The sequence below is a fragment of the Eublepharis macularius genome, chromosome 5 (assembly GCF_028583425.1).
Source record: "Eublepharis macularius isolate TG4126 chromosome 5, MPM_Emac_v1.0, whole genome shotgun sequence".
Taxonomy (NCBI): domain Eukaryota; kingdom Metazoa; phylum Chordata; class Lepidosauria; order Squamata; family Eublepharidae; genus Eublepharis; species Eublepharis macularius.
The window spans coordinates 155,149,888-155,294,066 of NC_072794.1; the positions used below are offsets into that span (position 1 = coordinate 155,149,888).

The window sequence follows — 144,179 nt, forward strand, 5'->3', positions numbered from 1 at the left end:
GTGACCTTGTGATTTAACAACCACACACACGTTTCTTGATAGCTGTGATTCTTTTTCTTGCCATCCAAATGTATATTTCAGAGTTTGGGGAGATGACACCCCTCAAGTTAGGGGGGGAAATGCAGAGAAACAGGAAGGAATTTACAGATTTGAGTGCACATAGCAAGAGTTTAACAGGAGTTAGCCTTCAGGCATGGGAAAAACTGTCTGCCTGGGTATCTGACGCAGAATGCACAGTTTTACTGTTTGTGAATGAATGAAATCCTGCCCTCAAGTCATAGTTATGGTGACCCCTGGTGAGGTTTTCATGGTGAGAGACTAACAGAGGGGGTTTGCCATTGCCTGCCTCTGCAAACCTGGCCTTCGTTGGACGTCTCCCGTCCAATTATTAACCAAGGCTGGCCCTGCTTCGCTTCTGAGATCTGATGAGACCAGGCTCTCCTGGGCTCTCCAGGCCAGGTTACTGTCTGTTGCAGGTGCCTATAGGCTTGTATTTTTGTAAATAAAATAAATATTACAAAGATTCCCCAGGGGTATGGTACTCTGTCGTCAAAAGAAAGCTAGAATAATTAAAATGCTGCCTCAAAGTTCTCACTACTCCGGGAAATAAGGAATGTGGTCTCAAATTACTGGTGTTACTGACCCAACTTTAATTGCACAGTCATGTACATTTAGAAACCCCCAAGAGTCCGTTCAAGAAGGAACGTTGTGAAGAGTTGAGGTTTTCAATTGTTTTAATGTGATCATTGCTACTTGACCACAACTTCAAAAAATGGGGAGAAATCTCAAGCGATCTCTTCTGAACGCTCAAACATTTCATGGCTGACAGTCAAGCTAAGAATTCCTCTCCATGAAAGACTTATTCACAATGTATCAAATACGTTTGGTGCAACATCACAAGTCAGGAACACCTCTTCTTTTCTTCCTAAAGGAAAACAATACATCATTTACACACAGAGAGAGATCTAGTGCACAAATTTACTAGGTGTGAATGATAGCTTTCTTTGGGGGGGTGGGGGGAAGACTGTCATAAATGATTTTAGCCAACTAAATATGTAGCTGATTTTTTTTTAAAAAGTATCAAAATGCAAAGAGCAAAAGCAGAGCATTTCAAAATGAGGGTTTTACCTTTCCAAGACCGCTTAATTTTAGGTCCAGCATAGCAAAAAAGGGAAGGCAGGCAGTCCAAAGTATTGTAAAATTTATTGTTTTAAGTATTGCAGCTTTTTAAGAATAGAATGACATATTCATTGCCACTATCAGTTACCGTTACACAAGAAGCATTTTACAACAGAGTTGTGGAAATTGGCATCAGAGTACATATTCATACTAAAACAGCAAAATATAGATAAGTACTGCATTGCATGTGCTGTCTATTGTTTACATAAGTTTTCTTTTTCTTTTTTTAATTTGAACAAAATAAAAAATAAAAATTCAGGATACAGGACTGCTTATAACAAACTCCAAAGCCAAAAGCAACGCAACTGGAAATTGAAGAAAATATTAAGATACAATGAAATGTGACTATAAGGCAGGCAAATTAGGACTTTTAATGTGGTCCTTCATGAGCTTTTATATTACAGCAAAAATTTGAAAGCGCAGGTTTATGGAACACTTTTCCCCCCCTTTCCCTACCTTCTTAAGTATGGTGTATTACATTGGGAGGGGAGAGAATCTGAGTGCTGCACCGATCATATAAGAGAATGCAAATTCGTTCTGTTCTGGGCCAGTATATTTCTGCTACACATCTGGCTTGTTTTAGTTCAGCTCTTCAAAGGGAAAATGTTGGGCTTTTCTTTCAATTCACTATAGCATTTAGTGCAATTCTTTAAAGTAAGATTCAGATGTACTTTTAAAAAGGTCATTCGCAAGAACAATGCTGATTTTTTATTCTTAACAGGATCCCCGCTTACGATCAACCCTTATTCTTAGATGAATAATGGATAAGATCTCCACATTTTATGCCTACGGATGTTGAAAGCTAAAATGAAGAATGAAGAAAAAGGAACTTGAGATAGTGAGAACCAGTTCAAATCTATCTTTCTTACTGTTACTCTTTTCAAGTCCACATTCATACTCCAGTATATAACATTTTGGTGGAACTGGTTTTAAGAGTGCGTTTCGCCCTTCTGTAAGCTACAGCACAGAGAAATCCCAAAGGTACTGCCTCATTTTTTAAAGCTAACCTGACTCTTGGATTATTTTTTTTTTTAGCAAATAGGAAAATGGGAACAGGAGGTTGCTAAATATAAGCTACACCTTGTTTCTTCTGCTTAATTAATTTTATTTTAAGTTGCTGTTTCTCTTTCTCCTCAAATCAGATCAGGGCAAAACATTTACACCAGCTTTTCTTAAATGGAGGTTTGCTGTTAAAAACTTAACCTGTCAACGGAGACCTTGGCCTGGAACACAGCCGTTGGAAAAAACCCCCAAAGAACTCTCATTGATGAAGGTATGCCTTCTCTTGTGTACAAAGAAGTACAGATCTATATCATATATGTAAGTGAGAAGCCCAATTTTTTTTTAAAGAACTGATTTTTTGATTCTTAGAGTTAGGTCTGCACTCTCCAAGTGGAATGAAACTTCAAAACTGCTATGAACAAAAACACCTAAGCACAGCAAATTTGGGTTGCTTTACACCTGGGCTCACTGAGCTTCTGAAATATTAAGCTTCCAGATTTAACCCCAAATTTACAGGTCAATTTCTTACTGCAAACACTGAAGCAAGAGTGGAAAAGTCTCTCGATATATTGCAAATGATCTGAGTAGGATATGTATATAACAATGTATTCAAGCACAACCTATGGGGGGCAGGGAGATCATCTTTTTTGGTTTTCCCCAGCAAAGTTCTTATGCCAGTTACAAGTTACCTGATGGCAGGTGGAAATTCAGCAGTGTTTTCTGAGATGGAACTGTGATGACAGGTTTGCTGGTGGGATTTTAGATTCAGACAGGTTTAAAAGCACAGAAGCCCTGCTAGAAGGTCACGGTAACTTGGATCCTATGAACGATGTGATGCATGCTAGAAAACCTCTGCTGCAGAGCATGTTTCTTCTTGGGCCAGCGCTGCCATTTGTGTAGGATTCATGATTTTCAATGAGCCCTTGTGCAAACTAGTTCCAGCGTAAGCGAAAACATGCTCCATGGCAGAAGCTATCTACTGCATACAATACCTGTTCATAGGATCCAAGTCCATACCGTTCGATCTAATAAGATGCTGCATTATCACCACCAATGTTGTGTGCAGGCTTGGACATCTGCAGACTCTGGACTGCAGCTTGAATGACAGCTTGTATTTCGGAGCGTGTATCTGACCGACCGCATCCTACTGAAAGCGAAGAGTAAATGAGAGAACACACTCTGCCGGCTTTGGGAATGGAACAATCGCTCTCCATCGGTTTCACCACATTGTGGAAAGAATTTCATTCCACCCAGCCAAAAGTGGTGCCTCTGTATACCAGTTCTGCACTGGATTATTACAATGGGTAACTCAACAAAAATGGATCAAAGAGAAGTTTGGAAGGACTAATGGCATTAGAGCTGGTCTAATCAAGCAGATGCTCTCATGGGAAGTGTGTGGTAGGGTACAATTTAGAAGAATAGTCTTTGCTTTGTTCTAACAAATCTGTCAATTTTGCCTTCCAGGCGGGACAGCAACTCCTTTCTCCTTATCCTTTAATAGAAGCCTGACATGCAGTCATTAATGCTGGGGGAAAGTCCATCACTGCTGCATGTCAGTCCACTGTTAAAGACAGAAGGACGGTGGCCGATAAAGCTGGCACCCACCCTAGGTTCGCCTGTCTCATACAAGGCACTCTAGTGACTTTAACAACCTCCGGTCCGGGTGATTATTCTGAAGTTATGGCAGAGTTTTTAGAGACAAGACGCACACTCTGCCTGAAAACCTATTGAGGTAAGCATTTTTTTTTGTAGCAAACACACAAATAAGACCACAAAACGAAAAAAAAAGAAGAAGAAATCATCATCATAAATCAATAATAACACCAACACTACTATTCACTCGTTTTGGCTCAAGAGGGCAGCAGATATTATATTTCAGCTTGTCTTTTGGTTGGTATTCTCGATTACAATATCCACCACAGTTGAGGACCCACTGGAGTAGGGTATGTGCATAAAAATGTATTCAAGTTACCTTACAAACAGTCCAAGAAAGAACAGATGGCAAAAGACAGAGTGGGAGCACCTTATACAGCTAGGCACATCAAATGGGTCAGAGGGTTTGAAGGTAAACTTGTAAGAAGCATTATCAGTTGCCCCTTCCCTTAAACAACTAACTAGAGAAAACTGAAACCCAGGGGCCTACAAGGGAAAGTGACCACACCCTGCAGTGATTGGATTGCTCCCTCTTTTAGATTTTTATTTTTTTTTAAAGGGAGGTTTACTGTTTCTTTCAATAAGGCACTAAATAGACATGTTACATAAAGGAAAGATACATTTAAAAAACCACTTCTATAAATTCATTGACTTTGTACCTTTCATAGGAAGCTAGAGTCATTCCTTTTAATTCTCTTTTTTTAAATAAAAAAATCTGCAAATTGTAGTTATTGTAAAGCTATTATCGAGAAACTATTGGAAGGGGGAAGAAGACAGGTTGCAATACTGTAAAAAGGGGGAGACAGGTTTCAGGAGTCTATCACTAGGCAAAAATGTTTTTTTTCCTTCCAAACGGTGGAAATTTCAAGTTCATCTATTCAGCGTCCTGATCGTCCTCTTTAAAATATATATAAATAGCATTCAAAAGGGTCAGAACTTTAAAACTGTTGGCAGGTTGTTTTCAGGGATTTTTCTCCCCACCCCTTTTTCCTTTTTTTCCCCTTCAAGTAATAGAAAAGTCGCATAAAAGCCAAGAGTTATTGCCTTTATATCTTTCATTTATGTTACCTTACTAGTTAGCATCTGGTAAAAAGTGGAATTACACCTCCTTGTAAAAAACAAAAATGGTCACTCGTTAAGATTTCTCCTCTGCAAACCCTTCCATGAGCCATCATGGGCTTTTGTGTCCCTCAGAAGGGTGGAACTGTGTAGCTGTTGGGGACAGCCAGCTTCCCAAGTGGCCACTGTACCAGTCCCTTGATCCTCAAGCCATTAGCAGGGGATGATCACATCCATTGTTGATTCCACACACGTTGGATAATGCACTTCCAATCCTCTTTAGAGATCATTTGGAACTGAATTTTTCGTGTGTGAAACAAAAAATCCACTTCAAAACGATTGCTAAAGTGCATTGAAAGTGCATTATCCAATGTGTGCGAAATCAACCATGGCTTGTATTGTGCTATTCTACTCAGCTAATAGTATCCCCTGTCACCAATGCAAGAGGCTCTTCCACCAAAGAACACAGACCCCTGTTATCTCAGCTGAGTGGTAGGACACAATTTTGAATCTCCATGTTGTACCAAACTTCTGATTCCTGCATATTACGCAGAACAGGCCAGACAGGTTTTTCTGGTCAGTTTGCAACCCTTCTAGCTATTAAATACCTATGGACAAGGTAGAGAATACAGGGGGCTTCATTCCCTTACATGCTTAATATCCCCCCCTTCTCTCCATAAATTTGTCTCTCACTCTCTTGCATTCGGATCACGTACAAAATTCACCACGAGGGTTTATAACACCACCAATCAGATCGCGACACAATATCAAAATGTAAACAATAGCGTTGTAAGACAAAATGTTTCATGAAACGAGAGAGAGAATGCACTGGGGGGGGGGGGGAAATCACATGACATGAGCTGATTTGTTTGAAGGGGTCAGAGGTCAGAACCTTGACAGGAAGATGCACAATGATCATGGGTGTGAGCAGGGCTTTTTTTCAGCTGGAACACGGTGGAACGGAGTTCCGGAACCTCTTGAAAATGATCACATGGCTGGTGGCCCCGCCCCCTAATCTCCAGACAGAGCGGTGTTTAGATTGCCCTCCGCGCTGCTTGGCAGCGCAGAGGGCAATCTAAACACCCCTCTGTCTGGAGATCAGGGGTCAGGGCCACCAGCCATGTGACCATTTTCTCCGAGGGCAACCCACTGAGTTCCACCACCTCTTTTCCCAGGAAAAAAGCCCTGGGTGTGAGTGAAGGGCAGCCTTCCAAAGAGGTAAAGGGTTTCCTTCAAAAGCATTCAGCATGACTCTTTAGCCTTTAATACATCACAGGAGCTGACATGTTTCCACCCATGTCTTGCCCACTGCCTCTTTAGCAAGAACAAATAAAACCAGAGGCAGACTGTAGCAAGAGGGCATCACACCACGTGCTGCTGCGTGCCCTTCATTTCTTTCAATGTGAAGGCAGAGCACATGGATGGCTGGAACCCAGAGACTGCCAGAAATGGGCTTTAGTACAGAGACTGCATATGCTTTCCTTTCCCAATTCACAGATTTTTAAATAGGCCTATGCATTTTTGTGCCCAGCTGTGCCAAACGAAGCCAGCTACAGTGGCCCACCAGGGACCTGATAAGCCCCTTTTACTAGGGCATCCAAGCTTGGCTGGCTGCAAGTTGTGCAGACCCCAAATGCGATGACACGATGCAAACTCAAGTAAAAGACAGAATTTCCGAGCTGTTAATTTACTCGGCTCTACAGGACACCCACAAAAACTCCTTTTCCAAATAAGGATTCGAGACCTAGAAGCCCTTATCCTTCACACCTGGCCAACCTTAGGTTATGAAGACTATTTAAAACCATATAGGAAATTGAGCTTCCCCAGACCAGGTTTTCAGGTCATTATTGTCTTTTTTTAAAAAAAAAATCATTTATAAGACAGGTTTATGAGATCGTGAAGCTTTTTTTAAAAAAAAACTTAATTGCTGAAGAGAACCAGATTAGCTTGATATTAAACAGACAATTAGAAGCAATCACTCAGTCATTAAAAGAAGGTGTCTTAATGGCTACTTATATTTTTATGGTCCCCAAGAAATTAGAAGGAGGGTAGCGGTAGAAAGGGGTCCTTCAGTTGCCCTCTAATGGGCTGGGTTCTGCAAAGCTTCTGCCAAAAGAACATGATGCCTACGTTTACGGTGCTCAGCTGCACACAAAAATCCCCTGTGCAAGCAGGGATCCCCACATCCGTTTCCACGCTGGGCGGTATCTCCATGCATTAGTAGGGTCTGTACACAGAGCCATCCCCAACACTGAAGGGACAGAAGAATGCCTTGCCTAGGTATAGCTCCATTCGAGCTACTTAGACCACAAGACTAAGCAACTGTGTACACCTTCCATGTTAAATCTTTGCAGAATCCAGTTGTAAGCGTTAAGTTTTTTTTTTAAAAAAAACCTAAACTTTAAACCATGCTTCCAGTAATTGTAAGACACAAATGCATGCTAAAAAAAAAAAAAAGCCTTAAAAATTTAAAATTCAGATTTTGTAGGCAAGGTAGACAAGCAGGTTATTACAATCTGTTCTTGGGAACGAATATAGAAGTACAAAAAAAATGAATATGCACCCATACCAGGTCAATTGGGAAGGGTGCGCTCGTGGATAAATAGACACTTTCACCTTTTAAGAATACACAGACAGAGAGGTGTTAGCCAAGAAGGGGGAAAAAATGGCAATTTACATACGCACAGGCTCTTGGCTACTGAAGCAATGAGTGTCTATTTCATACCTGGGTATCTTGCACCCAAGTGCAACATGCAGCGTTTGGCCACAGAACCGGCTCAGATTTGAGACTTGATCATGTGACTCTGGAAAGTAAAACATTTACATAAGATGCAGTCCTTCCGTGATGTTCCTTACTGGTCTTGGTTAAGTCTTCCGGGTTTTCCCTTCCCCCTACGATTCCTTTAATCTTCACTTAGACGTAGTTCCCTTAACAGTTTTGTTTAGACGTGATAGAGGCATTTGACCAACACAAGCACTGACACATTTATATTAAAAAATAGTGCAAAATTTCAACATTTATATAAATAATTCTAAACCCCTGCTTTTGTTTTTTTAATGTTTTTGTTTTGTTTTTTTTCTTCTTTTTTTTACAATGTAATACATGCTTTTTTTGAGCTGGCTCAAAATTCTAGTTCAGGAAAAAACAAAAACAAAATCCCCCCTTTTTTTCGCAATAGGCCTCTTGTCATATAAAAATACTCCAGCTTCCCCAAACACAGATACAGTTTCTCTTATCTTTTTAATATATATTTATATATATATATATATATTGCAGATCTTTTAAACAAATGTTTTTGTGCAAATATTTTTGTCTTTAAAGTTAAGTGAAATAAACCAAAAAAAAAAAAAGTAGCATTCACACACACAGCTCAACTAGAAACAAAACAAGGGGAAAGGAAGAAAAAAAAAATAAGAGGACTGCTGCAGATTTCATTTAAAAAAATAAAAAAAAATCTAGACACAGCTCAACAAAGAAATGGTTTTCTTTTTTTTTTTGCAAGCTTTGTTGGCGTTTGTGCATTCAGACCAAACATAACATGTAAATATTTATACTACACAAGAGTGGAGAAGGGCATTTTGTTCTGTGCACCGATTCCCCGTCTCTCAATAACGTTCCCCCCTCCAGTTAGTAAGAAGTGCAGAGTGTTTTTGTTTCTTTTTTCTTTTTAAAAGGGGTGACCTTTTTGTTTCTCTTTATCTTTGTTCCATGCCGTTGTGCTCTCGAGGCTACTGATTTGTGACGAAGGGTGGAGTCTGCCGCCCTCCAGTATAGAGGGCATTCCGCTGTTATTCTGCTGGTGCTGGTAAAATGTCGAGCCAGGGAAATGACCAATGACCTCACTGTACGTGGGGGGCGGTCCTTCCATCCTGCCGTTGCTTCCATAACAGGTTGCGCTGATGCCCGAGTTGCTGCTGGGAGGGCAAGGCCCCCCGTACATTGAGTTATCTATCAGGTCACTGTCGAAGATGGTTCTGTTGGGAGGCGCTCGGACAGACTCCCTGTTGAGTTCCATCTGCTGCTCTGGATCTCGGAGCTGTAGTGTGCAGGGACCCTGGTAAGGAGGGGGTTCTTCCCCATCCGATAGAGAGATGGTAGGCGGCAGGTCGATCTCATGCTGCATATAAGGGTAGGTTGGCTGGAATCTATTGAAACGGTCCCTCTGTAAGAAGGATGGAACAGCTAGCCTGTCTGTCGGTCTTGGCGTGTAGACTTGCTGCTGGAAAAAAGAGGAAGGAGAAGCATAACAATCTGTTTAAGTTTGCCACTGCTCCTTTGGGCAGTAGGTAAAAAATTTCAAATTGCCATTGTTGCATGCAATGTGACTTTGCTTCTGTGATATCACATTTTTCTAGGAATTTCCGGAAAATCTATGGTTTAACCATAGAGCTTCTGGTGAGTCCTACAGCAGTGAGACAACACTTCCCCAGAAGTGATGTCACACCGTGTATGATGATGCCCCATGTCACATGAACACACAAAGCTGCCTTGTACTGAATCAGACTACTGGTTCATCATGATCCGTGTTGTCTATTCAGACTGGCAGCAGCTCTCCAGGGTCTCAAGCAGAGGTCTTTCATATCACCTACTGCCTGGTCCTTTTAACTGGGGATTGAACCTGGGACCTTCTGCATAGCAAGAAGATGCTCTAGCACTGAGCCACAGCCCTCTGTCTCACTTCCCCATCGGCCGGCATTTCATTTGCAAGCCAACAAGTGGTGCAATGTTATATTTTAAATGCACTTCTTACCTCTGTTACGCCATTTCCTGAAACTGTGCTTTCTGAAGGCCACAAGCTTCCTTCCTAAAGTTAGAAAGAACAAGAAAAAGTTTAAGATTTCCTTCAGTTTGTCTATGATATGCGCCGTCAAGTTGCTTCCGACTTATGGTGATCCTATTCTGCAGATACTATGGACAGCCAAAAAGACAAGTAAGTGGGTACTAGATCAAATCAAGCCTGAATCCTCCCTAGAAGCTAAAATGACCAAACTGAGGCTATCGTACTTCGGTCACATCACGAGTAGATGAGATTCTCTGGAAAAGTAAATAATGCTAAGAAAAATGAAAGACCTAAAATGAGATGGCTTGACTCAATATAAGAAGCCATGTCCTCCAGTTTGCAGGATCTGAGCAAATCAGTTAGTGATAGGACTTTTGGAGGTCTTTCATTCATAGGGTCGCCATGGGTCGGAGATGACTTGACGGCACATAAAACACACATGAGTGGATGACCAACAAAATGTCCTATCTTTAGCAGCCTTGCTCAGATTTTGCAAACTGGAGGATGTGGCTTCCTTTATTGAGGCCAGCCATCTCATTTTCAATCTTCCTCTTTTCCTACCGCCTTTCACTTCTCCTAGCATTACTGTCTTTTCCAGTGAGTCTTTGTCCTCTCAATTCTTTTAGTATACAGCACTTTTATCATCAAATGGTATTGAATACATTGCATGTAGCATTTACATAGCACATTTCAAGTATTCAACGTGCTTAATGTACTTATGTTTAGATAATTCTTATAACAGCCCTGTGAGGTTGGCCAATATTCTTCTCATCCTCAAGACTCAGAGAATGGGCCTGTGGAAAGATGCCTAGTGAAGCTTGTGAACTCAGTTCTTCTCAGGGCTTTTTTTCTGGGAAAAGAGGTGGTGGAACTCAGTGGGTTGCCCTTGGAGAAAATGGTCACATGGTTGGTGGCCGCGTCCCCTGATCTCCAGACAGAGGGGAGTTTAGATTGCCCTCCGCGCCGCTGGAGCGGCACGGAGGGCAATCTAAACTCCCCTCTGTCTGGAGATCAGGGGACGCGGCCACCAGCCATGTGACCATTTTCAAGAGGTTCTGGAACTCCGTTCCCCCACGTTCCCCCTGAAAAAAAAAGCCCTGGTTCTTCTGTGTTCAGAGATCACATTCTTAGCATAGCGTGGTGGCTATCTGAACAGGCACGATAAAAGGCAGCAAAAATAAAATTCCACCTGTACATCTACAGTTCAATATACAAGGGAGCTTAGGGCATGTGACTGACCCAAGGACATCCTGTGGGTTTCATGCCACAGTGAGTATCTGAACCCTGGTTATGCTGAGCCTAGTCTGATATTCTAACCACTATACCACACTGGAATTCACGCATACAGTTCCTTTCTGATATGATTTGGAACTCTGCTTGTTCAGCATTCCAGTCCGCATGGAGAGAGCTATTTACATGTACACTTCTGATGAATATGTGTAGGCTGGGGCCAAGGCTTGCGACCACAATTTCATAACCTCCCATACACACATGTTCATTCCAGCCGTGCGGAACATTTGAAAAGGACCATCAAGGAGCCAACGCAGAGGCTAAAATCATGGTATAAACATGTAATAATTGTAGTGGCTTTGTATGCAGCACTGAATGCCTCGCAACTCCGTTCTGTCCTGATTTTTGAAACTCCTGACTCTGCATACCAGCCTCAAGGTAGTCCAGCCACTGGCAGAGGGGGTTGGGGGAGGGAGAAGAAGTGATTTAAATGGAAATGAGATGGCCCAGACGTTTTCCTCCTTCCTTCTCTTTTATAGCAAACCTTGTCTCAGAAATACTACATATAAGATAAGGAGTTCTTTTAGAGTGAGCGATAATGGATTGCCAAAGTTGATTTCATATGGCATGTTAATTCAGTTGCGACACTTGAGTGACGCACGCAATACAATGGCTTGGTTCAGATGTCGCGTGAAGCCATGATTTCATTTTAACTGTGGGCCGGATCCTGTGGGTCTGAGCCACTACTGGTGGTGCTTTCCTCCGGTGCAAGAAGCCTGACGGAAGAGTCTCCTGGCCTGGGAAGAAAGTGCCTCCTATAGTGAAATGTATCCACAAGTTACAGTTCTAGGGTTAGGGCCAAGATCCAGCCAAGGATCCGTCCATTGTCAATGGTTAATCTAAATTTTAGGAATCTAAAATGATAGTTTGACATTGGTTGATTAGCCATGGGTAGTCATGGCTTAAACAGGCTTCCCAACATCCTGGTGGTGCCTGGAGATCTCCTGGAATCACAATTGTTCTCCAGACTAAAGAGTTTCCCAGAGAGGGTGGACTCTATGGCAGTTGTACCTCACTGAGATCCCTTGCCTACCAAACTCTGCCCCCCTCCCCCCAGGCTCTACCCCTGAGTCTCCAGGAGTTTATTATTTACTTACAGGATTTTAACCCCAACTATCTGCCCTCACAGGGCCACCAAATCCGAGTTGGCAACCTCATTTGGCTACAATTGCATCCAGCATATGTAATAGGTACCCCAGTTGATTCCCTGCTGCTACCCTCGCTGCAGTGCCGGCTCAGATGCCAGCTGGTCGTTGCTGTACAGGTGGGAAAAAGATAGAACCAGCATTTCTTGGAACAAACTGGGATTTGAATGATCACCTGGCAAGTTGGATCGTGGCTTCACAAACTAACAAGTGTTAAAATAAACCATGGTTCTGCCTGAGCTCTGAACCGACCCCCTGCGCATCCATACTATGGAAGGCTGTGCTATGCAACTACGGCGTGCTTGGTCACGCAAGGTGCGCCCCAGACCTTTAATTTCAACATTTACCTTAAAATCCACAATGCTAAAATCAAAAGGGCACCGTTAATTTTCTAAGGAAACGTTTTATGTAATTCTGTGCATCACTAGGGGAGATACTTAAGAGAACAAATAACACTAAAGAACGATGATCTGACCTGCTGGTGAGATTTTCCTGTTAAAAAGAGGAATTGGGAAGTTTTCTCTCGGATTCACTTAGGGCACTTTTAAGTGGAGACAGTGGTGCTTGACATTTACAGGTCGTGTTCTGGAATGTTTCCATTACATTATATCAGTAATGCTTACAGCAGTTCCATTAAGTAGGCTCAGCTTTATTTTACAGATAGGGGAGAGGCTGAGAGACTGCCTAAGGCAACAGGGTCTTCAACCCTTTGGGCGGGTAGTAGAGACCCCCACCTCATTTCTATGAAAGTATTGTGTTCTCGTGTGGCAGCAAGAAGGAGAAAACTCTCCCCCTCTACAATGTTATTGCATGGGGGGAAATGTTTGGGAGAAAGGTAAGAGCTCTCCCTCTCCTGGAGGAGAGACCATTTGCACTCCCAGAAGCCAATCCCTGGAGCTTACATGCATTTGCACAAGCACAGGTTGGCACAGGTGGAGTGACCGTCAGACAGTGGCGTAGCGTGGGTTGAGAGTGCCCCGGGAAAGGCAAGTCTCACCGCTATGTTTTTTTGTTCTTCCTTGTGCGTGCACTTTGCACGCACATGCTCCCAGGCCCGTGTGATGACATCACTTCTGGGAAGTGATGTCATCGTGCAGGGCGTGGTTGCCCCCCCTCTACCGCAGCCAACCACGCCACTGCAGTCAGCTCGGCTTGACTGCCAGCTCAGCCGCTGCAGAAAGCTTGGCGCCCAGTGAGCTGGCTGCCCTGTCGGCGCGCAGGGGGCGTGGGCAGCTCCCCACGGGCACAGCGCAGTCTCCGCCCCTCTGCGCTGTAGCCGCCCGTGCCACTGCAGCCAGCTTGGTTTGAGCTGCCAGCTCAGCCGCTGCGGGAAGGCCAGCTTGGCACTCAGTGAGCCAGCTGTGCCCTTGGCATGCAGGCAACCTTCCCACGTGCACGGCGAAGTCTCTTGTGCCCCTACAAATTTTGTGCCCGGGGAAACTGCCCCTCTTGCCCCCCCCCCCACTATGCCACTGCTGTCAGAGAGGGGCCAAAGATGAGAAACCTCAGAAGCAGCAGCTCTTGATATCTTCCCTAAGCACAGGCATCTGCCTTATCAGATAAGACTGATAAGTCGGACCAAACTGTCTTTCTGCTGAATCAGACCCAGCCTCAGTTAGGCCATTGTTTTCTACTACAACAGGTGGGAGCTCTCCACAGTCTCAGATAAATGTCTTTCACATCACCAATTGCCTGGTTCTGAACACTGCGAGGATTGAACCTGGGACTTCTGTAAGCAAAAGGGCTGCCTTACCCACTGAGCCACGGCTTCTGCTCCAACCGTGGCTGCGCTTTGCATGCAAGCAGCTCAGAAAAAAAAACCCCATTCCTCCCTTCTTTATAGCATTCCACACGGTGCTGTTTTTGTAGCAATAGTTGTGGCTTTTGAGGGTATGCATTTATGAATGTTTAAGGGCTTAGCTGGCCCTGGGGACTTAACCACAACCACCCTGCTCAGATTTTACCGCCTGCGCAACAATGCAGTCGGCTGTCTCTGAAGGGGCTTGGTCCATCTTTTCCTATAACGTGGAGGAGAAGACTTTTGACTGGGAGGGAGCGAGGCGGCCGTGTACGAGATGAAAGGAACCAAATTTGGCTGGCTCCAAGGCCTGCCTGACAAGCATCCAAACCAACAGGCAGAAGAGAGAATCGCTATGAGACATACAAATGTTTATTTTTCAGCATCCCATTGGGCAGGTTTAATAAGTGGTGAGTGTATCCCTGCCTTATGTTTGCTGGTTTATATATAATTTAGCAGTGGGCTAAAGCATCACATGGCCCCATCTGCTGATCCAGTTCTGCACAGCACAGCTGACGTCAGACTGAATACACTGGGATGGGGCAGGGTGGGGGAAGAAGAAGTGGATGGAGGCAGGTGGGGGAGCATGCGGTTGGGGAGGCAGAGCTCGGGAGCCTCTATTTCCCCTTTAAGACTAACCAACTTTATTGTAGCATAAGCTTTTGAGAACCACAGCTCTCTTCGTCAGAGGCATCTGACGAAGAGAGCTGTTGTTCTTGAAAGCTTATGCTACAATAAAGGTGGTTAGTCTTAAAGGTGCTACTGGGCTCTTTACTATTTTGCAACTACAGACGAACACGGATAACTCCTCTGGATCTATTTCCCTTACATGCACAACAATCTGACCTCCTTTGAAACTGGGTTAAAATCGATCAGATTCCACAGACAGCTTTAGACCTTTTGTGTTTGAAGTCAAAGATCAGAATGATGTATCAGGCAGAAATTTATCGGACATTTCAGACTGTCATGTCAAACCAAAGTTCTCAGGGACAGCTCACAAAGACCTTCTAAATTCCTTAATAAGCCCTGCACAGTGGCTTGAAGTCCTGTTTTTTCCTCCCGCTTTCCAGGGTCAACATTTACTTTATTTACTGCATTTATACCTGGACTTTCTCGGCAATGAGGACCCAGTGCGTCGTGCATTGTTCTCTTCTCCTCCAGTTATCCCCACAACAACCCTCGGAGGTAGGTTAGGCTGAGTGTGTGGGACTGGCCCAAGATAACCCCAGCAACCTTCCATGGCAGAGTGGGGATTTGAACCTGGGTCTCCCAGATCCTTCCCTGACCTGGATAGCCCAGGTGAGCCTGATCTCGTCAGATGTCAGAAACTAAGCAGGGTCGGCCTTGGTTAATAATTGGATGGGAGACTTCCAACGAAGACCAAAGTTGCAGAGGCAGGCAATGGCAAACCACCTCTGTTAGTCTCTTGCCATGAAAACCCACCAGCGGTCATCATTAAGTCAGCTATGACTTGAGAACAACATACATACACTCCCAGATCCTAGTCAGACACTCTAACTACTACACAACACCACCTCTCATATACATCTATCTATATATATCTGCTTACCTAGACATATAATTTATATATAATAATATATAAATGAAAATCAAACCATTGTCAGACAGGTGCTCCTTCTACCATTATTTTAGGAGATGCCAGTGTACAACCTCCTACCATATTACCATGTGCTATGTACAACGTGCAAAGACATAACATGATGTACCAGAGAAAAAGCTCGTCTGATGCAAAAGTTTGCAAGCCAGTCTGAAGGCTGTGTTCCTTATCAAGGGGGCTGGCTGCTTGTCAAGTTCCTACGTTTGATTTTTGCACACATCTAGGGGCGGGGGGGGGGGCGGGGAGGCAGGCAGTCCTTAAATTTAATACTAGAAGCATCTCGAAACCTCCTGCTGAAACGTTTGTTCAGAGAGCGCATTATGTTAACTTATTCGAGACATTTATATTCTACCTTTCTGCCACTGCATTCAAGGCAATTTACAATCCAAAGTCACGTCTGCAATAAAATACATACCACACGAAAGTAAAGGGGACAGAAAGGGAAGAGGAAAACAAGCCAATTTCAGCCTAACTCTTCAGCGGCTTTCACATTCGTTGGATAATGCATTTTCTATACACTTTAGGGATCATTTTCTGTCTAGGTTTTTCTGTGTGAAACAAATGATTGTTAAAGCACACTGAAAGTGCATTATCCAACATGTGTGAAAGCCATCTTGAATGACATATATAAATGCATGTCATGGGAAGATGGAATGGCTGCAGCCAGTCACAATTTGGGGAAGGCCTGGAGTTCAAATAGGGATCCCAGACCCCCAGTGCGCCCCGAATAGGGATCCCAGACCTGCCTCAGTGCCCGAAAACAGGCCCGTTCTGCCACGGATTGGGCCTGTTTCGAGGCGCTGCAGAGCACAGGAGCGCTCCTGCGCTCCGCAGCGCCTCAAAACGGGCCTGATCCATGGCAGAACGGGCCCATTTTCAGGCACTTCAGAGCGCAGAAGCGCTCCTGTGCTCCACAGCACCTCAAAAATGGGCCCGTTTCAGCACAGATTGGGCCCGTTTTGAGCCCCTGTGGAGCCTGGCCATGCTCCCAGGGGCTGCGCGATGACGTCACTTCTGAAGTGACACCATTGCGCCTGTGGGGGCGCACGTGCACGCGCTTCACACACGCGACCCCCCCTCTCCCCCAAGGTAAGTGCCAGGCCCCTACCCCCCACCCGGAGGTAGAGGGGGCCTGGTAACCCTGAGTTCAAAGGCAGTTGGTCCTACCAGGCAAATGGAAGGGACCTCTCTAATATTTCTCCTGCTAATGCAGCTGGGTAGAATGGCTGCCGGTGGAGACAAGTGCTGGGTTACCACAGCCAATCTTACATGGTAACACTCCCGCTCTTCTATTGGATGGTGAGGACCACAGATGGTTTCCATTAAAACCTAAGGTGTACCATAGCATCAGCATCACTGCTCACTTGAAAAAAGAAAAACAAAGAAGCTGACCGCACAAAGGAGGAATTTTGTGGAGGGGGGTGGGGTGGGGGAGGAAATGTTCCTCCAGAGCTGGTTTTTTCTCCCTCACTCCCACGTAACAAGCTGGCAACTCCAAAATTCTGTCTTCCAAACATTCCTTGTGTTGGTTGTTGGGGGTTTTCCGGGCTGTCTTGCCGTGGTCTTGGCATTGTAGTTCCTGACGTTTCGCCAGCAGCTGTGGCTGGCATCTTCAGAGGTGTAGCACCAAAAGACAGAGATCTCTCAGTGTCACAGTGTGGAAAAGATGTAGGTCATTTGTATCTACTCAGGAGGGGTGGGGTTGAGCTGAGTCATTCTGTAAGAGTTTCCCAGGGCGTGGAATGCTAATGGCGGGAGGCTTCACTGTATCCTGAGGCGGTTCTTTTGCATATGGATTGGTGCTTGATGTGCTAATCTTCTCTGCAGGGCTATTGTCGGGTGTGGAGTGTTTTGTTGGCCTGGTGTTTTTCAGAACTGGAGCCCATGCTCTGTTCATTCTTAAGGTTTCTTCTTTCCTGTTGAAGTTTTGCTTATGCTTGTGAATTTCAATGGCTTCCCTGTGTAGTCTGACAAAGTAGTTGGAAGTGTTGTCCAGTATTTTGGTGTCCTGGAATAAGATACTGTGCCCTGTTTGAGTTAGGCTATGTTCAGCCACTGCTGATTTTTCAGGCTGTCCAAGTCTGCAGTGTCTTTCATGTTCTTTTATTCTTGTCTGGATGCTACGCTTTGTGGTCCCAATGTAAACTTGTCCACAGCTGCAGGGTATACGGTATACTCCTGCAGAGGTGAGGGGATCTCTGCTGTCTTTTGCTGATCGTAGCATCTGTTGTATTTTTCGGGTGGGTCTGAATACTGCTTGAAGGTTATGCTTTTTCATAAGCTTTCCCATCTGATCAGTAATTCCTTTGATATATGGCAAAAACACTTTTCCTGTGGGAGACTGTTTTTCTTTGGTTGTTTGATTCATCCTGGGTTTGATTGCTCTTCGGATTTCATTTCTGGAGTAGCCATTTGCCTGAAGTGCGTGGTTTAGATGATTAATTTCCTCATTGAGAAAGCGCGGCTCACATATCCGTCTTGCACGATCCACTAATGTTTTCATTATGCCTCTTTTCTGTCGGGGGTGGTGATTGGAGTTTTTGTGTAAGTACCGATCAGTGTGAGTTGGTTTCCTGTAGACCTTGTGACCTAACTGAAAGTTTGCTTTGCGGATGACCAAGGTATCCAGGAATGAGAGTTTTCCCTCACTTTCTTTCTCCATTGTGAATTGTATGTTCAGGTGGATGTTGTTGAGATGATTCAAAAACTCCATCAATTCTTCCTCCCCATGGCTCCAAATGATGAATGTATCATCCACAAACCGGAACCATACACTGGGTTTGTGGGGTGCTGATTCTAGAGCTGTTTTTTCAAAATGTTCCATGTAGAAGTTTGCTATAACTGGGCTGAGTGGGCTCCCCATGGCCACCCCATCCATCTGTTCATAGAATTCGTTGTCCCATTGGAAGTAATGACCTACATCTTTTCCACACTGTGACACTGAGAGATCTCTGTCTTTTGGTGCTACACCTCTGAAGATGCCAGCCACAGCTGCTGGCGAAACGTCAGGAACTACAATGCCAAGACCACGGCAAGACAGCCCGGAAAACCCCCAACAACCATCGTTCTCCGGCCGTGAAAGCCTTCGACAATACATTCCTTGTGTTCTCCAAAAGGAAGACAACTTTTTCCCAGGTGCACCATCAAGAAAATAGGGAGCTGTCTCACATTCACATACAAGTCTATACAGTAATAAAACCCTTTTTGTGAAGAATGTTTCTGAGGGGGGGGGGAAGCCATCTTGCTGGGCGACCTGGGCCAGTCACACTCTCTTAGCCTAACCGACCTCACAGAGAAAAGGAGAATTATGTAAGCCACTTTGGGTCCCGATTGGGGAGAATGGAGGGGTGAAAATGAAGCCTTGCATTGTGTGACCCACCTTCAAAAGGCGGGCTGTAAATAAGGTAACGACGAAATAAACGACGAAATAAATTGAAGTGTCAAATGCGGCTGGATCTGCATTTTTGGTTTTGCCCACTAGGGGGAGCTTTACCACCCTTCACGGGGGAAAAAACACCGAATATATAAGGCAGCTGTCATCACTTGCTGAAAAAAGAGGGAAGGGGTTGGGGGACCTAGAGGAAATCAAGATCTAACGCCTTGAATTCCCCCCCCCTATAAATTGTAAAGTTTTCGATTGATGCAGAGTATTTTGGCACCTGCATCCTATGGAGAAAGCTGCACGTGAAGAAGAATGAATGAGAAAGATGTGTGAAAGAGTACATTCAGATGCTGGGTGAAGGTAAAAATCTCTTTTCTGAACACTCTAAGAGGTAAGAAGAGCAGGCTAGATCATTAGTCCTTGATATGCTACTTTTCTCCTTGCAGAAAGCATTTTACACGTAAGCAGCAGTCAAGAGCTGGTGTGGTATAATGAATGATTAGTGTGCTGGACTACTTCCTGGGAGATCCAGGTTTGAACTCCTGCTCTGCCACGGAAACTTGCTGGCTGACCTGAGGTTCATCTCACACCCTCAGCCTAACTGGCCTCATGGGAGAAAATGGGAGTAGAGGAGAAGGATGTAAGCCTGTTTGGGACCCCATCAGGGAGAGAAAGAGGAAATGGGACCAGTTGGGTTGTGTTCCCAGTGTCCCAAAGAAGTGACGACTTATAATGGAAGAACCACACCACTCAGCCTCAAAGCACCCCCTCAACATATTGTGCCAACTAACCATGTACAATTGAAAGGTATGTTGCATGGTCAAGTATACCTCCAGCCATTCGTACATAGGAAAAAATAGATGCTGTATCTGTTCACTAGAAACAGCTAGAAATACAGTGGCCTTTGGAAAGTCCGCATACTGAGTCTTCCAACGTCCTTCCTTTTCCACTCCTTGTATCTGATGAAGGGAGCTCTGACTCTTGAAATCTCATACCCTGGAAATCTAGTTGGTCTTTAAGGGGCTACTGGACTCAAATCTTGCTCTTCCCTCTTAATGCTGACAAACAATAAGCATGCCCCTCTGCATGTCTGGAGGCCTTTCATGGTTTGGGACCCCACGTAACACCAAGGTCCATTTCTCCTCATGGGACCCACGTGCTGACAGCAAGTCCCGTCAGCCGTTCCATCAATCAAGCCGGTAAGAAGCAGCACAACAATCCCAGAGGGTTTTGCTGGTCTGTTGCAGCAAAAACAAACAGGACCTTCAAGACTGACAACATTTCATTTTAGCATCAGCTTCTGTGGGCCAGAGCCGATTTCTTCCCATGCAAAAAGTGCATAGTGAGGATCTTCTCATTGTACCTGATGAAGTGGGCTCTTGTCCTCAAAAACTCACGCTGAAAGAACATTAATCTTAAAGGTGCCACAAGACTGTTTATTTTAACATGAACAAGGGCATTCTCTCCCACTAAAGTGGAAGACCCCCCCCCCCCTGTCCTGGGCCCTGCTGCTTCGGCTCAGTGGAGCAGCAAGTGCAAACTTAGGGGGAAAACTGACATTGTGCTGATGCCACTCCATCCCTTCTAGCAAGTTGCAAGAAGTGATGTCACTGCATTGGGGGCGACACTCTAGGATTTACCCAAAGCTCTAGCATTACCCCAACACAGTGATGTCACTTCCAGCTATATGCCAGAAGTGATGTCACTGCATTGGGGCGACACTCTAGGATTTACCCAAAGCTCTAACATTACCCCAACACAGTGACGTCACTTGAGGCTTTATGCCAGAAGTGACGGCACAGCATTTGGTGCAACGCTGATTTTATTGTGTCCCCCACACTCCACCCCAAAATCTTCCGATTGACAGCGCTCATCTGACAACCCTACTTCAAACGGTGGTGGGAGGACTATCAAAACCAGATCTTCTCACACCTTTAATGTTGTCAAAGTCGCCGGAGAGCAGCAAGTGAACAGTAAATGATTTGATGAGGATAGAGGGTGCCTTCCTGGACAGAGGCTGGCCTACTTACTGATGATAGGTTTTCCTCTCTCCTCCGCCCTTGGCTGTGCCGATTGATGAAGGACCGTGCAGAGAGTTTGTAGTGGTTCAGCAGACATGTGATGACCACCACCATCACCATCATCACCACCACGATTATGATTATCTGTACAAACTCCAACTCGGCTGCAAGAACAAGAGGAGAAAAGTCACCCATGTGGAAGGATTTGGATACAAAAATAGAATTCTACAGCCAACAGAATTCTGCCCTCAATAACGTTCTACAGCAAAGCAGAAATGCAAAACAAGTGGAGATACTTCAATGGAACACTTCAAATACTGGATCCGGATGTCCTGTCCTGTGGAACTTCCAGGCATCCAGGCTACAGAATATAGATACGAGGTCAATGGGCAACCAGGCCAATAGATTATCAAAGAAAGCTGAGGTAGGGCAGCCATCTTTCCCAGAAAAAGGTGGGCATGGGTGTCATTGCCCACGGCAGCATTCAAAAACGGGGGCTGAACTTTAAAATATGGCCAGGCCAAGGGGAAGCGCCACATCAGGCAATCTTAAAACTAACCAGGTGACAGCCCTATTCTGGTAAGGTTTAGTCAGGTTTTGGAACACCTGCTCCTCAGCTGCAAACAATCCGTTGAACACCTAAAACTAAATATGCCATGCTAAGCAGAATCCATGCCTGACCTTGATGGTCTAGGCTGGTCCAATCTCATCATCTCACAGAAGCTAAGCAGGGTCAGCCCTGGTTAGTATTTGGCTGGGAGACCACCAAGGAACTCTAGGGTTGCCACCCAGAAGCGGGCAATAGCAAACCAACTCTATTCGTCTCTTGCCTTGAAAACCCTATCGGGTAATCATAAGTCAGCTGTGAACTGAAGGCACACACACGCGCGCGCGCGCACACACAAACACACACACACACGCACACACACACACAGCATTCCCATGCAGTTTCCAGGTGAGGGATGATTCATGAAATAGCTTCTCTCTCCAACTCACAATGCCTTTTGCAGTTACCAAGTAATGGCAATCTAATAGAATCTGAAGGACTCAGGTGCAAGATTGGTTCAGTGGCCATCATAGGTCAGAAAACACTACAAATAACTAAGCCACCCTCCACACTAAAAAGTGGCACATAAAGACCCTTCAGATAACCAAGGTTCAGTGGACCAACGGGAATGGTTCAGCCGAACTGGATTTGCACAAAATTCAAAAACCTCATGGCATATTGGTCAAAGAAAATAGGTTATCCACACCACACGCAAAGGAATTAAGAGGTGCCGTTACACTGGGAGAGCCTTAGATATTCTCCCTGGTAGGGCTGCCAGGTCCCCCAGTGAGGGCAGGGGATCCCCTACTCTCATCTTCCACCCCCCGCCACCTGGCCGGTGGAGGGAAAAGGCGGGGGAACAGGCCTCCTAGGCATACTCCTGGGGCCTGTGTGACGACATCACTCCTGGAAGTGACATCATCTTGATGAGTCATGAGCCCACACACAAGGGAGTCAATAAGATGAGTGCCAGGTTCCCTCCTTCCACCGAGAGGGTAAGGGGACCTGGCAACCCTATGTTCCTTTATGTGGATCTGAAATGGTGGTCTTGGCCTTTACTTTGATTTCCCAACCAAGTACTGAACAGGATTGCTTAACGGACCTTCCCACATGGGACGCCTTCTGACCATGACCTGAGCCCTCGACAGAAAGAGAAATGATTTCAAGCATCATTTTCACCCACAGATCAATCACCCCCCCACACACACATATACCAAGTTTTATTCTAGTTTAACTAAAGCTTCAGTTGGTTACCCCACCGACTGAAGCTTATGTCGACACACAGACTTCTAATATTTTTTGTGGAAACAACTACCAACCTCAAAGAAGTCTTCCACAAAAGATGTACCATGAAACCCACCCCACCCCAACCGGAAGCCGTCCCCCTCTGGTAACAAGCCCCCCCCCCATTTTGTGCCCAGCAAATCCATTGAATGACACACCGCTGATTAAAAACAAAGCCTTGCTCTTCTGTTAGAAAAAGAGAGAGAGAAAAAAACACCCAGGCTTTTCTTAACCCACACTGATTCCAAGCCATTCCCTGTGGCATCCACATACCAGACTTCCAGACATAATTTAATTCAGGGCTCAGTTCAGCCAGCTGGCAGAGGTATTTTGAATGGCTGGAGCTGGCACAAAAGTACATTGCAAAAAAAAAAAAAAAAGCAGGGGGAGGGAGAGATACAAACAACTCAAGCCGCCAAATGAACAAGAAAGTAACAACATGCTACTAGTTAACTTCGGTTTAGCTTAAGGAGATGGAGACCTCTAGTAGGAACGCTATTGTGATTAGGAGAATACAGTCCCCCCACACTTTGCTCAGATCTAGAAGGCAAGCTGACCCCAATGCCCCCTATCAGTTGACATATAGTATTATTCCCAAGCAGCTCTTGCCTTGAGAAGTTCTCCAAACAGATGGTACAAACTCCACCCCTGCAGAAGTCTTGCCTTTTTGGGTAGGGTTGCTAACCTCCAAGTGGAGGATGGAGCTCTCCTGGAGTTACAATTGACTGACAGGCAACAGAGGTCAGTTCCCCTGGAGAAAATGGCTGCTTTGGGATGCGGTCTCTATGGCATTATATGCTGCTGAGATCCCTTCCCTTTGCAAACCCTGTCCTCCTCAGGCTCCACCCCCAAAATCTCCAGGAATTTACTGATGGAGAACTGGCAACTCTACTAGGGTTACCATACTATTTACCTGCTTCCACCAGGGGATTGCCCACCTCTGCTGATGTTTGTGGTAGGAGAAAGAGGAGGGAGGAATAGCATCTGATCCAGAAGTGATGTATCTTTCAGGTTATGCTCTAGGAATCCTCCCAGTCTCTATGGTTTCTGCCATAAAGATTTGGTGGAATTCCTAGAGAGTTATCCAGAAATAGTATCACTTCTGAATCAGATGCTATCCTCCCTGGGGACTTGCCCCAGAAATCTTCCAGGGGTTGCAGGCAGTGTCCTGGCAACTCTATTCACATCCTGCATATGTGAATGTAGATTTGTTTGTAAGAAAAGCCAATACTTTACAAATGAAACTGGAAGCCAGTACCTGGATAAATGTGGGGTTTAAATCATTCATTCTACTGTACACGTATTGAATGTAACCTGAGAACTACTCAACATTTCAATAAAGAAAAATCATGCGTATGCTGTATATGGATTGTGCATGTGTTTGCTATAACTTGTGGATAGGGCACAGCTAGAGAACTAGCAAGCTTATTCATGTCAATATGCAACATTCAACCCTATTGCCTCTTTTAACACACTTGCCTCTCTTCCAACAAAGAGTGTGTTATCCCTAGGACTGATACAAGGTTTTTACTTCTAAGACAAATTCCTCCCAGAAATTGAACCGATTCTTTAGCAACTGCAACTCCCCCTTGTAGCATTTCATTTAGCAGACTTGTTAAAATTCCATGACATCACAGCATCTTAGCCAATGGTTGGGGCGGGGGTGCGTGGAAAACCAAAGTATTTGGGTTTCATGGGGACATACAGAAACAAACAACACAACTTCCTAAATTATGTGGAATGATCTTCTCTGCGCTCAAGGACACGGAGCAACCTTCCCAAGCCAAAAGGTTCAGAACAGAAATCCCAGCCAGTCAAGCCCGCTATCTGGTCTGTCTGGCTTTTAAGCAAAGGAACACTATCTAGAATAGATAGAGTACTCACAGAGAAATTGGCAAGGTGGTGGTGGTGGGGAGAACATTTAAGAGAAGGCATCAAACGCCACTCAGCGATGCTAACTATTTTTATCCAAGCTATGAACAGAGGAAAAGCCATGGAAACCATTTTTTGCAAGAATCTGCTCTCAGCTACCCTAGTTTGCACTCAAGATGCCAGAACGCCCCTGAATAGAGGACAACTTAGCACTGACATAGGTAAAAAGTCAGGGGGCAGGGAGAGAAAATATCGGCAGAGAGATTTCTTCCTGGCATCTCAAGGTGGTTAAGTGCCAATGAAAGCAAATAACTGCCAAGCAAGTGGAAGGCCTGCCATTTGAGGCCTCTAAGGAGCACCTACTATGCCAGCCCCGGGATGGGCCTCAATGTTACATTTCTTGAATCTCTTTCCAGGGCGCCCCAAAGAACTCTTTTAATTATGAACCAGGCCCTCGTAAAAAAAACAACAACTTTATTTGCTTGTCTAACTCTGCATTAATTAATGCAGTTTTAGCATATTCCCTGATCTGTCAGCTGAATATGTTTTATAAAAGAAGATTATATAACACTCTCATTTCATCCCATTATTTCTTTAGTTTGCATGATTTAATGCTACTCTGCCTTTCACATCATAAAATACCACGAAGCAGCTTATATTTAAAACAATATCAACAATATGAAGATATCTCCTGTGACATACATCCCAAAAAGCAGATGACCCATAAAGCTTCTCTCTCTCACAATACATATTCATGAATCCCAAAGTAAAATGGAATTTAAGCTGCAAGCATGGTTACAACGCAACCTTAAACTTCTCCCCAAAGGGTCAGGAGCTATAACCCACACGGTTAGAGCTCATAACTTTTCACACAGAAGGTCTCGTGTTTGGTCTTTGGCATCTTGCATTCAATAATTACAGGTAGTATGGTTAGGAAAATAGGAGGCCCCCTCAAACACCTCTCCCCTCCCCTAATCATACTAATCATGCCAATCATACTAGGCAACAATGGCTTAGGTGTTTACTTGTTACAATGAATGCATGTACATCTTGCATTTACTTGTTTGTAAAAAACACTCAATGCTCCTTCATTTTGCAATGGAAACCAGGAACCAGTACCTGGATTAATGTGGAGTTTGTATCCTATTCCGCTGCACATGCATTGAATGCAACATGAAAATTACTCAATGCACATATTTTAAAAAAATCAAACGTACACTGTACATAGAGGATAGAATTAGGTGGATAGCTGTGTTAGTCTGCGGTAGAACAGCAGGATTTGGGTCCAGGGGCACCTTAGAGACCAACAAGATTTCCAGAGTGTAAGCTTTTGAGAGTCAGAGCTCACCGTGTCTGAAGAAGGGAGCTCTGACTCTTGAAAACTTGCACCCTGAAAATCTTGCTGGTCTCTAAGGTGCCCCTGGACCCAAATCCTACTGTACAGATTGTACCAGCATCCACTATAACTTGTGAACAGGGCTAAAGCAATTCCACATATTTTGTTGACAGCAACACGTGGTCTTGATCAACCATTATAATGCCAAGACAGCTGTGACCTAGCTTCACATGTCATCTATGTAAAGATCTAACTTAATAGCTCCTACTGACCTATCCAGCACCTGGCTGCTGAATTCTGTGTTCAAGGACAGAATAGCTCATAGAACAGGTTAACAGTGCAATCCTAAACAGAGTTACACCCTAAACCCATTGAAGTCATACAGGTTGCAAGCTGTTTAGGATTGCAGTGTTTAGCAGTCAATCGGGATGTGTGCATGTGTGTGTCTGTGTTACGATTACGAAATCCTGCTCTCCAGAAAGGCTGTAGCTGAAATATCCAATTAGAATTCAGAAAACAAGTTTTTGCTTTTTAAAAACAGCAACACAGTGCCTGTAGAGTAGTGGTGGTAGAGAGTGCCCTGAAGTCACAGCTGACTTATGGCAACCCCTAGTGGGGTTTTCATGGCAAGAGACTAACAGAAGTGGTTTGTCATTGCCTGCCTCTGCAACCCTGGTCTTTCCTGGAGGTCTCCCATCCAATAACTAACCAAGGCCAACCCTGCTTAGCTTCTGAGATCTGACAAGATCAGGTTCACCTGGGCTATCCAGGTCAGGGAGCCTCTCAAATACTTCTCTGCTCTCATTCTTCACTTGTGTTTGGGTGCCCACGAACTGCAAAGAACCACTGCGCACCACACATCAGTTATGAAAATAGGGGTGTTTATCATTTTGTTTGCTTCCACATCGCCAGCATCTGTTCCAACTAGAGAAGCCCGCAAGGGCAGAGGAGAAATCTACCCAGCAACAGGGTACGTTCCCTGGCTGCTTCCTACTTCCTCTGCCTTTCAACACTTTAAGCAAATGTGCTACTCCCCATTGAGAGCGTATCATATAGTACACATATTGTTTGGAACATCTCCATCCCTGCCACAGCCTCTCATTGGGGATTGTCTGGAAAAGCCTGTAAACAAACAGAGGCCTTTAAATCGCATCCCCCCCACAAAAAAGCGGGGGGGGGGGGAGAACAAGGCAGAGCTTTCCTTTGTACTGTAATGAGATACATGTCCAAAACGTGGCACCACTGGCGTCAAGGTTGGAGGGGGTGGAGTGGGGACGACAAAGCCCAGTCACACACAGGCCTCATTTGAATGTTTAGCCCTTTTGAGGGGGGGGGGGCGGTATTCAAAGGCTCCATTTGTAACAAAACCCTCCCCGCATAACTAAAAAGGGCAAGAGGCTACCGAAAGCATTGCGTGTTGGGCCCTTTTGTTTCATTGCAGCCATGAGGGTTAAAGGTAACAGGAACCCAAGGGGGACACACACACACACACAATACCCTTGTCCTTGTGTTAACTGCTTTGGCCCTGGGTACGGTTGGCTGAGTCCTAGACAGCTTTAAGCACACCGGCAGACAGCAATTTTAGCCTCAAGGGTGGAGTTCAGGCAGGCAGCCGTTGGCAGTCACATCACGCACCAAAGAGGCCACTCACCACCACGGTCTGCCTGATGGGAGAGTTGTGGGGGCTGGGGGGGGGAGAGCAGAAGTTCACACAAGAGCCCCATGGATATCGCTTGACTTCCCTCTCCACCTTCTTTCTACTAGCCTCATTTTATGACTGCCTGTCTGCCAGGGCAGGAAAAGGTTGTCTGTGCGCACCCGTACGCAAACACATATATGTATGCGTAAGGCTGCAGAGTTTATGTTTTGGGGAAGTGTACATTCCTTCTCTTTCAACAAAGAAACTGTTAAGATTGCAGAACGAGAGGCCAAAAGTAAGATGGGGCTCCCCCGCACCTCCCCTCTCATGCAAAGAGACTGCTTTGTTCATTATTTTTATTACGTCTGTAATGCTGCAGAATTTGATTTGACACCACCTTGGGTGTCTTTTTGATCAGAAAAAGCAATAAGTTTTATAAATAGGATAAATAAACCAATGCAGTGCTGAAGGGGGGAAAAAAACAGACACAGACTTTCGGGGAAAGGATATCTCATTTCAGTTGGCTATTTTCAGGTTATGCATTCTTCAGTGTTTGTCGGTATTAGTATTCACAAGGATGATAAAGATAAATGCATCAGATGAAAGGAGATGCTAATCATTTGCACGAGTTAATGAGAGAATAAGCTGTAAGAGTAACTTCTTTCTGTAGGATTCAGATATTCACAATCTGCCTTTCCTTACAATCTAGAGTAAAAGTATGTGATATTGCCTGATCTCATCAGATCTCGGAACCTAAGCAGGGTCAGCCTTGGTTAGTAATTGGATGGGAGACCTCCAACGAAGACCAGCGTTGCAGAGGCAGGCAATGGCAAACCACCTCTGAATGTCTCTAACCATGAAAACCCCACCAGGGGTCGCCAATGTCAACTAGGACTTGAGGGCAGGATTTCATTTCATTCATTGCTACCACATACTTTAAAAAAATTCAATTGTTTACTCTGGAGAATCTTAAACTTGAGTTAACAAGTAACAAATTGTATTCTAAACTTCAGCATGTATGGAAAAACCAAAAGATCGGATGGCTGAAGTTAAATGTTCTATGAGCCAACGCACTGACTAAGAACCAAACTAGACATGATGGTGTCTTTGCGGCTGCCACGAGGATGCCGTCGCCATTTTAATGTAATTTTAAAATGCCACAAGACCTGATTCTGTTTGGGCTCAGGGTACAGAGCTTGTTTCCCCCTCCCCTCACACCTTTCAAGTGCCATCCCCGCTGGCTGTTTTGGCACTTGAAAAAGCATGTGGGGTGGGGAGGGGACAAGAGCTTCAATTTATATCATCGAGTACCTCATCGAATTGGACCCTGAATTCTCTAAATGAAGTAGAAGCTTCTGTTAGAAGGAGGACTTTTGGCTGACAACTGTAGATATCTACAACTACAGGGGACAAGACAATCCTGCTGTGAATGAGTGCCACAAAACAAAAGAGCAACGTTCCACGAGGCCTGGATACATTTATAGAGCACCCTCCAGGCTCTCCCGCCCCCCGTCTGTCATTTGGAAACAGTGGAAAATGTGGAGAAAAGGAAAGCAGGCCTCTTCGTGCCTGCATGACAAATCTGGTCCTCCTGGATCACAGAAGTGCAGAGAGAAGAGGCCAGCCTCCTCCCGTCTTTCTCCTTGCTATGCTTTCCTTTTTGTTTCTTGGCAACCCTATGCATGTGTGTGTGTGTGTGGGGGGGGGAGTAAGACATAGGCACCAGCGCTGATGTCACTACATCACTTCCAGGAACAACCTGGAGGTGACAATGAGAAGCTCTTGGAATCACCAGATACTCTATGGTAAACCCTGTGGCTTGGAGTGGCAGTGGGCAACAGAGGTAATTGGTGGGAAGCCTCCTGTCATGGCGGAAGGCCTGGCAGTCCTTGTTCCAAGGGCAAAATGGGATACAAATGTTTTATTTATTTATTTATTTATTTCCCACCTTTCCTCATAGGTCAGCATTCCATGAGGCCAATGTGCTGGGGTCATTGGAGCGTTGGACTAGGCTCTGGGGCAGCCTTTTTCAAATCCTCACCTTTGCCATGGAGACTCGCTGGATGACCTTGGGCTAGTTACTCTGTCCACCTAACATACCTCACAGAGTTGTTGTTGTAAGTATAAAAATTTAAGTGAGGAAGAATGTTGTTTTAAGCCCCTTTCTGTCCCCACCGGGGAGAGAAGCGAGATATAAATACCTAAATAAACCAACCCCTTATTAATGCTGTACGTAGGATAGGCTGGTACATTGAAGTTTAATGCTTAGGAACAAATTTTCTTGCATTTTATATTTATAACTATCTTTAGGAACTAGAAGAAATATAAAGAGATACATTAGCCAGGTCAGTTCTGCTATTCTGTCAAATACTGGGGCGAGGATTGCTTAAAATCTGTGCCTAATTTCATGCACAAGGAACACAGTGTACAGGGGAAAAGCCTTTGAGGAATAGAACTAAACTGCATCATTTATAATTCTGTTCACGTCTATTTATATTTTCTTTATAAAAAAAAATTACCTCAACTCATTTTGTATCTGGCTTCCCCTAATCATTGTCACTTTTCAATTAGAGGGGACCTCATTCCATTTTTCTCTGTAATTTCCCCCAGGGACGAGTGATGGATACACCAAGCTTTACGAGACGGACAAATGTGGCTTCAAAATCCAAAGGAAGGTCACACTAATTTAATTTAGCATAATTTTTTTTTTTTTACTCTTGAATACATTTCACAGGCAGGTTCAGACACTGCACTGAAGTGACACAACCTGATTCCTTTGTATTTTCTGTCTAGACAAACACTGACACACTGGGAATCTCGACAGCAGGAACAAGGGAGCAATGCATATATTGCTTTGCAAATAAACATTTTTTTTCCTGACACGTTCCCATATAAGCCTGAGTTATCAGTTTCAAGAACTGAGTGAAAACATTCATCTATTACTAAAGGCTGCCAGCGCTCTTACGATGTTCTCCGGAGCCTCACAATAGCCAGTTTTCTTCAATTATGGCTATAAACCTCAAGCCACTTACTGCGGTGGGACTTGGTGAGGTTTTCGCAGCATATATGGTGCCTGCCTTACTGAGCCGTGACAGTGAAGTGGACAACAGGAAAGTAGCTAGCTTGTGCATCACACATGGAGACCACTGCAGATGCACATGTTGGTGTGCACCTCTAACCCTTCAATGTCTTACTGAAATGAAGAAGCTCCCCTCTCCCAATCTTTCTCAAAGTTGATATGGGGGGCAAATATAATCTCTGTGTTTGGCAAGTATCTGTTACTTGACTTTAGCGTTTGACATTCTGTGGCTTGGGGAAAGGCTGTGGCTCAGTGGTAAAGCATTAGAGATTGGTATGAACCAGAAAACAAACAAACATGCTGTTCGTGGTTTGTCATGTTTCACGAAAACCAAACTTTCATGAACCTGCTCCAGTTCACGAACCGGTTCATTTTGGTTCATGAAAATGTCACTTCCGGGCCAGCAAATCACCACTTCCAGGTCAGCAGAAGATCACTTCTGGATCAGCAAAAGGTCACTTCCAGGTCAGCATAAGGTTTACAGAAAGCCCAACCTCCGTTGCCTAGGAAACTGATTGATTGGCACCAGGATGTCTGCAGTGAAAAATCAAAAAATGAACCAAACAGACTGCCCTAAAGTTCATCAGAAATGAGCTCTGATGAACCGCGGGTTCGCAAACCACGAACCAGCCAGGTTTGTGACGAACTTTGGTTCGTTTTTCAGTTTGTGCCTGTCTCTATAGAGCATCTGCTTGGCATACAGAAGGTCCCAGGTTCAATCCCTTGCATCTCCTGTAAAAAAAATCGGATAGTAGGTCATGCGAAAACCTTCTATGTTAGATTCTAGACAGATGCTGCCAGTCAGAGTAGACAATACTGAGCTCGATAGACCAGTGGTTTGTCTCAGCATAAGGCAAATTCCATGTGATTTTTTCTGTGGCAGTCAACATCTAGAGGAGTAGAAAAGAACAAGAGTCCAGTAGCACCTATGAGCCTAACCAAATTTGTGGTAGGGAATGAGCTTTCATGAGTCACAGATATGTGAAGAAGTGAGCTGTGACTCATGAAATCTCATACCCTACCACAAATATGGTTAGTCTTATAGGTGTTACTGGACTCTTGCTTTTTTCTACTGCTATAGACAGACTAACAAGGCTAGTTGATCTACCAACATCTAGAGGAGACATGTTGCAACACCCAGTCTTTAATGAACAGTAGCATCTCCATTCATTCATTCAACTCATCCGGTGGGAAAACACTAAGAAGCGGCATTTTAATAATGCTGCTGTTTGATTTCCAAAATCCAAAACAGCAAACTTTGACATCAAGTTTCAAAATCCAAAATTTCACATTTTACCATTCAAAATTATTGTTTCAGCTCTGTGACCAAGCACACCTGGCCGTAGGTGTCGGCCTATTTGAGAGCCAATGTGGTCTAGCTCATACTGGGTACAAATTAGACAGAGATCAGGGCCAGTCCGCGGCTTTTTGGGAGGCCCTATGCCTACTACGAGGCCCTCCTGCTCACAAACCCACCCATGTTCCACCATCTCCCTGTGCATCTTTTCCCACCTAGTCGCAAGCTTTCCCACCACTTGTGGTCACAGCTGCCCACACTGCGTTTTCCCTGATGGTGCTGGGTGCAGCTGGGAGTGCTACTGCCAGGGGCACCAAGGACGCTGTTGCTTAGTGCACCGCACAAATGTCCTTTTGAGATCATGCATAACAGTGCATGATCTTTGCAAGTAGGCAGGGGGAAAGTGTGAGTGGGGAATGATGCAGCTGTGGGCCCCACCAGATGCTCTGGGTCTGAGCAGCTACTCTTTGTCACAGTATGCTGACTCTGGCCCTGCTGTGAAGTTCCGAGTTCAAATCCCTGTTGAGCCATGAAGATCACCATGTGGCCTTCAAAGTTAATCCACTCTCTTTCATCAGCCGAGCCTACCTCAGAAAAGTGATGTAATGAGAAAATATAGCCTTCACATCATGAGCTCCTTGGAGAAAGGGAGGTATATAAAATAAAATCACAAACAATATTTGTTTGAATGGTTTCCTGCCTGAGTCACCACAGGCATGCATGTACATGGCTATTTGTAAGCACAGCGTATGTGACTCCACAACAGTTCCTGACATATCTAACACCCATTATTTATATACTAAGTACATTTCAGTCCACCTTTCCTTCAAGGAGTTCAGGGTTGTGTGCAATATGCTGCCCTCCTCTATTTTTCTTCAAAAGCCCCCTGTGAGCTAGTTTGTGCTAAGAGATGGAGAATGACTGGCCCAAGATTACCCATCAATTTTTATAGTGAGTGGGGATTTGAACCTGGGTCTCCCTACGCTAGCTATTCATTATACCACACTGGGTCTCCATGGCCTTCAATTTCTACTAATTTTGGTGCTGAGATACAAGTATTAAAAAACTCCTTTTCCTCCTCCCTAAGAAAATGCTTGTGGCTGAAACCCCATTAGAAGCCCTCACAAATAAAATAGTAAAGAGTCCAGTAGCACCTTTAAGACTAACCAATTTTATTGTGGCATAAGCTTTCGAGAACCACAGCTCTCTTTGTCAGAGGCATCTGGACTCTTTACTATTTTGCAACTACAGACTGTGGATCTATGACCACAAATAAAATGGCATTATTCGACACCATCTCCTTTTTAAAAAAAGTGGTGGCCCCATATCTCCTCTGGGAGACCATCCCACAAGGTGAGGCCCGCTAATGAAATGAAGCAGGGTCTAGTAGATGGCAAGTAGGCTAGATGTGGGGACAACTAGAAGTTACAAACCAGAAAACTGCAGTTTGCGCAGCATAGATATTAACGCTCTGGACCAGACAACGGCAAGTGGTAGCTGGTCTTGTACTAAAGACAACCCAAGTTGTTTACAGCCTAGACCAGAATAAAAACTACCAGGAAAAATATAGAGAAAAAATACCAAGTGGACAAATAATAGTGACCACAAAGCCTGTGGCTACTAAGGATCTTGGTCTTGTAAATTTCCCATTCAGTCAAGGGGTTAGTTGTGAGAAGATGGCTGCCAGCTTTGCTCCAGGCTAAGTATTTCTCTCTCTCCTATAGCAGGTACTTAAGACATAGGTGAAGGGCAGGAGACTCAAGATTACTATGTCCACAGGTGGGAGAGATGCTCTGCATTCCTGTTCACTTGCTTCTTCTGTACTGTTACGCTTTATTTTGGGGTTGTGAGATGTTTTGGATCCTCTTTGGGGAGAAACAGGGTGGCTGGTACTCTGAGCAGTGGTGAGAGGAGAAAAAATGGCCATCAGGCCAATGACATGTAATTACTTCTGGGGGAAATCTACTAGAGACAGCAGACTTCTCTAGGAATAACTAAAACTCTATGGTTTTACTACAGAATTTATGGCAATTCCTAAAGAGGTCTTATGCCACTGCCAGGTTTCCCCCAGAAATGATGTCATACCATTGCTGACAGCCATCTCAACCAGTCGCCAGGCCAGGCTTGGTAACCCAAAAGAGAAACGTGGACTAGCCTCCGAGCTGCGATTTTGATTGCGTATGCACTTTTTTTGAATTTGAACTGTATTGGGTAAGTGTTATGATATTTTTGCATATCACAGGTCGTGACCATAGCCGGAAGATGAAGGCTTTTATGATTTGTTGTTTACAGATTACACTGACACGCTCCTGAAGAGGTTTTTGACAAAACGGCGGTGAACACCGGTACTGCGTGTCGAGCGTTACTACGGGACGTTACTGCATTGAAAACTTCTCCACTCCTCTTTCCGTTATTTTGAGCGGACATTTCTAACTCTCTGAAAGAATACTTAGGGGAGAACGCTTTTTTGTTGTTATTGACTACATGTACTAAATGCTCTGTAACTGTTTATTGTATTCCCGAATATATGACGTGATTGTTTCTTTAATTTGTATAAGAGTCCTCCTTCTGGTGCCTGGTCACATTTATGAAATAGTTGTAAACTATTCTTGCCACCCACTCTTGTGGCTCTCACCCGCCTTTGGCTCTCTGACGAGTGGGTCCTCTGTTGTTTTTGTATACCATTGCTGACAGCCATCTCAACCAGTCTCCAGCTGGTTGCCAGGCCAGGCTTGGTAACCCAAAAGAGAAACGTGGAACATAAATGAATGAATACCACGGATGGCTGCAAGGGAATGTCATTGGCTCCTAGTCATAGGAACCCACCTATTAGATGCAAACAACAGCGCACCTCTTTGACAAAGTTTCCATTTATCACAAGACAGTGCACAGAACGCAAAGTTATCGGTATCGTTTAGCTTCAGAAAAGAGGATGGTATGGTAATGTACTGCTCCTTTAAATAACAACTAAACTTGGTCTTCAAAATGTTACACAACAATCTTCCTAGCAATCCTCTAAGGGGGGTCAAGATAATTATGCCCAATGAAGGTGCGGAGAGGCCAGGCAGAGAGAGACCAGCTTATATACATGACAGAATTTGTAGATTTTGACTCTTCAGAAAAGTAAACGTTTGTTTAGAGGAATAGCAAAGCAGAATAAAGAAGCAATAGGAGACGGCTAGTTTTGTTTCAACATCCAGTCCAAAACTTGGAAAGCTGTCACATAAAAATCTCCAAACAGAGAACGAGACTACAACAAAGCGATCCATTGTGTGTGACATAAAACATAACATAAAACAGTACTTCATTCAAAAATTAAATTATTTATTCAATTGGTTATTAAAACTTGAACCGAAACACTACATTTTAACGTTAAATAAGAAACAGGTGGCGAGCTTAGCCAGTATGTTTTAATGCTAGGATTTTAAACTATTCCTCCCTGCCCCTCGAAACCAGGACATGTCTAGAAATCCAGGAAAAAAATATGTAACTTGGAAGAAACTTCTGCAATTCTTCATATGCTGCAATGCCTTTGAATGCAACAGAGAGAAAGGAGAGGCAAGATTGGTTTCCAAGAGCAATCTTTTAAAAAAGCTGACCCACTAAACTCCCCCCTCGCCTGCTTTACTGGCTAAGAAGCAAGCATATGCAAGATCTAGTCATGTCTGGACTCATGGCTGCCCATGGAGGTAGTGGGAGGGGGGAGGGGGGCAGAGTGTCTCAAATTTATGAAAATCTAATCTTGTTAGCCAATGCAATATGTGCGGCAAGGCAGAGAGGGAGCCTCATTGTCATTCTCACCAACAACCCCTGAGTGACTGCTTTGCAGCGGGCATGCAGTTTCATTTATCTCCGCTCCAAGAGCAGGCCCAGCCAAGGTTTCCTCCTGATTTGAATGAAGAGCCGCTCCTTTAGAATTGCAAGCCAAATTGAAGCAGACACTTAAAAGAATAACTTGGTGATGGCGGCCAGGCACCTTCGAATGCTATAGCCACTGAACGTCTGCAGCCACAAGAAAATTGACTATGTTTGTTTCTTTCTCTCTCTTGAGGAAAAATAGTATATACCTACTTTCCAATACGAAGACTTGGCTTGCTGACAAAGAGAAAGGTGAAAATGTGCCACTTCGAAAGCCAATCACCTGGGTCAAATGTCCTTCTCCCTACATTACATTCTGTCCTTGGGGACAAATATTCCCAAGTTAAATATACCTTTCTCATCAGGGTGGCCAGTTGGCGGCAAGCAATCCCTGGGAGAAATTGGGGGCTGCCAACGTGGTGATGTCACTTTCGGTAAAAACTGTGACATCACTAGACATCATTAGACATCTAGCCCATCCAGTATGTCGCTTCTGGTTTGGTTTTTATTGGAAGGGAAGACAAAGTGCCGACGTGTACTCTGTTTTCATCTCCCATTTACTCTGGCAGTGTACTGGGATGCCAAGGGGTCTCTTGCTATAGTGAGAGGGCTAGCATCCTATTTCTTACTTTTATGCTTTCCTGCAAGACTGGGATCCCCCTCAACCATTTTTGGGCCTGCAGGCACCTTTGGAATTTGGATACCAGGTGGTGGATGCAGCTGCAAAATGGCTGCCAGAGGAGGCGGAGCTAGCCACAAAATGTCAGGTGTGAGGTCAATGCATACTAACTCTTCAGCATTTCAGGCAGAAACTCTGTTTAACAAGAAGCCTTTTAAAATGAACATATTGTTTAAAGAATATTTTCTTGAAGCAGCCAATCAGAAGCCCCAGTGGGCAAAAGACCTACCTAGCCCTGCCCACTTTTAAAAAGTGCTTGTCGGGCACCAGGAAAAGTATTGGTTGGTGCCATGGCAATCCAGGCTGAAAATAATCCTTTAAAAAATTGTTTCATTTATATCCTGCCTTTTCCCCCAGTGAGGACCCAAGGCATTTACAACATTCTCCTCTCCTCCATTTATCCTCACAACAACCCTGCAAATTAGATTAGGGCGAGTGTGTGTGGCTGCCCAAAGTCAGCTAATGGGAGCTGAGATTTGAACGTTTGTCTCTCAGGTCCAACATGAACCATTACACCACATTGCCTCTCGAATACAGGTTGTAAGATACGAAGGAACTGGCATACAAAAGGTACCACTTTACCCTTTAATACGTATGCAAGAGAGGGTCCGCGGACTCCCATGACGATGGGGCAGCCATTAACCTGTAGCAGCAAAATAAAACAGAATCCAGTGGCACCTTAATGACTAACCGCACTTATTCCAGCATAAACTTTCACGAGTAAGAGCTCATTTAAGATCCATTCTAATGTATCTGATGAAGTGAGCTCTGACTCACAAAGCTCATGCTGGAATTTGTTAGTCTTTACAGGTGTTATTAGACTCATTTTTGACATCAGGAGGGATGAGTGCTAAAAAAAAAAAGCACAGTATATTTCCGGTCTGGGCATTGAGAAGGCCATAAGTATTCTCAATATCCATGTCCAAAAATACCAATTTAGTATTCAGATTCTTTTGGGAGGGGGTGGGTGGGGCAGGAATCCAAGATTATTTGGTGCCATTATTTCCTATGGGGGAATCTTTCTGTAGGCTGAAGGGAATGTTTTTCAAGCAAATTATACTAACATTGCTGCCCGTCCACTAAATACACCCCCTCTCAATTTCAAGTTGATGGAGTCAAGGGTTCCAATTCTATGGACCCCTGAACAAGGTGCCCGCCCCACTGTTTTTTACAGAGGTGGACCCAATGCTTTTCCAGGGCAAAGATAGAAGCCTAAGAGCCTTAGCCAAACACTCAAGAGCAACCACACTGGCCAAAAGCCTCCCAATGCAAAAAAAAACAAAACAAAAAGAACCAGCAAAGCCCAACAGAACCAACAGCAAATCAGAGAATCCCAGCAGACCTGTACATACAGCCAAAATGTGCAGATCTAGGCAGAACCTATGCCAAACCAGGGAATCCTGGCAAAATCAACTGAAGCCACAGGCAGTGTAGCAAGCCCAACAGAACCACCAATGTCACTCGTAGAAGCCAGTCAGAAACCAGGGCCATTTTTGCCGATATGAAACCAGAGAATCCTGGTACCCAACCAATACCAAAGTAACCAGTCAGACCTGGCACAGCTGCCACTCTCCCTCCTGTTGCCTGGGAAACCTGAAATGGTGGCGGCGGCGCGGGGGGGGGGGGCTGTTGTAACCTTTAAAATGCCTACACAATTCCCAAATAATTTGGAAATAAAAATTCTGGTATATCCAACAATTTCAGATGTACCTGAGATTCTCGAACAGACCTGAAAAAACCCAATTAGGCATTTTTTGATATATTTTCAGACCTGATATACTGAATCATACACCTCTACAATGGATTGCTTCATTAGTAGCAAGTGCTACCTTTCTATTATCTTGTAAAGAGGACAACTTTGCTCCTGGTTTTCTCAAAAAAACAAAAACAAAACAGAACAATAACGGTTTCCTATTTGTGCATGTTTTAAGAAATCTCGGGTCAAGATCTTGTGACTTGTTACTTTTCATCCACTGATTTATAATTTTTTTTTTTTTAATTTGTCAGGTCCAGAAGTTTACCTCCTGAAATTTTTGGCTATTAAAAAGTGGTGAACAGGTAAACAACCATAGGCCCAACCTCTTCCACCAATAAGAAAGATTACTAAGCTTGTCTGCAGCTTCCTCAATCTGCCTTGAGTAATCCTTTCACACCTTGGTCACCTTTTACTCTGACCAGGTCTCTGGCTAGTGTCTTGCTTTTGATGTATTTAAAGACCTTGCACGGTTTTCATAACTTTAGCAATCCTAAATTCTTCTCTCTCTCTCTCTCTCTCTCTCTCTCTCTGTCTTATTATCACCTCTTTTTTCTGTAGGGGTTTACAGAAATGTGCTTCTCATTTGAAAAAAAGTCTTTCATATTGTAAAACCAAGCTTCTCCAACTGCTTTGACTTTTTCATTAGCCACATGGGCGGTCGTATGCTTCCTGAATTCCTCCATGGGTTTCGAGCTACAACTGCAGAACTTTCACGTTGCATTTGTTCAAGGTTCTGCTTTTTCAGGGGCTCTTTTTTGCCTCCTGGAAACCAAACATATCCTATTTTCTTTTTGCAAAGTCTTCCAAATATTTTGGGGGGGAAACCAGGATGTGAGTCACTTTAACAAGGAATAAACTTGCCCATTAAGTATGGAAATTTGTAATAATTTTGCAGTGCTTCCAAGGCCAAATCTAACAACAGGGAGGCAAAACTGGGTCTATGAGATGGAAACAGGGTTACAGCATTCTGTTGCTGGGGCTACGCGTCTAATTCTTATGTAACCTGGAAGTCAGCTGTAAGTCATTTGGGAAGGGGTACTGAAGAACAGTGACATGGTAGGGTTGCCAAGCCCGGCTTAGCATCCAATGGGAGACCAGGAAGGCAGGGGCATGGGGGCAGCTATTGGCATGATGTCACTTCCAGAAAAAAAGTAGAATTTCTGGATTTCTGAAGAGATGTGATGTCACTTCTGGTCCCCCCGGAAGTGAAATCACGCCATCAGCTCAATGGCCATTTTCCCTCTCCTGCTGCCACTCTGAGCAGTGGCAAAAAACAAGAGGAAAGAGCAGAGGGCTTCCTATACTCACTAGGGAAATGGCAACTCTACAATGTGGGCAGGGCACATCCTAGAGGTAGCTGTAAGAAATGGACAAAGTGATGCTGGTCACCAAAAGTTGGCTCTGAACTACTGGGATCTTTGGGCAACATTTTCTTATGCATATACAAACCATTAATAATATTTTTAATGTAAATAATACCATAGAAGATTTCCACAGAGAGAAAAGAGTGGGAGTTTTTGCCAATTTCCACTGGCACAGCAGAACTCTGATTCCTGCACCCTACTCCGTAAGCACAAGGGCAGAATTAAATCGGGGGGCGGGGAGGGATCAAGGGAACTGTAACTGCCAATCACTTGGCTGCTAGCAGTCTTTATACCACTAAATTTAGGATTCAGTGCTCCCTTACCCCTCCCTACAGACCACGCCTCAGTATATTGTTCCTGTGGGGGAGTTTCCCTTTTCCCCAGAAAAAGCATTTTCAGCTGAGCTGGGGAGGCACAAGACTGCCAAGTCTGGGTTGTGTAATTAGGGTTGCCAATTACAAGCTGGAAAATATCTGGAGACTAGTAACAAAGCCCGTTGTGGGGAAAAATACAACGGGCTCTAAAAAGGGGAGGGCGGGCAAGCGGGCATTGCCTCCTCCTCCTCCTTGACTGATCCCAGCTGGGTGAAGCAGGGGGTGGGCATAGTCACCTGCTCCACTCCTGATCCTGGTCAGGTGAATGGGAGGCAGGCATTGCTGCCTGCTCCGCACCTGATTCTGATGGGTTGAAGGGGGAGCGGGTATTGCCACCTTCTCCGCTCCTGATTCAGGCTGGGTGAAGGTGAGAGGGCATTGCCATCTGCTCCACTCCTGATACAGGCTAGTTGAAGGAGGGAGTGGGCATTGCTTCTTGCTCTGCACCTGATCCTGGCCAGAGGAAGGCAGGGGGCATTGCCACCTGCTCCGCTCCTGCTCCCAGCTGGGTGAAGGCAGGAGGGCAGTCATTGCCGCCTGCTCCGCACCTGATCCCAGCCTGGGGCTCTCTCTGCGGCGCACTCTTGAGGGACAGGCTACCTTGTCTAGACTTCCCTCCGCAGCAGCACCCTCTGGAGGTGCACCAGGGTAGGAAGTGAGTTGTCAGGAACACGGTTAGCCTTTTATATAGTTGGATTCAGGGGTAGAGCCTGGGGAGGGACCTCAGCGGGATATAATGCCATAGAGTCCACCCTCCAATGCTGCCTGGAGAAACTAATCTCTGTAGTCAAATGTCCTGGCCCCACCTGGAGGTTGGCAACCCTCCGGAGGTAGGAATTTCTGTTTTAAGGGTGAAAGTCCCTTCTGTCCAAGCTGATTTTCTGCATGGAAACATTCTGCAGAGAGACATTCTGCTGGTTTAGGCAGCAGCGATTGATCATGTCTGTCCATACAGGTGTGCAGGGATTAAGAAGACTGATTTTTTAAACAAATCTTGCCTTTCTGGGAATATACACATGCAAACCACACTTTGCATAGACTTGCACAGCACCCAACAAGAGAATGCAAAGGCTTTTGAAGGAACCTGCATGGATGTCCCATAGTTAAATGGCAGCCTCTCCAAGGATGTTCTTTTTCTAAAAGGTGTTGAAGGAGGGTAATCCTAAATCGGAATCTGTATGATTCCCCCCCCCCCTTATTTGCTGAATTACTGGAAGCTATCAGGAGGTGGGTGGGGGGTGCCCTGGCTTGAACATCACAGCGCCTCAACTAAGCACAACCACCTGTGCTGAATTCCAGAGATTATACTGGATAGGTAGTAGACAGGGGAGAAAAGCAGAAGGATAAAAAGATTAAATTATGAACGGGATTCAAAAGTATAACTAAATTTTGCAGGGGTGGGGAGATAAATAGGAGTTTCTTCTGTGTCAATGAAGATTAAGAACATTTGAGAGCCAATTCTTTCCCTGGATCTGGGCAGCTGCTCGAATCTAGGTGAAGACATCACCCCCTCAATTTTCCTGTAAAATGGGAAAACACAGGCTGGGCCATTCAGATGTTGGACCAATAAATCCAGAATCCATGACCAGAATGTGTTTTGCAAATTAGGCTGGTGTGCACATATCCAGGTTTAATCCACCTACCATATGGAGCTTGGGGGGTCTTCTAGATACAGTATTAAGATGGGTCTACTTGCATGGCTGAGGGTGAAGCAAAGTATGATTTATATAACTATGCAAAACAAAAACTTTCATGTGTTTCCCCCCCAAAAAAACTTTGCACTCTTCCTTTGCACCAAGAAACACCTGTACACCTTTGCAATTTAGAGTACCAGGCTAGTTGATGGGAAAACTCTGCTGGCAATGAACTCTGGTGCTCTAAATTGCAGTGGGTTTTTGGGTAGACATGGAGATCCCCTGGGAATGTGGCATACCTCAAAGTTGCACCAGACTGAGCGGATGATCTATGCCACTCACTTGCAGCTATACCCTTGCAGGGAATTCGTTTGGAATGGCAGGCTAACTGTATGGGGGTGGGGGGAGAGATTGTCCACCAGGACTGATCTTCTCATTGATGAACACTTGATAAAGCAGAGCTCACTGGAACGTAGTCTGAAAACCACTGCTCTCATGCACCTCACGGTCCTCCTAATATTCATATAGCCCCCATGTTAAAAAAAAAAAAAGACAGATGAGTAGCTGTAGAGGGGCTGAAGGAGACTCTAGGCCAGCGGGACTCACTCTGTAGCTTGTAAAGAGCCACATTCACAATTACCATCAACCAAAGGAGAAGCATTTACTTCCATTCCTGGCAGGAGGCCTGCGACTCAGAGAGACTCACAGGTTACCCATTCCATTGGTAGTGGCTGTTGCAAGGTGGAAACTGCTCCCCCCCCCACAAGCCCACTGAACAAAGGCCTTGCTCACTTTCTAGAAGTATGGATTAGGTACCAAATTGGGTGAGCAATGCTCAAAAGAGCCACAAGTAGCACGCCAAAGAGTTACGTGTGGCTTCCCAAGCCTCTGAGGGAGTATCCCTGCTGTAGGCAACACCCCCCCCCCACAAAAGAAGCTAGTCAAAAGCCATCTCTGAGAGCTAGAGTTGCCAGCCTCCAGGTAGAGAGCTGGAGATCTCCCAGAATTACAACTGATCTCCAGGCCACAGAGATCAGTTCCCCTGGAGAAAATGGCTACTTTGAGGGGTGGACTCTATGGAATTACGCCATGTCAAGGTCCTTTCCCTCCCCAAATCCCACTTTCTCCAGGTTTTACCTCCCAGATCTCCAGGAATTTCCCAAGTTGGAGCTGGCAACCCTACTGAGAGCACATTAGTTCTGAAAAAGCAGAGCTTCGTCTAAAGAAGGATGCACCTTAAGTGTCTAGGCCCAGTCCTAGAAGAGAGAAAATAATAAGAAAGAGCTGTAGAGTGCGTGCAGAATACCTCTCTCTCATCTCCCAGGATGGATCTACACATACTGCAGAAAGCAACGGCAAAGTTCTGGGGTGGCAGAAGGGACTGAGCCCATCCAGGCTGTCAGAGTTCTATGTGGCACGCAGGGCGGGAATCATGTTACTTCAATGCGCCTGTATATAAATACCCCTCCCTGCAAACAAGAAGTGAGCAAAACGGGAGAGAGCTCTGCTAGAACCTCTCACCCTGGTTTGCTAATTTCTATTCTTGCAATGAGACGATTTTTTTTTTTTACTCAAGGGAGCATTCAAAGGCGTGATCCCCTCTCCCCCCCCCCACCCCACAAAGGATGAGTAACTATTTCCCAGGTTTTGGAATTAATAGCACAGGTCTAGAAATCCATAATGAGCGCCCCAGATTATTCTGAATGCTTTTTCTGGCATTTCTTGCCATCACTCCCCCTCCCCACAAGTAACACCTCCAATATCCTGTCCTTAGAGCCGTACTCACAACAGTGACTCACAAAAGGAAAAGCAAATACCGGTGGTGAGAGCTGTCCCAAATTCTATTTTCATCCCAACTTTCCACCCCGCCCCCCCCCCCCCCGGCTGTCCTTGCTACCTCTCTGCTGCAAACCCAAGCTTCGTTTGTGCTGAGGGCTTTCTCAGAGGTCCAGTTAGCAGTGCCTCGACCTCAGCGTGCCCACATATTGCAAAGGTTAACGGCACCATGTAAAAATTAAGAAGGTGACAGTATTTTTTTAAAAGCAGCACAGACAGAAGCAAACACAGAATATAAAGGTCTTATACAGACAAAAGGATCCATCGACTTCCAGTGCTATCAACTGCAATAGGCAGCACATCTCAAACTTCTGAAAAGTTTGCTTTAAAGGAGAGCTAAGGAGTAAGGACACCTTCCTCTTCTCCTGTTTTGCACAGCCTGCCGTGTTCTTCTCGGTCCGGATACCTTACCTCTTAAGAACTTCATGTTCTACTGAAATTTAATGGGTTCAAGCTTTTCCCCATCACTACTGCCAGAATTTTTTTTTTACGTGCTAAATTTCTATGTTACCCTGCAGTGAGAGTCAAAGGAACAAGGAAAGCAAGTGGGCAATGCTGCTTATGCCCTTTCCCCAGGATTGGCATGATCATCTTGTCCACACTAAAGGAGAGGGCAAAAGTTCCCAGAATTGGGACTTGGAGAAGTCCTTATTCAAGAGCAACTCCACTTGCATCAACAGGATGGCTTCGAAGTAAGGCTTTGAAGATTGTGAGCATCATAGATATTCCCACGTCTGTTAAGTACTAGGTGGAAACATACATATTCTCAAGAACACTGTAAGGTACACAGGAAATATGGGAGGGCTAGTTCCCAATATAAAGAATTTCTGCCATGGGAAGAGCAAGAGCATAATGAACACTCATGCTACCTTCCCTCCAAAGTGCGGGCGAAGTATAGAACGAACTAAGTATAGAACAGCGTTTTGCCCCAAGAAAATTACAAACATATTCAAAAGCCAAAAATATATTCAGAGCGTTTTTGGCTCTGGCTCCGGCCTGGTGGAACGCTCTCCCACTTGAGACCCAGGCCCTGCAGGGCTTATGACAATTCTGCCGGGCCTGCAAAACCGAGATGTTCCGCCAGGCCTTTGAGAGTGGTTGAGGAGCTGGCCAACTATCCCGCTGGTCCCTTGCCTGTTTTCCTTTGTTCCGCTCCACTTTTTAATGAGATCCGTGGGTTTTATTTTTTAATGATTATAACTATTTATTGTATTTTAAATTGTGGTTTTTATGATTTTTTGATGTTGTGACCTACCCTGAGCCCGCTAGCGGGGAGGGCGGGATATAAATCCAACAAAATAAAATTTTAAAAAGGCTTTTTTACTTGGAAAGGATGGTGTATTGTAGAAAGGGGGGTCTCAGATGCTAATGAGTTAGGGGACCATAGACTTTATCACTGTGTTGCCTTCACCACTATGCTGCTTCAAGTATGTACTCCTATGTGCTACCTGTGCTTCAAGTATGATCCTACTAGGTAGTTATATCTTGTCTAATGTCAGTCCTAGAATTGCTTATGCTCTGTTTCAGCATTTCTTTGACTCTGTTTCGAATTCTTGCTAATGTTATGTCTTTGTAAACTTGTATTTATCTTCCCTATGGCATTGTTTATGGAAATGTCCTTGATACTGATTGTACTAATCCCATACTACGTAATCCGCCTTGAGTCTCAGTGAAAAAGGCGGACTATAAATGACATAAATAAATATAGGCATATTCATTTTATCCTAGGGTTGCCATCCTTCAGGTGGTGGCAGGAGATCTCCCAGAATTATAACAGATCCTCAGGACATAAAGATCAGTTCCCCTGCAGAAACTGGCTGTTTTGGAGGGTGGACTCTATGGTATTATACCCCGCTGAGGTCCCTCCCCAAACCATGCCTTCTCCAGGCTCTACCTCCCCCCCCCCCAAATATCCAGGAATTTCCAAACCTGGAGCTAACAAGCCTATTTTATCCTCCTTAGAGGTAGGTAACTGTTCACAGCTATATATTAAAATTTGATCTTTGATCACATCCTGATTTTTGCTGTGTTGGATTTCTCACAACAGTGATAAATGTTAGCTAGTCAGAAAGTCTGCTTGAAGTACTCACCAATGAAAAGCCCCATTACCACCACACATACTATTTCCAGGAGAATAGTCTTAGCTAAATCTTGTCTGTATGCAAAATCTTCTATGAGAAGAAACATTTATTTCTTGATAAGCAAGAACAAAGTGAAGTTTCCAACAGTAGAAACAAAACCCAAATGCATCAAAGGTTCCGTCATACAATTTGGAACTGGTAGGCCCGGGTTGAATGACACCCCCAGTGGCCTTCATACAGCCCGTATTCTAGGCTCGGCCTAAACAACTTGCTATCCCTTGACCTGAGTACAGACAGCTAGCCAACAGTTTCTACCGATTCAGGGCTCAATTAGCCTCTTCTTCATTGTCCTACATGGGGCTGCAAACACAGATAGGGAAGACAAGACACATGATGAGTCGCATTCATTTCAGTACACTGAAAGTGTACCATAGATACGGCTGTCAGACAAGATTATAGATGACGTCAAAGGCATTGAAATTAACATGCAAAGAAGGTGAAGCAGTCATGAGCACACAGGTCCTGCCCACATGCAACTGCTGGCGCATGAGGCTGGAGCCTATGTACATAGTAAGTGCACACAGCATCTATGTGCACCGGCTCTCTCCCTATGATTGGTAACATTAAAAAAGTGGCATTCCTAATCATAGGAACAGAGCCTATGTGTGTGTACTCTGTATAGGCATAGACTTAATACTCACAATCCAGCTGTTGTGCTGGACTACCTGGTATCTGAGCAACTATAAGTAGCTCCAAGGCGGTGGCTGATCATGGCATGTGAGTTTTTCTGTATTTGACAAGAACAGATTTCCTAGTTGGTCTGCCAACAAGCATACCCAAGTAGAAGCCTTTATAGGAGAGCAGGGAACATCTGTCAACTAGAGGTGGGCATGAACCGGGAAAATACCGAACCATGAGATTCGTGGTTCTTCGCATTTCATGAACCACGAACTTTCATGAACTTTCCCTGGTTTACGAACCAGTTTGTTTGGTTCATGAAAACATCACTTTTGGGGCAGCAGAAGGTCACTTCTGGGGTTGCAGATAGCGCCCCCCTTGTCTAGGAAACTGATTGATCGGCACCAGGTTGTCTGCAGTGATGAACCAAAAATCGAACTAAATGAACCAGCCTAAAGTTTGTGGCGGTTCATCAGAAATGGGTTCTGATGAACCAGTAGTTCACAAACTACAAACCGACCCGGTTTGTGACAAATTTTGGTTTTTATTTCAGTTCGTGCCCACCTCTACTGTTGACCCATACTGGCCTATTTGTACAAGACTTTTCTTGGTCTGGTAAGCTTCATCTACAGTTCATTGCTTTATCCAGAGCTTAGGTGGTGGCCCACATCCTGAATCTCTACCCAGACCTCTGGGTTAAGACCTGTGTGGGTTCAAATCCCAGCACTCGCTCGAGAAATTTTATAAACACATAACTTTAGTGCACATTGGGCCTGGCTCCACAAGGCAAGACAAATTAGAGGAAACACAGATGCAATTTGCCGTCATATTGCAAGTGGAGTAATTGCTTAAATAACTCAGGAATAATTGCGTCAGTCTAACATTCCACATGGTGCCCTGAATCTGTTGAGGAGACATCAGGGTCCGTTCTCTAAAGACAAGGAAATTGTATAAATATTGTTTTGTGGTCTTTCAGAATAATGAAACAAGGCTATGCCTGCACGATTGTCAGAAGACACACACCCCCTTCTCCCATCCCTAAGCCACCCAGAAAAGAAAAAAAACCTCACCACAGAAAGCGTGCTACACTCCTGCATTTAGATATAGATACTTTTGGTAACTGCCACTTAGGAATTTCATTTCCTGCTTGATCAAGTCCTACTGAAAGAGGCAATTACTAAATTTGTTTCTAGTTATGGAAATAGATGTCTGTTGTTGCCCAACCACATCTGTCTCGCCAGCAAACTGTCTGCCCTGGGCTCCCTAAATAATAAAGAAAGAAAGCAAAACCATTCCTTGGAGAACTCGTGGCTGCTGTAGAAATTTAACAGCAATCACATGAATCGTATGGCAGCCTTATTTTTTAAAAACTCTTACTCCATCTTTCTTCCCACAACACTTTACATAACTTCTTCTTCTTCTTTTTTTTTTAGAAAAGTGCTCCTCTGAAACCACAAACCTCCTCACCCAATGTGAGAAAGATGCAATGACATATAAGGGGCTCTAGCAAGAATAAAAAAGAATTAACCATTTGCAAAAGAGCACCACGGTTTTACATCTGGGACCCTTGACCATGAGAAGAGTGGCCGTCTTTCCCCTTATCCCTGGTTACTCCTACACTACTGTCAGGAGCCATGCCATGACCCTAAAATTTGGATTTTGCAGGTTCTTGTGGGGTGGGAAGTGCAGATCAGAGTTGGTAAATCTGAGGCCTGACTTAAACCCGCATCAGAATGAGTTAGGTTTGCTAACTTCCAAGTGGTTATGGTTATAGTTGCCTAACGTATCCGGGTGGTTCCCTCTTGTTCGTTGTCAACCTCCAAGTGGTGGCTAGAGATCTCCCAAAATTACAACTGATCCCCAGTCCACAGAGATCAATTTCCCTGGAGAAAATGACTGCTTTGGAGGGTGCAAGCTATGGCATTATACTCCACTGAGGCCACTCCCCTCCCTAAATCCCACCCTCTTCAGGCTCCACCCCCTCAATCCCCAGGAATTTCCCGACCTGGAGCTGGCAACCCTAGAATGAGGTGGTACAGAGGTAGTAGTGTGTTGAGGTGGTATAACAGCCAGGAGGGCCACTTTCGATGGCAGAGGAGAGGCTACATTTTCCCAAAGTGCTGTACATTAATAACTCCCTGTAATTGGAAGACGAGCTTGGAACGTAAAAGACTTGGTTAGATGGGCTCCATTTTTATTTGCAGGGAGTTTTAACTTGGGGGGGGGATCATTAAGGACATGATTTCCTCACTTAAAGCCTGAAAATAGTGTAGTCTATTCTGCAACCCCCAGAACCCTGTTACACATATAGACCTGAGACTGGGCTGTACCAGTTGGAACTGCAGATGGAGTATTCAGTCACTGTAGCCTCCTTTGTGCAAAAATATCCCACGATCCACAGAGAATACAAGTCATCAGGAAGAAGGATTCTAAGTTTATCCTTCTGTCCAGCTCGCTACCTTTCTCTGTGTAAAAAATTGATTTCCTATAGAGGAGTATTCAGGGACTCCACACACCCAAGGAGTTCTCCGCTGTATTGTGTTTAGACTTCATCCTGGGCAGCTGCCCATTTGGCAGGGCCTGTGTCCTTGGTTTTCTCTGATGGCCTGCCGTATTCCAAGGAACTCTGTCCTTCTGCCAACAACTTACCATCCTGATACCTGTTTGGGGCACACCAACTTCGGCCCACTGGAGGTTTCCTCTGAACAAAAAAGGGGAGGTGCTTTTCATCAATTTCCCCTTCCCACTGCAAATCTCCAACTCCACCTGCATGTTGTCCCATTCCTGGGGTGGGGAGGGGTCCCCTGTTGTCCCCCACCCTGGAACATTTTGTGTTGCAGCAGGCATCACTTTTGGCTAGACGGAAATCCCCGCTATTAGTGGAAATCCTCTGGTGGACCCAAGCCACTCTATGGCAGTGGCCACTATCCCTGTGGTGTGAAAATATTCTGTGCCAGAACCACACGGACTAAAGTTTTATATACTCCCGTGCAGCACAATGTCGGTTCTGAAGGTTCAGAAGGACTAGACCCGGAGAGTAAATTCTACTGAAAACAAATGTGTAAATAGACACTTAAGATTGGGGCGCTCCAAGACTTCTTTCTACACACTATTACCATGGCCTGACATAACCCTGCGCTATTCTTTTTGTACAACAAAATTAGAGTCCGGTAGCCCCTTAAAAAACAACAAAACTTCCCAAAGTATAATCTTCTGTGAGTCAAAGCTCACTTTGTCAATGGAGGAAAAGAGAATGACATAAGCCATTGTGGGTTCCCATTGAGGAGAAAGGCAGGGTATAAATGAAGTAAAGTAAATAAAGAAATTATATACCTGGGGAAAAAAATGTTGGTCTTTAAGATGCTGCTGGAGTCTAATTTTATTTTGCTACTACAGACTAACACAGTATCCACCCGAAACTATTCGTTTTAATAGCTCCTTGCTACATGAATTAAGTGTTATGCCTTAAAGTGAGAAAATTATCAAAAGCAAATGATGGTGTATTTTTTTGCTGTATCTGCCCTCATGCCTTCACTATAACTGTGAGCTGGTAAGAAATGGTAGCTAAAAGTGGGAGCTAGAACATCTCGCGAGGCCATCCTCACCAAAGTTATCTTTCACTGTCCTGGCGGGAGGATGGGGCTTACCTTGTTTGCGGCTGCAGCATGCTTTACTTGCGTGAGCTTTGCACGGTAACATCACTTCCGATGACATCCCTTCCGGGTGACTTCATTGCACAGGTGTAGGAGCACTCATGAACTTTGCAACGGGCCGATTTTGGGACTCAAATGGGCCCGATTCGGCCCATTTGGGGTCAAATCGCCCCACTACAAAGTGTGCACATGCGCGTGCACTCTTGTGGCAGTGCAATGACATAACTCCTGGGAATGATGTCATTATGCTAACCCCAGGAACACACCCAGGAGGCCCATTCCGGTGCCCTTCTCTCCTGCCAGCCAGGTGAGTGGCGGTGGAGGGTAAAAGTGGGGGATCCCCCACCCCCATTGGGGGAATAGGACCCCTAGTCCTAAACAAAGCTGCACCCTTCTGAGTCCATTAGTGGCCTTACAGGGGTATAACTTTGCTTAGAATGGCATGGCTAGTCAGAACTCCTGACTTATGAACTCGGAAGTCAGCCAGCCTTGCTGTGTTGTTTCAGGCAAAATAACAGGACCAGAATGTCTTAGGGAAGTGAGTCCAGCTGCAAGCTGCCTTGAATGTTTCCATATATTTTAACAGAAAAGCCAAGTCTATGCGTAAGACAGGAAATAGGCATATTATCATACTCAGAACAGAGCTCATAAATGAAAAATCTGCATGGACATTATTTAGAACATTTACATGCTGTTGCTCTTTTAAAATGCCTTTTGTTTTGGTTTTGGGTTATCTGTAAAGTGCTTGTGATTTCTGACCCATATAAAACAAGATCACTCTGTCAGGTTGGAGTTCCTCATTACGCTACCAAAAGTTAGCATAAATATCCCCTAAATAAATAGCAAATATTGGCAGGAGAGAATTTGCTGGCAGGAGTGTATGCACTTAATCCTTTCCTGATCAGCACTGATTTTCCCTTGCAGTTGCATCCTCCCTCCAAATATTTTAGCCTTCTTTACTGCCACAGCTGGAACCCAAAGAGGGAGTAAGTCTGATCGAGAGAAAACATGGAGGAGGGAGACTGGTGTTGCTAGGGTTGCCAGTCGCCTGGTCGGGGTGGAGGATCCCCCACTCCCAGCCTCTGCCCGCCCCACCACTTACTTGGCCAGCAGAGGGAGAAGATGGGAGAACAGGCCTTCTGGGCGTGCTCCTGGCACGGCACAATGACGTCACTCCCAGGAAGTGCAGGAGCACTCCTGGGGCCTGCGTGATGACATCACTCCCAGATGATTAAAAAGGTAAGTGTGATGATGTCGCTTCCAGGAAGTGACATCATCACATGGGCCTGGAAGTGCACGTGAGCGCCTGTGACAAACAACAGTGAAAGTAGGTGCTGGGACTCTCAACCCTAGTTGCCAACTCTGGGTTGGAAAAATTCCTGGAGATTTTTGGGTGGAGCCCGGGGAGGGTCCTCAACAGGGTATAAGATCATAGATTCCACCATCTAAAGTAGCCATTTTCTACAGAGGAACTGAACTCTGCAGGCCGCACCTGGAAGCTGGCAACCCTAGGGAAATTGCAGGAAAAAATAAACCGCTCCCTCATCCTATTTACGAATACCCAGCCTACATCTTCATTACCTCAGCAATCACAAATTTAGGAATGCACATTTTTCAGGGTCCCACTGCCCCCAGCCCCAATAATTTCTCTGACAGGATGAGGATGCTAGCATTTAGATGACCATTTCTGCCTCCCAGGCAGGAAGGGGAAAGCCCTGACAACAGCTCGAGTGGTTTTCCAGCGCTTTCTCTAACTATAATACGCCTTTCTCTCACACAGCTTCTCAATGGAAACCCTTTTCACCATTCACATGGGACCCAGAATGTAGATGGACGGGGTGGGGGGAGGTTTGCGGGCAAATATTTACAGCTTTTCAGCAAGGTCAGCGCCAACAATAGCTCCCCTTCCCCCACTTGCCCCCACAAAGGGGAACAAGACAAAGAAAAATAACCTCCTTTTATTGCTTACTAAAAAGAGAGCTGATCAGCCCTCTTCCCTCCATGCGCAACCCCCCCCCCTCCACTCTCAGCTAAGATTCAGATACAATTTTAACTTCATTCATATACAGATCCAAATATTAAGATTTATGGAAAGCATGTGAGAAACTTTCCAGCATTTCTTTTCCCTGTGACCAAGGAGGCAGAAATACGAACATTTTTGACTTGGCAACGTGTGTTGTGATGAGAAGAACTGGAAGGAAACTGAAGGCTTTTGTGGGGGGGGGGGTTGTTGTGGGGGGGGGGGAGAGAAAACAGAAACCAGAGCAGAGGATAGATTATCCATAAGCACAGCTTGTCTCCCCCTCTTTAACCATAAGGAGCAACTATGGCAACAGGGTAATTAATACACTTCATTTGCATAACTAAAACCCTCCCAAGCCCATTCAGAATGCCACCTTGCTTCCATTCTTAAACTGGAGCTAAGGAGTTGTATTCTTCTTGTGGCAAGCAAATCAGGAGGGGGAAATATTACAAAAGAGTGGCTATTTTAGAAGAGAAACGTGGCTTTAGAAATGTGGTCTGCTTAAGTAACTCCAAAAGAGTCTTGTTCCCATCCTTCCTCCCCCCTCCAGAAGGGGACTGGGTGGGAAACGTAGAGAAACCCTATCAGGTAGCACTCCATTACACACAGCAACAGCGAAGACAACTGCAACGTCTCATGAAAAATAATAACATTAGGTCTTAGGAAATATATGGACGAAAACATTTGCTAAAAAAAAAAACAGGTGACAGGTTAAGAGACTGTGGACACAGAGAGTTCAGGCTATCATAACCAGAGGGAGAACTCATCTTCCCAGTACAAAGATGTATCTGAATGATGTCTAGACAGTCATAAAAAGGGCAATTAAAGTGAGGCAATCTGCAGTACGCTAATGTCTCCTTCTCAGAAACAATGCAATTTTAGAAACAGGAGGTTTCTCTGACCCTTAAAATCAGCAAAAAGTTTGCTGGGCAAGGAAGGGGTCAGGAAGAGATCCTGAAATTTATTCCTAGATAAAGCCCATAAAAATTCACCTAACCCTTGTCAAGTTTTTCCCCCTGCACCTTAAATGTATCAAACATTCCGCCCGCGTCCTGTCTAGACTGCAATAACAAAGGGCATTTAAAGCCCCTAAGATGTACTGACAGAGAGAGTAGCCATTTAAAGAGGCAGCACTACACTGCATTTTCTCAGCTGGCTACAATTTGTCAGACAGCGCTCAAAGGAGAATAAGGAATTCTTGGTTTTGAACCACCTTTATTCAACTCCCTGCCCCCTCCCGCCCCAGTCCATGCTTCACATACGAAACAAGCCTTGAAACATCTCTGCATGTAAAGTTTTCCATTTTTCTTTAAACCAGAGGCAGACTCTCCTCCTAACCCCATTTTTTGTTTAAAAAAAATTGTCCCAGGGAAATGGACACCAGGCTGCTTACATTTCATTTGAAAAAAGCACCCTTTAAAAGGGGAACACAAGTACATTTTTAACAAGTGATGTATGCCTTAACCCACAACCTGATGTTGTGCTAGGCAATATTATTGTTTCTTGGTCACAGCAATCTTTGCTCCGTCCTTACACCATCTTGTCATTCCGGCCTTATTTCCTGCCATGCCCCTGGTCATGACTTTCGTCCCCCCAACTGTATCACCCTCGACAGCTAACCATAAAAGTTCCTGGGTCTTTAACCACAGCGCAGCCTGCAGACTTTTAATAACCAGATCGAGCATACAGAGCAGGCAGCAGTGGAAGGCATAGGAGCCGGGCTTTCGGGGAGGAGCAGGGGGGACACCTGGAGATCCTTTCAACTGTGCCAAATATCCATTTGCTACCTGACATGCTCCCTTGCTGCCTTCTTACACCTGCAACTGCATTCCCAGAACTCCTTTGGTCTTGCTCTTCCTTCCAACAGCTCCTCCAAAAGTACTTTTTCTGCAAAGCCTCTGGCATAATCCCTTGTTTGCATTCTCACCCCGAAATGGTATCTCTGCGTCTGCTCATGGCCATCTCCTGCACCCCTTGAATCTCTCCCTCATTCCTAAGTCCGCTGAAGAAGGTGCTTCACAGAACAACTTGGAGCATTAGATGCCGCTTCTTTACTGTGGGGGTAGGGGCAGACAAGAAGTGGCAGTGAGTTTTTAAGTTATACTGAAAAGCACCTTTTTACACTGATGAGCTCGTATTATTATTATTCCCTTCATTTAGACCCCAATGGGGACCCAAACTGGCTTACAACAGTCTCCTCGTCTCCATTTTATCCTCACAACAACCCTGTGAGGTAGTTTAGGCTGAGAAAGTGTGACTGGCCCGAGGTCACCCAGTGAGCAGCCATGGCAGAACGGGCATTTGAATCTGATTCTCCCAGATCCTAATCCAACGCTCTAACCACTACACCAAACTGATTACTAAATTACCACCGTCTGTTACCAGCGTCACAGGATGACTACAGCTCTGTGGCCCTTCTGATCGGATGGGGCAGTTGTTGAAATGAAAACTGTGCAGGTGCGGCCCAGAACATAACACAAGAGCACTACTGGATCAGACTAATGGTCCGTCTAATTCAGCATATTGCCCTCCACAGTAACCAGCCGGAGGCCTAGGTGGCCCGTAGCAGGAGGACAGAAGCCAAAGCCCACCCACCCTACCCCACTCTCGTCTGCCCTGCCAATGATGTCCTCCAAAACACAGACGTCTCATTCAGCCGTCACGGCTAATGGCCACCAATAGGTCCCTCTTCCATGAATTTATCAAATCTGTTTTTAAAGTCATCTAAGCTAACAACCACATCCTGAGGCAGTGAGCTCTACAAGGTAATCAGGCATTGGAAGTAGTGCTTTCCTTTTGTCTGCCCATGCTCTTTAATTTCATTGGTCTACTATTTGTAGAGAAGGGGGAGTTCATTCTATTCACTTTCTCCATGCCATGCATAATTTTATAAATATCTGTTTTCCCAGAGCTGTTGCCTATACATTTTTTGCCCCACACTTTTTAGCTGTTCCTCACAGAGTGGGTGATCTAATACATCTTCACTCTGGTTACCATTTTCTCCACCTTTTCCAGCTCCAACATAACCTTTTTTAATATCAGGCAACTAGAGCTACATACACAGTGCAATACTAAACAGAGTTTACTCCAATCTAAGCCTATTGAAATCAATAGTGTTCCACATGCTGCGATGCCATGGATCTATACAAAGGCATCACAATACAGATGCTTTTATTTTCCAGTCTCTTTCCTAATAATCCCTAGTATAGAATTTGCCTCCCCCCACCCCCGCTGTTGCCCATATAGTACAGGTTTTCATCGGCCCATCTGCCATGACCCCAAAGATCTCTTTCCTGGACAGTTCTGACTTCCACACGGTGAGTATTATAATAAAATTTGGATTTTTCATGCTAATGTGCATTTATTTATGCAGAACATCATTTGCCACATTGTTTGGTACAGGTATGTGCAGAGGTGTAGGCTTGGTATACCAAGCCTACAGGTGTAGGCTACTTAAGGATTTCAATTTGCGTTCTCAATTGCTCGTTCGTTAAAATTCAGAACTCCTAATAACTCAGATAAAATCAGCATTATGCATTACTATGAACAAAGTTTTTTTTCTCATACAGGTGGATGGGACCAGCGGCCACCTGGGATGATCCTTTGCCACAAAATAGGAATTTACTAGGTAGGCCTGCACAAACAAAGGGATGTGGTTAACCCGAGAGCTGGCACATTAGAGAAATGCAACTCCAGGAAGATCATATAATTTATTTGAATGATCCATCGGCTTCTGAGAACGGTAACGCCTTTCTCACCTCCACACCTTAGTCATGTTTACTATCCTAGACTGAGAAAATTATTTTGTTCCGTTCTAATATTAATTATAGAGCCCTAGTCCAGGAGTGAGTGAGTATGCCTACTGCTTGCCTACCCAGTTGGGCAGTGCAGCCTCGTGTGTTGCCTTGTGATGTTCAGTGGTACACATCTTGCAACATACATAGAGCAAACCTCATACCAGATGCTTTCTTTTGATCAATGTTGCTCGCACTTGGTATTTTTAGCAACTAGTTCTGCCCATTTTTCAGGATTCGAGGCGGGTGCTGAGCGAGTTCCCTGATGTCATTGTGCCATGCCAAGTGGGCAGAGCTTTGGAAAGACCAAGGCTCATGCCAAGATGACTCAACGAAAGAAGAGGGAAGGATACCAGCAAACGACATGGTTCGGCACTATCCCATAGGTTTTGGATCTCAACAGTTAAATCACGCACAGAGTTAAGAGATGCATCAGCTCCTAGAAACGCTGCTGTCTTCCAAACTGCCTACTTAAAAAGCAAAGTAGCCAACTCTGGGGTGTATTTTTTTAAAAAATTGTAGGCAGCAATTTGATCTTAACATCTATGCCAGCTTAATAAACAAAAGGGCATGTTTGTGGGTGAAGTAAAAACTCTCGAAAACCTGGCCAACACAGGAAAGCTCTCCCTCCTCCTCAGGCCTGTGCGCTGCTGGAGACGGAAAATGGTTTGAACCGCAAGTAAGATTTGGCTTCACCATCTAAGATTCAGAGCGCCTAAATTATCATTGCAGGAGGGCGGTATATGAAAGAGCCCTCATCGGCGAGGAGGAGGGGAGGTTTGTGGATCTGCTTGGGCTAAAGAGAAGTCTCCATCAACACTTGAGTGTTGACCTCACCTCACTGCTCTGTGTCTCCTCTGCACCTGCCTGGAAAGAGGGGCAGGGGGCATGCTTTCTTTGATCCCCATGCCTGCACACTGGTAGCAGAGGCTTTCCCAAAGCAGCATAAACGAAGAGGCTTCAAAGCAGATTACAACCCAGAAGATGGTGCACCACCCATGACTCACCTGCAAATTTTGACCCATAAATTGAATGCTATTCTAAGAGAAAGGAAGGAAGCAGCTCTCACCTGGGCTTGGCCATTTAACTTACAGGGAAATTTCCTTGTGGGCTACTGCCCAAGATAGCTGCTCTGGGACAAGCCTCAGCAACTCTGCCAGTGCCTCAGAGGCCACGTGGCTCACACCCTCCATTGGTAGGGCTGCCAACCTTCAGGTGGTAGCTGGAGATCTCCCGGAATTACAATTAATCTCCAGTTCACAGAGATCAGTCCCCCTGGAGAAAATGGCTGCTTTGGTAAGTGGACTCTATGGCATTATATCCTACTGAGGTACCTTCCTTCCCTAAACCCCACCATCCTCAGGCTCCACCCCCAAAATCTCCAGGAATTTCCCAACTAGGAGCTGGCAACCCTATCCATTGATAATCGGTGTCAGCTGATCAAACACCTCCTACTGCATGGCTGCCATTTTGGTGGCGTCAGACCGTCCTCCTGAGCAAACCAACGTGGTGGTGTGCTATTGATTGGAGTATTTGTTATAAATGATGCCTATGAAAAAATGAATAGACGAAACAGGATTGGACTATCTATGCTGGCAAAACCCGTAGGCTTGGCTTCATGAAACGCAGACTTCCACAGGTTTTGGATTTCCACCGAGACTGTTCCTTACAATTCTTGTGTAAATTCAGCTTGAATGCTTGTATGCATTCTTTGTATTTTTGTAAAGAAATTGTACTGACTTTACAGATTGTGGTCTTTTCCACCAGTTGGATGTTGTTAGTAAGACATATTTATATTTGTTGATGAAATAGTAGATAATGATTGGATTTATTATTGAGCACTGTTGCACTTTAAATCTATAAAATTATCAAAAATTTGTAACAATTTTGGAATTGTTTACTCCGGGTAGGTTGCATTGGTTGCAGATTTTGTGGGGTGAGGCAAAGGGTGAGCCCATGTTCCTTGTCAGTTCAATGGCCCCTTAAGCGCTGGCTTGTAGGGCCACAGGGGCTGCTCTGTTGGGCTTGTTCCAGGGTGATCTTCACTTCCCAGTCTGCTCCTGCTGGATCGGGTAAGAAAGAACTGCACAACTGCACTTAAGAACTGCACTCCATGCAAGTGACAGGAAACGCAGACGCGTTCATTCCCTTCTTTCCCAGTACTTCATTGCTCCTGGCATTCCCAAAAAGGTGCCAAGGCCAAATTCAAGCTGTTTCCAAAGTCTAGCCAGCTTTCTGGAAAGAAAGCACTTCATCTCTTTATCTAGCAAAAGGAACAAGGAAAAAGGGGGTAAGCTGACTCTTCGCTAGAAAGGTTCACTTGACCCAATAGGTCAGAGGAGCGCTCTCCCACTCTGTCAGTTGGACCCCACATTCAGTGTGGAAGCCTTAACATACTAAGTCTAGACTTGTTAAACTGAAGTAATTATTCATACAAACGTTGCCAGAACAGGCCTCTGCAACTCTTATAACAAGAAACTGGCCCAGTTTTTTCACCAATGTGATGTTCCTGCCAGGTGCTTGGCAACACCTCCGTTTTTGCAGTCTGAGCCAGGCAGCAAGCGAACACAGGAGGGGTTACCATACATGGCTAGTGTTGCTCAGCTGTGTACACCTGTCCCCAAAGATACGAAAGCAACACTGAGCAGTGACCCTGTTCCTTCATGCCGGCATTTCCCCTCGCAGCTCCTACACTCTGGAACAGCCTTCTTGAGTATGTCCCTATTGAGATTTTGTAAGGCTGAATAATTTAGGACGGCCATCCTTGTTGGAAGGCTGAAAACGGGGAGGGATGGGAGATGGTTAAGACCGCAAGATTTTTTTGGTGAACTTTCCCAGGCAGCCTTTTGTGGAGATGGTTCAATTGCCAGTGTGAAGAGTGTTGCAAAAGGATCCCGTGAAACGGGCGGCCTCTGTGGTATGCTGATAGCCAGCCTGGCGTAGCGTTTAAAGTACCGGACTAGGATCTAGAAGAACCAGGTTCGAATTTTCACTGTGCCATGAAGTTGTCTGAGGTGACCTTGGGCCAACCTCAGACTAACCTACCTCACATGGCTGTTGTAAAATGGAGGGCAGAATGATGTATAAAGCGAAAGATAGAAGTGTTCTAAATAAATACACACCGAGGTTGAGGGATAGGAGCTTTTGAACATGCCTCCAGACGGGGAAAAAATGCTTTAAAGTATCATTTGACACTCTTGGCCACTGTTACAGTGTTGGAATAGAAGACCAGAAAATTCCCTAAATGGGATTTGCTACTATTTGTTATCACTCATTGCTGCATCAACATCCACACCGCAGCCTCTTCCTGCTGCTGCTGCAATCCCCTTTCCCTCCCCCCCATCTCTCTTGTTTCTTAATTATTATTTTAATAAGACTGCTCCCAACTTCACTGCTCGTTCCACAATAGCCCAAGGGCTACAACTGTTCATTAGAGAGAACTTCTCTTTTAATTGCACTGACACAGATGTGTAGGTTACCTGAAAGAAAGTACTAAAAGGATCAGTGGAGAATGGAGCGGAATTATTTTCTTTCTTCTGAAATATTTGTGCTCATTCACTCACCACTTCCCTCAACCCTTTTGCTTAGGCAAACAGAAAGTTCTGCTGCACCCCAAATATAGAGATGGGCACGAACAGGAAAAAAACCCGAACAGGATGTTCTTTGTTTGTTGTCATTCACGAACAGGGATTCACGAACATTGACGGACATGACATGTTCATGAATATGTTCATAGTTGGAGGTTCATGGGAGCCAGAATGGCCCCCTTGGGACTTAGCTGAACTTGAGGGGGGAAAGGAGAGTCCATGGGTCTCCCCCTTTCATGTCATGTTCTCTTCACAGTGGCAAAAACTGGACTGTCTGCTGGAAGCTAATTGAGGAGTAACAATCTGACCTTCCCAATGTCCAATACCCACCAATTTTGCAGGGGAAATAGTCAGCACTGTCCTCTGAAGACCCCCCAAGTTTCAGAGAGATTGCACCCTGAGAAAGGCATGATCCATGGGTCTCCCCCTTTCCTGTCATGTTCTCTTCACAGTGGCAAAAACTGGACTGTCTGCTGGAAGCTAATTGAGGAGTAACAAACTGACCTTCCCAATGTCCAATACCCACCAATTTTGCAGGGGAAATAGTCCGCACTGTCCTCTGAAGACCCCCCAAGTTTCAGAGAGATTGCACCCCGAGAAAGGCATGATCCATGGGTCTCCCCCTTTCCTGTCATTTTCTGTTTACAGTGGCAAAAACTGGACTGTCTGCTGGAAACTACTTTGAGGAGTTACAAGCCAGAAGGAAAGCCAGAAGTAGTTCAGACAGAGTAACTATGACTCTCTTAACATCCCTTGCTCTGGTTACTGGGGGTAGCCTTTAGTAGATCACCGCCTCCTCGTGGCCCCGCCGGTAACGCTCATCAGTTGAGAGCTGGTGAGCGGCTAAGTGTGATCTGGCTGCCCTCCACCCCTCCGACGTGACGCAAAACCGTCAAATGGAGTGCTCGCTCCTGGATACGTCTGGGGGATGCTCTGAACCTGAGTGAAGTTCTTGTACAGTTATTATGTCCCAAGCGATGCCCCCAGTAACACCGGAAACGCGTGCGTTGGGGCGAGGGGGCCTCTCCTTGGGCTTACCCTGCTGGCGAGACTGGATCCAGGTGCTGGAGCCCGGACCTGATGTGACCCACCAAGGACATGACACGCTGGTGTGGCCTTCCAGCCCCGGCGCTCTACCGGACGTTACGTGTGATGCTGTGAGGGGAGGTGCCCTCAAATCGGATTTGACTAGAACGGTGGCACAATCTACTATTGTGGTGTGGTTGTGCCTTGTTGGTTGAAGACTGTGTGGAAAGGCTGAAGGTAGCATGCCCACGGTAGTGAGAGAACTGTGGAACAGCTACTGGAGGTGCACCGAAGGCGGCGAGTCAAACGCTGGGTGAGAGCCAGCAATTGATAAGCGCATTAGTGAGAGAGGTGTCAGCCTGAAGTGCGGAATGTGGTGCTTGCACAAGACCTGGGCGGAGAAGTGAAGGAGGATGCAATCTGCTCACCCAGGGAGTTTGTATGTTTTGAAAGGACTGTTGTTTCCTGCTCACGCAGTGGCAACCGGAGGAGGAGAGTGAATGACCTTGGACTGGTCAGCGAGTTCCCACCCTGTTGGGTGTATATCTCTACCGGATATAGAGCATCCATTTTCATGTCGGTTTTTAAACAGTTTTCCTTTTTTTTCTCTCCTTCCCCAACCCAACCTACACATATGTTCCTGGTTGTGGTATTCACCTGTACAATAGTCACTTGGTAGCACTCAACAGATGGGTCTCGTAATGATTACTACCTTGGTTCGTTAGCTAAGTCATCTGGCACGGCCAAGAGTCATGTCGCTGTCACTTTGTAGACGACTCAAGATGGACAGGCCATCGGGGACTAGTCACCCCCAGTAACTCGAAATAAGGGCTTCGGCCCCTACTAAACTAGTCCATGCCTATGTTGCCAGGGGAATTGATTGAAAGGCGCCAGACTGTCTGGTTTTACGAAGGGCTAATGAACACCACGAAGACGGCTTGGAACGGACACATGTTCGCTGGGAAACGGGGCGTCATGACCAGCTTGCTCGTGGACAGCGGATTGGGCTGTTTGTGGCTTTTTTTTGGTTCGTATTGCTGTTCGTGCCAATCTCTACCCAAATACAGAATTTCCCCAAAATTATTCCTATGCCATTCTTACTTAGAAAGCCTTCATTGTAACAAGGAGGAATCGGCTTTGCTGCAATTCTGAAGATACATATGTGGGAGACCTTAGATCCATTCTGCTCTAACAGTGTCTCCAGCAATAGCCAAGGAGATGTGTGAGACTGCATCTACTGTTTACTGGTAACCTAAGGTTTTCTACCTCTGAACATGGAGGATACTTTTAGCTATCAGATCTACCAGACATGACTATAGACATTTGGATGCAGCATTTGCCCCTCCAGCCTCACCAACCATCCACAGTGGATGAGTAGGAAGCCAAGGACATTCACATGAGATAAGGGTGGCAGGCAACCCTTTACCCCACTCTGCATCAGCACAAATACACAGCAGTTCTTAGCTGGATCTAATACAGAGCATTTTTTAGCATAGGGGTAGAAAACAATGACAGAGAACTCTCTTCTGAATTTGTGATGACAGCCAGTTTGGTGTAGTGGTAAAGAATGTGGGACTCTAATCTGGAGAACCAGGTTTGATTCCCCATTCCTCCACTTGAAGCCAGCTGGGTGACCTTGGGTGAGTCGCAGCTTCTAGGAGCTCTCTCAACCCCACCCACCTCTCAGGGTGATACTGTTGTGGGGATAATAATGACATATGTATTGTCGAAGGCTTTCACGGCCGGAGAACGATGGTTGTTGTGGGTTTTCCGGGCTGTATTGGTGTGGTCTTGGCATTGTAGTTCCTGACGTTTCACCAGCAGCTGTGGCTGGCATCTTCAGAGGTGTAGCACCAAAAGACAGAGATCTCTCAGTGTCACAGTGACACTGAGAGATCTCTGTCTTTTGGTGCTACACCTCTGAAGATGCCAGATCTCTGTCTTTTGGTGCTACACCTCTGAAGATGCCAGCCACAGCTGCTGGTGAAACGTCAGGAACTACAATGCCAAGACCACGGCAATAATGACATACTTTGTAAACCACTCTGAGTGGGTGTTAAGTCATCCTGAAGGGCGGTATATAAATTGAATGTTGTTGTTGTTGTTGTTAGGTGTAGAGCTCTTCAGGGCTCTCTCTTGCTTCCTTTTCCTCAGCACAATGGAGATGCCAACCCAGCTAACGTTTCCCTTTATTCATAGTTTTGTTGTCTCCATCCTGTTTCATTGTCTTCTATTCTTAAGCCCTTGACCATGTTGTGCTCTGTGGTGGGACTGAATCTCTCCTTTCCTCAGAACTCCTGGTTCACTGCAGACTTATCTTTTTCTTCTTCATCTTCCATCTGTTAGCCATTACCCATCCCATGCTTTGGGGATGAACTGGCTCCCCTAGGAAGACTCCTATGTGCTTGGGTCAGAGTTTCCTCATACCAGCACCTATTTTTCAAGGCTTTCTTTTGACCTGGAATACTGTAGTACTGAAAGCACACCAAACCAGTGTGAAAGGACCACCAAAAGAGGTGAGAGCCAAACCATGTTAAGGGTCTCCTACTAGCTATGAAGCAGTTTTAATTTTTCTGGGTCCCATGAATTCTAGTCATCCTTGAACCCCAGTGGCCTGCCAACATATATTAAATTTACAAAATGTTAATGCATATTATTTACACTTAAGTCAAATACTGATCTGTGTTAAAGAATCTTGAATAGAGCCGGGCATGAACTGAAATATGAACCAAAGTTCGTCATGAACCGGGCCAGATTGTGGTTTGCAAACCAGTGGTTTGTTGGAGTTCATTTCCCATGAACCGTGATGAATTTCAGCCCAGTTCATTTGGTTCATATTTTAGTTCGTCACTGCAGACAGCCTGGCGCCAAACAATCCATTTCCTAGGCAACCGGAGGATGGGTTCTCTGCAGACCTTCTGCTGACCCAGAAGTGACATTTTCACGAACCAAACAAACCGGTGAAATGCTACGAACCACAAACTGCATGGTTCGGAATTTTCCTGGTTCGTGCCCATCTCTAATCATGAACATGCTTGAGAGTACAAGCACCTCCTTTCTGGCACAAACCTAGGTCTACCTCGGCTGGTGTTCTTGTACGAATCGGGTAGGTCATCAACTGGAAATGGCACAGAATTCCACCTGTGAACCATGTGTTAACCTTTATAGCAATCAATCAATCAATTGATTTATTTGGCCTTTGACCAGTACAAATCAGAAGCAAGCTATATAGTAATAATAAGATCAAGAATTGGTCCAACAGGACTTCCTTCATAACTAAGGCTGCAAGCAACCTCACATTATTTAAACATTGTGGTATCACAGCACCAGAACAACCATTCACAACTGGATTTTCTTGTGAGAATCTGAGGAACTGCTGCTATAGCATAACATACAATATGAGGATGCAACCTACAATTAGTCATGTTAAGTGGGTTTGCCAACCTCTAGTAATTTCAGGAGATCTTCAGGACAAACCTGATCTCCAGACTTTAGATATCAGTTTTAAGGCTTGCCAGTGCCAAGTTGAGAAATTCCTGGATATTTGGGGGTGGCGCCTAGAGAGGACAGGGTTTTGGGAGGGAAGTGACCTCAGCAGGGTATAATTCCATAGAGTCCACCCTCCAAAGCAGCCATTTTCTCCTGGAGAACTCTCTGTGTCCTGGGGATCAGTTGTAATTCCAGGAGATCTCCAGCCACCACCTGGAGGCTGGCAACCCTAGTTCCCCTGAAGAAAATGGCTGCTTTGGAGGGTGAACTCCATGGTATTATACCCTGCTGAGGTCCCTCCCAGGCTCCTTCCCCAAATCCCCCCAAACTTCCCAACTCAGAGCTGGCAACCCTATATGTTAGTAAGCATGCTTTAAAATCAGAACTTTCTGTCTAGTTGAGACTTTTTAGTAAGCTGAAGAGAATACAGAACTCTGGTATTTAACAGCATTCATATTGCTGATCCAAAGCATGTTTGCTTAGAATTTAAATCCATGAAACATACTTCTGATTGTGAGTATGAATGCTTAGGCTGGTTGTATGATCCTAAATGCATCTACTCAGAAGTAATTCTTATAGATTTCACTGAGACTTAATTCCAAGTAAGCAGTTACACACTTGCAACTTTACTCTTAATCAGCCTGGTTGACACAAGAAAAGGAACAGATCCCCACCCCCACCCCTGCATAGGAAGGGGGGGAACCCCAAACTCCCCTCAATTTATAAAGTTGAGGACAGAACATTGTTTGAAAAAAGGGGGAAGAAATTTTGATAAATGCCTTACCATAAAAATGTGTGTGTGTTTGGGGTGGGATTTGAAATCTGCCCAAGCAAAAGCATTGGCTTGGTTTTGTTGCTATGGGAGTGTATTTGCCTAGGATCTAACAAAGATATTTAAAAATTCGGCTAATGTGTTTCAACAACCCCTCCCCCAAGACCGAACATCTTGTGTGTGGAACGCAGCAGACAGAGGGACGTCAGTCGTGCCCTTTCTGCGAGGCATACTTTGCTTAGACCCAATTCCAGTTTTTTTTAGGGTGGGTTTGGTCTCTTGGTCCTAACTGCTATTTGGCAGCTTGCTTGAGACTTACTGGCATAGGCTAAAAGGTTTTTATTTAGACTGTGTGTCAGCTGAGAATCTGTGCATGTAAGAACTGGAGTGGGAGTACTCTTGACTGCATTTCAAAAGCACGTCTCTCTCGGGGAGCTGCCTTGGTAATTATAAAAAAAAATGTGTATACTTAAAAAGCAGGGCTTGGTCTTTGTGGAAGAGGCTGCTTTTTTAAAACAAAGTTTCCCAAGCATAACCCTCCCCCTCCCCACACACACACAGTATGGGAAAGCAGCCACTGATGGAGAGTGGAGAGAAAAAAATTGGCTGGGAACCCTATCCTAACCCTTTGACCTCTCTGAACAAAAGGTAGAGAAAGCGTCTAGACCTTCAGTCTGAATGAGAGAGAAGGCAAGTATTGTATTGTGGAGATACAGGGCTTGGGCTCTCTTCAGAGAACAGACGCTGGCATATTGTTGGGAGGGGACGGGGCGGGGGAGAGATGGAGGAAAGCAAAAAAAACAAATTTGGAAAGTGTTGCATGTATGTGTGTAAAGGAGTGAAGAGAGAAAAAGCTAAAGAATATACTAGATCCAGTTCTGATATAGGGGGGAGGGGGAGACAACCCAAGTTTGCAACACACAACATTGCAAGCATACCAAACAACGGGCCAACTTTTGCATTTCAAACCATGCTGGGATCCCCGAAGTGCAGAGACAATACTGACCCCAGACGCACACCTCAAAATTGTCACACATCATTCACATTTTTTTTGTTTCTTGCCTGAAGAACTGTAACATTCAATTTTCTGTATGGGGAGAGAAGAGGGGGGAAAGACGTGGTGCTGCTATTCTTAGAAGTAAAATATTTTCTCACAATTCCTTCTTTCGCCAAGGGAGGTTATAGTCACAGGGAGAATAAATTTAAAAATTAAATACATTTTAATTACTTCACTTTCTCCTCAGCGGGGATCCCAAAGCAGCCTACACCATTCTCTTCTCCTCCATTTCATCCTTGCCACAATCCTGGACATTAAGTTAGGGTGAGAGTATGTGACTGACCCAAGGTTATTTCTGGCCAGCAAGTTTCCACAGCAGGAAGGGGATTCAAATATGGAGTCCAGCTCTTTAACCACTACACCACACTGTCTGTCTGAGGACAACTTGAATAGCACACTTCCACTAAGAGCATTTTAGGAAGGCCTTCCCCAAACTTTCTCTAAAGGCAAAATAGAGACAGCAATTGGTTTACCAGCCACAGGTACAAGTCAACCAGAATTATCCCTTCTCAACATAGGCCACTAAAACATAGGAGTCGCCCATTTGCTAAAAGGCAAAATCTTAGACTGAAATGTCTGTCTGTTTGAAAGTGGGAGATTTCTGTACAGCCCCTCACATACTTAAAGCTGTCTTGATTGGGGTTCCCAACCTCCAGGTGGGGCCTGGAGATCTCCCAGAATCACAACAGATTTCCAGATGACAGAGATCAGTTCCCCTGGAGAAAATGGCTGCTTTGGAGGGTGGGATCTACGGCATTATACCCTGCTGAGGCCCCTCTCCTCACCAAACCCACTCTCTCCAGGCTCCACCCCTCCAAAATCTCCTGGAATTTCCCAACCTGGAGCTGGAAACCCTCGTCTCAATTGACTGCCCCTCTCTTAACTCATACTGCCTCTCCAGCTGATTGGGGAGGGGGCTATCCAGGGTCCCAAGAAGAGGCCTTTCCCCACTCTCCTGCTTGAGTTCTCTTAAAAGGGGTTACCAGAAAATGAAGTCAACCTTTTCCATGTGCTTCACCACTACACGAGGATTCCCCTTTCCCGAAGTCAGTCATCAGACCGAACCTTGTGCTAGCTCCTGAGAGGAAAAAGTTTGAATTTGAACCCATAGCCCCTAGGGTGCAAGCGGAGGGCAATTGCTACAACTAAGCCATGGCACGACCGCAGCTGGAATCTTTGACAGAACTGGAATTTGTCCGTTCCTAGGGAATCCAACCCCCCAATACAGCAAAGGTACGCTGTTATCTTTTGGAAACAGTAAAATAAGTCTCATGGGAGGGAGTCTGAAACCTCACAATGCTACAGGCAAGACTTGTTTTGAGTTTTTTTAAAAAAACACCTTTTGGATTCAAGTATGGCTTTTTTTCTTCTCGCAATGCAGAAGCACAGACAATAGCTACAAACGAATCCCAGACAACTAAGGCCCCAAGAATAACCATCTGATAGCAGAAGGTCTGCCTTAAACCAGCTTTTCAAAAATCCTCAGAAGTCTCTTCTTGTTTTGCTGTGTTGTGCGCTCTCTCTCACCTTTTTGTCTGACGTTTAAACAAATCGTTTTTTCAACACTATAAAAAGAGGGGAGGGAGAGTGATGAGGCCTGTCAAAGACTTATGAGAAGCCTCAAGGAAAAAAAGGGGGCTTCAAAAGTATAATAGTTAGGAACTGTTCTTCAGAATCTGAAATTGTTTTGTCTGCACCCTTTTTATTTCAGTTGCATCAGTACAGATACTGGGAATCACTACGCCCGAGGCTCTGTGTAGACCAACACACACACACATACATACACAGTATCATGGAATTTGATATTAGGTCTACATTCTCAGAAGCTTAGATTTATCTTTTTTTTCTTTTAAAGACAAGTTTCTAGCCCACATGTCTCCTAATATAGTCTTTAAAGCATCTCGCCTAATAAAACATCTGGAACTAGAGTTTCAGCTGATGAAACATCTGGAATTTGAGAACAGTAAGGAGGATTACCAAGATACAGGACAGCTGAATTCAGTCCCAAATAATTTCATATTTGTTCATGATGAAAAATGGGTCTGGTTTATCCCAAGTTTCAAAACTAAGTTTGGGATGTCTTGAATCTTGCCGCCGTGTCTCATGATGGCCATTTGAGGTGTGCTTTGAAATGCAATAGATAAATGGAGATCTTCAGGAATTACAACTAGAGAGATCAGTTCCCCTGGAGAAAATGGTTGCTGTGGAGGTTGGACTCTATAGCATTATACCCCACTGAGGTCCTTCCCTCCCCAAACCCTGCCTTCCCCAGGCTCTACTCCTGGTGGGTTGGACTAGATGACCCTGGAGGTCCCTTCCAATCCTATGATTTTATGATTCTATGATTCTACTCCCAAATTTCCAGGAGTTTCCAACTCAGAGCTGGCAACCATAAAACCAGCAAGGTATAACCGTTAGAGTGTCAGATTCGGATCTGGGTGATTCCCGTTCCCCACTCTCCCTACGCGACTTTGACCCCATTGTGCTCTCTCAGCTAGGCTTCCTATGTGCCTGCCTTACGCTTTTGGCAAGCCATATCCTGGTCATTTACTCTATTTCTCACTGCTGCTTTGAGTGGCGATGAGAGAACAAAAAAGAAAAGAAAAGGCTCCAGCCTAACCATTGCCACATTCACTTCCGGGTACACCCCTGAAGAGAAAATGGGTAGTCTAGAAATCACCGGAAACTCTATGATAAGCCATAATTTTATAGTATGGTTTTACCATGGAGTTTTATCATAGAGTTGTGGTGGTTCCAAGAACTAACCATTGTCACTTCCAGGCTTTACCCACAAGTGCTGGTTAGCCAAATTTACCACCCAGAATTGATGGGAGGATAAAATTGGAGGGGAAAATATAGTTGTAAGTTGCTTTGGGTCCCCATTTGGGGGAAAGGCAGGGTGTACATATCTTAATAAAAATATACTAATTGGCCACAGTATATCTCAAGCATATCCCTGATTGACTAGAGTAGTCTGCTGTAGAGGCTACCCTGTTGGACTAGAACGGGTGAGATATGGGTTCAAATCACCACTCAGCAATGAAGCTTCATGGGATGACCTGAAGCTTTGAGAGTGACTGGCTCAATGTTCCTCACAGAGCTGTTGAGAGGAGAGAAACTCAGGAAGACAAAATAATGTATGCCCCCCGAGCTCCTTGGAGCACAGGCCAGGATAAAAACGTAATAGAAATGTCAACCCATTTGTTGAGGCCCACAAGATCTTCACAGGACAACGAGGGTCATAATTAGATACTGACAGCTCCCAAAATACTTAGCTAAACCAGTCTGCCTGGGAAAGTATGGCCAGACATTCAATGCCTGAAGACATCTGAATGAAAAACAAACCAAGAGAAAACAAACTTGTCTGCAAGCACACCCATCACACACCCGCACGTGCTGTAGCTATTACACAGTCACGGCTGCCAGACACCCCATATGCTGCAAGACAGCCTGTTCTAGACTCCGAGGATTTTGGGGTGTGTGTAAGTGTGGGTGTGCAAGCACAACAACCCATTTGATAATGACGGGGGAATAAAGGTTGAATCCACACAAGCAATTCAGTTAATTGGTTCGCAAGTACCTTACACCACTGTTTTAGGTGAGCTCAGCTCACGATATTGTAAGATGCTGGTTCGCTCCAGTCCATTCAATCATATTTCAAATGTATTCTGAATAAAAATGGCCAAATACATTTGGACCGGTGGCTTCATCAGTGGTTTTAAGTCACAGAATCCCAAACTGAAAGTTACACATTTGAAAATTACATTTTTCTGGCAGTATTCAGACTGAATCGATCAAAAAAAGCTCATACTCACACTGGGAGCCAGTGTGGAATAGTGGTTAGAGGATTTGGGAGACCCAGGTTCAAATCTCTGCTCTGCCACGGAAGCTTGCTGGGAGACCTTGGGCCAGTCATACTCTCTCAGCCTAACCCACCTCATAGGGTTGTTGTGAGGATAAACTGGAGGAGGAGAATGAAGTAAGCCACTTTGGATCCCCCTTTTGGAGAAAAGTGGGGTACAAATGAAGTAAATAAAAATAATCTTCTGCAAGTATTAGCAATGCAACCTAATATTATTATTAAATGTTAGGAATACACCCTACGTGAGTCTTCATTACATTCTTTACTCAAGAACTTCCAAACATCCCATCCCATCTATTCTCTTCTTGCAGCCGTCTTACCTTCTGACTGCAATCCTAAGCAGAGTTACACCTTTCTAAGCCCAATGACCTCAATGGACTTTGAAGGGTGTAACTCTCCTTAGGAATGCATTATTGCTCCCAGTATAGGCGTTGATTTACTGGGAGTATCTGTTGATAACTAGGTCCCAACATGCATTTCCCATTCTCCAAAGCCAATACAAAAGTTTTTTAAAAAATGTCAGATTTATCTTTATTAATAAGGTTATATGACCCCCCCCCCCGCCCTCCCCATGCCTTTTAAATGGAAAAGAAAACACTGTAAACATGCAAAGTAGTTTGCCACCAAATCTGGTCTCATTGTAGGTTCAAATAAAGATTATAAAGGTGGGCTTGAGGTTTTTTCATATTTCTATGAAATATTATTTACAATGATTATTAACTGCTTTTGAACAAGCGGTTAACATTGCTCTCAAATTAGTTTTTTTAAAAAAAGATTGGAGCCTTGTTTCTTATAATATTGAGAGTCTTACAGAGCCTCATAAAAACCTGTAAGGACAATACCTCCCTCACCTCCTCAAAAAGCTCTTCTAAAAGCTCTTCTACTGAAAAGGAACAAGAGTCTGGTAGATGCCAGGCAAGCATCCTTATGTACAGATGGCAATATACATTAGTGCAAAGGGGCATATGGGGAGAGAGACGGCCCTTCAGATATGGGTCAAGATTACAGAGGTAAGGTGGCAAACATTTTGGGAAGCATATTTTAGTATGGATATGTTGGCCTGTTTTGCCTAGACTAGCTACAAAATATACATAAGAAAGGTAGGAGTAGTAAAGTTTTTGCAAATTAACATCCACTGCCATAGCAGGAATGTTTTCCTCTGACCTGGTGTGATAATTCTGGTTTTCTACATGCAAGGACATAATTATCAGTGATAGTAGGAAAGACAAGATTCCTTCTCTCAAATTGGTCTGAAAACTAAGTTTATTTTGAAAACTAGAGATATTATTTTTGTTCCTCTGCTTCCTTTTGTTCCTTTCCCAAGCCAGTGGCATCTCAGCCACATGGACATGGTATGAACCATTTGGTGGTAACACACTGATTTTGTACCACTAAGTAATTCATTGTATATCCAGCGAACTAACTGTTTCAGTTACGAAAGTTGGCATGCATTGTTACCTGTAAGAGACTCATATTCACCACTGGCTGTCAGGTAAAGGTCCATTGACTAGCCTGTCCAATATTCAGAAAGCAATTTGCCTTGCACAGATATGATGACTAGAGGAGGGCACGGACCGAAATACGAACTGAAGCTCGTCACGAACCAGGCTGGTTCGTGGTTTGTGAACCAGCGGTTCATGGGAGCTCATTTCTCACAAACCGAGATTAATTTTAGTCCATTTCGTTTGATTTGTATTTTAGTTTGTCACTGCAGACAGACTGGCATTGATCAATCAGTTTCCTAGGCAACGGGGGGGGGCTCTCTGCAGGTCTTCTGCTGACCCAGAAGTGACGTTTTCACAAACCGAAGGAACCAGTTCACGAACCAGGGCAAGTTCATGAAAGTTCATGGTTCATGAAATGCAACAAACCATGAACCGCATGGCTTGGAATTTTCCTGGATCGTGCCCATCTCTAATGATGACTTACAAAAGGTGAATTACTGCATGCAATGGGTACCAGCCTGCCAAGTGATGGATAAAAAGCCAACCCTTCAAGTCTGCCAACTCCCAGCACTTTATCATTAAATCTCACTATTTGACAGATGTTTTAAAGCTTAAATTCAAAACACCCATGATAGCAATCTTAGAAACCCAGGATTTAAGGAAGAAGAGACAATTCTCAAACCAGTTCCTCATGAAAAGTTCCACTGGAGACATTAACATTGCCAACACAGTTACACCCTTCTAAATCCACTGAAGACTATATGACAATCACTAACATGTCACACACAAATTGCAGCCTATAGTCCTGCTCTGAAGAGGTGAGCCAAACTCCATTACAAAGCATTCAGAGGTCCTGTTGTTGTCAGGATCTAGCTGTATTATCAAGAAAACACTAGAGGCATGCAGCCAGAGAATTGGCTGGCTGATATATTTATTTAAAAAAAAACCCTCAGAATTAGATCCATGTCCCACTTGGATTTTAGCAATTCCCAAAAAACAAGTTCTTCTAGTTTCACTATTCCCCCGTCATTTCCTCCTCCAAATCATCCTTCTCATTCTACTACTTACACTGCTCCCTTCCTTCAGATTCCATTCCTCAGATTTTTCACTATTCTAGTTTTTCAGCCGATTCTCAAGCATCCCCTTGTATGAAGTTTTAATCCCAGCCGATTTGTTAATTTCCTTTCCCCCACAGAAATTGGACTGCAAACTGTTTAGCTTCCATCCATTCTGAGTGATCACATCAGCTCAGGTGACTGGTGGTTAGGTTTGCGATGTCACACTGCCAGAATACAGTCTTGATTACTTCAGTGGAAGGAAGTTATACAAATCAGTGGCTACCACATTGAATCAAGAAACAACTTTCCAAGAGGGGCAAAATAAAGAAGATAATCCTGAAAGCCTGTGGTGGCACTGCAAAAAGAAAATGGCTTCCAATACAACTGTGAGCCCATGTAGAGAATAATATTGACTATTTAGACAGCAGTTGAGTGTTCAAAGTACTTCACAAATGTTATCCGTTATCCCTGCAAAAAACACTGTAAAATAGGTCATTATTCTAATCCCTGATTGCATATAGAAGGGCAGAGGCTTACTAGAACCTTTATGGCATGGGTGAAATGAACCATTAACTTCCAAGTTTACACACAGCTTTGTATTAACTGCTCTGCTACCTGGGGTCTTAAAATACTGGCTGCGGGAGACAGATTTAAATCCTCCTTGCTCAGACAGGAAGCTCCCATGGTGGTTTTTGATAAAACATACACTCTTAAACAAATGTCTCTCATAAGATTGTTGTGATAATAAATTTATAAGGAAATACAAAGCGCTCATATGCCAAATGTTGATAGTACATAATGAATGTCATAAATAAAAGGCACCAGTGGCTATCTGCAGCCACTTTTTACATGATCAAATTAAACTAAAGTTAGGAAAGGTGGGGAGGAGGACAGAGGACCTGGAGAAAATAATTCTACCTCCATTTTACTTGGGAAAAGAATCTAATGAATGTTATTCTACTGACTATTCCAAATTATGGATGCCATTCGATTCCTCTCAACGTTCTTAGTTACAAACGCCATTTAACCCCCCTCAATATTCTCAGTTATGGAAACATTTTATTTATTGCTATTTATGTATGGCTGTTTATGATTGTTTTGACTGTTGGGCTTGGAATGGTTTGGCCTTTTAATTCTTTAGCAGTCACTTTGGTCCCATTTTGGGAGAATGGTGGGTTAAACGGGGGGGAGGGGGAAACTCTGCTCCAAGCTTCTTGGAGGAAAAGCAGCATAACAAATGTAAAAGAGGAATTAATTAAAACAATGTATTAAAAAGGATACCAATAACCAATGAACAAGCCATGGAGACCCAAACATAAAAAAGCAACCATTTTCCTCTTCTCTAGAAAAATGTAAATAATTCAGGGCTAGTTCTCAAAACTGCGGCGTTTTGTCCCAGCCAAGGATCTGATTCTTTTTAAAAAGTGCATGCTGATGCATGCTGATTTACAGAAATAATATGAGATAGATCGCAAATCAGGTCTTCGTGCACAGCAAACCTCAGAGCGCTATCTCCTCCGATGTACTGAGTGAAGTAGCTGAACTTCCACCGGGCAGCCATGTTAACCTGTGCACATCCAATAAATCTTTATTTAAATGCAGCACCCTGGACCATTTATCAAGTACAGGGAGACAGAAGTGAAAAATGCAACCAAGATCAATGCCAACAAGTTTATTACCACCCCTTGCTCTTGGTACCCTACTAATCAAAGGGAAAAATAGTCCATTTGTTTAAACTTTCTAAGGCCCCCAAGAGACATTCCTCATATATATGCAGTGGCAACCTGAACAGCTTGCATTAAGAACCAAGAGCAAGTCTATAAATGCCTCATTTTTATAAATAAGTGTCGGCACAGCGGGTATGGGCTTTTTTGGGCCACAGCCTATTTCTTCAGTTGTGTGAAATAAACTTTGAAATTGGCAAATATGTATCCATGGACAACGAACTCCCAAGGACTATAACGAAGATCCTTTGTATGGAACCTTTGGGTCAGAACAGGAAAGAAATCTAAATAAAAATATTATGATCAACTGAACGAAGGTCTTAGAAAGTACTTTAATGGAACATTTATCTTTGCTTTCATCAAGCAAACAAAGCCCAATTCTATCCCTGATTACTCAGAATAAGTCACCCCAAAATCAGTGGGCTAGATCCTACTGCGCTGCTCAGTTAATGGCGATCCTTTCCTCCAATGCAAAGAGCCAACACCTGACAAATGTAGCCACTGTGATAAAGTGAGTTAGAATACTGAACTAATACCACAGAGACTGAGGTTTGAATCTCTACTTGTCAAACTCTCACAATGATCTTGGATCACTCATTGTCATAGCTTAATTTACCGCACAGAAGCGTGGATGGTGCTTCAAATCAGGAAAAAATCAGGGAGGTAGGGAGCATTGGAGGTCTGTCCGGGGGGGGGGGGCGGTCAGCAATGCTTTTTTAGTCAGGAGAATCCAACCAGGGCCATTTTCACACTACTAACCTGCTTCCGTAACATTGCGAAATGTTGCACAAAAACTGCGGATGATAGCGTCTTCTCGCGAGAGTTTTGCGTGACATCGCGCAAAACTCGTGACAAGACGCTATCTTCCACGTTTTTTGCACGACGTTTCGCAACGTTACAGAAGCAGGTTAGTAGTGTGAAAACGGCCCTTAGATGAGAAAATAGTGGAGGGAGGAATAGCAGCATAAAAATGTGAAAAAGAGACACTGGGATCTTTCACTAGGGAAGATCTTTTGATGTTGTTTTTCCATAAACTTGTGTTGAGGAAGGTACCTCCATTAACTTAGTGGAGGACAAAGATCCAGTCCATGAGACTAACGGTCAAGTGGCATATGATCCAGGAACAAGAGGCAACTAATAAAAACTAGAAAAAATACATTCTATGTAAACTAGTGAACATTGTGGGGGGAGAGGCTAAACAATGGTTGCCATGTATAAGCCAAACAAACCAAAATTCTAGAAACAGAGCCAAGAAATTTGGTTTATGCTGCTTAATTGACCATGGTATCATGCTGCGGCAGTTGGAGGGGCTGGGAGTGGGGGGCACTGTGTTGCGATGGTTCTCCTCCTTCCTCTCCGACCGCTCACAGTTTGTGCTGACAGGGGGGCAGAGGTCGACTCAGAGGCACCTCACTTGTGGGGTGCCGCAGGGGTCGGTCCTCTCGCCTCTTCTGTTTAACATCTATGTGAAGCCGCTGGGTGAGATCATCCGTGGTTTTGGGGTAAAGTACCATCAGTATGCTGATGATACTCAGTTGTACATCTCTACCCTGGATCACCCCAATGATGCCCTTAACGTGATGTCCCGGTGCCTGGAGGCCGTGCGGATCTGGATGGGGAGAAGCAGGCTCAGACTCAACCCTTCCAAGACTGAGTGGCTGTGGTTTCCGGCGCCCCGTTATAGCCAGCTGGTTCCATCGCTGACTATCAGGGGCGAGATTTTGGCCCCCACAGAGAGGGTTCACAACTTGGGTGTCCTCCTGGATGCGCGGCTGTCATTAGAAGATCATGTGTCGGCCGTGGCCAGGGGGGCTTTTTATCAGGTTCGCCTGGTTCACCAGTTGCGTCCCTTTCTGGATCGGGACGCCTTGCGCACAGTCACCCATGCCCTCGTTTCTTCCTGTCTGGACTACTGTAACGCTCTCTATATGGGGCTCCCCTTGAGGACCTCCCGGAGGCTGCAATTAGTGCAGAATGCAGCCGCGCAGGTGATCATGGGAGCGACACGGCGCGCCCAATAAACACCTCTCCTGCACGAGCTACATTGGCTTCCGGTGGTCTTCCGGGTGCACTTCAAGGTGCTGGTTACCATCTTTAGAGCATTCCATGACTTAGGGCCTAGATATTTATGAGACCGCCTGCTGCTACCGATAGCATCCCACAGGCCGGTACGCTCCCACAGAGAGGGCCTCCTCAGGGTGCCGTCGGTCAAACAATGTCAGCTGGTGCCCCCCAGGGGGAGAGTATTCTCTGTCAGGGCACCTGCCCTCTGGAATGAATTGCCCCCGGAGATACGTATGGTCCCTGACCTACAAACCTTTCACCGTGCCCTTAAGACGTTATTATTCCAATACGCGGGGCTGGCCTAAATGTGTTTTAACTGAGTTGTCCTGTTTCTGAGTTAAACTATTTAACATGTTTATATTTTATATTCTTATTGTTTTATATGTGTATGTTTGTATTTGTATATTTGTATGTTCGGGAGATGGGAGGTATAAAAATTCAATTAAAGTTAAAGTTAAAGTTAATAAACTAAAAAACAGTTCTGAGTTTGGGACAGTACCAATGTCATTTGCTCTTGCACATTTGGGATAAACAGCAGTTATAATCCATTTAGAAAGTTAGTATCCATGATAATTAGCCTTCCTCTGTCTCTTTTAGGCTGAAGAGAAGTCTTAACATTGAATCATTGAATGTCAGCCTAAGGATCCCAAACTAATCTATGCTAACTCTATTATCTTAGTGGACGGTTGAGGAATAACTACAATCCCTCATCGCTGGACTAAATCAGTGTTTCTCAGCCTCTTTTTCCCATGGTGGAACCCCCAAATTAATTTTCAAATCCCTAGAAACCTCTACCTATGAAGACATTCACAGGCCAGAAAAAGTTGATGGTGGGGAGCGCACTTCAATTATTGCTCAATTATTGTCATTTGTATCATCAATGTTCTGTAACAATATAAAACAAACACAAACACAATACAACTAAATGCAACCTTAATATCCATGATATTTTGAGGGATATTTAAAATTTGTTTGCAATATTTCAAGATTTTTATTTATTTATTCTACAATTTCTCACTGAACCCCTGATTGATATCTAGTGGAATGCTGGTTGGGAAACACTGGATTAATATATTCCACCCAATCCAGTGGGGTCCTTCTGGACTTGCCTGCCACTGAAACCTGAAACTTTCAAAGCTTAAATTAGTATTAGTGTTACACATTTTACCCCCCCCCCTTCCAAAGGCATCATGAGGACATCGAAAGGAATTCTGTGCCTTTTGTGACCACAGTGTGTACAAAGAAGAGACTTCAGCCTCCCCCCCACCCCGGAAGTGTGATGATATCACTTCCCGGAAGTGATGTCACCACGCAGCCCATGGGCACATGCCCACACTCTGCAGGGGCCCAAAATGCGCCCGTTTCAGCCCAGATCAGACTTATTTTGGGCCCATTTCGGCATGGATCATACCTGTTTTGAGCCACCTCAGAGCACGGGAGCGCTGCTGCGCTCCACGGTGGCCTGAAACGGGCCCGACTCAAGCAAAAATGGGCATGTTTTGGGCTGTTGTAGAGCGCAGGAGCACTCCCACACTTTGCAGAAGCTCAAAATGGGCCTGATCCGTGCCAAAACGGGCCCAAAACGAGCCCAATCTGGGCCAAAACGGTCACGTTTTGGGGCCCTGCGGAGGGCAGGGGCGCTCCCATGCTCTGCAGCAGCCCCGATCCGGGCCAAAATTCGGGCGGCAGCAGTGCACAGAAGGTGCGCTCCCCCCACTGACCAAGTAAGCAGGGGTGGGGTGTAGGGGGTGGGGGCGGGGTCTTGCATCCCTAGAGATCCATCATGCTAAGTGATAATGACCAGCCCAAGGTCACCCAGTAAGCTTGGTAGCTGAGTGGGGATTTGAACCCAGGTTGCCCCAGTCTTACTCCAAAACTCAGACCACTAGACCCCACAACCTAATAAGGCATAGAAACTGGTTCAGTGAATGTTTTCATTAGGACATTCACAAAGCAGCTTAGTTTTTATGTTGTACAGTCACATCTAGACAACAGTGCACTGTTGTGGCTGGCATTTTGTGTTTTCTAGACAAACCTTTATCAACATCCAAGGCAAAAAGGCTTGTCCAAGGGTTGCCAGTTCCACGTTGGGAAATTCCTGGAGACTTCTGGGGGTGGAAACTGGAGAAGGTTGGGGGAGGGGAGGGACCTTAGCAGGGTATAACACCATAGAGTCCACCCTCCAAAGCAGCTGTTTTCTCCAGGGGAACTGATCTCTATGGCCTGGAGATCAGTTGTAATTCTGGGAGAGCTGCAGCTACCACCTGGAGGCTTGCAACCCTATGACCATGTCTGCAAAACATTCCACTTTAAATACCTGGCATTACCTATTTGTATTTTACACATGCACAGAAGATTCTTTACACCATAACACTTTGAATGAATATGCCCTTCAGATATATACAGAGCTCCAACCAAGGTTTCCAGATCCCCTTACTCTCCCAGTGGGAGGCGGGGGAGACACATGCATTCACCTTTTACGAGTCCTCAAACGTATGCAGTGCCAGTGACATCACTTCCAGGACATCTTCATGCCTGTGGGGAGCATGCCTACTGTGTGCTGGCCTGGGAGGTTTTTTGCCTCCTGGGCCTGTTCCCTAAGGCCTTTCCCCACTGCTGGCCAGCTGACTGGCGGTGGGGGCAGAGGCTGGGAACAGAGGCTGCCAGTCTCCCCTCCCCCACTGGGAGACTGGCAGCCCTAGTCCCAATATAAACTTTTGTGGCCGGCGTCTAGCAAGATCTCTCCCTTCAGATCTGGGGTTGGACTAGTTGACCCTAGAGGTCCCTTCCAACCCTGTGATTCTATGATCACACACAGCTTCCCCAGGAGTCAAAAGAGAGGCATGGCCTGACTTCAGCTGAAGCTCTGCTACTGCGGATCTGAGCTCATACACAGACAGAGCTCTACTTTACTTTGCCCTCAGCAAGTTCTGGTAAACCAGTTTGCATTTTGCTTTGACCTTGCAAGCTTACTCCAGCAAAGCCGGTCTTAAGTGGCAATAACCTTGCTGAAGGAACCACAGCAAAGAAGTAAACATTGTGTACAGGAAGTTGACTAGACTCTTAAAAAAAATAGGGAGGAGGGCAGAATGCATACAAAAGCAGCCGGGAAGCAGATAAAACCTCAAACTTCAGAAACTGCCACTCCAAAAGTGGTATGTGTTGGCAGTTCAGTGACAAGCAAGTGTTTTTGTTTTCTGCAACGCTGCAAAAGAAAAGCCCCGAATCCACTTTTCCCTAAAACAGACGGTATTCAAGCCACGTTGAAGTGCCACTTGATACTGTGGAGTGTGGGAGGGGCAATCTTTTATTTTGAGAGAAAGTCCCCACTACTTCTCCCTCTCAAGAGAGGCACAGCCAGCTCCTGGCTAGAACAAAGCGGGTTATAAAGTCTCCTGAGCCGCTATAAGTACTCGAACACACAAGGCACGCATGAAATTAAAAGCAAGGAGCGCCACCCCCACGCAGAGACCGCAGCGATTGCAAGACTCACCTTCAAGGCTTTTCAGAAGCAACCCAAATTTCCTTCCAGGATGACTGGATGCTGACTCATGCTTTCATTCAATGGGCCTTCCAAGAAGGTTGGCGTGGCTTCCCTCTTTCAAAAAAACAGCTGATCACTCTTCCTTTGACTTATCTTTACCATGAGGCAAGAATAATTTTTTACAAAAGCATGGGATGAGGAATGGCTGTCTCTGAAGTTCTCAAGTGAAAATCTGCTACGAGGTTAACTTGGCAAGAGGCTTCAGTAAAGATTCCTAGAGGCAGAGTCAGGAAAGGCACACGCGCGCATTCTGACCCTGCCTATAGCAAAAGGAACAAGAATGCCGAATGACACACACTTCCTTCAAAAGCCTTTTGAGAGTGAAGCACACTTATGCACTGCCAAGCAGTAAAGCCCCACAGTACTTAAAAAAAGAATAGGCCCTCCTTTTCAGACTCACAGCGACCATAATAATTCAGTATGAGCCAGGGTGTGGGGTGCAATGCGCACACGCTCTCTCTCTCTCACTCCTTTATAGAAAACTTGTGAACCAGCTTAAAAGTTGGGAAAAAACAAAGGCCAGAATGAGGCAAATGAATGAGCTGGACCACTCCGTTCCGCAGTTGTTTGTGTGCAGGTGGAAGCAAGCTTTTGTTTTGGAATGCTCTCCTACATGTTAAAAACTCCCTGTAAGTAAAGAACTTTTTAGCAAAACATTCTCGTTTTCTGCTTTGTATTTACAAGAAAGAGCATTAGAAATATGGTCCCACGCCTCCATTCTAGTAGCTCAGGACTGTACCATAGCATTCTGGAGTATGTGTAGCAGAAAACTGCCAACCAATGGATGGCAAATGGTGGGAGACAGGGGGACACTGTTGGCAGAACAGCATTATGACAATTTGGGGGAAAACCTGGATATGACATGATGCTTTTCTAGGAATCACCAGAAACTTCATGGTATTACCATAGTTTCCAGAAATGCCAAGTAAGGCAAGACATCACATCCGGGTTTTCCTGTAAGAGACATAATGCCATTGTACCGATGGCAATTTTTTTCCTTTATTTTTCTCCTACCAGCCACTGGAGCAAAGGTGGGCAACTGGAGCTGGGGGTGGGACACCTTCTGTGCCCAGCAGGTACCTGGCAACCCTAATGTGTAGACCAGACGTCAAGGACCTTAGGACAGTAGAAAGGAAGCAGATATTGGTCTTGCTGGTATATTTCCACCCCCCCTCCTCTTAAGCTTCTAGGCAGTATTTAATCAGGTAAGTCCTCAAACTTACCTGGAATTTGTAGCCTCTGATGTGGATATATGTAATTTATACAGTAGTTAAGAAATATGCAAGCGATTTCCCACTTCAAGTATTAAGAGATTAAATTTATTTTCAATATTAAAAAAAAATGATGAAGATTTCAGCCTTGTGCAGAAAACATATTGGCGGCCACTGAATGCATAGAAAGGGAGGGGTCAGGATCATACCCTGCTGGTTCCAGCCCTTGATCTCCACAAGCTGATCCACAAGCTTGTGCATGGAGCCTAGGCATGGACAATATGAATGCACATATAGACTGCATCTGCATAGTGTTTGCATGCACAGGTTTTGGGCACAAAGGTTCTATACAAAGTTAGAGGAAAGTCAGAGTGGCGTTGTCAGTAAAGTGCTGGCTAGAACTAGGAAGACTCAGATACTTGCCATGAAACTTACTGGGTGATTCTGTTTGGTCAGTCTCATACGCCCAGCCTAGCCTATTTCACAAGGTTGCTTTTGGGAAGACAAGATCTCCCTCTGAAGCTGGAAAGCTCCTGGCCTCCAGCATCCCTCTCTATTGCTCACCAACCCACTGAGGGCCAATAGGGGGGGAAATGTTTTTTTAAAGTGGCGCCACGCCAATATCACTTCCAGCAAACACTTGGAAGTGACATCAGGTCACCTGACAATGCTCATGATCAAGTGACATCAGGTCGTCTCATGAGGCTCTAAGTTTCAGGCAAAACTCTATGGTGATTTTTCCAAATCCTACAGCACCATGCCAATGTCACACCAGTGACCTGTTATTTCCAGGTATTCCCCCTGCTCCCTCCCTCTCCTGCTGGTTGCTAGCTATTGGCTGGCAACCCTGGTTGCTGTAAGGTTAAAATGGAGGAGGGAATACCCATGTATGCTTCTCTAAGCTCCTTGGAGAAAGAGTGAGATAACAATGTGCTAAGTAAAAGAAACAACACACGGGACCAGCAGGTGTGACCTCAAGTCTCTTCTCCTCACTGCCTGCATGCATTCAGTTACCAGGAATGAATCATTAACACCTGACATATACTCCCACACTTGACTCGGGAAAATACATACATTTGATTTATGACGGGAACAAAAAAGGTGTCTAGTAGGATGCAGGCCAAATAAACAACCTGCTTCTTTATGATTCGTCACCTGTTCACCGCACCCATCAAGGAGCTCTAAGTGGAATACATCTCCTAGCTTATTCTGACAACCACTCTGTTGTAAGCTAAATTAGGCCAACATACCACATCCTGCCCAAAGCCACCCCATGAGCATCACATGGCTGATGGACAGTGCCCCCACATCTCCAACTCCCTTGTTTCCAAGGGATGCCAGCTGCTGGCCACCGTACATCCCAGGCAGAATGGTGGATCAAAACTGGGCTCAGAAGAAATGGAGTGGCTATATCCAAGCCATTGAGAAAGCAGGTTCTGCTGCTCGGGATTATAGAATACCAAGACTGTAACTCAGTGGCAGTTGCCCAAAATTCTAGAAAGAGAATGCTACAGTGCTGCCCCTACCTGATGATGTGACTTCTGGGTTGCACAGGAGATGATCTCACTATGTCAGTGGCCATCCTCCCAACCCCCATTGGCCCACTGAGTGGCTGCAGGAGAAGAGGACTGCTGGCAGGTCTCCCACTAATCCTGACAGCCCTAGTGATAGAAAAGCTGCTTTGAAGGGCCTGGGTTCAATGGCCACCATCTACAGTTAAAAGGACCAGATAGCAGGCTCTGCCACTGCCTGCCTCCATGTAGTGACACTGGACTTACTAGGTGGTCTCCCATCCAAGTACTAACTAGTGTTGTCTCAGCTTAGCTTCTGAGATCAGATGAGTTTGGGCTAGCCTGGGCCATCCTACTAAAGAGTAAAAGGGGGGGCCCGGGCCCCATCTTGAGAATGAGAACCCATCAAGGTCAGTATTATCTACTCTGACAGGCAGCAGCTATGCATGGTCTCAAGCTGGTAAGGTAAAGGTAGTCCCCTGTGCAAGTACCGAGTCATTACTGACCCATGAGGGGACGTCGCACCACGACGTTTTCTTGGCAGACTTTTTACAGGGTGGTTTGCCATTGCCTTCCCCAGTCATCTACACTTTACCCCCTGAAACCTGGGTACTCACTTTACCGACCTCGGAAGGATGGAAGGCTGAGTCAACCTTGAGCCAGCTACCTGAACCCAGCTTCCGCCAGGATCGAACTCAGGTCGTGAGCAGAGCTTGGGCTGCAGTACTGCAGCTTACCACTCTGCGCCACAGGGCTCTTTTATATCAGCAGGAACAGGATTTCAGGCATCATCTTAGACTGCTATTTGAGGAGGAAAGCCAAGAAATCACACTTTGTGAGAAGAAGTCTTTGCGCCCATGGAAACTGTGCTCTGGATCCAACTCATCTTCTTGATACCCACTGGGAGAACCACCACCACCACAATATTCAATTTATATACTGCCCTTCAGGACAATTTAATACCCACTCAGAGTGGTTTACAAAGTGTGTTATTATTATCCTCACAACAAACATCCTGTGAGGTGGGTGGGGCTGAGAGAGCTCTGAAAGAGTTGTTACTGACCCAAGGTCACCCAGCTGGCTTCAAGTGGAAGAGTGAGGAATCAAATCCAGTTCTCCAGATGAGAGTCCTGCCGCTCTTAACCACTACACCAAACTGGCTCTCCACCAAACCAGGAGGGTAAGGATAAATAAACTGAAAGTGCCTGTCTGAGGATAGCAGTAATGTTCATATTATGTAACTCTTGAGGGCGAGGGGAAAGATAGCTAAGCAATACTTTGGGGGCTTGCCTCTGTCAACACAGACAAAAAGAATGCACCGAGGAAAACCAGAGGGCCACAACTACTAGCAAGCCTCCCATCATTCCACATCAAGATTCTTCACCAGAATGTGGAATGTAGAACAGGTGTGATGTTACACAAGCAGGAAGGAGGAACTGAGCAATCTCTGGTGTCTTGTCGATGAAAGGAGCTACACAGACTTGAGTTTATCATTGTTGAGGGTAACAACGGACATTGAACAGGAACTAAAACTAGTTAGCCGCCTCAATCACCAGATAAAAAGGTGGGATATAAAATATTTTAACAAACAACATATTAAACATCTGTTCACCTGGTATGAGAGACAACTACAATATAATTGTCGTTAATGACAATCTTTGTTTTTAAAGTAATCCTGAGAGGTATGTATAATCTACACAGGGAATGCAGGCTATTTCAGTGTCCCCAATATGGTGCCCATCTGTTTCAGGGCATCTATTTCCTCTTCCTCAATGCAAAGAGCCCATCCTGGCTTTCCTCCACCATAGCAGAGCAGAAACTGCTTCATAAGAGCTGAGGAAGCACCACCTTTGTGAAACACCTACCTCCACCACAGGAAGGTGTTGGGCTTGGAATTTCCTAACATTTTGTAATTGGCTCCAACCCAAATAGCAACCATTTTGTGGTCGGCTATGCCCCATGGCAGCCATTTTGCAAAGGTGCCCACTAGCTGTTCTCTGATGCAAAGGTAACAGGGCTGTTTGGCCACTGAATTATTCCCTATGCTTCTATCTTTCATGCTAGATACAACTAGTTCATGGATCTTACTGTGCCTGTGGCCACTTTTGGAATTTGGAGAACATGCCTATTATTTGCTTAAAAGTCAAATGAAGAATCAAACTTAGAAATCCCCAAAAGTGCATATCTGGGATCCAATTTATACAAGCTAGGTCTCTTGTCTCTGAGACTCTTAATTCGCACATAAAAATCACAGGTTACCAAGATGCCTGCTCTATAGTCTGGACTGTACATTTTCACATATTTATAGATTAGTATGCCTCCACGACACCTACCGGTGAAATCCTAAGAACAATTCCCTGGGAATAAGTCCCATTGAACAGACTCAGATCCACTCAGAAATATTTAGGGCAGACACATTTGGTGGATGTATCATTTAGAAGCTCTTTCTTGCAAGGATTACTGGCAACCTGCAGAAAAGGGGTTTTATATAACGGGTAACGTTACCTAACTGGTTTATTCACAAGGGGTAATTGGCACATATTCCATCGTCCTGCACACACCCACCTCTTTTCCCCAACACCATAAATAGATCTGAAAAGTTTCTGCAGATGAGCATGACCCTATTTGTTTGTGCACTTCACCATGGGTGATTCATTCTTAGCTAGTAGCAGCTTTCTGGAATTACTGAAAGATAACTAGTAGACAGACAGACCAATAAATGAATCACGGATTCCATAAAGCTGTATCTTGGGGCTTCTGCACACATAAATCACAAAGTAAAGAAGCAGGGAGTGGAGTGGGGGGCGGGGAGAGGACAAAGGAATTATTCATTCTTTTCGTACAATACCACACAAAGTTAATTCGTAAGGATGAGCTACACATCTATTACGAAGAGTCACTTGGAAATGGGAAGATGATGGAAGCATTTTAAACTTATGATGACCAGGAAAGCTGAAGCAATCCAAGATTAGCGTAGCTCCCGATATGAAACCGATTATTCAGCTGCTAAACACAAGGTACATATGTTACAGGTCTTGTCCCAGAGTCTGAGGTCTATTTAATAAGGACTGTCAACATGCAATAAATACTTCCATTTGTCATGGAAGATCTAAATATCTGTCCTGCAGGTCGTGTTGCTCTTCTGACTCACACATACATCACTTGCTGAACTGCAACACCAAGTGACGACTTGCCTGTCTGAACAGCCTCACGTGTAACACTAACGGATAAAGATTTTCATGCAATGGACCTAAAGAGATAGCTTCGGATAGTAATAGGCACTTTTTGCCTTCCTGCTGGCCATTTTAAGATCTCACCCACTTAGATTATCAAGGCTTCTACTGATGACAATGAAATATATTGGATCTGTATACAGGGCCTCACAGAAATCCAGAGACTAGGGCTGCCAGGTTGCCAGCTACAGTGGGCAACCTCCATCCAACCTCTAGGGAGCAGTGGGAGCAAAACTGGGAGAAATATGCACACTGTGACATCACTTCCACTTTTGGAACTGGAACTGACATCACAGCATCATATAAGTCTTGGTATTTCCTAGATCTTTTCAGTAAAAACCACAGAGATCTGGGAAATTCCTGGAGTATCCCACAATGTAGTGCAGTTGCTTCTGGCTTCCAAAACTAGAAAATAATATCATGATGTAGGATTGCCAACTTCCAGGTATGGCCTGAAGATAGGGTTGCCAGCTCTGAACTGGGAAATTCCTGGAGATTTTGGGGGTGGAGCCTGAAAAGGGTGGGATGTGGGAAGGGGAGGGGCCTCAGCAGGATATCAAGCAATAGAGTCCAGCCATTTTCTCCAGGGGAACTGATCTCTGTTGCCTGGAGATCAGTTGTAACTCCAGGAGATCTCCAGCCACCACCTGGAGGCAGGCAACCCTACCTGAAGATCTCCCAGAATTATAATTTATGTCCGGGTGGATGTCTGCTTAGGATGGTGAACTGTATGGCATTATACCCTGTTGAACTCACTCCCTACCCAACCCCTTCCTCATTCTCTCCATGCTCCACCCAGAAAATCTTCAGAATTTCCCAACCCAGAATTGGCAACCCTATCATGGCACCACTGATGCCAGTTCAGAATTCTCTGCCCTCATTTTGTTTCCAGGGATTGCCGCCAAAGTTGGGAGACCTGGGTGAGCTTATCAAATATCACTAAAAATTAACAAGTGTTTAAATGTCAGGCTCCCTTTGAACTGCCCTCCTGACTTTCCTTCCCCATTGGTCCCTGCCTATATAAGCTAATAACCACTTAATGCGCTTCCTGGGAAGCCCTCCATGCCTAAGAACCCTTTGTGATGGCCCCACTTTGACATAAAATGACATAAATTGACCTCGCATCTTGCAGTTGCAGTCATCACTGTGAAAAACAAGAGGGATGCACAGCCACGTAAGCAACTTAAAAAAAAATCTCTAGAAAGATTGGTTGTCATCTTTGGGCATATGAGGCACCATATTAAGATAACCCCACAGAAGAAGATTATGAAACTTTGCAACCTAGTGCTGTTAAGTATTTCACCAGGGCTTTTTTTCAGCTGGAATGCGGGGGAACGGAGTTCCGGAACCTCTTGAAAATGATCACATGGCTGGTGGCCGCGCCCCCTGATCTCCCCTCTGTCTGGACATCAGGGGGCGGGGCCACCACCCATGTGACCATTTTCTCCGAGGGCAACCCACTGAGTTCCACCACCTCTTTTCCCAGAAAAAAGCCCTGTATTTCACAAATAATCACCCTTACTAGAAAACTCAACCAATTCTCTCAGCCTGCAAAGAAGTTTCAGAACTAGGGTTGCCAGCCTCCAGGTGGTAGCTGGAGATCTCCCGGAATTACAACTGATCTCCAGGCCACAGAGATCAGTTCACCTGGAGAAAATGGCTGCTTTAGAGGGGGGACTCTATGGCATTATACCATGCTGAGGTCCTTCCCCCCCCCTAACCCTGCTTTCTCCAGTTTTCACTCCCCAAATCTCCAGGAATTTCCTAACTTAGAGCTGGCAACCCTACTCAGAACTTTAAATATTAACTGAATCTGAAACTAGAAGACTCATTCCAATCAATAATATTGTCCTTACACAGTCATCAAAGAACTCGGTTATAATGACAACTAACCATCACAATGCTAAGCTTGGCAAACAATGGCCCAAACTGATGATTAACATACAATTGTAGCTGAAATTGCAGCTTCCATTCAACAATTACTTTTTAAAAAATTATTTCATTTATACCTTTCCTTTCTCCTCCGTGGGCACCCAAAGCAGCTTATATCACTCTTTTGTCTCACTCTCTTATTTTATCCTCACAATAACCCTGTGAGGTAGGCTAGGCTGAGAGCATGTGCCTGGCCCAAGGTCAGCCAAAGCACCTGCAGAAAAACTGTTGCCATCAGAAGCAGAGCTTTTACCAGCTGCTCTGTTCCTCCTCTCCAGCCCTAGGAGCTGCTTCATGTAAAGAAAGAAGCACCTGGAGAGAGATGTTGCCATCAAGGGCAAAGTATTTACCATCTGCTCTGTTCTCTTTCCCTCCCCTTTGGATTAGTTTGTTGTAGTCAGGTAACTTTATCATATTTCTGGCTTGCTGCTTTTTTCCCCCTATTGTAAGCTGCTTTGAGTCCACACACAAATGAGAAAAGCTGGGTAAAGTTATCCAAATTAAATCAACAAATAAGAAAGAGAGCTTCTATGACATGATTCTGTCCTCGATGTCCCAGATCCTACATTTTAACCACTACACTACATTGACTCTCACTGGCAATTCCTTGAACACCCTAGAGATCAGACAGGGTATATAGAATCAGACAGGGTATTCAGGGTATTCAGAAAAGCTTTTAGCAGACTGATGCATAATACCTCACACGTTTATATGAGTGCAAGACAGGGGAATTTTACTGGAATGTTAGTTCTTTAAAGACTTAAGAGCCACCTTGTTTCTTGCAAGAAATCCCTTTTAGCCCCATAAGCCTCACTCACATATGTATACTGCCTGCTATTCTTTAACCATCCAACTCTTGTCTTGCAGCTGCATAAGTGAAAAAGTATTTGGTCTGAGGATGCGTCTAAGCACATGATGGTACTGCTCGCATTATTTCACTGGCAATGGCCAATTTGAACACATCTTTTGATTGAGTGTGACTGTGTGTCAGCATACTGGCATATTGCACATCAGGAACACTAGCAGACAACTACATCCACTGAACTAGCAGGATCTCAAAGAATTCAACTCAGAGTTCCAAAGGCAGAGCAAGGATGAGGGTCTTCCTTCCATGCCAGCACTGGGATTTGATCTTAGGATCAGACATTAATGACACCATTAAACTACTTGTAGATGAATTGTATCAGCCCTGGAGATGGAGCCTATAGGCCCTTCCACATGGGTTATCTGCCCCTAGTTCAATTCTTTTGGGAAGCATTTTTTCTCTGCTTCCCCATAGCATCATGGTGCATTTCTGAATTTAAAGAATTTCCCCAGCTTTCCCCAAACTTGCTTTGCACCAAAGTTTTGGGAGAGATCACAGGAAAGCCTGGATGGCTGCTGTAATGGTGGTGGAGAGTGTTCTTAAGTAGAGATGGGCATGAACCGGAAAAAACCGAACCATGCGGTTCATGGTTTGTTAAATTTCATGAACCACAAACTTTCACAAACCTGCCCCTGGTTCACAAACTGGTCCGTTTGGTTCGTGAAAACGTTACATCCAGGTCAGAAAATCATCACTTCCAGGTCAGCAGAATGTCACTTCCGGGCCATAAGAAGGTCTGCAGGAAGTCCATCCTCTGTTGCCTAGGAAACTGATTGATTCGCACCAGGCTGTCTGCAGTCACAAACCAAAAAACGAATCAAATGAACCAGCCTAAAGTTCGTGGTGGTTCATCAGAAATGGGATCTGACAAACCGCGGTTCACAAACCATGAACTGGCCTGGTTCGTGCTTAATTTTGGTTCGTATTTTGGTTCGTGCCCATCTCTACCCTTAAGTCATAGCAGACTGGTGGGGTTTTCATGGCAAGAACAGAGGTAATTTGCCATTGCCTGCCTCTGAAACCCTGGTCTTCCTTGGAGATCTCCCCATTACTAACCAAGGCCTGCTTAGCTTCTGAGATCTGACAAGAGCAGGCTCAGATCTCAGGTGAACGGCTGCTGTATGGGTGGATAAATTTGTATTTTTCTGGTCTACACAGCATCATTTTCTCCTGCTGCCACCAGGGAGGTTTTTATTTACTTAAAAAAAACACAGCTCCAGAATATTATTATATCAATATGCCATTTAACAATAGGTGAAACAGATACTTTCATTTTTTAAAATTAAAGTAAATCTCTTGCTCCTTCCCTTGCGGAGTTACAAGGAAAAAAGCACATCTTCACAAAGGATGGGGCTAGATACTTTTTAATAATTTTTTTAAAATGAAAGCTGAGAATTCAGAAAACCTGCTATACCTATCGTTACAATGGTATGTCACTATAATGATATCTAATGCCTTTTTAAGGGGGAAAAAACTGCAAAAGTCCTGGTGGCCCTAAAATCTGAACTTGGTGAATCAAAACAGATTTCTGCTTCTGATGCAAGAAAGTCAGGACAACAAATAAGTGGCAGTTTGGTATCAGAAATAACAGAAGTAACTCAGAAGATAACTGGAGCTTTGTGAAGATCCAAAGGCATAAAACTTCATCTAGAAAAGCACAGAAAGAAACAGACATAGCAATGAAGATGAGTGGGGGGGGGGCAGATGCACTGAGCAATGGATCACTAAACTTTGGGCATTGAAAGGTATATTTCAATGAACCAGAGAACTTCAGTTGCAGGACTGGATCAGCGACTGATTCTTGAAGACAAGCATTTCCTTGTTGGGTTAACTTTTCGAAATAACCCTTCCTAATATTTCGACTGAGGGAAGAGTATATAGATTTCTATTTGTCTGCCAACTAGTAACTTACCACAGAGCACTCATAACCATGCGGGGAACCAGTCATCTGTAGCTCCCACCCACATTTATTTATTTAAAATTTATGTCTCACAGTCATCAGCATTGCTTTCAAGACAGCTGTCAACACAGAAAACATTTTTCATTAAACCATGATTTTTTTTAAAAAAAGCACATAAGAATCAATAAGAAGAATGAGACCAGCATAAAAACAACAAGATGGCAACAGTTGGAAGCTATCTTTTTTAATTAATCTTTTTTTATTATATAAAAAATCCTTTTCAATCCGCAGCCTACCACTAAAACTGAAAATAGAAAGTCCCAACACAAAAGCAGAAGTGGCAAAGGAGAAACACCATAAATATTGCACAATCGTCTGTCTAGAACAGTAAATAAAAAGCCTAGGACAATAAAGACATTTTCGTCTGGCACCTGAAGGTCAGCGCGCTAGGCATCAGGCAAATTTCTGAGTTCTATAGTAGGGGTGTCACAAAGATGAGACCCTGTAACTCATTCAGTTTGCTTCTAAAGGAGAAAGATGATAGAATGGAACTTTGGACACAGACTTAAGTCAACAGATAGAAGAAATGCTTACTCTCATATAAACCTAATATCTGGTCCTACATCTCTGCTTTTTTTAAAAAAAAAATTTCCACTAAGTGGTAGAGTACGATTCTTCAGGTAGTGGAGGCCGCTAACAGCTCCCTGTCTGGTTATGTCTGCACTGAAATGTTTTCACTGGATAAACGGCCATTACCTATGGCTGCTTTCAACTAGAGATGAGCACGAATAGCAATACGAACAAAAAAAAGCCACAAACAGCCCGATCTGCTGTTCATGAACAAGCTGTTCGTGAGGCCCCATTCTAAATCAACAGGTGGTTGTTGCTGTTCGTTGTGCTGTTTGTCAAGCCAGATAGTCTGGCAACTGCAATCAGTTCCCTTGGAAACTTAGACAGGGATTGTCTGAACTCTGTCTGAACTCCTGCTGTTGCCCTGGAAACCCCAATCTAAGCCCAATTTAGCTTGATAGGCAGGTCTTCCTTTCAAGAGTGGAGCTCCAAATTTATTACAACAAGAAAGCAAAGAGCAGTGGGGAGGGGGGCTCCCAGCTCTGACTTTGCAGACAGTGGAGAGGGAGAGAGACAGTTGCTGTTGGTATTTTGATAGAGAGTGTGCATTGGAGCTTGAATTTTCTTTGTGTGTGGTGGGATAGGGATCTACCCCTTCAAGTTCCAGGGCTGCTGCCAGGCTCTGGGCCAAGCTATTATTTATTATTGGTACCTTTCCTGGTGCCTGCTCAGGTCAGGTTTCTGGGAGTGGTGCAGTAGGGACCTTGACTTGGATGATGGCTGGAGGAGAGCCTGCTGGCCCCCACAAACAGCCAACCACAAACATGTTCGTGAACAGGGCCATGTTCGTGGTTGTTCATGAGTTCCTGTTCGTGGATGGCAATGAACAACATGTTCGTTCTTTTCCCTGTTCATACCCATCTCTACTTTCAACTGTTCCTCAAACATAAAATCTGAACAAGTCCATCTTGTTACCTGCCTTGCCCAGTAACTGGTTTTCTAGCAGTGACCCAATACAATTCCCTCAAGTAATTTTAAACATGGATAGACTTGAAATGAGTTAGCATAAAGAACAAAGGACAGTGACTGTCCTATCAATTTTTCTGAAATCATCCCATCCCACAAACTGAAGATTAGTTTAGAAGCAATGTGCAACTTCTAGACTGTGTCACAAATGTGCATGCCAATGTCTTGAATGCCTCAGCTTCAGCCATTCTCAGTAACGTTTGACTTCTATGTTGTGAATCTCTAGTATGGGATTCAGTTTTAACCCCCATTGTAGTCCACAGCTGTGATGGACTGCATATTTTTAAAAGCCTGGAAGCGGCAGGACTGACTGTTAAGGGTTAATCCTTCACAGAAACAGACAGCTTTTAGTGACAGGCTACTCCAAGGGATCTGACTAGGTAGCATGAGCTGGAAAGAGGAGGGTCTGTTTTCAGTCCTAACTGAGAGGAATGAAATGTGACGAGTTGGGAGACAGAGTCTTAAACTGAAAGCAGTTTAACACTGACAGGAGAACGGGAAAAAAGTTAGCAAGGAAGTTTGTTAAGTGGGTGTAGATGGGACATGGAAAGGGGATAGCTCTTCTAAAGAGATTTTCCCTACCCAGTCAAACAGGGAAGTAGCTCTGGAGAGTTAAGAGATCCCCAGTCGGGTGTGGTTGGAAACTGCCTGTGGAGACCTTCAGATTCAGTTAACTGAAGGAAAATACTGGTGTTTGGAGAGAAGGGGATTGGGGCACTAGAAAGTGTGTACCAGCATTCTTACTCGAGAAGAAAAAGAATAGTAAAAGAAAGTATACTAGACTGCTTGGAGAAAAATAAGGGAACCAAAACCTCAAAACAAGCATTTTAAGTATCTGTGAAGAGTATAAGAACTAAAGTCTGTGCACATACTGATTTTACCTCAGATATATATATGTGTGTGTTGAATTGCCTCAGAAATTTTCAACCCCTGATTTCACCTCTTTCCCCTCTAAAATAAATAAACTAGTTAGTTATTTTTGAATTTTAAAAATGCCTCTGCTGCCATTTCTGCTGTTTAAGGATGAGGGAATATTATAGCAGTAAACTCCTACAGATCTCAGTGGAGTTGGAACCGCAAAACAGTCAAAGATATTCAAGGGCTTCTTTAGTGTGCATGTAAGCCCATTCTAGGAATACTTCTAGACACACATGTATCAAGGGGATGCTTAATGTATACCACTCTCTCTAAAAAGCACTCTGGGCCTATTCACCTAGTCAGATCCCTCAGGTTAATAACCCCTTAACTTCCTGCTTCCTGCTAATCAAAAGTGTAAGTAGGCAGGCAATAAGAACAAAGCCATAAACGCCGCTTGAGATCTTGAGGAAGAAATTAATATTTCACTGCGGAAAAGTTACCAGTATGAACTCTTGTAACTGTGCCAGATCAGTTACACAAGATAGTAAGAAGCACAATGGAATAATCTAAACACAATTCTGCGGTATACAGCTGGGGCCAAACTGAACGCCTTGGGTTTGAAACTCAATGACAGCACTGGATTGCATGAATTATTTCAATTCCATTCAAAACATCTCCAGATCCTCCAAAGAAATGGGGAAGTAACAGAACATGCGTTATGCATTTTGTCTAGCACCTTAAAGATATTTCACACTACATTTTAGGTACATGCCCAACGTGATGCAAGTGTATACATGTCACAGGCTAAGCCACAGCCCTGCCCCATGTGGCCCCAGAAGAAAGGTATTAAGGTTGCCATCTTCAAGTCAGAAAATGACTGGAGATTTGGGGGTGGAGCATGGGGAAGGTGACTTTTGTAGAAGGGAGGGTATAATACCAAAGCAGCCTCCAAAGCAGCCACTTTCTGCAGAGGGAATAATCTCTGTCACCTAGAGATTGGTTGTAATTCTGGGAGATCTCCAGGCCTCACCTGGAGGTTGGCAGCCTTAGGACTTACCCATGTTCTCCTCCTCCCCCCTGGCTCTTCTCACATGCAACGTGGAGAAGGAAGCCAATAACTCTGCACTGGTGACCCTCTTCCTTGTTCCTTTTAAAGGCAGCCTGCAACCATGCATGCCCTGTTGGGGTGACCCTCTTCTCACAAGGAGAATTGGCATTCCCTGGGAAGAAGTTAGACACTCTTCTTGTGAGCGCAGCCAGGCCCCACCTCTAGCCTTTACTGATCCACTGAAGATCAACTGTGAATCAGGCAATGGCTTTTTTAAGGGACCGCTTACTGTGGCAGCCTGCTACACTGGAGTCCCTGGTCAGAGTGAGGCCCCCATCCAGATGCAAAGACCTAAGGTATGAATTCAAGAAAGGGGTACGCAAACACAAAGTTATCACATGCTGTCATTAGCTACAATTCCTCCTTGAGAGTACAGAAGTACAGTTGAGTTTACATCTGTGTAATACAAGGGCCATGAAAAACTGTATTTGGCACACAAAAAAAATTGCAAAGGCATAGTCGCGATAAAGATTTGGGACATGTTAATTTGACCCAAAGATTAATTTTGGATACCGGAGTGTTATCCTGTACAACGTGAATAAGAAAGAGAAGAACCTGTGGTCTTGTTAAAATGCTTTTTTCTCACCAAGAAGTAAGCATTGCCTTACTGTCTCCCCACGTTCAGGACCAAAACTTCCCAGGCCAAAAGAAAACAAAAAGGTTTCCAGACAAGCTTGACTCCTCTTGGTTTACAAGCCAAGCTTGTGTGTCACTTTTCTGGAGGAAATTTATTTGAAATTTATTTTCCACAGGGGTGAAAAAACATGCCATTGATGGTAATAATGTTCTTCCAGTCTGTATCGTGTTGTGCTTGTGGTAGGATTGTCAATCTCCTGGTAGAGCCAGTCCTGGAGATCTCCTGGAATTACAATTCATCTCCAGGTGACAGAGATTAGTTCCCCTGGAGAAAATGGCTGCTTTTGTAGAGAGGACTCTATCGCATTATACCCAGCTGAAGTCCTTCCCTTGAAAAAACCACCCTCCTTGGGCTCTACCCCAAAATCTCCAGGAATTTTCCAACCTGGAATCAATAACCTTAGATTGTGGTGATGAAGCTTGCAGCGCCCGTCAGCCATGCTGGGGCAGTGGCCTGGGAACGTTTGTTTGCTCACAGAAACATTGGTTTTGTGCTCCACATTCTGTGAGGGAAGGGAACGTAGTCAAATTTGGGATTAAAAACTCACCTGTGGACAAGTTCTAAAAAAAAAATGGGGAACTGCTCCCAGGAGATAGGAAAACAAGGGGTTATGGAGACAAGGAAGCTGAAGAAAAGGAGCAAAGAAGATGGGGAATGGAAAGGGCTAGCTAATGAGAGAGGAGGCTTTGAAGACATATCAGAGGGGCTGTATACTGTTCAGGGGGCAGCAGGACGCTGGGGAGGACAGCTGAGAGACAAAATAGCTAAGTGGGATGGAGCTGGCAGTGGCTTGAAATGGAACCAGAGGAAACAATGCCTGATGAAGAGACTTGGAGTAGAAGAATGGAGGAGCCAAGGAGAAAGCAGGCCTGACAGGGAGGGGGTAGTCATGTTGGGGGGCAGGGACTGAGGGCCGTATGGTTGCTAGGACTTTTGTCTAGACCGTGACGGGGGAATTGTGCCAGTCATGACTTCTATTGTTACTTCAACTCTGTGACCTGGCAACCCTCAGAGGAGCCGAAAACCAGCGTCTGTGTGCGAGCTGCGTTTCACAGATTGACTTGAACCAACCTGCCACAGTTTGGTGCAGCAGAAAACTTCTATCCTCACCTTCATTTTGGTATCTAGCACAATTGTCTTCCGCTAAGTCATACACTAAAAGCAAGCATCTAGCTTGAAAGGAACAAAAAAAAATGTGAATTAAGGTCATCGCATTCATTATAGTTCCCAGGTAATTTAAGCAGTGTCATTAAATTGGTCTGCATTTGCACATACCATCACCACAACAACACATTCTAAAAAAGAGTGAAGGAGGATCCTCTGTTACCCAAAACAGTAGATATCTGAATGTCTCAGTTGTCCAAATTCACTATGGCAGCATCGTATCTGGACAACTAGAAGGGGGAGCACACCTCTAGTACCACAATCGGGTTACCTGAATATGCCTGATGTCTCTCAAACCCTTCAGAGAGCTCTATTATTATAGCAGGCGTATTCAGAAAGAGCTAAATTGTCTAGGATTTCTAACTTACACACATTTATTGCCCCTCTTATATTCAAACAGAATCAGGAGTGGTTAAAAGGTGGATTTTCCCTGGACTCTTTGAAGGTATGCTTAAAAGCAGAATGCTTAATACTCATTAGCGACTGTCAATAGGGAACAGGGAGAAGAAATAATTCAGATTCACTAATCTGGAATAATGGGGTACAACCTAATACACAGACACACATAGACACATAATAACTTCTCTCCCCCTCGGCATGAAATACAGCTTTCCCAGCCCAAAGCCCATTCTCTGAACGCTACTTGAGTTCAGCAACTACAAACAAACCCCATTGACAATACCGAACAGAATAAATGCACAGAAATTAACAGTTTCTAGGAATCATAGGAGACAAAGTGCGTGAATGAAGGACGCAGACCTTACAGCCGAGCTGAATGATTTGTTATTTACAGACTCCGCCAACAGCGCGATCTCCCTTGACCTCATTTCACTTTGTCTGACTGATTAGGACCACATCAGAGATGTCTGGCTGCCTCAGAAAGCGTCACAGTGAATGGTTGCTATGGCAGGTCAGAGTACTCGGCTGGTCTGTACAGTAGTCAAGACTTTGAACTTGGAAAGGGAGGGGGAAGAAAAAGACAGACAGAAAAGAAGGGCTTTTCGGTAATCCAAGAGTTCAGCACAGAAACCGGATGCCTTCTTTGTCAAAATATACAGGCACTCATTTGAAATAAATCCCCCCCCCCCAAAGTCTTTGCCTAAAACCTAACTGTAGGTTCAGTTTTTACAAAGGTAAACATCGTTTAAAGTATAACATTTCTTCTACACCTACACCTTCCACAGCGTTCAGAATTAGATGAAGTTAATATCTCTCTAGGCTGAAATGTGTTTTCTGCTCCTTAGGACGAATATACCAAAGATCACTCCGTGCGGCCCAATTACGCTGTGATGTACTTATTTCTTGTCCCTCTTTACATGTATACAAAAGTGGTTGAAAGTGACCCTCATCCCTTCTTCAAGATATGCTTAAAAAGAGAACAGGGATTCTAATACTCATTAGAGACTGGGAATTAGGAAACAGGGAGAAGAAATAATTAAGATGTGCTAATCTGGAATAAGAGGGTCCAAATTATAACACGGACTCAAGCCAACAGAAGGCATTCTATACTTAATATCTTTCTACACCTCTAAAAAGACTAATGCAGAGAGAAAGCTGTTTGTGCCATGAGAAAGCACTCCATTTTTTGTCCATAGGAGGTAGCTAAAAGGAGGTCGCTTTTAGTCCCTAAAAGTTTCAGGGAAAATTCTATTTCTAGATGGGCACAGAGATAGAAACAAACTCCACTTAGAAAGCAGGAACAAGTCTTTCTGTAAACTGAAGCGCAGCCCAATCCTGCTCATAGCTACTCAGAAGTAAGCCCAGTGATTTTAATACATCTAGCCTTCACCAAAGTAATTTCTCCTTAACCTCTCCCTCTCTCCTCTCTGCCCGGTTTTACCATAGCATTTTGCCACAAATTTATCAAGAAGGAAAAGGAGTCATCCCAGTACTGACAATTCATGCATTGAAGAACATTTCTGAAACTGAATCTCATTCTCCAAGTGCCAAGGAATAATCTGAAAGAGAACAAATTGTTCCAAGCAAGAAACTTTTGCTGTACTGTCATGCAAGACTCCTTCCTCCACAAGGAAGTTATGAACAGATTTGGACTATGCTGATTTTTTTTAAATCCCTTTATACTTATGCATCTAATGCTCCAAAAATATAAAAAGAATTTCTTAATTCTGACATGAGGAATGACTTTTGGGGGCTGACAGATACCATTCACTCTTAGCAAGAGAGAATGGGCTTACTCACACATACTATGGAGTCAGCTCAAATAAAAAATGATCAGATTATTTAGTAATAACAACCTTAAGAAAAACCTGACTTCATATTCTTAGAATGGATAACTAAAAGAGATCCAAAAGAGTCCAGTAGCACCTTTAAGACTAACCAATTTTATTGTAGCATAAGCTTTCGAGAATCAAGTTCTCTTCGTCAGATGCATGATACAAACTTGTAAAAGAGATCCAGTTATATTTTTACACAGAATAAAGGCTTAAATTAAAGTGATGTCAGGTTTTAGTTGCCTGAATTCTGAAAACAGCAAGAGCAGAGTGAAAGAACTCTTAAATGAGACCAAACTCCCAATATTATATGCTGCTGGTTGAATATATGCTGGAAGCCACAAGGTCAACAGAGAGCCGAGACACCAGTTTCATTGCCTTCCATTCAACTATAGTTACTGGTACCAAAGGGAAATTTTGTGCCGCTGTGGATATGCCATATGAAGACTTCATTATATGACTATATTAAATACTTTCAGACACTTGAACCTTGCTGTAAGCATCTATATTTGAAAATAAGCCCACCTGAGTTGAGTGTGACTTCCTCTGAGACGTGAGCCCAAGATTACAGCCCAACTTCAATTTTGCCATTACATTCAAATGAGAGCTCATAGAATTTAAAAATCAAAACAGAGTCTAGTCTTACCTATTTCAATAACCCTTTATGCATAGCATTCTAGAATTCCCAAACAAGTACAAAGATCTAGCTAGAAGATTAAGTTGGCTTTTTTTTAGCTGTTAAAGAAACAGAGGCTTACATGCATATAGTACATTTCAATAAAGAACAGACAGGGAGGATTTGACCAACAGGAGCTAGTACAAATTATCCCCCCCAAATGTTCTAACAGCAATTAAAGAAGCTGTATAGAAACAAGATATCTCAACATTCCCTTCCCCATTTCTCTTCTGGCATCCAGTCCCATTGAAAGAATGTATATGTTATATATTTTTTCTGAATGCACTGATACCAATGCAAACCTTGTGGGTCAAATCCCCCTGAGCATCACTTCATCAGAAGAGAGAAATGAAGTCTGTTTGGAAGAACAGACAAGTAAATTAACAAGACTGTCTCCGTGTCAGCCAAAACATCATTACGGCTGATTAGCTGAGAGGAAGGGACTGAAATAAAAGTGATGAATTTGAAAAGAAAATATGTGTGTGTATGTGTGTGTGAGAGAGAGAGAGTGTGTGAGTGAGTGTGTGTGTGTGTGTAGAAGGACAGGAATATTTGGCATTACATTAAAGAACAGGCAGAAACCCTATACATATTTCTGTGGCAACTACAACACTGTAAATAATCCAAGGACCACAGCCAAAACAGTTTAAAGATCAGGTCTGAGATTGGGGGGGGGGAATCCATTTTAATTGCTGCAATATTTACAGAGATAATCACATTTTCCCATGGACATTGGTTTTTAATTTGCAGATTTTAAGAGGAAATAATTTGACACCTCCGTCTCCACCAGGAAGGGGGGAAAGGCTCCCTCCCCCATCCATTAGGAGGAGAGAGACAGACCCGCTGTGTCTGGGAGTCTGGTGGGGTCGCAGCTACTGCAAGGGCACTGACATGCTCAGAATTAATGAGGATCTGGCCATGTACAGCTTGTATCCTATAAACAGGTTTAGTGATGTTTCAATACCAGCCTGTGCACATGAAAAAAGGAGGGGTGGGTAGGTAGGAGACAAAGGTGACATTCTGCTTAATTCATTACGAAAGTGTAAGTATTAAAAATAGTATAGACTTAGGGGGTCTCCCAGCCTATGTTAAAAGAGTTTAGAATGGGTTAGATCCAGGGGAAGAATATTATGGAGTCAAAGAGAGAAAGACAGTATTCTATCACTTTATGCTTTATGGGTCATTTTATAAAGAGGCTAAAAAATATTTGCCATCATTCTTTCCTCCCTATCTACCCATTCATATGCACACAATACTCTTTCGAAAAAAATACCTTCTTCGAAGAAGTTGGATTTATGCTATTTCTGGATATATCATTAGCTCTAGGATAGTACATTTAATTAGCTTTTAAAAACTTTGTAGACACGGGGGGGGGGGTAGTTTACAAGTTTTGTCTGACTTAGCTTTTCCCATAGGCTAGACAGATCTGTAATCTACTTCTCAGACCAAGCGATTACTATTTATAGTCACCAATTCTAGCTCACTGGACGTAGCATTTGCATTCCCAGCAGACACACACACAAACACACACACACAGAGGACTACTGAGAAGACTTAATTGCTAAACTGTTATCTTATTTCACCACAGGAGTGTGTTAGAAAGCAATTCACTAATGCCTCCGATACCCCATCTTCCTAAACGAAGGCATCATAGCAACTACTGGCTGAATATTTTGGAGTACAAACTGGTGCAGAAAGCCAAAGGCGTAAGAAAAGCCCAGTTAGAATTGATCAAAACTGCATCTAATCCAACCTTCTCAAACAGCTCAGGCAGATTCTTTTGGGAAACTGACAAGCAGGGCAGAGCTTGCTGTTGGTCCCCGGTACCTGGCATTCAGACAGACTGCTTCTGAACATGGAGGTTCCGTTTAGCTACAGCATCTAAATTTGTCCCAAGCACCTTCTCCCTGCTTAAAGGGGTCTTGAAAAAGAGGCTATTCAATAAGAAAGGCTGGGTGGGCTACAATAACAGTGAAGGGTTAAGAGCAAGATTCGAGTCCAGTAGCCCCTTAAAGAGCAACTAGATTTCCAGGGTTAAGGTATTTTAAAATAGAGGGGTTTTTTTCCTGATCTGCATGGGTCAGAGGGAAAGAGGAGATTGCAAAGGGGCAGGCGAGGCGATGAAAAGGGCTGGCCGCCCTATTAAAACAGGAGAGGCGGCGTTCTGGGAGAAAAGGGCTCCAGGGGTTGCTCGGGGATTCTCCGACCGTGCGTGTGCTTTAAATAGCCCGAGCAGGCTGTTTCCCCGTCTGGTTTAGGAAGCAGACAAAAGCTCCTCCGGGCGATCAGACTAAAGTGCCCAGGCTCCCTCTGCCCTGTCTCACACACGAAACACAACACACACAAGACACACAACCCGTCCTCGAATCCTTCTCTGTTCCCCAAAGGGAGCCCCCAGCCACGGAACAAGCAAAACGTCTTCCAATCCCCCCCCCCATGTATGTCTCTAACGCAAGTGACACTCCGATCAATCAATGCAAACGACTGCCAGGCAACACTGGAAGCGTAACATGAAAACGACCGGGGAAGATGTCCGAGCTAAAGTTCATCTCTGAACGCCCCTATAAGAAAGCAACTTTAGGAAGCGGAGGAATAGAAGCGCCTGCTTCCTCCTCCGGAAGGGGAAAATATGATTTTTTTTTTAATTTTAAAAGTGTGCACCTTTTTTTTTAAAGTAGGAAAACATTTTTAAAAACTTTTAAACTTTGGGGCACCTACATAAACCTACACACCAAGTTGGGGGTGGGTGGGAAATAGGCACACATTCAAAAATCTTGGAAAAGGAGAGGCGGCGATCGAGACCCAGAAGCCAGCAAAACAGTTCGCCATCCACCGCCCCCGTTTCCTCCCCCCACTTTTAAAACCGTGAAATGAAACCATCGGCGAGAGCCCAGGCTGGGCTTTGCCCGCATTTCCAAACTCCCAAGGAGCCCGTCGTTCCCGAGGACACCCCCCCCCCCAATTAAAAATATAATTACTTTGGGGGAGTCCGAATCAAATCAAAGAATCGCCAATACTTACTGATCTCCATACTCTGAAACAAAGACCGTTTGCAGTTGCATGTACAGGAGACATTCGGCTGGATGGCTCCGGCGGTGCCGTTGAGACCCATCAAGTTATACATTTAAAAAAGAAAAAGTCGAAGAAACAAAGGGACGGGAAGACCTGAAAAGGTCTCCGGGGAGCATAACATAAAGACGGGGGTTCTCCTTAGGGGGAGCAGGATGGGGAGAAGGAGGAGGGAAAAGACGGGATTTTTTTTTAAAAAAAGGTTTAAGATTAAAAAAAAATACCCACCCTCCCTCCCCCCCAAAATTGAAAAAATAATAATAATTCGAATAGGGGAAAGCTAGATAGAGCTCTCAGCTCTTAAGATCTGCTTCTTCCTCTCCCCCCCTCCCATTCCCCCTCCAGAGCTAGAAGTTCGCACAGATCTGGGGTGGAAGAGACGTTTGTACTTTGTTTCCGTCTCCCTCTTTCTCTCCCTCGCCTGCCCAGGCAAGATCTGAGTGGCTCCCCCCTCCCCTCCCCGCACTGCTTCACTCCTCATTCAAGTCCAAGGAGATTCGGTTTCATACGCGAGAGAGGGAGAGGAGAGGAGGCAGCAGCAGACAGACGGGGTGACGTCAGCGCTAGACTGGAACTGCCCTTTCAAAGGGGAGGGGGGAAGGAATCTAGCAGAGAAGCGGGGAGGGGGGAGAGCGAAGAGAGGGGAGGGCACGGCTGCCCCCGGTCCAATCACAGGGGAGCCAGCCCTGGGCCACGCCCCCTCCAAGTTTCTTCCCCCTCCCCCAAGCCTGGCCTCTTAAAGACAACGATGCGCAGATTTGCCCTTTTTTTTGCAAAGCAAAGCCCTGCCCGGGAGTGGGAAAAATCGGTGCGAGGCTTCGAGACGCCAACAGAGGGAGATTGCTCCTTGTTGGCCGTCATTAAACCCGTCGTCCTTTAGGCTTGGCAGGGCCACAATCCGGATCTCAGCAGCTGCAAACAGAACCCAAATTTAATATAACAATAATAACAATAATAACAATAATAGCATCTTAGAGACCAACAAAATTTTCGGGCTCTATGCTTTCGAGAGTCAGAGCTTCCTTCTTTAGAGTCAATGCACCCTGCTTTGATTATTATTTAAAATGGGCTGGCTTAAATCGCCCCAATGTGCTTCGGAATGGAGCGAGAGCATGCCTTCGGCGGGGCGAGCTGTTTCGGGACGGGGGGGGGTGCAATTCGTAGTCCACTGGGGCGCCGTCAACCTCCGCTCGTAAATAAGGGAGGGGGGAGCGCGCTCGAGGAAAGGCAGAGCCGAGCGGTCCGCTTGTACCGACCTATGTAGATGTCTGTGTGAGAGCGGTGGTGGTGGAGAGATATTTAGCATTAGCCAGCACCCTGCGGATCCAATTGCAGATGTATTACAGTGCAATCCTAAGAAGAGTTACTCCAGTCTAAAGCCATTGATTTCAATGGGCTTAAACTGGAGTAACTCTTTTTAGGATTGCACTGTTAGTGTCTTAACCTTACTCGCCCCAGGCGACCCCCTGATCTCGCTTTATGGGACATCCTCCAATTGACTGAAGAGACTGACTGAGAGTCCACACATGCTAGACCAAGCAAATCCAAAGAACCTTCAGTTTTCAGCTAGACTGATTCTATTGGGAACCTGAAAAGAGATTGGTTGTTTCTTGCCTACATTTGTTGCTGTGGGGTACACTGCCTCTGAACATGAATGCTCCCTCATGTCTTGGCACATGAAAAATGAAATCCTGCCCTCGAGTCATAGCTGACTTATGGCAACTCCCCCCCAACCCCCATGAGGCAAGAAACTTAACAGGTAGTTTGCCATTGCCTGCCTCTGTACCCCCTGGGCTTTGTTGGAGATCTCCCATCCAATTACAGACCCTGCTTAGCTTCTGTGAGGGTGCCTAAAAGCCATTTTGAGAGCCATTCTGCTAGCCACTGCTCTTGTGTCAGGAATATACGATTTCCTTTTCCCCTTTGCTGAAAGCTCCCATAGCCTCTCTGCTTTTCCTGCTTCTTTTTCTCTCCCCCCACCCCCAGCCAACGTGTGTTTATCTGCCCTTCTGTCTTCAGCTTTCCCTCCCACGGCAGCTTATCCCCTGGCTGAGTTCTGTGGTGGCTGCTAGGGCAGGCCTAGGCCCAGCTGCAGGGTGACCTCTAGTGCTGGACCAGCCCGGGTGGTGTGGTGACCACTCACAGCAGCTAGATCAGGCCCACTTGTGCGGCGGTGGCGGCTGCTACCATTAGGCAAGGCCCCATGGTGCAATTGCCAGTAGACCTGCTTCCTTCTCCCTCTTCCACCCACCAGCCTACCTACCTTTATCTGCTGCTTTTTCTGAGCCAAACTAAACACGACAATGAATGCATAGCAGCCATCTGATTGTTGTCACCATTTTAAAGTTTTTAAAAATCTCATGTGGGCCCAAGCAGGATCGAGCCCATGATGCGAAGCTTCCCCCCCCCCCATGCCTTTTAAAGTACCAAAACAGCCATACGCTCTGGCATAGAGTTCAGGAGGAGAGTTCAGGTGGGCCTGCTCCTGATCAGGCCTACATAACATTTAAACACTTTATCGAAGACTGGATTGTGAAAATGATGGAGTTAGCGGAGATAGCTAAACTTACAGCTCGGATCAGAGATAAAATATTGTCTTCCTTTATGGTTAACCGGAAACCTCTTATTGACTTTCTCTGTGGGATGAGAAAAAATGAACTGATGATTTGTGGTTTTGATTTCTAAGAAGATAAATTTGGGAAAAATAAATAGAAGGGGGGCAGTATTGAAAAGGTAAATTTTGATGATATTAAAACAAAAAGTATAATGTTTGTTAAAATATGATAGGTGTTGTAGAGAAAAATAGAAAATGAAATATAATTTTTCTTCGTTATTTTCAATGCTTGTTCTTTTTCTCTCTTTGTATTCTTTTTTCTTTACTTTCTTTACCTATTTCTCTCCCTTTTTTATAAGGCTTCTAATTTTATTAATAAAATAAAAAGTATTCCTAAAAACACTTTATAATGGTGACAGCAATTGTGTGGCCACCATTTGTTTGCTATCGTAAACAACAACAACTTGCTTATATACCACTCTTCTAGACAGATTAGTGTCTCAGAGCAGTGAACAAAGTCAGTATTATTATTATTCCCACAATACAGCTGGGGAGCTTGAGGCAGTAGTGGGATTCAAACCAGTAAAGAGCTGATTTGCATCCCAACCACTTAATCGCTGAGCTCTCTTATGTTATATTTGGTCCTCTGTTTTCAGCTTTCTTTCATTTCCTACTCATGGTAGCCTCTTCCTGTGAAAATTCTGGTATGGGAGGCATCAGGCATCACTCCTCAGATCTACATTACTGCTGGCCAAATCCAATCTGAGCCCTTGTGCCAAAGCTTGGCTCACTTTGGCATTTGTAGGTAACAGTACAATGGGTGTACCTGGCTTGGGGGCAACAAAATATCTTCCACCAGCCTCAACTAGATCTGAAGTGGCATGCCCGGCTGGAAAATCTTGGACCTTTCTCTTCAAAGTATCTCTCTCTTAGGAAGCACACTTTCCCATTTAGAGGCCATAACCTTTTCTTGCGTAGTTCCTCCCTGCCAAAGTACAAGTTAAAATGTGCAGAATTTCAAGAATCTTGAGATCAAGTTCTTCAGACAGACTTATGCCAACAACAGGGGCACAGCTGGCCGGTACCTCCCAGCCATACCAACAAATTATATTCCTGCTAACCAAAGGGTACACTCAAGAAGAAAGAAAATAAAGAAAGTGTACCTGGTACACCAGGTAATGTACCAACAACTGGTACAGTAAAAGCCGGTTCTTACTTTATGGGAACAGCATGATTACTGCTTTGGAAATGTTTTAGAGCCAACCCACACATTATGCTAGAAGAGGCAGTAGGCTGGAGTGGAAGAATCCTGTAGCACTTCAAACTGTAGGGGAATGGTCAAATTTCTGAATGCTTTCTTGTATAAAACATTCCCTGCATGTAGTAAATCAGCAAGTCAGCAGAAAAGGTACATTGTACTCCCTGATGTGCTAGTATATTACATGCAAGGAGGGTTTTTTAAAAACATGGGGTGCAATCTCTTAAAGAACCCAGAGTTCTGCCACCTGACTCTACCAATTTATTGTGCGTAATGAACTGTTAATACCACAAAAATGACATATGGGAAGAGCCAATGAAGTGTTGGTTCCAATGCCATTATCCCCTGAGTGTGGAGAATGCTGGGATGGAAAATAATCAGGCCGTCCTTTATCGATGGGTCTGGGAATTACCATTTTCAAGGAACGTCTGCCCAATGTTTCTCCACAAGTTGCAAGTGTGACGGACTCAGCTTCAGATGCTGAGATTTCCAGTCAGTGAGCTATGATTGACATGTTTCCTCCCCCCACCCCTTATGTGGCTGGCCTGAAATGGCAGTTGGGGATGGAATGTTGGGGGAGCTGGCAGACGGAGTTGGAGAGTAAACAAGAGAGTGAAAGGGAGTTGGAGGCTGGCTTTAGACCAGAGAGGATCAGCCAGAGAATCCTCTGTGTGAGGAAGAAATGTTTGTGAAGCATTGTTAGTCCTAGGACTAAAGTGGGGAAAACCAGCACTAACTCCTGCTTAGACTTGAGAGATCTGGGAATTATAGAGGGCCAAGGAAGAGGGTAGAGAGGAGTCTCCCCTTCAGCGCCAGGAACAGGGTTATAGCTCATAACTATAACGCCTGCCCAGTATCTAGGAAGGGTTTGTCTCAGTGGAGCACCCTAAGGTCTGGAGAGGAGGGAAAGTCGTGCTGTGTTTGTGTTTGAGTATATAAAGCGTAACATCTGTGAAGCAGTGTCAACCTCTGAAAGAAGCCAGCAGTGTCGTGTTATACCAAGTGTTTTGTGCCACACACCAGTGAAGTTCCTGTACGAAACCTTTCTGTTACGTCAGTTCAAACATCTGCCTACCTGCCTTTTGATTTTAACCTTCTGTAAATAAACCTCAGTTACATTTTGAACCTCCCTAAGCCTTGTGTGCCAGTTTCTGCTAAACTCCTGCAAACCCCTGATCCGTTCCCTACTAAGACTTGGTTGGGTAACCATTTTTAATAAGCCTTAAGGGTGGGACAAGAAGGAAAGTTGAAGCTACACATCAACCACACTACCAGAGGCTTCCCAGCCCAGTATACGGCTTCCCAGGCTTAAAGAGAAGAAGTTTTACCTCAGGATAGGGGAAGGTCAGCCTATGCCTGAGTTGGATGTGGGTTTGTGGCAGCATGTTTGCCTGGCTAATTGGAGTGATATCATTTTGCTGGCTCAAAAGCGGCCCACTGACCTTGCTCTTGGCATTTCCAAGGCTGGAATCAGGGTTACCTGTAATTCTCCTGGAATTACAACTGATCTCCAGACTACAGAGATCTGTTCCCCTGGAGGAAATAACAGCTCAAGAGGGCAGACTCTACGGCATTCAACTGTGTTGAGTATTTCCAATTGTGTTGGTTATCTTATTGGGTGTTTAATCTTGTCTTCTTTAAAAACTAGCTAAGAGATGAAAAGGCCTGATTTTGCAATACTCAGTATCAGTGGCTGCTTTTGAAAATCTGGATTTTGTCTTACTGAGATCGTTTTAACTTTGGAACTTAAGAAGGGCCCTGATGGATCAGGTCAAAGGTCCATCTAATCCAGCATTCTTCCACAGTGGCCAACTACATGCCACCGAAGGGCATGGAGTCAATAGCCCCCTCAATTGTTTTCTTCCAACAGCTGTTTATTTAAAGGTACCTTGAATCAGACCATAGAGGATCATGGCTAAAAGCCATTGATGGACCTATCCTCCATATCCTCTGGCCCACTTTAAAGCCATGTAAGTTGAGAGCAGGATTTCATTTTCAAGTTAGCAGATGTCACTACATCTTGCAACAGTGAGGGCCAAGCTACAAGTGACGAATGACACTTGAACGGCAAGTGTATTTCTACCTGTTCACTTGCCCTCCACTCAATCCACTTGCCATTCAAGTGTCATTCGTCACTTGTAGCTTAGCCCTCAGTTCCGTAAGTTAATTGTACATTTCATGAAGAAATATTTCCTTTAGTCCACTACCAACGTAACTGAGTGCCGCTGAGTTCTGTTATTATGAGAGATCCACTTGCTCCCTGACATAACTCTATATAATAGACAAAGTTATGCTAAATTTATTTTGCAGATAGACATAAGGCTGAGAATAAACATAAAGAGTCTAGGACTTTTCAGTTTAGAAAAAAGAGACAGTGGGCATAAGTTCATAAAATTATGCATAGGGTAGAGAACATGAGTAGGGAGAATTCTCCTCCTCCCATGATACCAGAACCTGGGGCACACAATGCAGCTGATGGGGAATAGATTTAGGACAGGCACAAGGAAATACTTCTTTATTTAATGAGCAATTAAACATGGAATACACTGCCAATAGATATAGTAATGGCCATGAATGAAGACTCGGCAGGCCTCTGAATATGGGGGTTGGCAGCAACTTCAGAGGGGAGCCTTGACTTTTATGCCCTTATGCACTTTGTTGACCCTGCAGAATGACTGGTTGTCTGCTGTGTGAAACAGGAAGCTAGAATGGATGGACCACTGGTCTGATCCAGCAGGGCTCTTCCTACGTTCTTAAGTCAGTTTTGCATGTAAACTGTTGTCTGTGTGTATACAAGTGTTTCCTCGTAAATTGTAGATATAATATAAACTGTACACACGCAACTCTGAGCATCCTTGTTTATATATCTGGGAGCCCTGGCCCCACGTACATAAATACTTAAACTCAGATATGTAATCCAGGCTGTATATAGAGAAACTGGTGCACACTCAGCAATACAGTTTGCTATATAATCGGTGCAACTATTGAGTCAGAATACACTAGGAGACAGTAATTATAATGTAGCCGGAAGTTCCGCAGGCTAAAATCTGAGGACTTGAGATTTTTCAGGAATAATGCTGCTGTGGAGAAGACGACGACGACGACGATAACAATAATTATTAGCTCTATGGCCCCTATGCAAAAGAGCTGCCTTTGTTTCAAAAGGTTTTGCTTCATTCCAAATTATCATTCCAAACTATTTCGGACAGTTCATAAGGAGTAATTTCTTTTGAGGTTTATTAGAAGAGGTGGTATAAAAGAAAATTGAATCAGCCGGTGATTCAATCAGGGAGCGGCTTTGTAGAACCAGACATTGCCACTTCTGAAGTTTTTTATTTTGAATTTTTAATCCAGCAGGCACTGAGGAAGTACAAAATACCTACTCTAGAGTTCCTTGTTTAGAGTGGTTGGACGTGACCTGGAAAAAGGAAGTTTAAAAAAGGAAAGAGCTCATCGTAGGCAGACTTCAGCAAGTCAACGTCTTTCCGCATCAGTGAAATGTTCCTTTTCAATGTGCAGTTTTTATGGGCACCTGTCTGCCTGAGGTTTGGTCGACCTCACAGCTTAAATAGCAGATAATAAACTATTCTATTATGACAGCTGTAAATGGAAGCAATAGTCATTTGCCCAAAAGGGTTGTTAACATAAATTAAATAAGGAAATGTGGTTACCCACTGAGTATATCAACTTGATCCCATTTATTGCACTGGAATTTGCTTTCCAGCAAGGCTGCATATAACTGAATCTTGTTCAGGAAACAGCACACACTACAGCTCTCCGGAGACTATACCACTTTGGGATGGAGTTGGGTTTGAGTCTTCATGCATGAAAAAAAAATGGCATTGCAAGAAATAGCTTTCTAATCCAGTGTTCCTCCTGTCCTACAAGGATCTGATGTACCCTTAACAGCAGGTGCCAGGACATGCTGAGAACTGCTAGAGTATCACAAGGAGTTAATTAATGAATTAATTATTTAAGGAGCCGGTGAGACCAAAACACATATCCATAAGAGAGTTGTATGATTTTTGCATGATTCATGGCTCTGAACTTTCTCTGCCAGATAATTGTGACATGTCACTGCATCAGGCATTGATTGGGTCATAAAATCCTTCCTAACATAGAGTTACCACCTGTTACAGCTCTGCATGAGTCACTGCTCTGGGCCTGCAGTCTTCCAATCAACAAGCAACCCTAATTCAGTTACTCATGCAGAAACACAGGGAGAAAGGCTCCTCTGGGAGTCATTCTTTGGCCTTTATACACCATAAGTAAAGTGGTTTTTTAGGAGGGGGTGGGTGTTCTGCCACTCTCAGACTTTTGGGAAGCATTGACTTGAGTAGCTTAATAGAGATGAATAAGCAGGGGACCTGCAAAGATTTAGGAGGGAGGACTTATTTCCCACTCCCTCAATATTTCCTCTTTCCCTTACCTGAAAGCCCTTATAGCACCTCCCCTTTTCCTGCTTCCTCTTCTCCTTCCCACCCTCCTTTTATGACCACCACCCCATGTTTTTGAGTGTTTTTTTTTAAGTTTTCAGATTTTTCTGCAGACTTGGAACTTTTCTTAGGTTGGTAAAAAAATCTGTCTTTTCTATTTATTGCTCCAAGCATCCACAGATCAGACCATGCTGAGAATAAGGCAGATTGACAATTTCAAGCTAGAGGAAATACTGTATTTATGAAAATGCAAGGGGTCCGTTTTGTGCGCGGTACAAAACAAGGGCTGTGTGGTACAAAATGAATTGTGGATTAGCATATTAGTATTTTTGCTGAAATCTCATGAGGGCAGAGGGGTGCCAGTGTGTGTGTGTGGGTGGGGGGGGGCTGCTGCAGGGCAGTAATTCTAGCAACCCAACTGTTTTGTAGGCAGTAATTCTGGCAACAGAAAGTTCCCTGAGGTTCTGGAAGTGGTTTGTTGGGGAAGCTTAGAAGTCTCACTAATGCATGAAACTTACCACGTGGAGTTTGGGATCCAGTTCCTTATAAGCAGGGGTCATTTCATAGAAAAAGAGCGAGAGGAACTCATTAGCATAACTCATTTGCATAACCTATTAGCATATGCCATGCCTCTTGCCATCACCGGAAGTGTGTCATTGGCATAACTGATTTACATATGCCACACCCCCTGACATCACCTATCCTGTCTGTTTTGGACACAATCCTGGCCATTCAGGGCTGAAATTGGGCCCAAAATGGTAATAGGGGGCTGAAAATGGCCGAAAAGGGGCCCAAAATGGTCAGGATCAGGCCGCTGCTGAGTGGGAGAGTGATCCACCACCCGTCAGAGGCCTGATCCAGGCCGTTTCGGCCCCAGTCCAGGCTGAAACGGGCCCCAAATGGCTGAGAGTCAGGTGGGTGGGGCCACCTGACGTGACCTCTTTGTGGAACTGCTGGGACTGTGTTCCTGTGCGTTCCCCCGCGAAATGAGCCCTGCTTATAAGTAAGGGCTGCATTGTGACTTTCATCAGGGTTGGAGCTGAAAACTTCTGATGAAAGAAGAGGCTTATTTTTGCCTATTTTCCCATTCTTTCTGCAGACTTCTGACTCCCATCTCATGCTTTTCCAGGGGATCTGTTGCCTTCCAGAAGCAGCTTTTCAGGATGGAGGTATTTGAGGCCACAGCAAGAAGGAGCCAGCAAAGACGTGCTTCGCTGATGGAAATCCCTTTTGTCAGCAGAAAGGTTGCACTAGATCCAACCTCTTTATCTTTCTGACATAGTTATGGCTTGATCCCTGGTAGAGTTGACAAATAACTGAAAGAAAGAGGTAAAAAGGTATGTTCTCTTCTCACTTTTAAAAACGGCTCCCAGTAGTTAGTTTGTTTGGAGTGGACTTTGTGCGTGTTTTAAATAACTGGTGTCACAGGGACAAAAATCACTCCAGAAGAGCTGCCAGTTGTGTACCAAGATTTACTCCAAAGTGAATTTTCCCTCCTCTGCAGCTAAGAAATAAACCTGTGTGAAGGAAGGAACTTAGAATAAAAAATGCTGATGGAAGCTTAACTGTAGTGGCATGAACAAGCTACTGAAATACTTGGTGAATCCTGCTACTCAGAGATAAAGAAAGCTTTGGGTTATCTTGTAAAAAAAGAGACTGTTTTCCTCATAATTCTTCATAGCTGTGAATTACTGGTCCAAGTTAGTTAAAGAGTCTTTATCCTACCCCTCACTTTCCTACAGAAGGAACAATGCCAGATGTGCCAACAGAAAAGGGAATAATGCTGATAATAATAATAAAATTCTAATAGAAAGTGACATGAAATAACATGCAAGACCCCCCCAAACCCTATAAAAATAACAATGTACGAGGCCTGGCCTTCCTTAACAGCAAGTGTGAAATGGTATTGCCTTCTGTAGAAAATAGGATTTAAATATAGTATTAAATAATCTTTTACAGGCTCCTGAGTCTGTTTGAAAACTGGCTGTACTGATGAAAAGGCCTTTTTTGAACAGAAAGAAACTCCCGGAAGGATGTTTAATCTTCACACTTTTGCTACCTGACAGTCTGTGGCTAGCTCAACAATACTTGATAATCCGGTGGGAATAAGAAGGGAAGTCTTGTATCACGTAGAACAAATGTGATTTAAGGAGTTAAGCAGCTGAAAGGTTGTGAATTATCATAGGACTGGAGATGGAATAGGGGAAAAAAATTATTAGGTCAGTCTCAGATGATCCCCCCACCCCCCGGGTGTATCTCATTTAGTGGAAAGCTATAATGAATAAAGAAAAAGAGAATCAGGTCACAATTATTTGTTGTTGAGGGGAAAGATTAGAACTTAGTTCTGGGCATATCTTTAGAACTCCTTCCCCAAGGGATGTTCATCTGTTCCCAGGGTGGTGAAAAGTAGTGGGGAAAGCTGGCAATTAGAATTCAGGGATGGTGAGGCAGGTGGAAGGGCAGAAATCTCAGGCATCAACCCTTGGTCACTGGCTTCTCTGTACCACTCTGATATCTGGCAAGACTGACTCGACCTTTAGGTAGGGTGCAATTAGGATTACCATTTGCCCCCTTATGGTGGGCAATTTCAGGTACTTTTCTTTGAAAGAAAAATAAATAAAAATAAGGCTCGAGCCTGGTCACAGGCACATGGCTTCTGGGGTATAACTTGAAAGTGACACTGATAGCTCTAGGAATTCCCAGAAACTCTATGGCAAAAAAACATAGAGTTTTACTATAGAGTTCTGCATTTCCTAGAGCTACCCAGTGTCACTTCCGGGTTATACCCTGGGAGTAACGTGCTGGAGACTAGGCTAGAGCCTTATTTTTAATTTATTTTTCTCCCTCCATTCTGCTGGTTGCCAGCCTTCGTCTGGCAATCCTTGGTGCAATGGACCCCCACAGGTGTCAGACTTTGAGATGTTATTAAAGGGCAGAGCAGCATACTGTCAATTGTCTTATCATTTATTAATTATCCAATTATTGTATTTTTCCTACCATAGATGCACCACTTTGACTGCCTGCCTCCAACACAATCATCTTTTGCCAGTTGGCTATTTTCCCCGTGATCCCAGAGCATCATCTGAAAGGCAACTGACAGTAACCTTTCTGTAACTGAAACTAAACCTTTCTAAACAGTGCCCTGATTGGATATGGCTGGTAGGAAGAAAAAATGTGATGCAAATACAATTAATAAGTAAAATAAATATTTGTTCCAGGCTGGAAATGATGCGCTGTAATAGCAGAAAATGTGGAACAGGAAACCATGTTTTCTGATCAACTGCTGCTAGCTGGACTAGTGTGCTAGCAAGAAGCACACCACAATCGCAGATGCTCTAAGGAAGAGATTATCGCCTCTCTGAAAAAGTCCTGCAGCAAGATACTGAATCTTGTGGGCTCCCCTCTTCCTGAAAGTTTCTCCATATCCAATGGTTCTGATAAATACTTCCCTTGGTAGCCTTTTGTAACCCTTTAGACACTTCTTCGCTGCAATGATCCTCCGTTTTATTTTTTACGACTTGTCCAAGTTGTCTGAGCATCATGCTGCTTTCCTACTGCTGGTTTGTATTCAAGATCCTCTCTTTCATAACCTTAGCTCTATTTCTCCAGCATTAGCTTTGGCACAAAACCTCACCTCTGGACTGTGTTTGTAATTTAGGCAATTGGATCCGCAGAGGGCCTGAGGCTGGAACACGACAGCAATCAAGTTTTTAAGCTAAATCTAAACCACACTACCCCTTATACAATGAGCACATGTCTTCACACTTACAGTATAGGGCTGAGTCATAAATAAGTCACTATGTTAACAAGACACATTTGCTCATGTTTCATGGGCAGCCATTAAAAGGTGACCTACTTACACTAACCTTACAATTAACTGTTGAGAGGCCCTCCTGTCTTCTGTGTGGGTCCTTCTTCTCTATTCAAATATGAGTGACACGATTCCAGATCATGTAACACAAAGGCTGAAACCTATCCGCTTCTTCTACATCGTCTAACTCTTCTGCTGCTAGGAAAACAAGATCACAATGTTTGTAGAAGATCTTGACAGGTAGCAATTTCTGGCAGCTGGACTGTCAAAAAATGCTACCCATATGACTTTACTACCTTGGTCAAAAGATGGTGGTCTAGGATAGAAGTAGCCACTTTTGAAAATCTGGATATGTTAACTACATCTCACTCCTATCCTGTTACCTGTGAAAAAATGGACAATTGCTTAAGAACCAGATCCTGACAGGTAGTAGTTTGAAGTCTGTCAAAGATAGCAATATCAAGTATGGACTGACAGTCTAAAATTGCTGTCTGTTATGACTGGCTACCTATGCCACTTGACTCGAGTCTTGCCTAGGCTATTGTCATCTGTTCTTGAGACAGAAAACGTCATATGTTTGATACTGATTAATAGTTCAGAAAGCCTCTTTTTCACCTAGAACACAACCTGCTTCTCTAATCCAAATGTAAGAAAATTAGTCTAAAGTTGGTCAGACTGGCTATCTGAAACTGCTATCCGTCAGAATTGCCATCTAGACAATTCTTTCCCTCTACCCCAGCATAGGAGATAGATATGGTATATGATCCTGATGGTTAGCTGTCTGCTTATCGAAGTCCCTGGGATCACACTTTAACTCCTTAGATCAAAGGTAACAAACTCAGATATGTTGTATTTTTGATAGACTGCAAAGAACAGTTAGAAATGCAAAGGTTAGGGGAGGCTTTAGCTCTTCTGAATTCTTTTCATTTCTTTACTAGAGAGGGGCACGAATCAAAATACAAACCAAAATTAAGCATGAACCAGGCTGATTCATTGTTCGCAAACCGTGGTTCGTCAGATCCCATTTCTGATGAACTGCCATGAACTTTAGGCTGGTTCATTTGGTTCGTGACTGCAGACAGCCTGGTGCCAATCAATAAGTTTCCTAGGCAACAGGGGACGGACTTCCTGCAGACCTTCTGCTGACCCGGAAGTGACCTTCTTCTGGCCTGGAAGTGACCTTCTTCTGACCCCGGAATTGACCTTCTGCTGACCCCAGAAGTGACCTGCTGACCCAGAAGTGACGGTTTTCTGACCAGGATGTGATGTTTTCACGGACCAAACGAACCGGTTGGTGAACCAGGGGCAGGTTCATGAAAGTTTGTGGTTCATGGTTCATGACATTTGACAAACCATGAACTGCATGGTTCGTTTTTTTCCAGTTCGTGCCCATCTCTATTCTTTACCACCCCATGCCACCCTGATAACATATACTATCATCTCAGTTACTCATTACCGCCATTGAGTAGAAAGTAACCATGGCTGAGTAAATACTGAGAAGAGCAGATGAACTTGTATATTTACAGGTGAACAGTCCTATCAATGAATGGTATCCAGAATGGTGAACACATGAAGCTGTCTTATATGGAGTCAGCCTATTGTTTTTATCATGGTCCACTTTGCCTATTCTGAGCGGAAAATAGTTCTCTGGGATCTTGGTTGAAATCTTTCATGTCACTGACCACCTGATCCTTGTAGCTGGAGTTACGGGAGATTGAACCTGGGACCTTCTGCATGCAAAGCTTACCATTTGCACAATGGCAGCGAGTAATCTTCTGATCCCCCACTCGACCATTTGAGCAGCATTCCAGGAAGGGGGTATATGGGAGTCGCAGCAGGAGGAGAGGAATTGTGTTGATGGTGATACTCCAGGAATCCCTCCCCATTTCTAAGGTAAAGACTATAGAGTGGGGCAGGGTTCCTAGAGCATCACACAGAGGTGATGTCACATCTATCAGCTCTGTACGTAGAAGTAACATCACATTCACCATGCCACTCTAGGAAGTTCCCCAATCTCTATGATAAAGACTTTGTGTTTGGGGGTATTTCCTACAGCATCACCTGGAAATGATATCACATTCTTCCAAAAGTCCACCCTCCCCAGGTGCCACCCAAAAAATCTCCTGGGATTTGCTAGAGAAGTGCTGGCAACCCTACCACTGACCCCACCCCTCCCACAGTCTGGGGTGGGAAGAGCCTAGTTCACATGGTACAAGTTCAGTAGCATTGCAATGTCACATAGGTCCTTAGTGTGGAAGCCACTCCAAGTTGCTCAACTTCGCTCTCTAGAGGCCTCTTGCCAGCAGTAACTGGAAGGTGCATGGTATGCCTCCTGTGCAGTTACTGATTAGATGCTGCAACCTAGAAATGCCTCTTCATGGCCTGTGACTGCTTACGTCTCTGCACAATAATTAAGATGGAGAGATAACTTGCCCAAGGCTTATCATAGCAGTTTCATCCCCCGCATATTAGCAACTGCCTCCCTCTAAGCATGTTGGGAAGTTGCAGCCATCCGTTCCCTGATAAGAGTACATGAACAAAACTTAGGGCAGATGTTTGTCACCTCTGTAGATTAAATCTCTGGGTAGGTGGCACACCAGATAACTGGGGTGCAATGGGCATTATTTGAACATGCAGTTATAATATAGGTTCCAGACGATGTTGTGTGATCAATCTGCTGTTCCCTCATTCTTTCCCAGTTACACTCCTGATTTTCCCAAGAGCTTGTTTGTTGTGATTGTTTCCTATCGATGCAGAACAAAAATGCTTTCTCTGTAGCATGGATATATTTTGAGCTACTAAGAGCAGCAAAGAACAACCTAAATGTGTATGTGTGTGTGTGTGTTGGGGGTTGCTTAATGGTATATCTTTTAGCTGCTTATCTCCAAGCTGCATCAAAGCATATTAGAAAAAGAGTCCAGTAGCACCTTTAAGACTAACCAACCTTAGTGTAGCATAAGCTTTCGAGAATCACTGTTCTCTTCATCAGACTTGCATCTGACGAAGAGAACTGTGATTCTCGAAAGCTTATGCTACACTAAAGTTGGTTAGTCTTAAAGGTGCTACTGGACTCTTTTCTATTTTGTTACTACAGACAAACATGGCTAACTCCTCTGGATCAAAGCATATTAGAACCGAAGACTACAGTGGAAACTGCATCAAAACACATAGTGTTATAAGAGTATGCTGGAAGCTGCATCAATGCTCAAGATACCCTGAGAATGTGGCGAAAGTTGCATCAAACATATGATGTTCCAAGGGTATGGTGGAAGCTGCGTCTAAGTGCATAACATTCTGAGAGTATGGCGGATGCTGCATCAAAGCACATGATGTGAAAGTGCATCAAAGCACATGATATAGCGAGGGCATGGTGGAAGCTACATGAAAGCACATGATGTCTCAAAAGTATGATAGACCTGCAACAAAGCACATGACATCCTGAGATTATAGCGGAAGCTGCATCAAAGCACAGGAAACATAGGAGTATGGTGAAAGCTGCATCAAAGCAAAAGATATCCTAAGAGCAGGGCTCATTTTGAGGGGGAACACATAGGAATGCAGTTTTGGTTGTTCCCCAAAGAGGTCAAATGTCAGGTGGCCCTGCCCACCTGACTCTTGGCCATTTGGGCCTGCTTCGGCCTGGATTGGAGCCAAAATGGCCCAGATCAGGCCTCTGACGGGTGGTGGATCACTCTCCCGCTCAGCAGTGGCCCGATCCTGACCATTTTGGGCCCCTTTTCGGCCATTTTCAGCCCCCTTTTGCCATTTTGGGCCCAATTTTGGCCCTGAATGGCCAGGATTGGGTCCAAAACAGCCAGGACAGGTGATGTCAGGGGGTGTGGAATATGCAAATCAGTTATGCTAATGACTCACTTCTGGTGATGTTAAGGGGTGTGGCATATGCCAATGAGTTATGCTAATGAGTTCCTCCAGCTCTTTTTCTACGAAATGACCCCTGCCTAAGAGTATGGCAAAAGTTGCATCAAAGCACATGATGTCCCTGCATGAAAGCACATGATATGCTGAGAGTATGGCAGAAGCTGCATGAAAGCGCATGATGTCATGTGCTTTGATGAAATTTAGGAGCATGCAGCTCCTAAATAACTCCCCCTCCCCACATTTGGGCTGTTCATTCATGTTCATTGCAATTTCCTTCCCCTCTTATTTCTTTCCTACAAGCTGAGCTGTGAAAAAAAACATCATTTCGGCTATTATGGCGCTGTTGCATTTGCCTTAGGTGATATTTCTCCAACCTCTCCGCTCATACTGGTTGCACAAGTACACCTCTACTGAGACCAGTAAGCACACTAAGGTCAGATTCATGATCAAAACTGAACTACCCCAGTTTGGCTGAAGAAAATGCAAGGATGCAAAGACTCCCTTTTGTAATTCTACATGCAGCTAACACCGGAACAACACTGAGCATTTGCAAAATTGTATTTATGAATTCCTGTTAATAAATCAGATCCCCAATGAGGACCAGTGGCATACAATATCATTCTCCCCTCCTCCATTTCATCCTCACTTTGTTCTGCCAGGTCTGTTGAGAACCAGTGTGGTGAAGCAGTTAGTGTCAAACTAGGATCTGGGAGAGCCAAGTTAGAATCGCCACTCTGCCATGGATGCCTGCTGGGTGACCTTGGGCCACTAACACCCTCTCAGCTTGACCTACCTCACAGGTTTGTTGTTGGGAGGATCAAATGGGGGAGAGGAGAATGATGTAAGCTGCTGTGGAGCCCCATTAGCGAGAAAGGTGGAGTATAAATGAAGTAAAAGGTAAGGTAGGCCCCTGTGCAAGCACCAAGTCATTACTGACCCATGGGGGGGGGGGACATCGTATCACGAAGTTTTCTTGGTAGACTTTTTATGAGGTGGTTTGCCATTGCCTTCCCCAGTCATCGGAAGATCGTGTTTTCTCACGTGAGATTTGTGCGATGTCATGTGATATTGTGCAAATCTCGTGTGAGAAAATGCGATCTTCCGCGTTTTTTGCGTGATCTTCCGGGTTGTTACAAGCAGCGGTAAGCCGTGTGGAAACGGCCATGTACACTTTACCCTCAGGAACCTGGGTACTCATTTTACCGACCTCAGAAGGATGGAAGGATGGGTCAACCTTGAGCCGGCTACTTGAACCGGGCTCCAGGATCAAACTCAGGTCGTGAGCAGAGCTTGTAAATAAATAAGTGACTGTGAGGGAGGTTAACCTGAGACAAAATGACTGGCCCAAGAGCATCCAGTAAACTTCTGTGGCAGAGCATGTAATGCGATAACCACCTTCAGAAAACTTCATAGCTGAAAGATAAGAACTGAGCCTTTTTTCTCAAATCCCTAATACTTTAGTCACTATATCATATGGATCTCATCCTCTTACTAAATATAGTCACTGTGAAAGCTCCTTCCCGCTCCCCCACCCCACAAAACATAGGGTTTCACACCATCTCAGTTTAAATGGAGCTGCTACATCTAGCCGTCAGATCCCCTAACACATCTGTAACACAAATTATGAATGAATATTTAAAGTCACTCTAGATGCATCTTGCGAAGTCATAAAAGGCTATCAAAGAATCTCAAATTATTCATGATAGTCCTGGTCGTATTTCTCATTTCTTGCCCCCTTGAAAAGACACAACTGCAGTAGCTATAGTAATTTGGTCTAAAAATTCGATTTTTCTGTTCTTCTCATGTCCCATTCTTGAAGCCAACGTCCCCCTTTGATCAGAAAGCTGCTCTCTTCTATGATGTACGCTAGTCTCATATACACTGATGTGTTGCATCACTGTACCTAGTAGGAAAGTGGCTGTCCCCACACCAATCAGCAAAAACAGGGTCTGGGGGCCTCTCCAAGTGTGCTATAAGATATGGCTCAATCAAGATGAGTGGCCATGTTAATCTATCTGTAGCAGCAGAAAAGAGTAAGAGTCTAGTAGCACCTAGAAGACTAACAAAATTAGTGGTAGAGTATGAGCTTTCATGAGCCACAGCTCACTTCTTCAGATACCAAAGATATGGCTGTGTAAATGTAACCCAAAGAAAAATACCCCCTTCCTAGTAATGATATGCAGCACAATGTAGTGTTTAGGCTGTTGGACGAAGATCTGGGAGACATGGGTTTAAATCTTCACAATGCAATGCAGGTTGCTGGGTGACTCTGGGCCAACCATTCTCAGCCTAACCTTCCAGGGAATAAAATGATAAAGGAATAAAATGATAAAATGGAGGGGGGATAATGATCGATAGTGCCTGAAACTCCTTGTAGGAAAGGCTGAATAAAAATATACCAAATACATTAATAATGAAGACCTGTGCATACACCTGGAGGCATGGGAGATCAACTGACAGTCTGTTAAAGGAAAGTTGAGAAGAGAAATTGCAAAAGTCTTCAAGTGTTTGTAGAATCACGGAGGAGGATCTTTTATGAGGTGGGATTTCCCAACTGTTTCTTCCTTCCTTCCTCTACAGCCCCCAGCTTGTTCTTTAATATCATCATCAACAACAACAACAACAACTGTGCTTATATACCGCTCTTTTAGACAGATTAGTGCACACTCAGAGCAGTGAACAAACTTAGTGCTGTTGTTATCCCCACAATGCATCTGAGGAGCTGGGGCTGAAAGGAGTGGCTGACCCAAGGCCACCTGCAGAACTCATGGCAGTAGTGGGATTCCATCCAGCAGAGTGCTGATTTGCAGCCCAACCACTTTGCAACAGCAGCTCTCTTATAGATTAATAATAACTCACACTGTTATCATTAATACAGGCTACAGTCCAGAAAGGCCCCTGTCATTTCATTTCTTGTTGTGTAGGAAACTGTTGTTGACACAGCCCCAAGTTTCAAAAGGTGTGTAGGCAGCAGCATGAGGGTGGCGTTTAGAAGAAAATAGAAAACCTAGGATACGCACCGAGCCCACCATGCGACAGGCTACAGGTCGCGTTTGGATATATATGCTAGGGCTGTCCCAGTGCCTCAACAAATAGTCCTAACAAAGGTTGCCAACTCTGGGTTGGGAAATTCATGGAGATTTGGAATGGATCTTGGGAAGGGTAGAATTTGGGAAGGGGAGGGAACTCACCTTCCAAAGCTGCTATTTTCTTTAGAGGGACTAATCTCTGTAGTCTGGAGATCAGTTGTAATTCTGAGAGAACTCCAGCCCATACCTGTAGCTTGGCAACCCTACTGATAACCTTTCTCTGATACACCTCATTGCTAGCAATCATTGTGTGAACAACACATGGCTTTGCATCCTTTGTAATGCACCAAGCCAATGGTACTCTACCTTCACTGAAGTACCTCAGGCCTCCAGCTGAGTGGGTTTGGAAAGCAACGGCTATCACTAGGAGCCAAGCAACAGCCTAGAAATAAATAGGAGAGAATGCAACCGCTCTGCTCCCTCTTTTCCCCACCACAGGAGAAGCGGATCCCCAGAGTCTTCTCCCCCTGCCTAAGGGTTTCAGGCTTGCTTGTCAGATATTTGAACCACATTTTGGGGGCACAACCTGAATTTTGAGAAGAACTGCACTAAGATCTGTCTGGAAGAAATTGACTGAGATGCGGTAACACCACAAAGGGGTGTGGCAGTCAGAAGATACCTCCTGCCAGTTTGAGACCTAGCTGTGCTGCTCGAGTCCTACAGAAAGGCCTAGGGAAGGATAGGACAGCAGAATAATAATAATAACATTCAATTTATATACCGCCCTTCAGAACAACCTAATGCCCATTCAGAGTGGTTTACATAGTATGTTGTTATCATCTCCACAACAATCACGCTGTGAGGTGGGTGGGGCTGAGAGAGCTCTGAGAAGCTGTGACTGACCCAAGGTCACCCAGCTGGCTTCAAGCGGAGGGGTGGGGAATCAAACCTAGCTCTCCAGATTAGAGTCCTGCCGCTCTTAGCCACTACACCAAACTGGCAGGGGCCTAGCAGAGAGAGAGCCAAGAGGAAGAAACTAGGGGAAAAAATGAGACTGAAGAGAAACTGGAGGGATTTGGGCAAACACATCCCTGAAAGGAAAGAGCTACGTGAAAGTAATGATGGGCAGGGAGGCTAGGCAGGTAGCCAGCTTAGTGTAGTGTTAGAGTGTTAGACTAGGACCTGGAAGATCTGGGTTCAAATTCTAACTTTGCCATAAGGCTTTTTGGTAACCTTGGGTTGTCACTGTTTCTTAGTCTACCTCATGGAGTCGTCGTGAGGATAAACTAAAGGAGAACCATAGTTCACCCAAGGCTCCTTGGAGGCTGGTGGGGACTAAAAATGCACAGAAAGTTAGCCTGGGATGTAATGGTGAGAACATTTTAATTTGAAATAGCCAGCCAAACCTTGATGATGAAAGATGACAGTCTCTAAGAAGAAAATGGTTTCCTTTAGAGAAATAGCTCTTCCGTCAAGCTGTAGTCAGCTTATGGCAACCCCATAGGGTTTTCAAAACAAGAGACGAACAAAGGTGGTTTGTTATTGCCTGACTCTGTGTAGTGACTCTGGACTTCCTTGGTGGTCTCCCATCCAAGTACTAACCAAGGCCAACCCTGCTTAGTTTCCAGGCTGTAACAAGATGGGGCTAGGCTATAAGAGCGTTGTGACTTACCCTAAGATATATTAAATAAAGATATGCTCAAGCCAAACATTACACATATTAATGATGTTGTCATCTGACCAAGGGAAACCAAACTGGATGGTTTTTTTTCATCTGGATAAGTGCTGGGTTCTCCACCTGGGTAACAAAAATGAAAAGCATATATACTGATGAGGGATACATCTCTTGATAGCAGTGTGTGTGAACAAGATCTTGGAATATGGGTGGATAGGAAGCTAAACATGAGCAGTCCGTGTGACGCAGCAGCAAAAAAGGCAAACACAATCTTGGGGTGTATCTACAAAGGCATAACATCCAAAACACAGGATGTCATTGTCACACTATAGACTGCATTGGTCAGGCCCCACCTAGAGTACTAGATGTAGTACTGGAGGGCTCATTTCAAAAAGGACGTGAACAAATTCGAACGGGTTCAGAGGAGAGCAACCAGGATGATCAGGAGCCTGGAGACCAAGCCCTGCGAGGAAAGACTGAGGGACCTGGGAATGTTCAATTTGGAGAAGAGGAGGTTGAGGGGAGACATGATTTCTCTCTTTAGGTATTTAAAAGGCCGTCAGAGGAGGGAAGGAAGTTGTTCCTGTTGGCAACAGAAAATAGGACTCGAAACAATGGGTTTAACTGCAGGAGGGAAGGTACCAGCTGGAAGTTAGGAAAAACTTCTTTGTGTTAAGAGAAATTCAGCAGTGGAATTGGCTGCCTAGGGATGCGGTGAGTTCGCCCTCATTGGCAGACTTCAAGGAGCAGCTGGACAAATACTTGTCAGGGATGCTTTAGGTTGTTCCTGCACTGGGCAGTGGGTTGGCCTAGATGGTTTGTACAACCCCTTCCAACTCTATGATTCTGGCCCAGAACTGTGTGTGTAAAAATCAGAAATGTGAACTTCCCGTACAACTTTCTGAATTAAAGCTGGAATTTGTTCTGCGCTTCAGTATGCGTATGTGAGCTACACAAATGCCATAAGGTAAACCACAGAAAGTACCACCATTTCACAAGCAGCCACATTTAAAACTGCAACATGCACACATGGGGTCCCTCCATAGCACTCCTGCAGGGGGCTCTGTTGAGTTGATGGTAGAAAACAGGAGAAGGGGTGGAACGAGGGGGGTTGCTGGAGAAATACTGTCCTGTCCCTTTAACAGAGACTTAATGGGCTATGATTTAGCAGGTGATGCTATTTACTTCCATGTCATGAACAGCTTCCCTTGACCATTTCCACACATTAAGACTTTATTAAGAAGATGGGACATTTTTCTCTCCAGGCATGTCAGAAAGAAAAGGTGGCAGAACAGCAGCATAATGGTGTTGCATCAACACCCATGGAGCTTGTTCTCACATCTGATCCCTTGTGCGGCATCTCCATCCCTCACAAGAGCAAAGAGAACGCCACAGTTCTTGAATCCATCAGTGTGCAGAGCTCCTCCTTGGGGCCCACCCGGATTCCAGGATTTTTAAACTCTGTTTTTGGACTTAGCTTTTGGATGAATGTAATATCAAAGATCCAGAGCCATTAGCTGTGTTCGTCTGTCATTGCAAAAGAGTCCAGTAGTACCTTTAAGTCTAACTTTATTGTAGCATAAGCTTTCGAGAACCACAGCTCTCTTCGTCAGATTCATGGAGCGTATGAAGAAACTGGCCAGAGATATATAGGTGGTGAGGGGAGGGGGACACTCCCTGCACCCTCTTCCCCCTCCCCTCCCCACCGCTCTTTACTATTTTGTAATCTCAAAATCATACAAAAGCAACAAGGCCATTATTTGTGACTGTGAATAATTTCAGATTGCTTGTGATGGAGACCTTATTTCTATGGGTCTGTTTGGTGAAGATGCATGCTTTGTTCAAGGAACTCACACTTTTTTGGAATTTTGTAATGTAGGTTTCTATTGCTCATGTCTGTAGATGAGCAATTCTCTTTCTGAGATGAGGGGGTACGTGAAGAAGAAACTGAAAGGGAAAGAAAAAAAGGTCAAAACACTTGGGGAATCTTGGAGACTATTTAAAACTACAATCCTGGAAGCTCAAATTAAATATATACCGCTGGTTAGGAAAGGCACAAATAGGTTTAGGAAAAGGCCAGCATGGTTAACAAGCAATGTAATAGTAAACATAGTAATATGTTTGGTGCATCTTCACCAAACAGACCCATAGAAATAAGGTCTCCATCACAAGCAATCTGAAATTATTCACAGTGCCAGCCACAGCTGCTGGCGAAACGTCAGGAACTACAATGCCAAGACCACGGCAATACAGCCCGGAAAACCCCCAACAACCAATGTAATAGAAGCTGTAAAAGGTAAAAAGGATTCTTTTAGGCAGTGGAAAACTAGTCGGAGTGAGGTTGATAAAAAGGAGCATAAGCTGTGGCAAAAAAAAGTGCAAGTCTGTGATCAGACAGGCAAAAAGGGAATATGAGGAGCATATTGCAAAGAACATAAAGAAAAACAATAAACAATTCTTTAAATATATTAGAAGTAGGAAACCAGCTAGGGAGGCAGTGGGGCCCTTGGATGACCAAGGCGTAAAAGGATTACTAAAGGGTGATAGGGAAATGGCCGAGAAGCTGAATGCGTTCTTTGCTTCTGTCTTCACTGTGGAAGATAAGAAGTGCATGCCCACTCCGGAAGCACTGACTTTGGGAGGGGTTTTGAAAGACCTGAGTCACATTGAGGTGACGAGAGAGGAGGTTATGCGACTGCTAGATAATTTAAAAACTGATAAATCACCGGGCCCAGATGGCATACATCCAAGAGTTCTGAAAGAACTCAAGTGTGAACTTGTAGATCTCCTCACAAAAATATGTAATCTGTCATCAAACTCTGCATCTGTTCCTGAGGACTGGAAGGTAGCTAATGTTGTCCCCATCTTTAAAAAAGGTTCCAGGGGAGATCCGGGAAATTACAGGCCAGTCAGCCTGACGTCAATACCGGGTAAGTTGGTGGAAACTATTATCAAAAATAAAATTAGTGGGCACATTGATGACCAAAAGCTGATGAGGAAAACTCAGCATGGGTTCTGTAAGGGAAGATCTTGTCTCACCAATCTGTTAGAGTTCTTTGAGGGAGTGAACAAACAAGTGGACAAGGGAGACCCGATAGATATTGTTTATCTTGACTTCTTATGTAGCCATAGCTTAAGTCAGTGATTCCCAATATAGCACCTGTAGGCACTGGGGGGAACCCATCTACCAGTGGGTTTCCATTTGCTTCTTCCCCAAAAAACAAATATCCCTTCCTTCCACCTTTTCTTGGAGCAGGAGGTGCTTCAGAAGAGGCAAGGAAGCATCACCTTTGTGTCATCAGGAAGCAGCCATTCAGATACAGCTGCCTCCTTTGTAGGAGGGTGCTTGGCTTGCAATCTCCTGCCTGGCTCCATTACCCAATGGCAGCCATTTGAAGACTATCCTCGGCTCCCATGGTGGCACCCAATAGCTTTCCTCAATATTCCCAAAGGGTCCACGCCCTCATCAAAATTGGGAACCCTTGAACTACGTCTTAAGAGGCTCATGGATCAACAAGAACAAACAGGCCAAATTCAGTAAATAGCTTGCATCTCTTTGGACTCGGGGAGGGCTTGGGAAGGCTTTGTGGAATTAAGAGGCCAGCAGCACAATCTAGTCCTGCTGGTAGGGATGGGATCCTGAAGCAGGAAGTACTCAGGCCATTGGTCACATGCTGGGTGCTCTGATTGGCTAACTGGACTGTCTCCAGTGTATCTGTTTGTCTCTCCCCAGCTGATTATCTTGGGGGCCAGAATGAAACCCAGCTCCTCTTCAGTGGTAAGTTCTCTCTCCCCCCACCCCTTACCTGAGGTTTCATTGCCGTTACGGCTGCAAATATCAGGTGCTGCCTTTTTGCCCAATCTTTTACAGGAAGCTACAACTAGGGGAGATGTTCTGGATTCCTTCTGGCAGCCTGTTTGCATCATGTATGTAGAAGGCAGTGCTAGTTCCCACCATTGCCAAGTGGTGGTTCGTTCCTTCTGTGCAAGCCTAACCACCAACTACAGTGGTGGAGGTTGCCCTGTGATGGTAAGAACAGCAGCTGTGGGTGCTATTACATTTGTTTTTGTTCTTAATACAATTCTGCTGTTTTTCTTTTTGCTTCAGGGACCACATAGGATCATTACTGCACTGAGCTGGCACAAGACCGTGAGTAGCACCCAGCACCATAAACTGGTAAGGGAGAACAATTTTGTATGCAAGGGTAAGTGCACGTTCTCAGCTTTGCCCATCTTTTCTTGTTCAGAATCATAGGGTTGGAAGGTACCTCCAGGGTCATCTAGTCCAACCCCCCGCACAATGCAGGAAATTCACAACTACCTCCTCCCTCCACACACACCCAGTGACCCTTGCTTCATGTCCAGAAGATGGCAAAAAACCTCCAGGGTCCTTGGCCAAAATGGCTAAAAGAAAATTGCTTCCTGACCCCAAAGTGGTGGTCAGCATTACCCTGGGGCCACAAGAACTAGTTTAGTGTCAGTTACTATCACAGAAGACCATAAAAGGGGATTAGACAGATTCAGGGAGGAGAGATCTGTCAAGGGCTATCAGCCGTGGTCACTAAATAGAACCTCCATTCTCAGGGGCAGTAAACCTCTGAATACCAATGGTAGGAGTCAGTATAAAGGGAAAGCCCTGTCTTTATGCTGTTTGTTGGTCTTTCAGCTGCATGAAAAAGGATGCTGAACCAGGCAGACCACTGATCTGACCCAGCAGGGCTCCTCTTATGTTAGTTGTTTTGTTTCTAGTCTCTCTGAACAAGACATCTGACACGTGAAGAACATATGTTGAGAGATGCAATGTTAGCCTGGAAGGGTAGTTTAAAAAGACAGAGCTGGCAGCAGGGCAAAGGCTTTGCTATACACTGGAGTTGTGTGAAGGGGCTGTGAAATGCCAGAATGGAAACTCCAGCCCATTATAACCTCTCCAGGTCTAAGCCTGGCTCTGGAAGGCAGCTCCAGCCCATTACCATTCCTCACTGCCCTCTGGTTGCGATCCCACATAGCTTTAGACTGGAGAGGTGAAATTGACAGAGCCTTTCAGGAGGTGAAGATGAAATTGACAAACCCTCTGAGGAGTGATCTCCACCAGCTCTGTCTTTTAAAACTACACTCTCTCTACACTTCACAAACATGCACTGAGGTGTCTGGTGTAGAAAGACTGGGAAGAGAAGAATGAAGTGAGGGGATGAGGAAAAAAGTGTGAGACATGTTAGGTTTTAGAACCAAGAAGCAGCATCTGTAAGGAAGGAATAGGGACTGCACGGTACCCTGAACATCACCCAACCCAAGCAGGGCTGTTTTGGAGTCACTAAATATTGTGAGTCAAACCTGAACCTCTGCAGCTATAACGGCTAAGAAACAGCATTTCAAGTTTACTATCCAGCGTTTTATTTAAGAGCCATGGTTTTGGGGGGGTATTAACAGTGAAATCCTAAGCAAAGCTACTCCACTCACTCCACTCTAAACCCACCGAAACCGATGGGCTAAGGCTGGAGTAACTCCATTTAGGATTTCACTATAAATTCTGGATTCCAAAATCTGCACTTTGTTGGCTAATTCAGAACACAGGCAAAGCAGAAATACAAAAAAACCAGCATTATGTTGAGTGTAATGGAGGACGGGAGGAATATGGAGAAGGTGCTGCTATAGACAGTCTCCTTGTCCCACAGCCCTTTTAAAAAAGGGCAGCATTTCTGAGTCACTCCCATTTTCCAAAGTAGAAAAGCACTGGGCTGTAACTACTTTCAACACCACTCCAATACTGCTGTAGATAAGCTGTGTCTCTCTGCCCCCATTTTGTTGCAAAATCCTTATCAAAGAAAAAGGGAGGGGAAAGAAAAGAAAGAAACTAGGTCTCAAACTGGCAGGAGGTACTTTTCACACCATCCTCCCTGGCTTTTATTAATTGTCTTTACTTTGCAACCAGAGGCCAACAACAAAAACCAAACAGCACCCCTCTACTTGACTTATTCAGAGACAGCCTTGCTGTTTTAGGGTTGAGTGAATCTCCCAGCCAGTCTAAAACCAAGAACAAAATCCGTATAATACCTTTCCTCCTGACACAAATCAGCATGTAAGGTTTTGAGCTCACTAGAATTCCTCATAAGGCTGGATCTTACCAAACAACAAACCAACCCAAAAACAGGAGTGGGGAGGAACAGGGAAAGCTGAGCTATCAAGCCTTAAGACCTGGCCTTGCTTGCATCCTGTGTTAAATGCCGAGCAGGGCTGCCAACAGACCTGGAGGAAAAGGTCCTGTCTGGAAACGGGCACCTGAAGCTTTTTTATAGAGATCAAATAACATCACCTGGTGATTTCAGGCAGGTAACTAATAGAAGATCAAGATTCGAGTCCAGGAGCCCCTTAGGAGCTTTCGAGAGTCAAGATCCAGAGGATTTAGCCATTTTAGTCTATAGTAGCAAAATAGAAAAGAGTCCAGTAGCACCTTTAAGACTAACCAACTTTACTGTAGCTTAAGCTTTCGAGAATTACAGTTCTCTTCGTCAGATGCATCCTCCCTCCACCATTCTTGCAAGTTGCTTAGTCTTAAAGGTGCTGCTGGACTCTTTTCTATTTTTGGAGAGTCAAAGCTCCTTTCTCCAGATACAGAATTATCAATGTACCTAAATGTATCTGCCGAAGAAAGCTTTGACTCTCGAAAGCTCCTACTCTGGAAACCTGGTCGGTCTTTAAGATGCTCCTGGACCCGAATCTTGCTCATCACCTGGTGAATAAAATCCTATTATGCATCTGTTAAAGGAACCCGGCATTTTCTGCCTCCTAGCAATTGCGAAGCCTTGTCTTTCCCCCTTTAATTCCACCCTCCTCTCATCACGTTCTTTTTATGGAGGGATCCGTTTTTCAACTGGAGGTTGGGGTGGGGTGGGGGGCATCCTTACGAGCCACCTATTTTCAGCCCCGGAGGGCATCCTCAAAGTTCAAGCTGCCCTATTTAGAGAAAGAGAAAAAGAGACGCAGAGAGGAAAGCAGCAGGGTTTATCTGATGGCACTCAACGAGCAATTTCCTGCTGTTTCCTTTACCTGGCTGGAGAAGGGGTGGGGAGGACGCACAAAGCGACCGCTACGCTTTGCGCCGGAGGACCCTGGCCTGCCACTTTAAGACGCCTCCCGACGCCCCCCCCCCCCGGGTTGGATTCCAGACAGGGGTTAGATCTCACCGCCCCGACTTTCCCCGTCTCGACGTGTCAATTACACCTTTCCTCCCCACCCCCTCCCGCGCTTCCCCCACAGCCAATCCGAAGTTCCGCTCTTGCAGGTGAAACTCCCCCACTGGTGGCAAAGGGAACTAATCAGCGGCCGAGCGGGCGAGGCTCAGCTGTCTGCGTGCGGGGATTTAAAAGCCACGTGGTGGAGGGAGGGGAGCGTCTGCGGAGTCAGACACAATTCATTACCCGGGCAATCAGACGGGGAGGGGGGCGGCGGCTAACCTCAGCTTGACCCGACGCGATCACAAAGGAATAAACAGCTTCTCCTTCTCTGTCTCCCCCAACCCCCCTACCGCAGGCGGGCACGTTAAAGGGACAGGCGGCAGGATTTGTTCCCCCGCGTCCAAAAGAAAGCCGCATTCATGGCTTTTGTCTGTTCAGCAAGAGAGAGAGAGAGAGGCGCGATCCCCCCAAAGCCACGATTGTTTCCCAGTCCACAAGTTCAGTTTGTGGCTGAGTCTTCGGGTCCCCGCCCCCCCCCCGGCCCACCCCGCGGATAGGCTTCATGGCAAAGGGAACGCCGCATTTTGCCCTTCTCTCCTGCGTTTGCTGCGTGTGGCATTCAGAGAGACGTCGAGCCCCGTTGCAGCCGAAACGGAGCAAAGAAAGCCCCCCACCCCCAAAGTGTCAATCTCAGCAGCGCTTTTCCATCACCCAGACGAGTTCATCTGAGGTTGAGGTTTATCTGAGCGTTGGGGATGGGGGATGGCTCGGTGTAAAAGCCATTCTTTAGTAGCTGTTGCATGTTGCATTTACCTTAGTAGCTGTTGCATTTCCTCAGTAGCTGTGCATTAAAACCCTGAGTAACTATTGCGTTTGCCCTAGTGTTTCCCAACCTTTTTTTCCCCATGGAAGAGCCCGTTAATTTAATTTTTCTAATCCCAAAGAACCCCCACCTATGAAAATGTTTACAGTCCAGAAAAAGTTGATGGCAGGAAGCACAATTTAATAACTGGTATATTATTGTCAAGAAAATGTATTTGTAAAGAGCTTACATATTTGTAAAGTCAGCTTACGTGACCTTAATGACCACAATATTTCAAAGGATATTTGGAGTATTTCACAGTATTTCAAAATATTTATTTATTCCATGATTTCTTGTGGAACCTCTGGCAATGTCCAGAGGAACCCCTGCTCCAGAGAGAAACAAGCACACCTTTAAACCAGAGCTGGGACCAAATGTCTCATGTGTGCATTTAAAGTCCTTTCTTCCATGTGCAAGGACTCAACTGATTTTCATTTCTGACTGCACCACTCCATGAGCTGCAGGGACCCAAGAAATTGTTCTGGCCTTCAAAAATCAGCTGCAACACATGCACAAGAGGGCTAATAGAGGCATTGAGTAGGGTTGCCAGCTCCAGGTTGAGAAATTCCTGGAGGTTTGGGGGGTGGAGCCTGGAGTGAGCAGGGTTTGGGGAGAGGATGGGCCTCATGGGGTTATAATGCCATAGATTCTATCATCCAAAGCAGCCATTTTCTCCAGGGGGGGACTGATCTCTGTGACCTGGAGATCTGTTGCAATTCCGGGAGATCTCCAGCCACCAGCTGGAGGCTGGCAAGCCTAGCATTGGTCAGGGTGGGCTTGAAATGTTTTGCTGTAGGAACTTGAGCATGGACCTTTAAATGCTTCTTTCCCCTTTTAATGCATTAGAGATAAGCAAGAATCTGGAGGAAAGAGAAATGGCAGGGTGCAGTTTAGAAAACAAACTCTCAGAGTTAGCCATAACAACTCTTTCCCTAGTAAGCCAGCCTGGTTTAGTGGTTAGAGGCTATGGGAGGCCCCGGCTCAAATCTTCACTCTGCTATGGAAATCCACTAGGTGACTTTTAGGCCAGCCACAGGGTTGTTGTGAAAACAAAACAGGAAAGGGAGAATCATATATGCATGAGCTCCTTGGCAGAAGAGCGCGATTTAAAAAAAAAAAGATGAAGACTAGCAAAAGGTGAGTTCATACACAGCAAATGACTAACAGCCGCAACTTAATGCATACTTGAGAATTAGGTCCCACTGAATGCGATGAGATGCACCTTTAAGAAGGAGCAGGTGGCATAGCAATATGAGAGACGTTGCAGTGTAGGTCTTCCCCGCACTGGAAATGTTATTTCATGCCATGGCTTCTTACAGTGGTAACGTCTCTGTTTGTGGGGGGTGAGCTGCACACCTGGTTCTTCTTCTCATGCAATCTCTGATTTCTGGAATCCCTGGAGCAGCGTGCTGTGTTGTAGCGATATCAGGGAGGTTTCCCAAACATCATGTGTGATTTTTTTGTGTGCAGATCAAAACACCACATACAATGCTTTTGTATTATTTTGCAACCCCCCTTCCCCCCGCTCCTGTGGTAGCTCACAGCCAGCGTGTATCATATGCCAATGACCCAGAGGCCATTTTATTTTTAAAAACTTGATTTGTGTTATTCTCTTAATTTAAAAATATTTTCATTTTCAGCATATGTTAATACCTACACCTTCATATTTTCAATTTATCCCATGCATGAGATTGGAAGAATTGCACTAGCAAATTTGTGTATTGATCTTTGGTCTTTGCTTTGTAATATTTACATTTAGGTTTTTTTCCCTTTACCCAAAGTAGAGAAATTAGTGATGTATGATTCCCCGCCCCCCTCTGAAAGTTGGGTCAGGCTTCTGCCATAAATTGAGTATCCTGCTGGCGGCAAAACTTTAATATTTTATAGGGAATATTTGGTTAATACTCTTCAAATTTCTCCCAAATGACGATTGAGAGATAACCATCCTGAATTGTATTGGTAGTTTAGGGTGTATTGCGGTGTGAGAGCCAGTGTGGTGTAGTGGTTAGAGTGTAAGACTAGGATCTGAGAGTCCCAGGTTCAAATCCCCACTCTGCCATGGAAGCTTGCTGGATGACCTTGGGCCAGTCGCATACTTTCAGCCTAAGCTACCTCACAGGGTTGTTGTGAGGATAAAAGGGAAGAGAGAAACATGATATAAGCCAGTTTGGGTCCCTACTGGGGAGAAAGGTGGGGTATAAATAAAGTAAGTAAACAAATATTCACACACCCTTATTTCACACTTTGAGCGGAAATCTAAATAAGCCAGCCTTCGTGAGTACAAGAAGGATCTGGATTCCAACCTGCCATTCAAGTGTAATGTTTTGAACGGATTCGATGGTTGACCTTATTCCACGTGAACTGTACTGGGACTGAAAGAAAACTTGAAATCATGCTGACTTTGGAGCGTTTTGCAAAGAATGAAAAGCAGAATCCTCAAGGACTGTCTATAAAGGTTATATTTTAAACCCCTTTTCTCATGCAGGAGAATCTCCATATAATATGCAACAGAATGGTCTTATCCTTGATGTTTGACAACCATCCCATAGTGGCTGTACACCACTGCTCTGATCATGAACCAGCTTGGTGTGAGAGCCAGTATTCCTAGTGGTTAGAGTCAGGGCTTTTTTTTCTGGGAAAAGAGGTGGTGGAACTCAGTGGTGGAACCGCACAATGATGTCACTTTGGGTCAGCTGGAACAAGAGGGGGAGTTTTTAAAAGTTTAAATCACCCTTGGTGAAAATGGTCACATGGCTGGTGGCCCCGCCCCCTGATCTCTAGACAGAGGGAAGTTTAGATTGCCCTCTGTGCCGCGGCAGCACGGAGGGCAATCTAAACTTCCCTCTGTCTGGAGATCAGGGGGCGGGGCCACCGGCCATGTGACCATTTTCAAGAGGTGGCGGAACGGCGTTCCAGCTGAAAAAAAGCCCTGGTTAGAGTGCTGTATTAGGCTATCAGAGACAGTTTCGAATCCCCAGTCTGCCACGGGTGACATTGGGCTGGTTGTTCTCTCTCAGTCTAATCTACCTCACAGGGTTGTTTTTGGAGAGGGAAGTTGCTTTGGGTCCCCACTGGGAGAAAAGCAGGGTATAAATAAATAAGTCCACTCTTTGGTTGCTTGATACCTGCTCTAAAGAGACAGTTTAGTCATCCACATTTTCTTTTCACCTGCTTAAAAAAAATAGCACTACGCTATTTTTAAAAGGATCATTGGAGCATGATTAGAGCATGATGTTGTGTGGATGCTCCAAAAATGGGGTCAAGGTCCAGTTTGGTAGCCAAATTAGAGAAAAATCTCTGTGTGGGAATAAAATGATTCCCCCCCCCCCACTGGCACATCTGGAGTTGCTTTTGAATCTTTCCCCTCTCATCCTAGATATGCATAAATAGTTCAACAGGATGATGGGGGCGGGGGAAGGAGAGAAGGTCTCTCTTCTACTCATGAATAATAATAACAACATTTGATTTATATGTATTGTCGAAGGGTTTCACGGCCGGAGAACGATGGTTGTTGTGGATTTTCCAGGCTGTATAGCCGTGGTCTTGGCGTTGTAGTTCCTGACGTTTTGCCAACAGCTGTGACTGGCATCTTCAGAGGTGTAGCACCAAAAGACAGAGATCTCTCAGTGTCACAGTTTGATTTATATACCGCCCTTCAGGACAACTTAACGCCCACTCAGGGCGGTTTACAAAGTATGTTGTTATTATCCCCACAACAAAACACCCTGTGAGGTAGGTGGGGCTGAGAGAGCTCCAGAGAACTGTGACTATCCCAAGGTCACCCAGCTGGCTTCAAGTGGAGGAGTGGGGAATCAAACCCGGCTCTTCAGATTAGAGTCCTGCACTCTTAATCACTACACCAAACTGGCTCCTTCTCTGCTGAACCTGAACCTTCTCTGCTTATGGCCATATGAAGCTGCTTTATATTGAATCAGACCATTGGTCCATAAAGATCAGTCTTGCCTACTCAGACTGGTAATGGGTCTCCAGGGTCTCAGTTGGAGGTCTTACACATCATCTTTTACCTGGTTCTTTTAAATACAGACTCTGAGGACTGAACCTGTGTCACCAAAATGCCCTTCTGCCGCCTGGATTCTGTGAACACATTTCCAATATGTCCCAATAACAAACCAATCCAGGAATGTGCAGGTGAACGTCAGCAAGAAAAAGTACAGGGCCAGGCCTTTTTTGTTGCTTGGCAACCGCAAAGCTCAGAATTTCAAACCTGGGCTGGCCTGTAATACAAACACACGATAAAGCAGGCACGGGACTAAAAGTCCTAAGCCTACATTGATCAAAATATCAGGATAGGGGGAAAATTGTTTGTAACACTTTAATTGTTCTGTAATACTGATAACCCTGCTGAAATGAAGTGGTTTCACAACCTTGAGCCATCATTCTTATTAAAAAGAATCTGGAGTTCTTCTAATCCTGAGAGAGGGGGGAGAATGAGATGCCATACCGATTTGAATAAAATCGACAGTAATACTGATATTTTAAAAGTATGAAGAGCCAGATTAATGTAGACTCAGGGTGTTCTGCCTGAATTCTTCAAGTAATCTTTAAAGCCACATTTTAATGAATCTTATGAATCTCAGGCTTTGCTTGAAGATCCCCCCTCTATAATTTTGGAACCCCTATCCTGATTATATGTAACAAAAAAAAATTATAGCTGAAGAAAGCTCACAGGGCAGGGGGGCTTTAATTCCAGAGGGCACACATTCATCTAATTTCCAAAATGAAAAGAGTTATAGCATTGTCTGAGGCCAGAAGGCTTTACTTCTTCAAATCTCTTTTTTTGGGGTAGATTTGATACAGCTAATACTTTGCCAATGTTTCCAAGGAAACTAATATGTTCTTTCACTCTCTTCAAAACCAATGTTAAAACAATTAGGAACTTAATCTTGAGTTCTGGTTTGTGGGGGAGGGTTTCATCTTACTCGTTTTAATTAAAATTGCAATTGCCGATAATTGTTTGTACACATATGCTAAAGTTGTACCATTAATCACCCGGCGTCAACCGGATTCCAACACATTCTAATGGCAAAGTAAATCTATTTTCCAACCAGCCCAGAAAGGAACAAATGAGATGAAATTGTGATAAATTGGTTACATACAGCCATTTGGCTATTATGTGTTCGAAATGCTGCATTATATTTGGGTAAAATATGTCTATAGCTTTGCAAAAATATTCCTGGAAGATCCACTTAAATCACCTATATGTTTTGTTCTGCCTTCCAAACTGAAAACATCCCCAAGATACATAGGGAAGACCACCTTCAGGGGCTTGCAAAAACGGGGAGACCATGAAGCCCCCAACTTGTCTTTAGGTGTGGATTGGCCATTCGGGCCATCAGAAAAAGTCCCAGTGGGCCACTGGCTTGTGGCCTGCATGCTGGTGGCTTGAGCCCTACGTGGCGTGGGAAAGAGTCCCCCAGCTGAGCCTTGCATGGGCAGTAAAGCAGGTGCAAGTCTGAGCCCCTCAAGACAGTGGCTGAGAAGATCTTTTCTCCCTTCCTACTTTGAGGGCAGGACCCTTTTCCGGGGGCCCTTTTCCCGGCCAGATTTACGATTAGGTCTGTCAACAAGTCTGGAGGCAAAAAAATGTCCCATCCCTTTAATACAGGCTCAATGTGAGGAAATGGGCAGAGGAAGCGTTTAAAGCCATGGAGGTATAGCTTGTGAACGGGAGTTTGTTTTGCTTCTTTGGTTTTTAATGCCCAAAGGGACTGTTTCATTATTGGGTTGTTTCTTATGGTTTTGTTTCCTTCACAACTGCTGTTTTGTTTTCATAATTCAATTTTGTTATTATTTCCCATTAGTTTCAATGCAAGTACCCCCTCCAGTTTTGGGGTCTGTATCTTCCTGGTTTTCCATCTGAATTGGACAAAACTCAAGTGATTGCAGTATTCCATTAGGACATCTACGCTGCCAAATATCAGACAAATAGAATAAAGCCCCCCCCCCTCTTATGATACAAAGAAATGTGTCCATGTTTAGCATTAAATTCTAGGGGAGAATCGATAGATAACAGTAACACTTAAGGCAGCTTGAGGAGTTGGCACTGCAGCTACTTAGCTTGAAGAACAGTCGCTTGAATTTGCAGAGGGGCACTTCCAGTGCCAGGTAGACTGCTACTACTGTTGGCTGCTACTGCTTTTTCAAAATCACATCTTCCGCTCCCTCTCCCCCAATCATGCTGCATATTCTTCCCACCAGAGCCAAAAGATACTCTGCCAGTCATAATGTGATGTGTTTGTGCAGATATCAGATAAAATACTGTAATGTGTGTATGAAATACATGTAATTTTATTAATGGACTGTAGGTAGGGTTGCCAGATCTAGGTTGAGAAATTCCTGGAGATTTTTGGGGTGGAACTTTGAGAAGGCGGGGTTTGGGGAGGGAAGGGACTTCAGTGGGGTATAATGCCATAGAGTCCTCCCTCCAAAGCAGCCATTTTCTCCAGAGGAAGTGATCTCTGTGGCCTGGAGATTAGTGGTAGCTCTGGGCTACCAAAGTAGCCCAGATTAGTGGTAGCTCTGGGTGACGTTGCGCAAAACTCGTGCGAGAAAACGCGGTATTTCGCGTTTTCCGCACGATGACGCGCGACGTTTCGGGGTGGGGAGGGCCATCTGGAATCGGCCCTTCAGCTATCATTTGGAGGTTGGTAACCTTACATGTCTGTTAAAATATCTATAATTAAAGTGTTATGCTTAGGTTACACTTGAGTCACCAGACATACAACACAGACTGAGTTACACAAGACAGACCTCAAATTAATTGTAATTCCCAAAGAACTATAGCAGCTTCAATGGGAAGGCACAATTAAAAATCAAAAAAGGTTCAGTAAAATAAGGGCACAATGCACAATAATAGCAAGTCATTCAATGAAATGTTAAATAAAGAATTAATGAAGCACTATAGTTTGATAGTGGGATAATCTAAATTCAAAAAATGGAGGAAGTAAGATACAGAAGAGAAGCCACAATTAAAGCAGGGAAGAAAGGGGGAGGAGCAATGCACAAATAAAAATAGTAAAATGCTTCAGAAAGAATTAGAGAACACAGTACACACAAAACAAACTACATTCAAGAAAAAAGCTTTAAAAAATAAGAAAGGATTAATAGTATCTAAAATACTACTTTGGCACAAGAAAACCTGCAAACAATCCCTTGCCCTCTGAGACAGAAATGGGCAAGCTGCAGTGTAGCTCGTATCTGTTTCAGGACTGGACTACTCACACGTATATGTACAGTGCAATCCTAACTAGATTTACTCCAGTCTAAGCCAAAAGAAATCAATGAGTTTAGACTGGAATAACTCTGTTTAGGAGTGCACATGTCATCTTAGCGACTACAGTTTGCAATCAGTCAAGAAAACCCAAAGGCTCCCTCCGCCCCAAGGAACACAGCTTTGTACGTTCTTATTAAGAAACCAAGCAGAAAGGAGACAGAAACCAAAGCTCCTAAACAAAATCAAAATAAAACCATGGATTTCTTTCATTATAAGCTGTTTAATGGGGAATTTATTTTGTTTTCATATTACTTACTATAATTATGAAGCACCCCATTTTTGTAATTATTATAATTACAAAAGAAATGCCAAAGTAACATCCCCTGGTACAGAATATCCCATCAGTCCTCTATTATGGAGACAGGATGCTTTTTCTCCAGTCTGTTGGCAGCCTTACTTAGAATACGGTTGGTGGCCAGCTTTGCGTCTGTACTGTTGATTAGATGAATGATCACAAAGCTAAAAAACAAAAATGCAAGATTGCAGAGAAACCAGATGCCTGTTTTGTTCCTCCAACTCTGTTATGCAGATTGTACCAGCCCCTGTTTTGTAAGTAAGAATATATTAGAAAAGAATGTACAGTGGAATCACTGGACATATGAAGTTGCCTTAAGCCTACTCACAACATTGGTCCTTTTAGCTCTGTTTTTCCTCCTCTGACTGCTGGCAGCTTTCCAGGGTCTTATACAGAGAACGGTCTTCCACAGTACCTGCTATCCTTTAAGGGGAACCAGCAATTCTAGGGGTTGGAACATATATTTTAGATGGAAAAAGTCCTATGTTAAGTGGAGATATGAAACATGAGGCCTTCTGCATATAAAACACATGATCTACCACTACAGTAGAAAAGAGCAAGAGTCCAGTAGCACCTATGTAACCCCCAGAGTCCCAAGGACCAGGTTCAATATGTTTACCAATTAAAATATAAATGCAATTTATTTTTACACAACTATGAAAACATTCCCAAAGTTATTAATACTGGATCAGTAACCAGTGACCCTGGAGTACAGTCCTACTCACAACCCCTTGGTAAAGTGTGCAGGCAGTTCTCTAGATTTGGCCGGAGGCTTTGCCTGGAACAGCGTCCCAAATATCTTGATGGCCTTGCCACAGCAGGACTCCTCTTGTGAAGATGCTGCCTGAATCCTGGGGCTTGCTTGTTGCCCTAGGAGCAGTCTCCCTTTTCTCCTAGCAAGATGAAGCGGGGCAGCTCTGTGCTAGGGTGCTAGTCTCAAGCAGTCAATGAGTCCAGCTGTCAGCAACTCCTGCTCTTGCTTCTTCAGCTCTTCCCAGCTACTGCAGTTCTTCCAGGGAGAAGAGTTCCGCTCTTCCAGCCAGTACTTTCAGCTCTGTGATGATCTTAGCACCAAAGCTCGGAAACAAGCTTTGCCTTCCAAACAGCAGCAGCAGCAGCTCTCCTTCCCGTTAGTATTTCCAGCTAGCCTAGTCCTGTATAACACCACTTCTCTTAGTCATGGTGACCTCTTTTTTTATATACATGCCCCATGGGCCTTTGCTAAACATGCGAATTAAACAACCCTAGGTACAGCTCAGTTATCTGTTAGTCTGGTCTATGTATCTGCAGTCTATTAATCAGGCCTAGGTCCTAGGCCCCAAACCCTTTTTCCAGTACAGGCGTACAACTATAAGACTAACAAAATTTGTGGTAGGGTATGAGCTTTCGTGAACCACAGCTCACTTATTCTGAAGTAGGAAGGAGTCCTGTTAAGCTGACTGGACTCCTTCCCCCTCCCCGGTTGTTGATAAGCCTATGTACTTTACCGCTACGCCATGTTCCCTCTTCTCAGTGCATTTTTTGCATGCATCCTCACCAACATTAAAAAAACACAAGTCAAATGCTACCTGCGATCTATGTACCCTTGTTGAAGAGGGTACACGATGCTCCAACTGAAAGAAGAACGTTCCTGGGGGTTAAGACAGAAAGAAGCTGTAGCAAAACCTGATGTACAACCAGCTCACCTCCACTGTGAATCACTGTAGGAGGAAGCTGTAGGAACCCCTATTACCTAGACATGGCTTTGCTTTACCTAGGAGAAAGCTGTAGGGACTCCTTCTCCAGCGCCTGATTTCTGTTTTTGGCACTGCAAATGGAACTGTGATAGGCTGATGTCTAACAGCTGCCTTTCTTTCCCCTAGGAACAGCATTGTAACATCTGTTCCAGCTGTGAGGTCAAAGCACTAAAAGAAATATTAAAGGAATGAAATACATCATATTGATGGTACCTGGTTTTTTTCCTTGAGTCTCCCCCTCCCCACCCCCTCTTTTGGGAAATGCAGTTTGCAAAATCATTTTCAGCCATCTGCCACACCAGCACTATGAAATATTTGGAATACATTCCAGTCCCCTAATGAATGTGCAGAAGTGGGCCTGCATCAGACGAGAAAGAAAGAAACAGAAATCTTTCTAATGAACAACAAATGCTCTCTGCTGCTGCTGCTCCTGTTGCCTGGAGCCTCGGGATGATGAACGGAGATGAAAGGAACGAGGTGTTTCCATCTCAGGCCAAGTGCTGTGTGCAGAACTTGTGGAATAATCCAAGCTTGGCTTGTCTGAAATCCAAAAGCAGAGAAAACTGCATGTACTTCAAAGGAGGAGGGGGGCAGAAGGGGAAAAAAAGTGTCGTGGGAATAGATCATTGCTTGGACAACTAATCACAGCTAGTAGAAGGGGCCATAGATCAACAACAGAGCGCATCATTCAAATAAATAAAGTATTTATCTGCTGTCTTCCTGCCTGTCAACAGGTCTCTGTGGCCACTGACAATAAGAGAAAGCGAAGACATAGTAAACATAAATAAGGTCTAAATAAATAAGGCCTGCATTTGTAGACACGACATTGCGGGCATAATCTCCAGCACCTGCAGCTGCTCAATCTGAGGCTCCAGAGCTGGGAAAGACCTATGGCTGAGCTCTTGGACAATTGCTGCCTGCGAGTTTAATGGAAGGTGAGATGGACCACTGGTTGGATTCACCATAAATCACAGTCATAGGTTCCTATGTACTGATTCGATCCAAGCCTACCCCCAGAACATTTTGCCCCAAGTGTAAACAATGACAGAATTTAGGGTTGCATATTTTTAACTGAATATATAACTCACCTACGTGGAAGGTACCCTGATTTGGATAGTCCCAGTGAGCCTGATCTCATCAGATCTCAGAAGCTAAGCAGGGTCGGCCTTGGTTAGTAATGGGATGAGAGACCTCCAATGAAGACCAGGGTTGCAGAGGCAGGCAATGGCAAACCACTTCTGTTAGTCTCTTGCCATGAAAACCCCAGCAGAGGCACCATAAGTCAGCTTTAACATGAGGGCACTCACCACCACCACCACCACCACCACCACATGGAAGACAGGTAACAGCAGAAAACCAAATATAAAATACTGTGTTAAAATTCAGTAAAAATCAATTAAACCCAAAGAACATGCATAACCCCTTGCCATGCAACTGAAATAAGCCTAGGCTTAGTTTTTGTGAACAAATGGGAAAGAGTGATTTTTTTTGCAGAGAAGTTTCCAAGAAACCTCTCCAAAATGCAGTTCATACACATGAAAGAACATCTTTTGCGCATAATGGAGCTTGCTACTTTTTTGACAGCTTCTCCTTGTGTATTTGTCTTTAAAAGTCAGCCAAATCTGGGGGACAGTTTTTTGGGCAGTGGGTGTGTAAGAATGGGAAAAGACCTCCTTTAAGAGCTAAGCTACAAGAGACAAATTACAGGAGGAGGAGCACGTGAAGGGAGTCGCAATGTTAGCTGGGAAGATGAGTTTTAAAAGAGATTGGAAAGTTTTGTCAATTTACACTCTCTACAGAGCCAGGGAGACAGCTGCTTAGAAGATTTGTTTATTTCCTCTTCACCTCCTAGAACTGGAGGTGAAACTGACAGAGCCTTAGGAGGAAAAGAGGAAATTAACAAACCCTCTGAGCAGGGATCTCCCTGGCTTTGTAGAGAGGGGAAATTGACAAAGCCTTCCAATCTCTTTTAAAACTCAGCTTTCCAGCTAATGTTGTGACTCCCTTCACGTGCTCCTCCTTGTAGCCTGGCTCTAAGTTGCCATTACAGCTGAATCCCAGATGATGAGTGATTCCGCACACGTTGGATAATGCACTTCCAATCCTCTTTATAGATAATTTGGAACGGATTCTTTTGTGTGCGGAACCAAAAATCCACCTCAAATGACTGATAAAGTGCATTGAAAGTGCATTATCCAATGTGTGCAGAATCAGCCTATATCAGTTTCCCTGGAGAAAATGGTTGCTTTAGATAGTAAACTTCATGGCATTATATCCTGTTTAGGTCCAGTACTCTGTCCTCCCCAGACTCCACCACAAAATCTCCAGGAATTTCCCAGTCAGGAGTTGGCAACTCCTGCTCCATTGGCCCCTGGTTAACGAGGCCCCTCCATAATTTTGTCCTTCTAGTCCCCAATCAGTGGCCTTAGGCCCGGGTGGTCTGCAAAACTACTGAATGTGCCAAATTTTCTGGTATTACTCTTCACATACTGACCTATTCTACCTGCTTTGTTGTGCAACTGGGTAGGTCAAGAATAGAAGTGCAATCCTATGCAGATTTACTGCAGATGAAGTCCACAGTGGGCTTATACTGGAGTAACTTTGCATAGAATTGCAATGCAAATTTCTCTGTTGTTCGATTTTGGAGATCGTAAGTGGAGATTGTCACGTGAATAAGTTGGTTTCCTGCAGCTTATTATACTTGACTGTTTTGAATTATTATATCTGACTAGAGCCATTTCAAAGAATTTGAGGGGAGAATTGTCAAGGGATATGAGAAGAATGGAAAGAGAGAGGGAAATTGTATGTTTTTGGCTTGGAAAAGTATTGGTTATGAAACAGTAGACAAAAGGTAGGGACCCACAGACTTGTGAGGAAGCATGAAGCTCCATCCCTACCAGCCATATCTGAGGACTTCCAGGATTTCACCCAAATGGCTTTCAAGATTTTCTTCTCAGACATGAATTTGAAAAAAAAAGCAACATACAAGGTATACAAGTATCAATATGTAATTACATCCCATGCTCTCGCCATTAGTCGTACTTGTGTGTGTGTTCATTATAATCTTTTGTTCATTTTTTTGTTCAAGATTGCACATTTTTGTTTGCAATTTGAAAAAAAAATTAAAATGCTATTTTATTTTTTAAAAAGAAAGCAGATCCTTAGCATGCTAAGTTCTTTACCGTCCCTCACAACTGTCCCTTTTGCCAGGATTCTCTGCACAGGTGAATGCACCCAGTTGTAAATACCTAACATTCTTTGCTTTCCCCTCCACCATTTCTAAATGATTTTTTTGCAGCTCAGTCCTAAACCTTGCATGTTGATGCATTGCTGATGCCTTCCTGTTCCAGCAAGGCCCCCATGCCTGTGAAAGCTCCAATGACCAGCATGACCGTATAGTTAGAAAAGGGCAGGTCAAACAGCTCAGGTGAAGGACTATGTAGGTCACACCACTGAGGTCAATGGGAGCATTTATACTTGCACTGACATTTTCATTGGGGTACTGTTACTATAGCACAGGGGTGGCCAAACTGTGGCTCGGGAGCCACATGCGGCTCTTCTAGACATATTGTGTGGTTCCCGGAGGTCTCAGAGCATCACTGTGGCTCTACAGTTTATTTTATTTTAGTTTATTTCCCTCCCTCCCTTCCCTTCTTTCCTTCTTTCTTTCCATGTCTTTCCCTCCTTTCTTTCCACGTCTTTCATATTTTCAATAAAAATGTTGGGGTTACCAGGTCCCACTCAGAAAATACCTGAAGACTTTAGGGGTGAAGCCTATCAAGGATGTGATGTCACTTTTGTCAAAGGTCAGGTGATGGCTCTTTCCAAGCTCCACCCCTTCCAATTATGCCACTTCCAGCATACTGCACCAAAACCCCACCCCTTCCTGTGATGCCACTTTCAAGACACTCCCCCAAACTTGCCTCTTCCTCTGAGGTCACTTCAGTGCATCTTGTCCTGTGGCTCTCAAACATCTGACATTTATTCTATGTGGCTCTCACATTAAGCAAGTTTGGCCACCCCTGCTCAGGGCCGGCACCAGAGGTTCTGGTGCCCGCACACGCCATGGACTGCATGATAATGTCATCACAGATGTCATCATGCGCTGCAGGGGGGCTGGCCGGCGCGCAGAGGAGCGCTGAGCACAGAAGCTGCGAGCTGCTGCTGGGGCGGTGCGCGGAGGCTGCTCCCGGCTGGGGCGTGTGGCGGTGGTGGCGGCGGAAGCACGAGGCTGGCTGGCTGCAGCTGCAGCCAGCCACGCCAGCTCCACTGTGTGCTCCTCCGCCCTCAACACCCCCTCCTGCACCCCCCCCCAGTGCCCTCACACCCAAGGCCAGTGCCTACCTGGCCTCAATGGGCGCGCTGGCCCGGCCCCTGCTATAGCGCTAGGGACAACACAAGATCTGAGTGTGCTTACTGACTAAGCTCTACTCCCTGGCTCTTCCCTGGCACTGCTACTGAGCTGGCACCAGGTGTATATTGGTAGAAAGGTGCTATAGTGGCCTTTCTCCAGGTTATATTGATGAAGGATTGAACTGTTATCTTAAACAGTTTCCAGACTAGCCTTAGGATGGTGCTATTTATTACAGAAAAAACAACAACTCAATTCAGTTGCTTGCTTCTAGAGTTTGTTTTTTAATGTCCTAACTGTCCTCAAAAACAGGTTGCATTTTTGAAGGGCACATTAGTATTCTCCACACAACTCAGTTTGCTTTAGATTGAAATGCAGAGATCGGTCATGTTTCCTTGTTTAAGAAAAAATACGAGGAAGACGTAACTTCTGGCAGCTGGAAATTTCCTTGAAGCTTTGTTATCAAACCTCGGTGCCCAAAATAATACAGCAAGAG

The 144,179-nt window shown here is 44.6% G+C and overlaps 1 protein-coding gene across 2 annotated transcripts; it reads right to left on the reverse strand.

Moving 5' to 3' along the window:
- Positions 1–6,000: 6,000 nt before the first annotated feature.
- Positions 6,001–101,541, reverse strand: PMEPA1 (prostate transmembrane protein, androgen induced 1). Of its 2 annotated transcripts, none has more exons than XM_054979212.1 (4): positions 101,284–101,541; positions 20,938–21,092; positions 9,645–9,698; positions 6,001–9,110 (listed from the first exon to the last, which is right to left on the reverse strand). In XM_054979212.1, the coding sequence occupies exons 1-4, from the start codon at positions 101,384–101,386 to the stop codon at positions 8,562–8,564; spliced, it is 861 nt and encodes a 286-aa protein (XP_054835187.1). In that variant the 5' UTR covers positions 101,387–101,541; the 3' UTR covers positions 6,001–8,561. The 2 variants fall into 2 exon arrangements, with proteins under 2 accessions (XP_054835187.1, XP_054835186.1); XM_054979211.1 differs by having other exon boundaries at positions 6,001–9,113.
- Between the last annotated feature and the right edge of the window lie 42,638 nt (positions 101,542–144,179).

Excerpts from the sequence above, each read along its gene's own strand:
- PMEPA1 (XM_054979211.1), bottom strand. The coding sequence starts at position 101,386 with ATGTATAACTTGATGGGTCTCAACGGCACCGCCGGAGCCATCCAGCCG. Across the intron at positions 21,093-101,283 it reads GTTTCAGAGTATGGAGATCA|CCGAGTTGGAGTTTGTACAG; the intron begins GTAAGTATTGGC and ends TTGTTCTTGCAG. Across the intron at positions 9,114-9,644 it reads CAGGAAATGGCGTAACAGAG|CAGCAAGTCTACACGCCAAG; the intron begins GTAAGAAGTGCA and ends TCTTTTTTCCAG.